The sequence below is a fragment of the Pholcus phalangioides genome, unplaced genomic scaffold, assembly GCF_987345545.1.
Source record: "Pholcus phalangioides strain wild (caught in Gottingen) unplaced genomic scaffold, Ppha-v1.0 ptg000003l_1, whole genome shotgun sequence".
Classification (NCBI taxonomy): Eukaryota; Metazoa; Arthropoda; class Arachnida; order Araneae; family Pholcidae; genus Pholcus; species Pholcus phalangioides.
In genome coordinates, this window is record NW_028301596.1 from 35,672,582 (window position 1) to 35,795,682 (window position 123,101).

Sequence of the window (123,101 nt, forward strand, 5' to 3'; positions counted from 1 at the left end):
TATATACCCTGTATAGAAACCATATATTTCTATCTCCAAAACATTTTTCTCCCTTACGCTATACTGTTTTTTATAGCGTGGAATCTCCCGGATGTTACTTTAAGCTTTTATTTATTTTTTTAAATAAAATATATACTTCTTCCCGTAATTTTTTTCTTTATCTAAAACCCATGTTATTGTTTCGAAAGAAGTTTTTTCTTCGCAAAAGCTTTATAGCTTATATACTCGTATGGAAGAAGTGGTTTCTGGCCGAAGATAAACTGCAAATGGCGACCAAAAATGACAAGGAAATTCTTACACAGTTATGTTTTCTTCCAGAGAAAAATTTTTCTAATTTGATAAGAAATGATCAGTTCTCTCTACGTATAAAGAAAATATGCAAATACGGTTGGGAAATTCGATTTTATGGAGAAGGTAAGAGCTCACAGTGTAAATACTCGACTCGATTTGATTATAAAATCTCATTAAAAACGGTGAAATGAATTTACGTGCCTCAGGTGGAATCAAAATCGAATGGATATTAATGAAGAATACACATGAATGAAAAATTTGACTGCGACATATGTATTTGGTTTTCAATTTCAAAAAGTTAATTTAATTTTTTAGATGATTTATTCGATTATTATTTTGTTATTTTTGGTAATTTAATAATATTATTGCTATGCGTTTCGAAATTATTTTCTGTATTTGTGAATAGATAAAATTTTTGGGAATAAATCGTATGCTTTGGCGAAATGAACTTCATCGGTCTATTGCAGGAATGCGCAATCTTTTGAGTTCGCGGGAGGGATATGCGGTGATTCTACCCCTCGCGGGCATGAAACTCTTTCATATAGAGTGACCATGTAACCGGTATTTTACGGCATGGTTCCGAAATTTTGTTCGTCCCTACTTTCTTATAAAATGTCCCGTTTTTTATATTATTTGCAATGAAGCTTACTTCAATTTTTAAAATTCAGGATTGTGATTATTTTTATGACATAAATTAATGACTTTGACAATTATTTTTTGGCTGTGATTAACAACTTTATACAAGCATAATACAAATACAAAGGCCACAACGGAAAAATTTCCCATTTTACTTGCCTTTGACAATTTTTCTTTGGGCTCTAATTTGCAACTCCACTTGCCTTAAACAATTTTTTGGGACAATTGGCAACTTTAGCTTTTTCGTGTTGTCAACTTTTGCCTTTTGCCAATGGTTTGTTACCAATGCATGTAAATAAAAAATTATTATGAACTTTACTTGCTTTCGGCAATTTGTTTTGGTAGTGGTTGGGAAATTTACTTGCACTTGACATTTTTTTTTTTTTGCGGCAATTGGCAACTTTACTTTGAGAATTTTACTTCCATTCGAGAATTGTTTCCGATAATTGACGATATCCAGTATGGATTCCCTATGTCAATTATGTATTCCCGATGTCCAGTATTTTTATGAAGTCACTACAGTGGTGGTCGGCTAAAGTTGGTTTCTTGTTTTTCCCAACTTCGAGGCGTAAATGCGAGCCGATCTCGCCATTAAAAAGTCCTGCCACAGAGAGCAACAGGCCTATAACGATAAATCATTACACTTCACTCATAGTTAGAAAAACTGATGGCAGATGGCAGCACTACACATAACAAGCATTACACAGAAACAAAACTTCACGCCAGGTTTCACTACACGTACCTATTCGTTAGAGGTTCTGCAGAGGAATATGGACGAGGTACATGTCTGGTTTAGTGGTAGTATTTTTATGAAGGAAATATATGGTTAGCCTACGCTTCTGTCGTGTTGTGTGTTTTTATAATTCTGTACCAGAACACTTTTCGCTGGCGAAAAGCCCATGAAAGAGGCAAGAACTGATCGTATAACTAGTTAGAATAGTAAACGGAAGTAAATCGCGAAACGATAGGCCTATGGTCTTTCAAACCAAGCATAACACCAGTCTATAACCATGGGCAATTTACTACTGAGTGAGTTGTGCCGGAAATGTGAGTGTACCTAACAGTCTGAGTGGGTATATAGTGTTGTGTATTGTTTTTCAGTGCTGCCATTTATATTTCAGAAGTGAAGAGTGAAGTTTAATGTAATTGTGAATAATTGTACCATTTATAGGCCTGCTGCTCACTTTAGCGAGACGTTTTAACGAGGAGATCGGCTCGAATTTCTCAAAGTTGGGAGCCACAGAAAACCAACTTCGGCCGACCACCACTGTGGTGACGGTGGGGTTCGAGCCCAGGTCTTTGCGATACGAATCCCTCACTATGACCACTCGATCACCACAGCAGCAATAGGCGCGTGTTGTCCGGATAGGCTTTTTTGGCCGGCCGCATTTGGCCCCTGACGGGAGTTTGTGCACCTCCGGCCAACCAAATATGGCGATTCACGGTCCAGATCCATCGTTAAAAAGCGTAGATTAACGAATTCTTTCGAATGCGTTTACGCTGATATGTCACCGACAACGGACTGGAAAACGCATATTCTTTCAATTATAAACAGTTTGCAATTACGGAAATAGTGTTTAGTACGCAACTGTCATTTACAGAATTGCAGAAATTGTCCATTGACGTTATAAAATGTGGCGAATTCAAGAACCAAAGAACAATTCGGAAAGTATTGAGTGGTTTCATCGAATTTATTGCTTGAACAAAAGTTCTCTTTGTTTTTCGGACTCGCAGTGGAAAGATACGTGTCTCGTGTCGTGTCTCGCTTTTAATGAGCGTTCGTTAGACAGTGCGGTATAATTTTAATGATTACTTTAATGGCGCAAGAAACGTCGTTCAAAACGAATTAATTATTTTTAATGAGTGGTTTTCGATAATTATCTTTTTAACGCTGTTTGTACTTCTCGTTAGATAAAGTGATATCGTCGGTTTTAATGTAGCGAATTGCTATTGTTCTGAAATTAATGATAATTCCGCGTCTCTTTCAGATTTTGTTTTTGTGATTTGGATTAGATAGGTTCTCCCTTCAGTATGTGATTCGAATAATTTTTGATTAATTTTAAAAGAATTCAGCACCCCCTTTGCTCCAGCACCCGGGGCACCAAATCTAATTGCACCCTTCTCTTGGCTTATGGGGAGAAGAGTTGTGTTAAAAACCCTAAGTCAGAGGGTTAAATGTCTGAGTTTTGGAAGTCTTGGACAGGATTTTAAGCTATTGCTTTGATAAAAAATTCAAAATCAAAATGTAATCAAATTATTTTTATCCCGTTTGGTGGCCCTATCAAAACCCCATTGTGACCGCACCCGTCCCACCTGCCTAAGGCTGGGATTACACTATAAAAGTTTTATGGAAGCGCTTTTATAAAACCAGAAAAATACAACCAATAAGCTGATCGGTTACATTCGAGCAAATTTGACCGATGAGCTTATTGGTTGTATTTTTCAAGTTTCATAAAAGCACTTATAGCACAAAAATTTTATAGTGTAATCTCGGCTTAAGGCTGGCCCTGCTGATGAGTATTTGAAGGACTATGAACTTTTTTTTTATACCTCGATTTTTTGTCAGCTCAAGCCCATAGGTGAGGATTTTTTACAAGTTGCAATCTCGTGAATTTATAGTATCTAAAAAATGTAAGATGCCATTGCTACAGTAGTTAGCATTTCCATCTTTACTTCAGAAAATGGAACACAGATAGCAGCATGAACACTGAACAAGCGCAATTCAACAGCATAAATACGTTAGGGCCATACATACACTCAGAACATACATTCCGGCACGGGCCGATTCGTTAGAAATTCCGCAGAGGAATATATAAGAGGTACATGTGTGGTTAAGTAGTAGTAGTAGTAGTTGGTTCAAATTACCGAGCATATTGAGCTCTCATCTTCTTTGTCATGGTTTGTGTAAATCAAGGGTATTCAACCTTGAACACGAGCCACTTCATGGGTTTTAAAACTTATCGTGGGCCACTTGAGTGATCTGGAACGCAGTCGCGGTAAACTTCAGTGATGTGAAACAGCATCATGGGCCGCCGTGGTGATCGTGAGGTCCCAGTTTCAACCCCACCGGCACCACAGTGATGGTCGACTGAAATTAGTTTTCCGCGGTTCTCTCAACTTCGAGGCGCGAATGTAAGCCGATCTCCCAGTTAAAAAGTTTCACCACAGAGAGAATAGGCCTACAAACGGTACAAATATTCAATCATTACACTTCACTTCACTTACTTCACTTCTGAAATGTAGATGGAAGGAATAAAAAATCAGACAAATTACTAGATACACAGTCACTTTGTTAGGTGCACACACACGTACACTTCCGGCACAAAACACTAGGTAGTAAGTTGCCCATGGAGATAGACCAGAGTTGTACTCGGTTTGAAACAAAGCATCATGGACCACTGAATGCTCTGGAAGTGTGCCACACGTCAGAGTAAATATGTCGCGGGTCACTTGAGTGATCTGTAACTTTGATCCACCCATATAATACAAATACAACGCCACAACAGGTTAATTGCTCAACGAGGTGGCTGACTTAAGAACATCATGGATCCCCGAGCCATTTTTTTTTGGAGGCCATACCTACTACTGCTACACCACACATGCACCCCGCCCACAAATGTAATCAAACTTATAATTAAAAGAAATTGAAATTAATTTTTCAATTAAAATCTTGAAACATTGAATGGTGAAACGAGGGCCTCTCGCTGAGTGTAGGCTCAGCGGATGGCCTGCTCATCTTATCTACGCTGATTCGAAAAGAGTAGTGAGCTAAGCAAATGACTTTAATAGGGTATAATAGAAATACTTTAAAATTTTTTGCCTTTTTTGGATTAGAAAACTACAACATATCAGTAAAATAAGTTAAACGGTAGGGGAGGACCATGCCTTTATACCAGGTATAATATTATCATATTTTATTTAAAGTAAAAATATTCAAGATGATATTATATGATGATGAATAATATGTGGATAATATTATGAAAATGAGATATGATTGATTAGAAATATATTCATATGTACCTCCGAATAAAAAATTATGATGATAAATTAAGTCTTAACACTAATATTATGCATACTGATATCTTGGAATTAAGAATAATAAAAAATGAATAGAGACGAGTTATTTACGCAATATTTCAATCGTTTTTATATCAGGTCTAATTACCGTAAGAAGGTTTTTAGGTCTAGCAAATCTGCCTTGTGTACCGAGATAAGGAACGATTTCCCTTTAACGTTGAAATTCCAATTTATTCAATGATTGCCTTGCATTAATAATCACATAAGATTGTAATTTTTCGATTACATATTTTGGCACCGAAAAATGTTATTAGAATTTCGTTTCATAAGCAGTGATTATTAATCCGATTTAGTTCTCTATAGTCTAGTTCTGGTACTAGATGGCAGCACAAGCTTATTTTGGTTGTTGGTAAGTTTCGTCTTTTAATACTCCCTAGCGGTGACGATAGATGGCGTGGTAACCTTAATATCATGCAGAAAACATCTGGTGTTTTTTAAACAAATCAGTGGTTTCTCAACCTTTATGATCCAGAAGTTCAGTTGATTTCTTTCTTGTGAGTAGTACCTGTGAGCATAGGAACCGGAACCTAGGGGCTGAGGCCATTTGAGCCCCTCCCCCCAATAAATTCTGAAAAAACAATGCAATGCACCTTCCTCTCCTGTGTGTACGTTCCCCCCCCCCCCCGAAATGCCTTCTTCATGTCAGCGTATGAAGTGAGCAATATTGGACATGCTAAGATTCAGTGGTTGCTTTTGAAGCCGGTTTATGAAATCCTAACGGGCAATGGATGGAAATTTCCTTTTTAATGTTTTTTTCAAAAGATTTTGAAGAAAAAGAATCTAAAAATCGAATGTGTCTTTTTTTGGGCGACATATTATCAAAGACTTTGCAAAGAAAAAGTAGAAGGGGGGCAAACTTTCAATGCCCATAATTATAAATATTCACGTCATAATTTTGCCTCAGATTAATCACCACTGGAATATAGAATTTCATTTTTTTAATTTACAGATTCAATGTCCATAGTAAAATATACTTGTAGGGACCGTGGGGGTGGGGGGGGGGGGTGCTCCAAAACCATTCAAGTGCTCAGGGCCTTCAATCGTCTTAATCCGGCCCTGGACGTCAGCCACGGTGGAAAAAAGGTGGAGTAGAAGGCCCGGTAATACGGCGACGACAAATGGGACGATAAATGAGGAAGAATGAAACAGCGAACCACTCGCGGCCCGGCCGTATCGAAGCACTATTTTAAATTATCATAATTAGAGCCCGGATTATACGCATGTTTTGGCCTTTTTCAGCATTAATGCATGAAATATGATGCATATAAATTTGATTTTATTCATATAAATGCATAAAAACAAAGAGTTTTCAGAATAAGTGCATATTTGCGAAGGTTTATTGAAGCCCGATCACTTTCAGATAGTTTTTTAAATGAATATTGCTCACAATATTTTCATAACATCTGGTTTTTGTTTTCCTCGCAAGTGTGATTGTTTTTTTCTCCACACATCTGCTTCATTGCAACGCTATTTCTAGAGATAGCATCAAAAATGTTCAATTCTTTTAGAAAATAGCCTCGAAATTCTTTTTCACTGGTATTTCGATACTAAATACAGCCACGACTAACTAGAAATTAGGAATGCTTAAATGGAAAATATTAGGAGTTATTTGCATATGCATATGTGGGGGATATTTTTTTGTAAATGAAACAACGTGCAACGTTACAAACAATGTGCACTAACAAATAAAAAAGATGAATTTTTTAAAAATATATATATATATATATATTTTGCATAGTGATTTGCTTAACGCATATTTCCTCATTTTTTGTTCATATTTTGGAATTTTTAATTTTTATCATTATTTTTTAAATACAAACACAAAGGCCACAACAGGCAAATTGACTAACGAGGTGGCTAAAAAAAGATACCCATAAAAAATATGGGGATGAGTGTAAAGATAGTATATATTTTGACATTTTTAAGTGCATATTTTGGCATTTTAAGTGCATATTTTGGCATTTTGAAGTGCATATTTTAGCATTTTGAAGTGCATATTTTAGCATTTTTAGTGCATATTTTAGCATTTTTAGTGCATATTTTAGCATTTTTAAGTGCATATTTTTAAAGCATATTTTGCCACTTTTTACGTGCATATATAATCTGGACTCTAATCATAATCATATATCGAGTTGATCAGAAACCACAGCTTAGGGGGTTGTTCGACGTCTGGTCGCACCGGGCTCCTCACCAACACCACCTATATAAAATAAGGTGTCTGAACTCCCTCTTAAACTAGAAAACATATAATTTATACTACGACAACATTCGTGCCGCGAAGGGGACCGATAAAGACCGGACACATTCCTCAGGAGAACAACGATATCGTAAGGATATCATATCGGTCCAACATCGAATGAATATCGAACGTCGGGCAGAGGTCGGAAATTTTTGCCTGTCCAATATCGAACTACATAGTAAAAATGTATTAACTCAATAAACGAAAAAATATATTTTTTCCTCCTCTAAAATAGTTTTACTCCCATTGTGGGACCGTTCAAGTATTACGTCATCATCGATGGGGGGGGGGGGGTTCCGATTTGCTGACTTTTGATGACAAGGGGGGAGGGGGGTTTGGATAATGCTTACGTCAGCAACCACCCTTTATGAGTTAGGATTCAGAGGGGTAGAACTGATGACAAAATTTTGCTGACAAGGGGGGGGGGGTGCTCAAAAATGGCTGTAAATTTGCTTACGTAATACTTGAACGGCCCCTTTTACAGCATTTCGTTTCGAAGGAGAATATCTTGTACGCGATAATTAGTCTCTTTTGATATAATCCAAATTTCTCAATGTCTAACTACGGCTACAAATGTATGCCATTTCTACATCGACGATATCGGTAACGACGTCGAATGGTATCGAAATCTCTCCGTCGTTCTATATCGGTGTGATACTGGGGTTATTACATGTGTTACAGATTTCAAGGCGTTCCCAAGGGATTGACGCATCTATCCAAGGCTGTAGTATGCGTTTTCGGGAGCCCCGGGGCAGACTTTTCCTTGGGGGACCCTTCTTGAAAAGGTTATTATGGCATATACAGGGTGCATAACAAACAAGGGATATGACAATTCACAGGTGAACCGTTGGTCCTAGAGGCATACTTCCCAATCAAAAAGTTGTTGCCCTATCTCTCTTGATGCCAACAAAAAATATTTGTCGTTTCTAAGTGAAATTTTCGCTAAGACAGGAAAAAATTACACAAAAACAGCCGACAGGCGGCGCTGACGTACACAAGTCAAAGAAAAGATACGCAGATAACGAACAGAATGCCTCAAAATCGTTTATTACAGCAGTATCTGTTCCACATGACCACCACCACAGGGGATAACACATTGCAGGCGAATCAAAAATCCAGCAACGGCAGAATGCAGTAGGTCCTCATACACGGTTTACAACGGTGAACTGATTGTGGATTAGGAGCGCAAGTTCTTATAAACGTCTCATTTGCATATTTCCACCGAAGTCACTCATACCAGTGCCACCTCTCGGCTGTTTTTTGAGTTAATATTTTTTCCTGTCAGAAAAATTCCCATGACCTAGCGATGCTAAATATGCAGACCGTTTTTTATTTCGGTTATTTTTCCGGTTTTTATTCATTTTTAAAGTTTCTACGGACTTTTTGCCCACCCTGTATATTCAGAAGACGGTCCACATCGTCAGCTGTCGGCGAAGTTTGCCACATACTAGGAAATTCAACTCTGTTCAAAATTTGCTGACTGCTTGTCATTGAATGGTGTGGTGAGTAGACACTTCAGATTGGACCTATTTCTACAATACAAAGTCTAAAATCGACTTGATCCGTCTCTTAATGGATCGTTCCAGAAAGTAACCCTTGTTCGGGACCGCGGACACGAAAAACCTCCTCCATCATTCTCAATCAAGTGTTCTACAGTCAAGGCGGTAATGGATCAGGATCGATAATGGATAACCACGAAAAGCTTTTTAATTAGCATCAAGTAGGTTTAGAAATTAATAATTGATGGCTGGGACATGAGAAGACTTGTTGCGCAATTGACTCTCTCGACAGAGCGTTGAAATACATACTCATATACCTGTAAATTCCATAACTTGGACCGTAAATAAATAAAAAAACTAAAATTTCAGTGAAAACTCCATTTTTTGAGCGATCAATCAATTCCCGATGAAATCTGTGCTTTTAAAAAACGTAAAAATAGATATATATTAAAACTACCTTAAAACACAGGGGGGCCTACTTTAATCGTTTTTGGGAATTTATTATTAGGAAAAACTCATACTATAGGCATAACAAACGCGTAAAATAATGTTGATATTTTCTTAGATAATGTAAAAACAGGACTGTTGCCATAAAAGACATCACAATTTCTTTTTTAATTTTTTATGAACTTTTTAAAATTGGTACATAGGAGATATATGATAGTATTTATATGTTATATTAACATTTTGGAGATATGATATATTGTGTTATTTTATCATAATTCCGCCTTTTAGAGGCTTAGTTCGTCCTGGGCCGAGTTCATCTCCCGCGTACGCCTCTGATGTAGATAATGTCGTAATCTTATCACTTCCGTGATTTCAGCATCGTGTCGGAATTTCGGCTGTGTGTATAATATACAATAATGTACAGAATCACGTCATACAGCTTTTATATTAAGAGATCAATTTTCAAACACTCGAGTGTGTAAGACATGGTGCTAATTTTGTTTCATACCTGATGGGTATTATCGATATTGGTCTTATCGTTACGGTGTTGACGCAGGACATGAAAAGAACCAGATTAAAAGGATCTGATGAAAGAGAAGTTCCTCATATTAGAAGATAAAACCCCGTTTTTTTTATCCTCTATATATATCTTCGGGATTCTTTGATAGGGCTTAGTGTCCATCGATTTATTGATCTTCCAACTTGGCTTATGTTTTCATAGGGGAAAAATATTGGTTCGCTTTTTCGTATAAAACTTATCCATCGAGGATGAACCATTATGTCATAGGAGGAAAAAATGCATACTGTTAAAAGGCGTAATAAATGTGTCCGTGTAATTGATAATTTCGATAAGTTCCTGATATTTAGAGATCATCTCAATTGTTATACAGTCGAATCCCATTTTAACGAATACCGTTATAGCGAAAATCTCGTTTTAACGATCTCTTTTTCTAATCCCCCAGATAAGTTTACATAGGAACAATGCAAAAACCTAGAATGCCTTTATAACGAAATTTCGTTATAACGAACCGGTTTCTCTGGTCTCTTGGAGTTAGTTATAACGAGATTCCACTGCATGTATTTCAGAGACTTCTTGCCATTACTGAAAATACACTCATGTCCATAAATTAAGGATAATTCAGAATCACTCAGAAATCGAAATCTAAAGTAAAAATTTCACCTGTAGAATTATCACACACATCTGCAAGAATGATATGCAAAGTTCAGGAAGCCACCAGATGATGCTGATAGTACGTCACAATGACGAGCGTGTAAGAGGGGGGTATATAAGGAATGGTGGCAAAGAAGTAAAATTGTTCACAAGAGTTCTGTAAGGCGCTCAGTGCCATAAGCGAATAGTTATGGCACAGAGGACGCATGTGGATGATTTTTTACGTGGTAGAATTATCGGTCGCCTGGAATGTGGGCGTACTCAGATGGAAGTATCCGAGGAACTTGGAATTGCCCAAAGTGTCATCTCTAGGCTTGGCAACGATTCCAAGATAACGGAAATGTCAGTAGACGTTACAGTACAGGTCGCCCCCGAGTTACAACGCCGAATGAAGACTGGTATTTGGCAGTAACTGCCAAAAGAAGCAGACGGAGCACAGCATCCGACCTGTCTCGTCAGCTATCTGCAGCCACGGGTACCACAGTTTCAAGGCAAACCGTGTACAGACGTTTGGGAGATATTGGTCTATATGCTCGCAGGCCTGTCAGATGTGTTCCGCTCACGGCAACTCACTGTCGGCAGCGATTAGCCTGGAGTAGAGAACATGCAATGTGGACATCGTCACATTGGGTTTGTGTGATGTTTTCCGACGAGTCCAGGTTTAGCTTGCAGTCTGATCACGTCATCATGTCAGACTTTCTTATGGAGAACGCCAGGTACCCGTTACCAACAAGACAACATCATTGAACGACACCGTTACAGTGGTGCAGCATTGCTCGTTTGGGGTGGAATTATACTGGGTTCCAGAACAGTTCAAACCGGAATCATGAAAGCCCAAATTTATCAGGACATCATTCTGGAACAACATGTACGTTTGTTCAGGGGTGCCATGGGCGCAGAATTTGTGTTTATGGATGACAACGCCCGTCCTCACTGAGCAAACATCGTAAACGAATGCTTTGAATCTGAGGATATAACCCGTATGGAATGGCCAGCATTCTCACCTGACTTGAATCCGATAGAGCATGTGTGGGACATGCTTGGCCGACGAGTTGCAGCCCGTCAACCACCCCCTACATGTGTACCGGAACTTCGGAGAGCATTGCTTGCCGAGTGGAGTGATCTTCCCCAAGATCAGATCGATAATTTGATACTCAGCATGCCTAGGCGTTGTACGGACTGTATTTCATCGCATGGGCGACATACAATGTATTAACCATCATTCCAACCATGTAATATTAAGTTTTTGTAAAGGAGTATTTTTTACAATTGCTCCAGGGAGCAAAAATCGTAGTTTTTATGAATGGTATCATACATACACCATCGTTTTTGTCTTTATCTTTTGTTTAATAAATGGGCTTTATGAATAAGTAACGTTTGTTTTATTTCTGAACCTTTATTTGCCGGAGCTGGCATTATCCTTAATTTATGGACATGAGTGTAGTCGAATCAAGTTTTAATACAAGTAAATATCGTTAAAGCGAAAAAATCTCGTTTTAATTCTTTTCTAATCCCCCAGATAAGTTTACATAGGAACAATGCAAAAACCTAGAATGCCTTTATAACGAAATTTCGTTATAACGAAGCGGTTTCTCTGGTCTCTTGGAGTTCGTTATAACGGGATTCGACTCTATGTTAAGGCTCATTTGCTCGCGACACATATCTGAACCCGATTCCAAACCGTGATATTCATATTCATAGGTACGTAAAATAGCAGATTCAATTCATCAGTATCAGTATATTTTTCGCTTAATTCAACTGTTACTTTCTAAAACAATTTTGAACTTTTTCAAATAATTTTATCATTTATTTTTATTTTGATTCTAATTATTTCCCTTTTTTTATTAACCTCTGTACTCTGAAATTAATTTATACCCCTTTTAAGAGGTAACTAGTAACTTAAGTAACTTACCTATAATCTTTTTATAGGTAACTAGTAGAGGTAGATTTTTTTAAGATCGTAGGTTTTCAACTGGTATTCCGCGAAAGTATTTTTGGGGGTCCTTCAGTTTCAAATGCTGCAAAAAAAAATTTTTTTTCATTGGTGGTGCATTAAAAATATCCATATTTCACAAATATTCAATTTCGTTTGAATTGCGTGTAATAGTCGCAACCGTCAAGGGATTGGCGTGAACTAAAACGTTGAAAATCTGTTCTAGATTTATTTTATAGTTCTAGATAAAATTTATTCAATTTTTCATATTTCTTAATCTTTTATTTTAAATCATACAGTATTTTCTGTCGTGACCTCTGTCTAATCCAGATCTCCGACACTGATCCACGAGCGAGACCCTTTCCACTTATTGAACTGAATTCGAAACTCTCTGAATTTATAATGAACAGAATTTTTATGAATTACCTCGATTCTGGGCTAGGTGAGGATTCAGAGAGGGAAGGGTGATGAAACCTCCCAAGAGCCAGAAAATATGAGAAAATAAGGATTCTATCCGTAAAATATGAGACACATCACAATAAACCACCCTTCCCGATGGACCACTCTGGATTCGCGCCTATCCTGGGCTAGAGCTTCCTTCTTGATGGGGGGCTCTATACATGACCATTTAAACATTCTTCAGGGCTGCTCATGAGCTCATTGCTCATTGAGCAGCCCTGCTAAATTCTGAAATTAGTCACATTTTTCCCACCATATTACACGTAAAAGCTTCATTTCTTCACAGCCGAATTTTTTTAAAACGCTCTATGTGGTCCTCTTTAACCATCTGCCATGGCTTTCCCTTTCACCAGTTTTAGAAATCTTCCAGGACTAGAAAAAAGCCATATATGTAGCTTCAGGTTTGAAACCTACTGTTCCAGAGTCCTTAGTGCAGGAGGATTCCTTTAATTCTCAAACCTTTGCCACCCTCGGTTTCCTTAATCAATTATAGTTTCATCTGCGGCTCCCAACAATAGTTTATTAGATATCGTCTCTCTCTAAAGATTTGTCAGAAACGCAAATGTGCATTCTCTATTGAAATAATGTTACAAAACATTTCAGGAGAATGTAACATTTCCCCAGAGTTATTTTCCCCCCAAGAATTTGCACATTCATGTTCGTGGCATGATTGGGCGATATCTTCTCTTATAAACGAAACACTTTAAAGCATAAATAGTCTCACAAATAAATATCTCCAGCTCACCGCGACGACCCCGACAAAGTTTGACGACGCCCCTGGGAGCCTCGACTCACATTCTGGAAAAACTACTGCCTCAGAATACGAATAGTGTTTCAATGGTTTAGTAAGTGTAGAAAATGTTGAAAAATTCTGCTATGCGTATTCGTTTTAAAATACTAGCCATACAGAGACATACAGTCTGCTCTGTTAGTCGGATATCAACAATTTCGGCACACAATATCCGATTCCGGGAAAAATTCAATAGCCATCTTACAACGCTAGTATAGTTTGTATATTGAAAACTGAGGAGAAGGATCGATATTAATAAATCTGCTCGAGTAAAGCAGACATTATAAAAAAATGGAATGAAAATTATATTTCATTACAATGATCACAAATACCTAAATTTTTACTTTTTATGAGGAAAGTTAGCGTCGTCCTCTATTGGCTCAACTGACAGCAAAAATAAAATAATTAAATGTACGTATTGAAGATAACTCGAATGCTTGGAGTGGCCAGTACCTACTCTTAATTTTTGTTTTTTAATCTTAACGTATGCCGGGATTACACTATGAAAGTTTTGGACAAGTTCTTTTATAAAACTTGAAAAATTTAACAAATAAGTTTACCGGTTTAGCGAATGTAACCAATAGGCTTGTCGTTAATTTTTTCAACTTTTGTAAAAGATATTTTATCAAACCTTTATGTGTAATACCGTCCTTAGTACCATGTTTTTTCATTAATTTCAAATGTTTCATTCAATAAAAACATTATTTGTGTAGTGGTTGATGCGTGTATTAACATTAACAGTTGACTTGTAAAGCGCAATATTCTATTAAGTGGCAAAAAGTTGAATTTTTTCATAATGAGCGGGCGGAACTTAGTATTGCATCTATGCAGGCGCAGATCATCTCCCCCAAGCAAAATATCAAATGCTGCCCCCAATACGATAATTCGTGAAATTTTCGTAGCTTCTATATGATAACACCGCATTCAATCAATCCGTTGAAAATTACCTGTATCAATGTTTTTGAGAGATAACAAATTCAAGAAAACTTAACTAACAACGGGAGAAATTGAAACGGAGAAAAAAAATAGAGACTGTCCCGGAAAATACGGGACAAACTGCGGAACGCATGGTCACCTTATTTACGATGTATAAAATCATCCCTCTCAACAGCGAGCTTTAGATTCGCCCCTGAATCTCTGGGAGAAATTTTGGCGCCTTAGGATTTTATCCGTTTAAGCGGAGTATCCGATTAAGCAGGGCCAACTGTGTATCATCTCATTTCTATTCAGTCACAGCATATAGATTGTGGGCACGAAGAAGCTACATAACAAAAAACAAGACGTAATATAAATTTTATAGAAGGAAATACGTATAAAAAATCTTTACATTTTTTCTCCAGAGGAATTTATTTAATGGAAAGATTATGGATAATATCATGTATATTTGTATTTCGAATGTAAAAAAGTAATTGTATCGCGAACAATTTCCTCATTTACGGCGAAATGAAATAGAGTAATATTTTTTTTAAAAACTAAGCTGAATCATTATCTGATTTGATCGATTGATATACAACGCTTAATGAAGCGTAGATATCTGGTGGTATTGATATTTACGCCACTGAATCACATCGAAGTTTTAATCTGATGAAGCTTTCATCGAATGGATCGATCATTGTGATCTCGTCTCGTTTGTAATTCCATCGAAGTAATGCTCCTATGCATTTTAGTATGGGTGAAAGAGAGAGAAGGGAAGCATATAATGTAATGTTTGTTTTTTTTGCTCTATGAGCATGTATGTATTTTATTTGATTCTTACACAAAACGAAAGCGAATGCGGATGTACGCCACTGTGAATTCATCCATCCATACCGAGATAATAATCTCTCTCTCTGCCAGGTTCAACTCTCTCTCAATCTCGTCAAGCGACGCAACTGACCGTCCGTCCTTTTGTTTGGGGATGGAACTAAGGGGAAAAAATGAGGTTTCGCCCTCATTTCCCCAATATTGTGAAAGCAATAGTTGACGCCACTGGATGAATGGGGCGTCGATGATATATATATATACACACACACACTACGTATAAAAACGAAAGTGAAAAATAGTCGTGTTTCATTATCTATAGCTATTTTATGCGACATTTAACGACATCAGCTTGACATTACCCAAGAGCTATATAAAAAAAAATAATAGTTTTGGCAATTTTTATTTTTGTTTTTGGATATGATTTATATCCATAAAAAAAATAATTCTCTTAGACACTGGAAAAGTACACAGCTGTGTGATGAATCAATACGAGAGAGAGAGCTCGATTACATAACTGAATGGGAATAAAGATCGTTCTCAATAAATTTCAAATGGCCGACATGCGGTCGCCAACATGAACATCATGATATCCCGAATTTATTCCGTACAATAATTGTTTTTTTATAGGACAGGAGTCTTCAAACTTAGTGACATTGCGGGACAAACTGGAACTTCCCATGAAGGAGGCGGGCCACTAAGTCATACTGCGGTATTTAGAATTGTAAGAGGAATCTGAATTCACACAAAAAATTGCTTAATAGCCCTTAATGTTCAGTGGCGCCTACATGGTCGACGCGGCCCCGAGTAAAAACATAGGACCCCAAAGTATTAAAGAATTTATTAATTTTGAAATAAATTCTTTCACTGGTTTTGAAATTCTTTTTTAATTAATTATTTCTGTATTAATTCTGAAATTATTTTCAATGATTCGGTTATTCCTTACTTACTGTTCTTAAAATTATTTCTGTCATAAATTCTGGAGTAATTTTCTTTAATTATTGGAATTATTTATTTTATGATTTTGGAAATAGTTTTATTTCATTAAGATTTTCTATCAATTGCACATTAATTTGACTATTTCTGAAGTTCCCGTATTTGTTACATTAATTCTGAAGTCATTTTCTTATATTCTTTTTATTTTTTCAATAAATTAGAAATTATTTTTTCAATAAATTAGAAATTATTTTTTCAATAAATTAGAAATTATTTTTTCAATAAATTAGAAATTATTTTTTCAATAAATTAAAAATTTTCATCAATTATGAAATTAATTATTTTACTAGTTCTAAAATTATTTCTTCCACTAATACTGGAACTGTTTTCTTTGAATTATTTTATATGTTTGTCTTGAAATTATTTTTCTCTGAAACTATTGAATTATTTTTGCCACGATCATGAATTTTATTTCAGTTATGAAATAATTTCTTCCTCTAATTCTGATAATATTTCTCTAATTGATTCTGATAATATTTCTCTAATTGATTCTGATAATATTTCCCTAATTGATTCTGATAATATTTCTCTAATTGATTCTGATAATATTTCTCTAATTGATTCTGATAATATATCTCTCATTAATTCTCATAAAATATTCCTCTCATTAATTCTAAAGTTATTTCTTTGTATAGTTCTTTGAATCATTCCACATTATGTTCGAAATTATTATTTTTATAATAATAACATGATTCTTAATTACGAAATAATTTCCTTCCACCAATTCTAAAATAGTAAATTCTGTAATTATTTTTTTTTCGTTAATTATGAAACAATGTTTTACACCAATTCTGAAATTATTGCTCTCATTTATTCTAAAATTTCTTTTTTATCTTCAATTCTTAAAATTATTAGCTTCAGTGTTTCTCGAATTATCTTCTTCAGTGTTTCTCGAATTATCTTCTTCAGTGTTTCTCGAATTATCTTCTTCAGTGTTTCTCGAATTATCTTCTTCAGTGTTTCTCGAATTATCTTCTTCAGTGTTTCTCGAATTATCTTCTTCAGTGTTTCTCGAATTATCTTCATCAGTGTTTTTCTCGAACTATCTTCCTCAGTGGTTCTAGAATTATTTTTTTAGTTGATCGAGAAATTTCATTAATTATGAAAAAATTTCTTTCATTGCTTAATATCTTAATAACGTTTGAAGACCTAGTTTAGGAGCACTGAAATCAGTTATAATATAATTTACATGATGTATCGACGCAAATGACCATGAATAAACTTCAAAATGTAACCGGTTGAAATGTAACGAGTCGCCTTAAAAAACTCGTTGAATATGGTGATGGGCTCTCTGCCCGAGAGTCACAATGAACTTGAATCTTTACACGTCCACGTTCGAATAACCGACCTTCTTTTTTTTTAATGACCCTTCCGGTTATGCACAGGACAGTTTTAAAAACTCGCTCAACCTTCCTACAAAGATATGACTCCTCGTAGACCGATCGTGATCTTGATGATATCACACATACCGGCCATAAAACCCGTTGACGATGACCTGATGTTGGAAGAAGGGACATTTTACTTACACATTACTTGCTGTTTTTTGTTACCTGTTATATTTTTATTTTTAGAAACGTTTAAACTTGAACGGCCAAACCTTGACTGAGGTGGAATCGCGATGTGATGATGAGAAAAAAGGTGAAATTCAAAGCATCGCACGTTTTGCTTCTTTAAGCTAAGAAACCCATGGCTTCCTATCATTATTTTATTTTAGTGTTTCTCTTTTACATAATAGTTTAAAAGAGGTAAAACACTTTCCTTTATGCTTGTAACTCGTCTGGAAAGAAAAAAAAAAAGCAAGAATGGAGTTGTTCTTTGCATCACAAACATCAAGTTCCTTGATGAGGTGATTGTATACCTCTCACTACATTCTTCAGAAGCATTATATCTGTACACACAGCTGACTACATCTTCCAGGATCTTCCAGACACCAGGTAAGAAACCGTCATTGTTTTTTCTCACTGAATTATAATTGCAAATGTTCGTATAGTTCTCATATTTCAGAGAACTGCAATTTCTCGTATGAAATTGAACTCATACAAATGCCACAAAAGACAAAATTCCTAATGAAGTGATTGAAGAAAGATGTTCATAAAAAATGTGGATGTCGAATATACAGAATATCTGAACTATATCAAAAACACAGCATCCCAATAAAAGCAATAAAATACTATTAATTATGATAAAATATAAAGATACTGTCAATGAACGATTATGGTTGTCTCGTGTATCGATAGCTTCTCGATTTATCCCAATATGTTTATTGTATTTCATTTAAATCTGGTCATAATACACTGCCTATGAAAAAAGATTATGGTCATCTTACGTAAGTATAGATAGCCTCTCGATTTATCACATTATGTCTATCATGCTTCATGTTAAACGTATCAGCTGTTAGAATTCACGACCCCTGGAGGTAAGCTATTCCATTTATTCACAACCCTATTAGCGATAAACTCCCTGCGAACACCACAACCTAGAATTGTCTCTCAGCAATCGATACTGGTGTCTGCTTGTCGAAGCGGTTGATTGACGGTGTATTAATAACTCGTGGCTAGGGATACGTAAATTTCGCAAAAAAAAGTGTAAAAATTAGAAATTTCGCATTTATTCGCAAAAAAATGAAATAAAATTTCGCATTTGTTCACTCACACACAAAAAACCAATTTTTAAATTTAAAAAATTGTTTTGGACAAGCTTATCAATAATAAATTTAGGTTTAGAGATGATGTAGGTGAGAATGCTTCGGATGAACAGAATCATAGGCGCACGCAGCATTTTCTCAAGGGGGGGGGGGTTTCAATTTTTTTTCTTCTCAAGGGGGGGGATTTACGTTTTTTTCCCGCAAAGTAACATTATAACCTCGGCTTAGGGACCCAAACCCCCCGCCCCCTGTGTACGCCAATGGACAAAATAGTCTACTTACAGGCTAGTAATTAGTGAGCAATGTAATACTCATTGATTCAGCGCCATCTTAATGAATTAGTAGGGGAACGAGACCGGAATATTTTTAATAAACCCACTTGAGTCCTTAACTTAAAAAACAACCATAATAAGGGAATGTACGAGTATATACAAGTGTTGAAACAAATAGAAATGCCTAAACAAGAGAAAACTGAATTAAAATTAATTATGATATCGAATCGGTGAAATAAATAATTTCACAATTAATATAAATTCAAAATTAACAATGGGAATAAGTGCTCTTAATTAATGAGAAGATAAATTTTATAATTCATGAAAATTCAGAATAAATTAAGAAAATAATTTCTCTTAATTATAGAGAGGAATGATTTCAGAGTTAATAAAAATTCAGAAGTATTTCAGAAAATAATTTCTCTCAATTACAAAGCGGAATAATTTAAGTAATATGAAAATTCAGAAATGATTAAAGGAACAATTTGAGAGCAGTGGGAATTCGGGAATGATAAAAGAAATAATTTCAGAATGAATGAAAACGCAGGAATAAAATAACAAATAATTTTCAAAATTATTGAAATCTATGATTTCTGAACTGATAAAGACTCAGAATTAATTTAAGAAAAATTCGAGAATTATGAAAGTAATATTTAACGTAAATAGTTAAGGAATTATTGGAATAAATAATTACCCAAAAATTTAAAATAATAATTTTCGAATAATTGAAAATAATAATTTTCGAATAATTGAAAATAATAATTTTTGAATAATTGAAAATAATAATTTTCGAATAATTGAAAATAATAATTTTCGAATAATTGAAAATAATAATTTTCGAATAATTGAAAATAATAATTTTCGAATAATTGAAAGCAAAATTATTGAATAAATAAAAGCAATAATTTAGGGAATAATTATAGCAATAATTTTAGAAAAATTAAGAGCAATTATTTCATAACTAACAAAGACCCAGAATTAAAGTGAAGGAAATTCCAAAATTATATATTGTTCGAAATAATTCAAAATCGAAAATAATGAAAATTCAGAGAAAATGTGTCTTCAATGTGGACTTATGTGGACAATGTGCACTTATTTTATTTGGGAGCAGTGCTCACCACATGGTCCGAATAAAATTAATCAGAACTTGCTCATCAGAATTTTGATGAGTAATTCACTCATCAAAAAAATTTCAAGTTTGTTCACCCAAATTTCATTGAGGAGGTACAATACTCTTTCAAATTTAGGTAATTTTTTCAATAGAGTTATATTTCTCCGTTTTTTATTTAAAAAAAATTATATCTCTTTGTTCATAAAAATATCCTTTAAAATTATGGAGGAGTGAAATTATTAATTTTCAAAATTATTTTCTCGGATAACGCTGCTCGGAACCAGTGTTGTTTGAAAACATAATGATAATTTTAAAGAGTAATTTCACTCTTATCCAAAATTTTAAGGGATAGTTCTATAAAAAGAGGAGCATTTTTTTTTTCAATGAAAAACAGGAAATCACTCTATTAAAAAAACCTAAAATTTGAAGGAGTATTTTCCCTCCTTCAGAAGTATTTCACACAAATTGAATTAAAAGTTTCAACGAAATTTGGAGGAGTAGAATTGAATTTTGATGCGTGAATCACGCAATCTAAATGCGTATGCGTATTCGCAAACACTGCTCGGGACAATGGGTCCGGGATCCTTTGGAACACCTGGCAGCACCCAATGATTATCTATTCATTCTTTTGTCAGATTCTATATAGTTCACATACATCGATCTATAGCCACTAGATATAACCCTATTCCAGTCACCTTACGTCAATCGATTTTCAGAGTTGCCATATGGTTCTCAAAGTATGCGTCGTAGATCCCAGTGGCATCGTAGCTAACTGGTGATAATGATGTGTGCTTGTTCAAAACTTTGACGGTTCTATCTTTTGTTTTAGAGTTAACACTTCTAGACTATTCTGGAGAATCACGGGTAAACGATTCGTTCAAGGGAATCAACCGTAGGTGGCAAAAGTTTGAGACCCGCTGCCATAAACGGTGCTCGTGACGTACTAGAGAGACCCCTCCCCATTGGTTCAAATACACATTTATTTACGTATTTCTCAAAATTTACCATTAATTTTATTGGTTTTTTTAATAGATTTTCTTGAATATTATGGAAGACATAATAATTTTATCGATTTGTTTTGTAATAGACATTTGATCGATTTCCGTACATTTTCAGTGTTTACATTGTATAACATATTTGTATCTTCAATAATTGATAGCCGAGCAAGTAATCCAGTGTATTGCATCGTGATATAATTAATAAACGGAAAATCATGGCTGGGATCGGACAGCGTAACATTAGCTGCCCATGAGTTTCTGGACGGCTATGTTACGTGCTGTACGTTCATTAAACAGCGTAACATGCATACATGTTACATCAACCGTTTATTAATGATCGGAGCATGAAATGGAAATGATCCTGGAGCGTGACCGTCATCGCTGATATTGGAAGTGCTATCAGTTACTTTACTGAACTCAACCGAATATACATAGCAACTCCATATATAACACACTCTAGTATTGCATAGGTTTATCTCATAATAACTATAAATATACTACTACTATTAAATATACTATAGTGTACTACTATATAAATAAGTATTATTTGGTTTATGATAGTAATTCTATACATATCAATGAATAATAGGAAACCTTTAATGAAAAGAAAATTTATTGAAAAACGAGCAATTAATAATCAAAAAATAAATCAGCCAAAAAATGAAATATGGAATTTATAAAATAAAATAAAAAATCTTTAAAAAATTTTAAATTTTCAATATACGTCAATGCATAAATTTTTTATTGTACCTATATAGTATTTATTAATTATTCCTTCCAAAAATAGTTGATTTCTTTCAAACAATTTTTGATGATTTAATTTTGGTTTAAGTTACTTTAATTTGTATAAAAAATTGATCATACCACATCTCAATTGAAATTTTTATAAGTTGGTTTTAATTCAAGTAAGGAATCAATATATTAATTTAATACTAACAATTTAAAGTTTCTACGAGATTCAAAAAAATGTGAGTGTTAAGGAAGAATCAAGAAATGAAATCTGATAAATCCACAAATATCTGAATTTTTTCTTTTTTTTTTGGAAAAAAGCATTAAAAAGTTTGATTAAAATTTTATAAAGATTTATTTATTAGTCATTTCAATGGTTCTGTTAGTTAATAATCTCAATATGGTGCCGAGATAAGTGGTTAATAATCTTAATGATCTAATGATTATTAACCAATTACTAAAATTTTATCCAATTTTTTTAATCCGATAATTCCATCTGAATTTTTAAAAATAATAATCTATAAACCATCTTATGTTCAATATAAATATCTATCGCAATATTTATGCCCACCGTTCATAACGTCAGTTTATAAACGGGTCCTTTTCAGCATAATAAGCAAATTAGACTTGCTCGTTATCAAGTCGTTTAACGTATGAAGTCATTTTGATTCGGTCTCGAGGGGTGACGTTATACCGTGATCTGAATTACATGTGTGTACATATATTGGATACTTTATAATAGAAAAAGCAATAGTTAACAAATCTTAAATATAAATATAAATTAAAAATGAAAAATATTTATTATTTTCAATTAGTTTTTATTATTTTTCTTCTCCTAAATTTTTTTGAATTCTACAAAAATATAAGTTCGAGATAGAATATTTTAAAATACAGCCCTAATTTACGCGATTTTCGCAAATTCGCTATACCCCGAATTTATGCGATCTGGCGATTTTCTGCGAGTGGTTCTTGAATTCGGAATATTCCGTAAGCGTCGTAGGATTATATCTGACAAGGAAAGGGTTCCATGATGTCATCCTCAAGAAATTTTGAAATATTTTTGTACATTCATCTCACCCAAAAGCACATAAAAATAAAACAATTAACGGCGAGTGCAATTTCTAAAGACAAGAAAAAAATGATTAAAAATGACAACAGTTGACTACTTATCACCTATCGCGACGTACATAAAAAAAACTTATTTTCACTCTCTCTTCCAGCTTCCTTTTTCCAGAAACTATAGTTATTTCTTTTCTTTCTTCTTTCTTCATCTGTGCTTTACCTTATCATTTGTAGTTTGAATGGCGTCACTTTAACACTCTAGGGTTGCGGGTTATTAAAATATATTCTGTCTCTATTGGGCGTTCAAAATATTGCATTTTGTTTTCAGGGACACAAAATAATTCCGTCGGATTTCTTTATACTTTTGTGTTTTGTGGACGTATAAATGAGTAGAATGAGTGGCAATTTCTTCAAAACTTTTCGAAGACGTCACCTTGAGATCCTTTCCTTGTGAGATGGAAACCTTTTTTCATTATGTTATAATCAATTAAAAATAAATTGCCTATTCAATCGGGAAAAGCACATGTAGTCAAGCTGTTTATTTTTAAGGTGCTAAAAATAGAAAGTCACTGAAGATGTAAACTTTTCCAGATTTTTTGAAATTTAGAGTTCAAAATTATGCTACTTAAAATTTATTAACAATGCACCCAGTCACTCAACTGCCACTTAAACTGATTTCGGCACTTACTTGGGATTATACAAAGAAACAAAAATTAGTGGCAAAATCACCCTGCTTTTAACTTTAGATGGACCAAAGTGTTACCAAATATTGCCCTACACTTCACTTTGTACGAGTTATGGAGCAATTTAAAAATATTAAGGAGAATTTTTTAACCGGCATGTTGATTGCAATTTTTTTTTCGAGAATACTGGTACATTTCAGGGATTTAAATTCAAATTTACCAATATTTAATTTATTTGCATGTAAAATAGCACCCTGACTTGTGTTCGATTTACGAATTCGATAATTGCACTTAGTGTCAGTTCCAATCGCGTAACTCCGGGGTATTACTGTACTGATGATGACTTATATTAATTAAAATTGAAAATAATGTCATCGTTATAATTATGAAATCTTCGTGGAAAGATAAGTTATCGAAATTATTTTAAAGTTCCTATAATTTAGCAGAGAGTTTAATATGCACCGTAATTTTAATCAATACGATAATTCTAATAATAAAACGTAGAAATAGTATTGAAAGCCTTGTCAAGATAAATTAGTGTTTAGAACAATGGGGAAAAGTTTAGAAAATTGACGTTAATTTAATCATATTCTAGAGATGATGGGAATTAGTTTCACCCGATGAGTCGGGAACAGACGCCTTTGATGACTCTTGAGATTCCGTGATATCGATAAAATGTCTGCTTTGTTGTCTCCATATCCTAAAGAATCGAATAGGATTAATACGAGGGACGCACATCAAAGCCATTTTTCCTCCGGATGCCTTTTATCCGGAAAAGGCATTCTTTCCCGACGTAAACATATGTCTTTGGCAGGTCTTTTCGGTGAATCTTTTCTCATGTTAGTGTGATTGTATTTGAAGTCATCCTTCCCCCCCCCCCCTTATGATGTCGTTAGTTCTGCACATTGAAACCACGAAAGCTTTCCTTTTTCGAAGGAAAAACGGGAGTTACAGAAAATGAATCAGTGACACAAAAAGGGCTACAAAAGATTTCGTTTTATGTTTTAGACGTCGATGCTATCGGACGATCGTGTATGTGTGGTGCTTCAGGAACCAATTGTGTAGTTGTGAAGTTTTCATCATGTCTGGGAATCGATTAAAATTTGTAACTGGTTAATAAAAAATTTTTAATCGATTAATTGAATCAGAATGACATATTTTCAAACATGTATGCTATTAATTTATAATAAACTAATTTAATAACTTATTCAAACTTAATTTAGTGCTACAAAAATATGTTTTACGCGCATTCATTTTCACTCATATATTCGCTAGATGTAAACAAATATTGGAATAGGTTGAGAAATTAAGGTTGAAGTAATGCTGAAGATCTCTGTCAGATCTAGGAATTTCCTCTTTAGGATGTCGTCGCCTTTTTAGAAAAATCAGTAATTTTAAGATGATCACTGATTTTAAAACTACTTACTTTCGATCTTCATATTTCATTCCTTATAAACAGTTCCTAAATGGTAACTAGATTAATCGATTAACCGAACCAGCCCTAGTTTTTACAGTGAAATTTTCAAATTATCTGCTTTATTTAGGTTCTAACCTCAGAACGTTTGAAAAATGCTTACTAACGTAACTTTTCTCTAAAACAGGCATCTTCAACCCGGTGCTCCCTGAAGTACCCAGTGGGCTTAATGTCCGCGTGTACGATTTCGTGTATGCGAACACTAGAGATCAACGTTGCAGTTAAACAACTTGGAGGAATTGCGTTCAAGGATTGAAATCATCGTCATTTCATGCATTCGTACGTCAAACTTGCCGTAAGGGTACTCTTCTTTTGATGATGGGTACAGGCAGTGCTCGCGACTGGAAAAGGTTTGAAGACTCTCTGCTCTAAAACAAGGGTTCTTAGATTTTTTTAGCCACGACCCATCTATTTAAAAAACTAAAAACATTTCAAAAATTCATGAACAATAAAAATGTTCGATTTTCGAATTTTCTGAAACCATTCAGAGTCGGTCACCTTAACAAGTCGTTCAACGGGGCCTGAACCAACTCTCGAATTATTAAAAAGCTTGCACTAATTCTGAAAATTATTTCTTTCAAACATGGGCAGAGATACGGGGGAATAACTTTGACGCTGGGGGATGCCCCCCCCCCAGCGTCAAAAGTGGAGCCGACTGATCTAATGTGTATATATGAATTGATATCATCATCATCATCGTGCCCCCTCCATACTTTCAAGTCTATCGCTACCTATGGTTTCAAAAATTCTAAATTTCTTTTAAATATGTAATTATTTCTCTCATAAATATTCCATTACTTTTTCTCGTTCATTTCCAACTATTTTTCCTCATCGAATTTCAATTATTTCTTTCCTAAATGCTGGTATTATTGTATGCTGGTAAGTATTGAAATGATTTTATTTACACTGAATTTTTCCGTTATTCCTGAAATTTTCAATTATGAAATTTTTCGTCATCGTTGCTGATCGGTAAATTCACGTTTTTTCCAACCTATCAGCAACGACGTTTCATCTTTAGCGGCATAAAAATCCGAGCCCTACTTAGAGATTTCCATTATGAAATAACGGTAGCAAAAAATGGAATATGCATTTCGTTTATATCTCTGCGTCCTCATAATCGCCCTCGCACGTGAATAGAATCGCAAATGAGCGATCGTGATTGGTAGGAGCAAGAAAGAAGCAATTTAACGAGCAGTTATTTATTCGGCGATACATCAACCTCGACGATATGCAGAAGGTACGACGTGTGTACATCCCAATCCATCTTACTTCCATATCGACGATCCATCAGGTGGCTTATTGAGTCCGGACAGCGGAATGATGGATCGTCGGTAGATGGGCCGGATATATCTTGGTCAGGAAAAGAAGTAACATATTTCTTTTTTATTTTTAATGAATACCTATGGATATAAATGTTCTTGTGCAACCTGCTAAAAGTTATTTAAATATTTTTGCACAGTATTTAAATATTAAGGATCACGCTATGCACTAGTACAGATTTTTGTAGGTGTTAATTATTGAATTCCTACCTAACGTAGTGAGAGAAGATTTGAACAGTTATCAAAGCTCATATTTACGACTGGGGCAATTACGCACAAAGCGTCGTGTGGACTGACTTCGTTGTTTAATCTGTACTTCTAAATCTATTCATTAATAGAATCCTAGGTCGTTACACAGTTATTTGAAGGATACGTGCATTACCCCACTTCAAAAGTCGCCAAAATATGGCAACCTTGCTCACATAACGTAGAGTGACAGGAAATTGTCTCCTTTTCAGTGACAGGCAATGGGGAAAAAACTGTCTTTCTTCCTACGACCAGAATTAGATTATAAAACTTTCATCAAAGTTCTTTTATAAAACTTTTCATTAACGTACTTGTGTAAAACTTGAAAAATGTATAACCATGGTTACATTCCAGCGAATGTAACCGATAAGCTTCTAGGTTGCATTTTTCAAGTTTTATTAAAGATCTTTTACAAAACTTTTATAGTGTAATGCCGGCCTTACGGTAATATAAGTGCAAGGGGGAGGGAACTATATTTTTCTCGGTCAACTCCCAGAATTACTTTAAAGCCGGGTATACATCGGCCACGCTACGGGATTTCGAGGCGCGTAAAACCGTTTTTTTTATTGGTGTGGCTACGCAAAATTGATCATTAAAACCACCTGCTCTGTGCCAGCGACCAAGGCTATATATGTTTCATCTCTTTGGCATTGAGCTTGCATATGATTGAAAAGAGATTTCTCGTTTATGATGTTGTTTTAGTGTCAGGTATGCAAGAGTAGTATTTTTATAATCCATGAGCTAAGAATTGAATTACATGCAGCAATAATCGGTGCGTTATAATGTCTTTTGATGTCAGCATTCGAAATAATACGTAGCTTCAAATGTTGTATATACGGAAATTTTTCATATTTGCTTCCCATAGGGTGTTGGAAGTGTTTGGAACCTTGTTGATGCTCGTCTTGGTCTTTATTTAAATAGGAAATTTAGATTTCTGAATCAATTCAGTGAATGCTCAGACCCCTACTATAAATTACCATGGTTGCTCGAGCATGCCCGGCTATAATGACATTGCCTCCCTATGTTTTTATGTTGCAGTTGTATTGGTAATAACGAAGTCACCACGTCTAAAAGCTACACCTACTTTAAATGAAACAAAAAGATAATTAAAATTCTAGAAAGTTCAAACGATAATTGAAATTGCTTGTTTCGTGCTCGTGGCTATCAATCAACCCGATGTAAAACATCATTCACGTGATTCAACTGAAATAGATCGGAGAAATAAAAATGTTCTTAATCTCGAAGTTACCTCATGAGCAAATGTAAAATTTCTTATTTTGAAATATTTAAATGGTTGTGAGCGAAGCAATCGAATAAATATACAAGCACTAATGACAATAATCGGAAATATAGTTTTGGAAATATTTTAGTGAAATGAGCGATGCACAGCGATTGTGCAAACTACCGTGATTAACAGGTAGCAAAGCGGGATTACTCGGTTCCTCATGGGAATGACGTCACGCGTTATGTCAGCTGGTACCGACTCCGGCATGTCACATGACAGCCCTTTTTATGTGGCCCTGGGCAACACCGTCTATAGCAGGAGGCCTCCGAGGGAAGCTCGTGGTATCACTGAAGGTGGTCATTTCACCTATAGCCATTGGATATACTACAAAAAAAGGTGAAAGGTGGCGCATGCGTCGGACTGATATTTCCAATGGCTATAGGTGAGATGACCTTCTGCAGTGACGTCACGAGATTCGCGTGAAACCTGCTGCTATAGAGGATGTTGCCCTGGCTAACCACGCCAAAAGCCGGTTTTGCGCAACTCGAAATCATGTAGCACCGCTGGTATGTGGACCCGGCATAATAACATTCTTTTCACCTTTCTCTGGTACCTCAATGGTTGATAGAACTTGGGATGTGCTCGGTATGAAATATTTAGTACCAGTGGCACAAATTCCATGTCAACATGCACTAAACGAAAAATTCACTTGCGATACTAAGGTACGAACGCTTACTTCTCAAGCATTTCTAATAGTATGCAAGATTCCTATATATATTTACAAGGGGTTCGTGAAGCATTAAGGGTCGGCAGTCACTGATCTAACGAAGTGGTTATCAACCATAAGGGGCCATGTGGATCCCTAATGGCGCTGGATTTTCTGGGCGGAGAGGGCACGGTTGAAAATCAAGTGAAAGGGCGAAAACTATGATTGGTCGTTGAAGGCAAGCCCCAAACCGCAGTTTTAGTGAAATATGGTGACGAAAAGGTTTGACTGCTTTTTTATAATGCAGCGTTACTATCGATAGGAAAGATAGATTCCCCTTTCAAGCAGAAGGGCTTACAGGGTCAATGCCACAATTTAGCAGAAGTGGGGGGAGGGTTCAAGATAGTCTTCATTTATCAGATTTTTGAAAATTTCAAATTAATTCAGAAATCAATTTAAATTTAACTCCTGGATATATGGTGGGAAGGATATATCCCGGTTAAGACAGAAAAGTATTAGAAAAAAATATATATTCTCAGGTCTAACGTTATTATCCCTGATCTATCCTAAGAGCAAGTTTTGACGACTTTTGTTTTATGATGCCAACAGTTGATGAACGTTTGTTTACGAGTTTCCCCGTAAGTGGATAACAAGTCGAGGGAACAAAAACAATGACAGGATTAAGCCGGTGAAATAGGTTCTTTTATGAGACACCATTTCCGAACAAGATACCATCGTTTGGCTTGACAGCGACAGGGTTAAATTAATCGGGAACTTCTCCGATCGACGACGAGATTAAAATATCTGCTGATATCTCGAAGACAATTTTTTTTAAACCCTGGAAATATGTTATTTATAGTGTTCCATAAACGTCACTTCTCTTCAGAAATAATATTATTTCTAGTATACTAAAAAACAAAAACGACAACACCTGACCCTTCAACAACGTGAAGTATAGAACTCCTTTATTTATCATCACTTATGTCGCATGACAAATATTATATTTTTCATTTTTCAACATTCAAAAAAAAAAAGTTAAATAAGCTTCACAAAAAATAGATCGTTTTATTTTCGTTTAGTTTTATCGCGTGCTCGAGATCATGATGAAAAGCTTTTAATTTCTTGTGAACAATAACGTGGACTCTTTTTATGTTTACTATCACCGACATGACAATGACGTTCATGTCAACGTCTCATGATGGTTTGTTGAAGGAACAAAATGAGGGGGAGAAAATTATCGTTTCAGAAAAGAGTTTTCATTTATTATTATTTTTGTTTTTACGTGGCGTGTATGTATGCTTTTTTCGTTTTTCTCTTCAAAAAAAAAGAATCTACTTTTTAAAAATTAAGTTGAGGTATTCGCAAGCGGTTTGCATCACTTCAAATGCAGCCGTAGGTAGAAAACCAGAAATTTCCTTGGCGCATTATTTTTCAGACTTTTTTTTTTCTCAGTCAATTTTTAGCGTAGGATTTCACTGTAATCATTTCCAGTATCTGTATGCTGCATGAAACATATAAATTTTAAACTCCCTTTCTTTCTGTAGTCATGAAATATAGATTTTTGAAAAAAACAAAAATGTCCCAAGGTACAACAAGGTACAAATCTTGTGAAGCATGCACTGTTGTACCTTAATATGGGATAAAATTAGAAAGACAAAAAATACAAATACTACTGGAAAAATAAAACAATGAGTATTTTTTAATATAAATCATATATCAGACACTGAAAATGACACTAATATGATTATTGATATATAATACACAAAAGTAACAACAATGGAAGTAGGAACGTATTTATACAGATGAAATGCTTAATTATTCTACATTATACTTGTAGAAAGAGGAATTAAATGTTTTTAAATATTTTCTCACCTTCTCCTCCGAAGGAAATTTACTTGGTGAAAGTTTTTGTTGAACGCATCCCACTAAATTTTGTGGGGGGTTTTTTCAACAGATTTTAGCAGGAAATAACCGAAGGTGAATTGGAAGAGAATCAATGGAGGTAGCTGAAGTTCATATGCGAAAAAAGTATATAACTGTAAAAGTTAAAGCACAAATTGTATTTAAAAGCAAAAGAAGAACAGTTAAAGATTAGTATAAGTTGAGTATTTCAAGGTAAACTATTAAAATTTCAAGTTTTATACTGTTCCGAGGTACTCGATCTCTCTTTTGTTTCAAGGTACACGATGCTCCACCATTCGTGAGAAATATCAATTACTTTTTTTCACAGTGCTTGGTATGATTGAGCATTTAGGATGGTTCCCCAGGTGATTACATAGATTATAATTACAAAATATTGTTTACTAAACTTCTCCAATGCTGAACAGAAACGCGACAAAAGCAAGCGTACAATTTTTTTTACAGAAATGTGTCAATTGAAAAATCTCTGTTGAGGTCACAGACTAATAGCTGAAAACACATTCAGTTGTGAGCTGATGTATTTCTAATCTCTTGCACTCCAAAAAACATCAGCTGAAATGCAATTTTTATTTTTTTCGAGGTTTACTATGGTCAAGGTACAACAGTTTCCCTATATTTTATTTTACTATACTTTTACTCAAGAACAGGAAGGGTTACGTTAGAGCAGGGGTCTTCAACCCTTTTCCAGTCACGAGCACTGCCTGTACCCATCATCAAAAGAAGAGCACCCTTACGGCAAGTTTGACGTACGAATGCGTGAAATGACGATGATTTCAATCCTTGAACGCAATTCTTCCAAGATGTTTAACTGCAACGTGTTTGCAAAATGTTTTAAAATTAATTCTTTTATAAAACTTAAAAAATGCAACGTATAAGCATTTCAGTTATATTTAAACGAAAGAAACCAATAGGATTTCTTTTTCAATTTTCGTAAACGATCTTTTATCAAATTTCAACAGTGTAATCCCAGCCTAAGAACTGCTATCTATGTATTCACCCTTTTACGTTCAGGGTTTTGGCAAGAAACTTCGACTTCGACGATAGATGTATAGTTGAAGTGCTAGCGTAGTATGGTGGTTGGAATCGTAACACGCCGTACTAATTTAGCAAACACCAACACTCCAGTCATATCGACATACAGCAATTTACTACCGATCCAGTTAGGTTGGAAATGAAGATGCCATCTGTCATTAATCTCCTCAGGCCCGGTATGGAAAATAACTTGTTATTTGTGTTCTTCCCGGGTTCGAACCTGACGCCAACCTTCAGGCTGGTGGACGAGCATCTTATCAGTGCATCACTCGAGTGCAACGACGGCTTTCTTTCTTTCTTTTAAACCGAGCACAGCTCTGGTCTATTGCCATGGGCAATTACTACTTGGTGAGTTATGCCGGAAGTATGGGTGTGTGTGCCTAATAGTCTGAGTGCTTATCTAGTGTTGTGTGTGGTTTTTTTTATCGCTGTCATCTATATTTGAAATTGTGAGTGAAGTGTAATGATTGATAATGCAATCAATGATAACTGCTTCAGGGGTTCTATAAATTTTATGGATCCGTAGTCTTTAATAGATGTCCGGGTGTCTTCATTAATGGTACTGAGCAGTTTGGTTGGTGAGTCTGTTAATAATGTGGTACCAGAGACGAACTCTTCTGATATTGCCTCACTATAAGTCGTAGAGGAGAAGTCATCATCGTTGGTTGTGTTGCCGTTTTCTTCTTCACTGAGTTCACTCAAAGTGATGTACCTTCGAGTGATATTTATACTAGTTAATCGTCCACTATCTTTAGCATTTTAAATGCATCTTGATTGGCATGTCAAATCGGTATTAACACCGATTCTGAGTAAATTCCTAGTAAATCGGAAGAAAAAAAAGAACTTGGCAACACGGCCTAAAAACCTGTACAATAAAAATCCATGTAAGCACTGATCTGTTCATCCAACATTCCAATCACTATAACAATAAAGATACGCTCTATAATGTGCGTGCCGTTTGCGTAATTACAATTCGCACGGCACTTGTGATGATAGAAGTGGATGGCGATATCGAACGTAAAGATAATTAAGATAATTGCTCTCCGATACTTCATATTAATTTTAACAGCAAAATCGGAGATGGAAATTATGATGAAGTAGCGCTCGTAAAATACACAGCGATGATTAATAATTATGAGCCTTAATCAAGGTCCAAACATGCTCTCTCTCAGAGAGAGAGAGAGAGAGAAAGAGAGAGTGCTCATGAGTTTTATCGGTCTTCTTCAGATTCCTTCTGGGTTCTTGGAAGCCAGAGATAGTCTTGCCGCTAGCTACTGCCCTCTTGCCCCCTTGAAATATTGCTGCGGCAAAATATCCAATCGATAAAACGTTTCCTTCTTCTCATCAATGATGACGATTCGCACAACCCGGAAACAACCTGGAAGATGATGTACGGCTCTCGGTAATCACGGACAGAAGCTCTGCTCCTGGTATATATATATATATGTATGTATGTGCGTATACACACATGGGTCCATCAGATATCATGCCATGGCAGAAACATCTACGTAATCACCAGCGTTGATTAATGCAATCCCATTAGCACAACATATACGTACGTTACTGCTGGTGGCGGCGGCTGCTGAAGACTACTTTCCTCAGTGATGTGTTCATAATGTCCTTCCAGATGAATATGCCGGGGGCAGAGAAAGGCGGAAATGAAAAGAGCCATACAATTAATTCTACGTCGTCGACCGTCGGAAAACAATAGACATTGATTACTTGGAATGTTCGACAAGGCTTGATTCCTGTCAGCGTTTGCCGAATATTGCGTGTGCGGTTGCGCATCAGACCTAATTGATGATGGAAGAGGTCTCGCATTCGTTAGACAATATTAGGTGAATTCATGCTTGAATTTTCTTTTTTGGTTATGAGTTCATAATCTCTTGTTCCGAGCTATCATCACTGATCTAAGATCTAAATCATAAAAATTATGAAGCTGCTGTACACACTGAGTGGACACTTTATTATGACCACCTCGTCAATACTTTGTTTTTCCACCTTTTGCCTTTACCCCCTTTACGTACAAGCTTTTGTTAACAAATTTGGACTACAAGCAGATAAACTAGCACGTCCAACTAGGTATCTAGAGGAAAATTTCCATGTGATTCACAACAAGAATAACCGATTCGCTAATCGCCACTTCAGCTCATACTCCCAGGGCCGCAACCGGGGGTAGGGGGAGCAGACGGGTCTCGTGCCCAGGGCGCTGGACCCAAGGAGGCGCAAATTTCAATTTCATTCTGAAACCTCTCCTTCAACATTACAAGGGGGAGTGAAAATGCGCGTTTGCCCCGGGTGACCGAGCATCTAGTTGTGGCCCTACATATGCCGGAGTGGTAATAAGTTCGTCTTCCCCCACGGAGGTTACTGTCAAGGTCCACGATTTCGAATCCTGGGGAAGAACATCGAGAACAAGTTCTTTACCTAACTAGCCTGGGATGACCACCGATAGATGGCGGCTTCATTTCTTACCCAACTCCACTGGTTGGAAATTGCCATTTGGCGATATGACCTGAGTTGGTAAGCAGTGAAGAAATCCATATGTAGACCCAGACTACCCGCCACCACGTACGCGATCCCGAGCATCTATGGCGCCATCGGAGATGATTAGTGCGTTCTCTCCCAGGACACGGTCAAGATCTAGAAATACTTCGATCATGAAGATCACTTCGATCACGATTTCAAACCCTGCCGCAACCATTTTCCCTGTGTCATCCTATTGGATAGACCTCTTCTTCATCTGCGTTTTTTCGTCTGGTTATTATTTTTTTTAAATCTTTTCTATCTCTCTCAGAGGGAGAAGAGGGGAAGGTGTTTGAGTTTTTGACTTTTCTTCGCTCAAGTTCCCACTCTGTCATCTATGAACTATAACTAGTTCTCAGCCACCTCGTTGGGCATTTTGCCTATTGTGGCGTTGCATTTGTATTTGTATTTGAATCGAAGTAGGTAAAGAAAAGCCTATGCAAAGAAATGTAGATTGTCTTGATAATCAATACTGGGATCGTAATGATTTCATATTAGATTAAAAATAAGCAAATCAGCATGACAGGACGCTCCGCTATCATGGACGTTCGGTACACTAATTAACGTGATTCTAATGAATCGTTAACCAAGTGTTAATGTTTTGTTCAATTCCTATCGTATATAATTTTGACGGTTTCCCTTCTTGCTTGCTCTCTCTCTGTCAGATGTCCTCTCCCTATATAGATGTTACACTATATTTTTTATAATCCTCAAACCGTAGCGAGGGAAAAAATATAATGCTAAGGTATATAAAGTAAAAAAAAAGACAATTTTTCTTTACGGGGTTATATCAATGCATTCTCGAAGGGAGTGAGGTAGAGCTTGAATGTATTCATTTACTGTACAGAAGAAGGACGAGGCAGTGCCGTCTTAACGCATGGGCCCACCCGGGCACGACCAGGGGGCCTCAAAAGAAAAGAGGGGCATCACAAAAATCAGAACCCGTTTAAATTTTCCAGAATTTGCCAGGTAGGGCCTCAGAAAAGTCACTTGGCCCGGGGGCCCATGATACAAATACAAATACAACACCATAACAGGCAAAATGCCCAACGAGGTGGCTGAGAAAAAGATGCCCATAAAAATAGGGATGTCATATATTTCAAAAATATAGCAACCCAATTAAAAATGCAATTAACAAAATTTGTAAACAATATATACACAATCTCATCCGTGATCGTTAAGGGGTTAATAAGGCGTCGATTCTTCTTGGCATGGACTCTACGAGATGTTGATAGGTCGTTTGTGAAATCTGAGACTATTCTTGATTAATAGCACTTTCCAATAGTGTGAGATTGTATTGTTGGTTATCCAAAATCCACAATGGGACCAGCAATGTCCTCCATGCCCCTCCCTCGTGTATACCTGCCCATGCTGGTTTGTATAAATTATTTCTCACATTAATGCGGGTCCACGAAATTGTTCATTTAATTACACCGGCCCACAGTTATTAAAATCTTGAACACTGGTCTAGCATACTCGCCTAGATTGTGAGGCGACGGTGGTTCGATTTCCTGCAGACGCATGTAGAATTTTCCCCTCCCGGAGATCCATCTCCACATTGTATCCAGTTGTCTATATTTTTTTATGGAGAGTGATATCATCACCCCTCAATATGTTTACATCACCATCAATATATTTACTCATGTCGAAGACAATGAGCAAAATTAAAAATATTCCTGATCTGCTTCTCTTACTGACTTTCCAAGAAGATTCTCTACATCCTGGTGCACTCATACGCTACGAATCCTGTCTAATTCCGTGCGTTGACCATAACCTTCTCCAAAACATATCTCATTTTCTATTTCAGACATCCAACAAGAGTCACGTGTCCAATGATTTACTGCTCGTCGTATTCCTATGTTAATCCATACGCGTCTCTCTATTTCCTTAAAAGACACGGAAATGCATTCTCATAGTCCATCGCATACATTTCTTTATTTGGAAATGAAAAGTTTACATACTTCACTTGAAAGATGAGACGGAACACTAGGGATTACATTTTCGGGTGGTTTGCATTCAGATGAGCCCGATACCTCTTAATCAGTCAACTCAAGCGCTAAGGCCATAATTTCATCTTAACTAGGATGCGTCTCAGATAAGACGTTATGCGTATTACTCTATGTGTAATCGACCTAGGAACTTATCGGATAAATTTCTTTTGACACATTTATCGCATTCCAGATCTGAAATGTAGAGGGATCTCATGCACCATCCCTTCCAACGCAGCACGTTCTTCTAAAGCAGGGGGGGGGGGGGTCTTCAACCTTTTTTCCAGTCGCGAGCACTGCCTGTACCCATCATCAAAATAAGAGCACCCTTACGGCAAGTTTGACGTACGAATGCATGAAATGACGATGATTTCAATCCTTGAATGCAATGCCTCCAAGATGTTTAACTGCAACGTTGATCTAGTATTCGTATGCACGAAATCCTACACGAGCATTGAGCACTGTTGGTACTTCACTGTTGGTGAAGTACCAACAGGGAGCACCATGGTGCTCGCGAGCAACGGGTTGAAGATGCCTGTTCTAAAGCTTTGATCGAGTTAGGGGTGTTTCAATACAGCGCTGTACACTATATTACCAAAATTCTTCTTTTTTTTTTTTTTTTGGAGTTTAGAGATTTTCTCGAATTTTTAGAAAATACTGGACAAATCGTTCCGAAGTTTCGGTCATATATACCCTATATTAGTACTTATCATTTCCAGTAAAATGTTAGTCACTAGTGCATTTTGGAGACCGACAAAAAATTGAATAAGAAAAAGTTTTTGATCAACCCTGTATCAGAAAAAACTGCAAATGACTTGTAACTTTAACAATGTATTTTACGAACTTTGCGCAATACTATTGTGCCCTTTTGGAAGAATAACATGTTTATTCGCAAAAATATAAATATTTTCTCTAAAAACTCTAATTTTCACCGCGTGATTTTTGCTTACAACATGCCGAGTTTTCATTCAATTTTCACGAAACTGGCAGAAACATGACGCTATATATGAGACATGCTATATAGCAATTTAAAATGTGAAAAAGTATCATTCGATGACATGAGTGAGTATTTGTAGAAAATTATTTTCAACTGTGCATGCGCGAGAAATAAAAATTTTATTTCTTATAACTTGATTGCCAGATATGGAGTGCAACTTATACAGAATTTCCAGCTAAATTTCATCAAAATTCAAAAAGAAATATGTGATATTGTGAGCTGTAATTTCGAAATTTGCCGGAAGTAACTGAATAATAAGGAATTTTCCACAAATCACTATACAATTATTTGCTGTTACTTGATTTTTGACTTCAGTTTTATTTTGACATCCTAAACGCGTGTGTTATGATAAAACACTTTTCTTACATAGCGTCAGACACGCGTCTTCGTTCATTCGCATAATGCTGTGCGCTCATTCTCAAAATAATCAAATAACAGAAAATAATCGTATACCAGTTTGTGGAAAATCCCTTATTATTCAGTTACTTTCAGCAAGTTTCGAAATTACAGCTCACAATATCACGTATAACATTGTGAATTTTCATTACATTTTAATAGAATTTTTCCATATATAAGTTGCACTATATATGTATCTGGCAAGCAAGCTATGAAAAATAATATTTATATTTCCTGCGCCCATGCGCAATTAATAATCATTTACTAAAAATGCTCATATCTCATTGAATAATAATTTACCACATTTTAAATTTCTATACAGTATGTCTCATGTATATCGTCATGGTTTCTTTAAATTTCGTAAAAATTAGTTGAAAACTCGGCATGTTATAAGCAAAAATCATGCGATGAAAATTAGAATTTTGATAGAAAACATTTATAGTTTCGTGAATACACGTGCATAAAAAATATCTAAACTCCAAAAAAGACAGACTTTTGGCAATATAGTGTACGTGTAAATATCAGTATTCTTCATTGCCTAAACCGAGGACACCAGGTCCGAAAATATCAGAGAATAAATCAATATGTTCGTTCGGATGTATGTGTCGTGTCTCAAGATAGAGAGTTATTGTATATAAATTAAGTAATTGTGAGAGAAATGGCATGTGGTGTAGCGATCTGATTCAGCACCTGGGTATTGTATAAGAAAAGATCTTACTGGACAGCATATGTTTCTTTATTGATGCCTTTTGCACTATGTTTCCCAGAAAATAATAGAGTAGTGAAAAACAAAAAAATCTGAAATATGATCAAAAGTCGTAAAAAATTGTATTAAATTTCTATAAACCGTTACACACGTAATATCCGAGGCGAAATAAAAAATGAGGAAATGCATGGAAAAATGAAAACACATACACTCAATTAGAGCGTACTTAAAATTATATTCGGTCACTTGGTTGTAGTGCATTTACTCATCATACAGAGATGGCAGCACGAACTTCACACACACACACACTAGATGCGTATGCAGATTTGGAAGTACGCACAACATGCACTTCCAGCATAACTCATTTGCCACTGAAAAACGAGCAAAACGGCCGTAAATTGCGGCGATGGATCATCATTGTGCTCATTTTAGCAGTTCGATGCCATCACTTGAACCCATAGATGCACGAAACATGCATAAATACACAATTGAGAGTCCCTGAATAATCAAAAATACCAACACAGGTACTTTTTTGTAGGCAAAATTAGACGAATGGAAATAGACCTGGTTAGCATAGGTTTGAAAAGAAAGAAAAAGAAGAGAGAGAGAGAGCATGAACCTATACGAGTTAATACCACATACGTGGTTTAGCAGGTGGTGCCGTCTATTATCGGAATCGGTAGTGTGAGTATCCATTCACTTTACATCTTTCTTTCGAACCGAACGCAACTCCGGTCTATCAACATGTGCAATTTACTACCGAATGAGTTGTGCTGGAAGTGTGTTGGTATACCTAACAGTCCAAATGGGTTGAACGGGCATGTATAGTAAGTACCCTGTGCGAATTTTTCAGTGCTGATTGCCGATTGAAAGCTGAATGCAATTTTGAAATGTTTCTGGTCTGAAGATCGTCTCGGCAATTCATTTTGTGAATGAGAGATAGATGGCTCATATTTGTGCTTTTTTTTTACCGTCAGGAAAGAGATGAATAATAATAATCGAATGAAGACAGCGATATATTTTACTCTTGGAATTATGTTTTTTTTTTTCGTAAGGTGACAGCAATTTTTCGAATGTACAGACGAAATTTATTACCGTCGTAGAAAGAAGAAGACAGCTCCGTTCATGGTCTACGGAATTTCACGTTTCGGTCACGTGCCGGTAATTTTTCTTTTACACTCTTTCGGTCATTTAACTTTCCACTTATAAGAGACATGAGATGGATTATATACCAGTCCAATCATTCATTCTTCAATAGCGTCCCTACCGACAAACCTACTACTAACGGATAATAAAATGGATTCACTTTTGATATTTTAAGATATTTGAAATGATATTTCAAAAGATGATTTTGATATTTGAAAGAATAGTAATAAATGTTAACTATAATCCCGGTAATGAAAGTTCATTTGAAATCATAATTTCATATATATATAAATAGTAATAAAATAATCAATTTTATTAAATGTGGAGAAAGAGCTTTAGAATGTTATTAAATATTATTAAAATTCGAGAGAAAAAAATAATCAACCACCAAAGCCCTAAATGCTCTTGTTAAATTATATAGAAATGTACATATAGAATTTGAGAAAAAAAACTGAATACCTAAGTGAAGAGAAAATATAGAAATGCTACTTTTTAAGGAAGGAGATATTTTCCCATAGGAAAGCGTGGAAAGCCAAAATCGCGCACTAACCTCCTTAAGGTTTAGGTCCGGACAGAGGCCCCCCCCCCCAATGCTTATAAAGGAAAATCCTGAAGAAACTAAGGCCCCTTTCACACGGAGCGGATGCGGATGCGGACGCGGATGCGGATGCGGAAGCGGGTCCGCATACCCTTTCACACGAGCACTGAAGATGCGGGTGTTTCGCCCGCATCTTTAGGTTGAAATTCGTGCATAAAAACTATTTTTTCGCAATTTTTGTAACTGTTTTTCTCCTTCACCCCTGATTCAGTGCCCATATGCAGCCTAGAGGTATTCTTTGGTGGTTTAGTCTAGAGCCACATAGAATATGGGAATAAAGATATCTTCATTCCGATCCTCACAAGTAGTCGATGGGAGAAAATGTCTTAAAATATTTTCAAAAGATTTTGAAAACAAATCTGTCTTTCCGGAAAAATATGAAAGAAAAATTCCAAAAACATCCAATGTTCGAAAAATCCAATCCAAAAACATCCGAAACTAATATGTTCCTAAAAAAAAAATTCAGGAGATATCAAAGAATTTGCAAGTAGAAAAAAAGGGGAGGGGTGGGGACGTTCAAAATGTCTGTGCTTAGAAATATTCACATCACAATTCTGTCTTAGGCCGGGATTACAGTATAAAAGTTTTATAAAAGTTAGTTTATAAAACTTGAAAAATGCAACCGATAGGCCGATCAGTTAAGTTCGCTCGAATGTAACAGATGTGTTTATTGATTACATTTTTCAAGTTTTATAGTGTAATACCAGCCTTAGGCCGGGATTACACTATAAAAGTTTTGTAAAAGCTCTTTGATAAAACGTGAAAAATTCAACCAATATTATCTTATTGGTTGAATTTTTTGAATGCAAAATGTGTGTGCGTGTGTGCACCGGTTGCATTTTCTGGAATGCAACCGATGCGCCTTTGGTTGAATTTTTCAACTTTCATAAAAGTTCTTTTATAAAACTTTATAGTATAATCCCGGCCGGATTACACTATAAAAATTTTATAACAATTATTTAAAAAAAAGCAACTAATAAATTTATCGGTTGCATTAGAGCAAATGCAACCAATAAATTTATTAGTTGCTTTTTTCAAGTTTTATAAAATAACTTTCATAAACCTTTTATAGTGAAATCCCATCCTTAGATTAGTCATTTCTGAAATATAAAATTTCATTTTTTAAGTTTATAGACTGAATATTGAGTAAAATATACTTGTAGGTATCGGGGGAACCACCAAAAATATTCAAGTGCTAGGGTCTTCAAACGACTTAATCTGGCCCTGAGTGAACGTCGTACGGGGATAACGTTGTTTAATAAAAGTATTTTTTTTAAAGTTTAAAAAAATTAACAGATTAAAAATTTAAAAAAATAACAAATATTTAAAATAATATTTCAGATATTCATATTTTTAAATAATTTTAAAAATTTAAAAAGAAAAAAATTAAAATTTTTAAATTAAATTTTAAAGTTATTAAAGTATGTAGTCAATTAAATATTCGTAATGAACTGAACGGCTTATAATTTTGGTCCCGTCAGTGGCCGTTGCTGGCAGGTTTTATTGTATAAAATTGTGAAATATGGACAAAAGGCAGTTAAAGTTGCTATATCTCAATCTCAGAAGGAAACGAAGGGATACACGTATGTAGGTACATTATATTAATGAGCAGGGACCATCATATGGTGTTTTTAAGGGTATTTATGGCAAATAATTAAAAAAATTCCGTGAAAAATCACCTTCAAAAAGTAGCCAAAGATGCGGACGAATTCGCTCCGCATCCGCATCGTCTGAATAGCCCCGAATAAACCTATTGTCAAAACTTCTATGTGCGGATGCGGAGCCCGCACTTAGGTTTTGACACATGCGGACGACGTCCGGACCCGCATGAACATTTCCTAGGTGCGGAGATTTTTCGGCTCGTCTGAAAGGCGCAGTATATTCCAATTGTTAAAACTTCTTCCGGACCCGCATCCGCATCCGCTCCGTGTGAAAGGGCCCTTACATCTAGCGCTCGCGATTACTGTAGGTGTCCATTCTGAGAGCGCGTGCACATTAGAGACAGAATTTATATACAGGATGATTATAAAAAAACTATCCCGACATATGGGCCCCTAACTATCATACCATTCACAGAAACTGAATGAAATTTTGACATAAGGTATTTTGAGGTATGCGCTCAAGAATGATATGGGAAACAACAGTGTCACTCTAACAGTTACGGTTACAGTGAGAAAATTTCGAAAATATCAAATGGCAACACCAAGTTTTTTGTATTGGAACGCGATCTCCAAACTGAAAAACACTAAATAGCGTTTGAACGGCAACTGTAGCATGAAAATCACCGGCGGTAGATAGGCTAAAAGTGAGGACAACCAATAAGGACAGAGAAGCAGCATAAAATAAAGCATTTTATTGTGTTTCACAAATTTTCCACATGACCTTGTGGAGGACTAATCAGGCTGGGATCTCAGCCGAAGAAACGCTCTGACGAATGAAACGAACATTAATGCTCTGGTGCACGGCAAAGTCCTTTTTACTTGCCTAGCTCCGGGGATTTTCGTGCTACAGGTGCCATTCCAACGCTATTTAGTGTTTTTCAGTATGGAGATCGCATTCCAGTACAAAAAACTTGTTGTTGTCATTTGATATTTTCGAAATTTTCTCACTGTAACCGTAACTGTTTGAGTGACACTGTTGTTTTCCATATCATTCTTGAGCGCATACCTCAAAATACTTTATGCCAAAATTTCATTCAGTTTCTGTGAATGGTATGATAGTTAGGGACCCATATGTCAGGATAGTTTTTTTATAATCACCCCGTATTTAATTAGGAGAGGGTCGCGGTGACTGTTTGAGCAGTTGGTACGATCAACACCTTCTAGAACAAGAGCTTCTGCTTTAGAAGGTATTGGTACGACGCCGAATCAACGGCAACCGAAGGGTTTGTGGTTCGAAGGTCCGGTCAAATACACGAATAATGGAAAATGAATGGGAGAAAATCAAACGGCAGATCAGTCATGGCCCGGTGTGAATGATATCACGGCCCAGTAGCGTGCCGCGGCCCGGCGGTTGAGAAACAGTGTTGGTTTTCCCCTCACCTATACAATTCTTGAACATCTATTTGTCTCTAATGCGCATGCGCTCTCAGAATGGACACGTGTTTCTCTCGAATTATTACAATTACCGCAGTCGATAACTACGTACACTGAGTGGCGAAAACAATTATCGTTATACAGTGGAACTTCGTTAATTTGAACATTTATGAACTTTCCTTGAGTTATTTATCTAATCTGATCTTAAAATTTCTTGATTAATTCGATAATTTTTTTTTTTGAATATTTTGGATAATTCGAAGTTGGAGGAAAAAAATATTATGATTTCAGAGTACGAGCAAAAATGCACACAGTGATCGGAAACCGGCAAAACCACATGATCTAAATTCGTAAAAATATTACCCATGCTGAATTGAGACTCCAAAACGTTATAGATGACTAGTGAGCAATTTCAGAAACGAATACGCTATATAGAAAGAATTTAGAATGCTATTTTCGAAATTTTCAGTGTTTTTTGTTACGATTTATTGCCTATATTTAAACATTTTTCTTCTGGAAACATTTTTCTTCAGAAGTTTCTTCCAACAAATTCTAATAAAAATAGATTTCTCTTATACAAATGATTAATAAATTTGGCAAACAGTTTCGTAAATGATGATATCAGTGTTCTTTCGCCAATACGCATCTAGATGTGTGATTCACGTATCAAAACTCAGTTTTACTCCTCCAAAATTCGTTGAAGAGTGAAAATACTCCTTCAAATATTTCAGGCAATTTCTTTTAGTGGAGTTATTTTTTACTGATAAAAAAAATGCCCCACTTTTTACAAAAATTACCCTTAAAATTTCAGACAGGAGTTAAATCGCCCTTCAATATTATATTTTTGGATAACACTGTATGGAATCAGTAACTGTTTTCGTAAATCAGGCTTTGAACATTGGTCAAGAAATTCTACAGCGATGCCGATTCCAGAACAGTGAAATAATGTGTGTGGCAGATAAGATCGATTATTAATCCTATGTGAATATCGATGTTTAAGTTGTAATTTATAGTCATTTTACGAAGCCAGTATAGATAAATTATAATTCGAATTTTTTGGGTGATTAGAGTTTTTCTTTTTGCTCGTTCCTTGAATTTCAAATAATACAAGTTCTACCGTATTTTTTACTGCAAGCATCAAAAGAACTTGTATGTGATCCAAGTTGTTTCTACTACACTGTACTAAGCTCAGCACAACTGTGGTCAACAGAACAAAGTTAACAGAGTCTCTCAGCATAGTTGTACGTCGTTCACCAACTTGATGACCATATTCATCCACCAATAGATATTCTATTCTATAAAGGCTGTGTCATGTTCCAGGATGGTAATGATACATCTAACTCAAACTGTGACAATCAGTTAGAAATACACGAGGAATCATTAAGACACTTGAATTAACTCTTAACACATTTCTTAACTCTTTTAGACCTAGTACTCTGAAAAACGTCGGTTTTTTTTCTCACTATAGATATACTTTTTTAACCCCGGGGTTTTCAGCCCTGAATAATCAACGACAGGATACCAATAATTCTTGAGGTCAGGGTTGAACTCCCTGTGGTTAAAAAATAATACCTACAGCGAGAAAAGCAACACCAACGTTTGCACGTACATGGTCTGAAAGGGTTAGAGAGGGATTTGAGAATTTTTTCATTGATCCTGGTGGAACAATAATGAAATATTAATTATGTCAGGAATAGGCGTAGAGACATTACATGACCTCATATATGTATCGTCACGACATATGTCAGCTGTTACCAGTGCTAAAAAGATACAACAAAGTATGCGACTTTTTTTATGGTTACAAATTGTGGACCCTTCGTGATTCCTCATTCAGCATATAATCATAATTTTCAATGTCTAATTCAAGCATGAACACTGAGACACAAAAAATTGCACGTTTTCTCAAACTAATTTCAGATTAGTTACGGCTATACATGACGTAATCATCCAAAGAAAAAAACCTAATTCGCATCCGGCATCCCTATTCAATCATTATTAATACGGTCAATATCACATGCGGAAAAAATTCCTCATATAACACGCGAGTGATCACTCCAAGCTTCGAGAAGATGATGATGACCCCTAAACTTCCGACCTCAACCTTCACAAACGCTCGATAGACAGACACAGAGAAGGTCAAGCGGCTGAACACAGTCGATCTCTGGTCAATCGTGACCGATCCATCTCATCTCCGTTCTAGTTGACCACTCTTCCGCCAAAAAAGAATAGCCGCAGAGATAGCAAGCGCGGGTGGTTGCACTGCCTCAGCTCAGACAAGTTCTATCTCTTTCCTCTACGCTTTACTGCCTACTTCTAGTCCTGCTGGTAATTCATTCACTGCAGTTTCTCTTTTTCTCCGAATAATATCGGATCGGATGCATCATCCAATGAACGACTATCATACAGGACTTTCAACCAGAAGCGACCCATTCATGCAAACTGCCTGCTGCTGCTGCAACAACAACAACATCAAGATGATTGAGCTGCTCCCACTTCCCCAGCGGCACCATGGCGTACAATCGTGAAAAAAAAAACGCAACAAAACCCAGTGAAGTAACTAAACGCAATTTATTTATTTTTTCCAGTGGAGCGCCGAGGTGTGGCAACTGCTGGTGCTGTTCATGTTGAAGTGAAAGGAGGGTGAAAGCAACACTAAAACCAGAAATATATATATATATTGAAAAACACAAAGAAAAAGGTGACGCTTCGATTTCTAGGAAAAAAAAGCACAATTCAAACAAAAAACGTGACGTGACTCTGTGCGGTATCCTCCAAGTTTGTCTCAATTGATCTAGCAATAAACTTAGCTTTATGGAGGAGGACTCTCGGCGTATTTACAATACGGGACTACTGGCTATATCTTAATAGAAGGAGGTATCTCCTGAAATATTTCTCAGGCAGTTGAACTTTTGCTGTTGCGAGAAAGAGAACTCGACTGTTTATGTGAGTGTGTGTTTATATAAGGTGATATATCAACACTGGTACCACAAAAAAACAACAATAGGTAGAAAAATTGGCTTTTTGTGTTGCTTGTCGTCGTGTCTCGGACGACCTTAGCCTTGACACGCCACGAAAAAAAAAAAAGCTAGTAACATTATTTTTTCAAGTTCAGATCATATATAATATATATTTAAAATTCCTCGCAGTTGATCGTCCTGTTGGTGAAGAGTGACCTCTTGTATATAAAGGGTTGTGTATGTGTGTTCGGAACGCCCTTGAGATCGAGTTTTTGAAAATTCAACTGATCACAGGACTTTGAAGTTCCTATTTGAGAAAGGTGAGTGTTATTTTGAGCTTGATTTACATTCGAATAGTTAAGTAGCGGTAATTATCAGAAGATTATCTTTATTACTATACTCTTATCATAGTCAATGATAACTATACTAAAGGAGGAATTTTTGACACGTTGAAAACAAAACAAAATTTTTTTACAAGTTTTATTTTCATGAAAATTTGCGCAAAAAATCGATTATTTTTGGAATTTAAAAGGTCTAATGAGTGTCATAGTTTGTTTTTTTTTAATTTCTTTGCAAAGAAGTTTAATGTTTCATGAATTTTTTTGAAAATTAAAATTTCAGAAATTTTATCCTTATTTAAAGTTTATTATTATGTTAATTACGAAGTTAATTCAATTGAAAAGTTAGATTAATGCAAAAAAAAAAACATCCGATAGTTGCATAATTTTTTCAAACTTCTTAAATATTATACAGCCGAATCCCGTTATAACGAACTCCAACAGACCGCAGAAATCACTTCGTTATAATGAAATTCCACGTGTTTGCATTTTTCCTATGTAAACTTAGTTGGAGGATTAGAAAAGTGTTCGTTAAAACGAGATTTTCGCTATAACGGTATTCGTTAAAACAGGATACGACTGTATTGACATGCAACCAGCATAAAAATATATGAAATTTTTATGCAGTTTGGGGTTAAGAATTGGAAGAGCGATCAAAAATGGGATTCACTCGGGGTGGGGGTCTGAAGTGCATTGGCGGCCCCAACAACAAATTAGATTTGATGCTAATTTTGAGTGTAAATTGGTAGGCAAGTATACTTCCAACTAGGTAGGGATCCGCAAAATGTCACTTTATCCAGGAGCCTATGGTGCTGTTGAGACAGCCCTGTGCCGTGATTTAGGGCAATATGAACCATGAGATTGTCATATCTATCTCTATAGGTACAATAAAAACTATTCATTCCGTTTTCATAGTAATCAAAATTTTTTTGAAATTACACACGGCCCTTCAATTTATTTTCATTACGATAGTTATATCATTAGATTTATTTAATTATTTGATCATTTTTGTTTATTTTCCACAAATCAAACACTAAATCAATTCATTTTAATATTAAATTACTTTTACTCTATCACATCCCATTTATTTCGTAAAAAGTATATTTTTCCGAATTTCGGCCTTGGTTTTCATTATTTTAAAACAAATAATAATGCCTATAAATTATTTCAATGATTTCAAAAATAGTCATAAAATTTTATATTAATATATAAATTTATATTTTTACATTTCCTTCTGATTTTTTTCAACAATATTTTGGTTTTTTTTTCTCGATATATTAATTTTGGTGCTTAGCACATACAGTAGAACCTCTCGATGACGGACACCCATGAATGACACCGAAACTTTTGTCCACTAACGGGGGTGTCCGCTATTAGGGTGGTACGATAACCAGTAGAACTTCGTTTATACGACTTTCCCAGCTATATGATGATTATTATTACTTCGGTCGCAATTGGTTCCTATATGTTACTGGGTGTAAAAGTGATACACCAATGGTTATGCATAACCACCAATAGTTTCAATAAAGGTTTCATTATACTGTATTTCACTACATTTATCACTTTTTACCTCCGATTATGCATAATTCCCAAATGAAGTTGGAAAGTGATAAAAATATGGAAAAATTTTATAACCTATCTACTCTTCATTAAGCCAATTAATTATTTTTGCCCGTACATGATGCGTACATTACACATTTCACAATAAAAATTGAAAAGCCCGTGAAGAAGAAATACATGTTCTTAATATCAGTTATGTTGGCTTTCTTCACACGTGTCAGCATGTGCAAACAAAACCAACATTACCATTTGAAATCAGTATCCTGGACCACAATTATGTTTAATTAATCAAGTAATTAATTGAAGGATTATTATATTTACCAATAAGAACTTGGGATTATACATAATCACCGTTGAATATGATAAATTCCCGATTTACGAGTAAAAATGCGCAAATTAGAGTTTGGGAAAAAATGTTTTGAGTTTGTTTGATTTTACTGTTCGCTATCGAGAGTGTCCACGTTAACCCTTTAAGACCGGAAATTTTTAAAAACATGGATGTGTGTTAAGTATTTCACCCATACGATCGATCGAGCTCGGTCTTATAGGGATATCAGGGAGTGAAATGCATTAAAGCCTTATTCCACGGGACCGGGGATCATAAAAGAGTCCGTTAACGGTCCGTTCCACCCTGCACTTTCAATGTATTTTAAGTTCGCATCATGAAAATGTTCCAATTTTTCTCTATAGTTCAATCCGAATTTGAGAGTAATCGTCCTTTTGATCGTTTTGTGTAAACATCGTTTGATTGATCGATCGATCAATTGATAGATAGAAGCTGTTTTCAGCTTTTGTGTCCTTAATTCGGTATGTAAATCATAAATGTAAGAGTGAATAAGGACGACTTCAATCTTTTAATGAGATTTGGTCTTAAGGTCGAGGTCCAGTTGAAAGTAATTTTCATAGTTCATTGATTACTATCAGTTCGATGTTTGCTTTTAAGATTTACGAAATGTTTGAATCACTTCTCTGCACATATAGTAATTGACCCGATTCGAAACTCGTTTTCTTCAGTATTTATAGTGATTAAAATGCAGCCGCTTCTCGACTTACCGACAATTTCGAGTAACGAACCAAAATATTTGAAGCTCTTTGCAAATCCCGAACCAACATTGACGACATTTGGCGGAATTATTTCAACCAAACATCCTCCTGCTATCTCCATCGTGGTTGTTTCATGCCGTTTTCCTCAAGAAATTCCTTCCCATAAAATGGAATGTCCAACTTGTGATACATTAACGATAAAAAAAAATTGTATTTCATGTTTGAAGCTTTGACATGCATTTCCGTACCCCCTTAAACGGGGCTTCCCCATTTTTCTCCCGTGCTTTTGGCGAATTTTAAAAAAAATCCTATTTTTCAACGAAGCTTTACTTTAATTTCCAATCTTTATACTAAAATCGGGGATAAAGGTAATTTGTATAATTTGATACGAGATTATTAGAAAAACATATTTCACATACATTTGATTTGTTCAATTTTTTTTTCGTTGAATACATTTTAATTCGTTACAGACTTTCTGTAGCATCGCATGTTTTTCACCAAGGGTGATATTTATAAGCAGTCGTAATTGGTAATTTCATGGACAACTGAAAACATTTTTGGCGAGAGAATTGGCAATGTCCTTTGTTCATGATCCAAATTTCCTGTATTTTTCTCGCTGAATAACCCTAATAATAACGTATGGTATTGTATACCTACGCTGAGTTGGTCTCTGGCTACATGAAACGTCACGATGGGCGATTCCATTCATCTTCTTTCGGCAAAAAAGTCTATTAAAATTGGTATTTTCCGTTGGCGTCTTTTGTGCTATTTTAGTTTTTCCCCTTTTCCCCTATATGGAAAATGAACCCTCCTTTCACGCGTCAAGGTCAGAGAACAACTCAGTATGGGCATATAATATTGGACTACCGCATCTAATTATATTTTTTATATTAAAAAGATCTACAGAAACTTGGTCACACCGACAAAATTTCGTTGAATCTTTGATGTCGGTAACCGAGTTGAGTGTACTGCACTAAAAAAAATATTCTTTTATCATGCATATCGAATGTTCTCAACCTAGAGCCGTAAGATATACTTGGGACCGTGGAATATTCAAAGAGGGAAAGGTATGGGACCAGGTGAAAGAAACATTGGCAAGAAATCGAGTTAATTAATTGAAAATTGATTGCTCTTGACTTCAGGGCCACGGAAACATGGTCAAAAAGGAATTAACCACCTAGTGGGAAAAGCTTTATATAAACTACTTCTAGGTTAACTGGTGATGAACTGCGTTTGAGTCTGTGCGAACCATTCGCAGCATAACATCTGAATCAAATCAGGGTCCTCAAACGGAAATAATTTGGTGGGTTCCTCTAAGCGGGAAAACTATTTATATTATGTTCCAATTTACAACGATCTCCCCTATATGAAATGCATTTTTTTTCCCCACCGATTTCAAAAGAATAACAAAGTCAAAACTTTTCTTTTACATCGGCTCTGAAGCGAAATAAATCTCAACTAATTTACGGTGATATTCACAAACTAATTTATTCATGTCAATTTCAACAGTTTTATCGGACATCCCGATAAGCAAATAATTTATCTTTTTCGCTCGTGTCTCGCTACAACGAAAGTGAAAGTATGACAACCATCGCATGAATGGGTTAAGCTAGCCACCATGCACGCATCGTTGGTGTCTCTTGTCTCCCAAGAAGTCTATTTCAAGATAAAGATCACCGAAAAGACATCCACTATCTCTCTACGTGTTATCAACTATATCTTGACTCTTACTTTCCACAGAAGATTGGCGAAGCGTTGAAAAGAAATCACGACACAAAAAAAAAAAAACCCCATCATCATGATCATCATAAAAATTGGTAAAGAATCTCTCCTCCTCCTCCCCCCCCCTCCAATGCCATCTTCAAGGCTTTTTTAATAGAAGAAAACTAGAAAAGACTTACTTTATGGCTTGTCTCTTCATGTATAAGAGGTTAAGAAACGAAATTAAGTGAGTTTACTGCCGTACGTTATCACGCTTATTCTAGGTATTTCGCGATATATAAGTATATATCGCTCTGAGATATGAAAGAGATAAACCGAGGACTTTTTTTTTTTTATGCACCAGCCTCCCTTATTTATGGGTCGAAGATTAATATATTCTATAATAAAATTTTTTATTTATTCGGTTGAGTTATGATGCCAACAGGCTTATCGGTGCGCTGACCTCGGCATTTGTGTAATTCATATATCTAGGGAAGGTCCATCTCCAATGAGTTGTATATCCTGGATCTAGAGTTCTCTCATCTAGTCATTTAAATGTTTTTAACGATGACTTGCGTATATGTAAACATTTCGAAAAAAGATTTGATAAGCCTCAATCAACTGTCACTTGACACCGGGAAGTCATATTTATTTCTTTTAAATTAAAAAAAAAAATTACCTTTCTCCAGAATAATTATTTTTAATGATCTCCGTTATAACTTGCTTATTACAAAGACCACAACAGACAAAATACCCATCGAGATGGCTGAAAAAACATGCCCATGAAATAATATGGATGTCGAATATACGTATATAAACTATATAAAAAAATACAGCAACCCAATAAGAGCAATAAAAAATCAATAATTATGATAAAATATAAATATACTGCCCATAAAAAAAATGATTGCCTTACTAAAGTATGGATAACTTCTCGATTCATCCCAATATGTTTATCGTATTTCTTTTTAAACGTGTCAATTGTGTTAAAACGCACGACCCCTGGAGGTAAGTTATTCCAGAGAAAAACTTCTTGCGACACCACAATTTCGAATTGTCCCGTACGTAACGATACTGGTGTCTCCTTGACTAAGCAGTTGATTGAAGATGTATTAATAACTCGTGGTCCATTTCATTCATTCCATTAAAAATTTTAAACTCTTCAATCATATCCCCACGACACCTGCATTCTTCCAATGTAAAAGTTTTAAAAAAAAATCAAGTGTCTCGTCTGCCTCTTTTCTGTACCATCCCACCCCCCCCCCCTCCGATCAAGTCAATATCCCTCTGTAAGTATGGTATAAGAAAAGTAGTGAATGGTTTCACTACTACAGCCGAATCCCGTTATAACGATCTCCGAGGATGTTTATATATTTTATTTTTATAGGTACAATATTATGGAAACCGAGGAAACAGCAAATTCCTCTGACGTATATGCGTGCTCAAACGCATGCAATGCTTGACAGATTTTGCATCTAAAGCACATGCAAGTTCCAAAGTCTTTTCTCATATGAGTGGGCTGGTAACTATCACATTTTCGGAATGAATGTCCTGAAACCATGTATGTTTTTGGAAAATGTCTTGAATCCATGTCCTGTGAAGACAGCTGCATCCACATCTTGAAAATTTGAAAGTCTAGTCTTTTTTTTTTCTATGGAAACTGCTGTTTTAATTTGAAATTCTAATTTGACCCGAGTTTCAAAAAATATAGAAAAAGTAGATGAAGATTTTTTTGATGCCACATTGTTTTTATTTACTCCAGCGTCAACTTCAGAAATTATCTTTCGTTTTCTTTTGATCGAAAACTTTCTTTTTGGAGGCCACTCATTTTGAAACACAAGAAATGTGAAACATCCCTCATTCGTTGCCACTGGCCTACCACGGATTTAATTTCTCTTCCATGCACCGTATTGGTTGGAATTTCCTCCGCACAAGCCAAAGAACACGCTTAAATCTTTTGGAATCCCGCGACCCGGTGGACTTTTTTTGTGATTGGAAGCTCCGATCATGCGCACGACTAATGAGTAACAAATATATATTATTTTTTTTAAAGAAACAGTGATCCACTCACGGCCCTATCTGACTAATGTTAGGGCCCGGCCCGGCAGTTCAGAAACACTGCCGTTGAAGAACACAACCCTTCTTCCCCCAATAGTTCAGTAAGTTAGTCATTTAAGTTCCCTGGAACGGATTTTGCGGGATCATTTTTGGAACGTTCTGTACTCCTTTGTTGATTTTCTGAAACTAGTTTCTGAATTCGTTATGACGGATTTTTCATTTCGCGATATCCGAATTCGCAATACATTGTTCCTATGCAAACTTATTCAAGGACTAGAAAGTTTTTCGTTACAACGGGGTTTTTTCGCTATAACGGAATTCGTCGGTACTTTTTTTTCACTAATATGGTCTCCAAAAAGTGATAGTAGAAATTACTAAACCCCTTATGAAGCGTCTTTTTTTCCCCCCATGAAGATGGCTTTTTCCAATTTCCTGCAGGTACAAAGGGGGGGGGGAGTGTGTACCATAATCAGTTTTATATTTGTGCTTGTAATTCCTCAAAATTAGGAGGCGAGATATCTCGCCAATGCAGCTGGGAGGGTTAACAGATGAGCATAGGCAAGGGTCTATAAAATTTTGAGGAGGCATTAATGAAATCTTTCATCACAATTGCATCAACTGTGTAAACCTGGTAAGTTTTCGGTTTCTTATCGAGACTGGAAAGGTGGCCGCGAAAGTAAAAAATTTGGTGAACCCTGCTCTCTCTATGGTGGGTAAAATTAAGTTACACAGGTTATCCCATTACAGTTGTAAATAGTTTGTTTAATATCACTGTTTCTTTGTCTCATATTGCTCTTATGACACTGGCGCAATTTTTTTCCGTGAATGATCGGTTATCCGAACACACACCAAGTCCTCAATTGTTTGAATAATCGATACTTTACTGTACTGAGGAGAAAAAAACTTAGTTCAAATTCTTTCCAATAGAGGGCGCTAGCAACCAGTCTGTCATGATTGCGTAGACCCGAAACTTTCTAAATCTATTCTGTGTCCGAAACGTTTGTAAAACTTGAGCCGGTGATTCACGATAGAGGTAAAACAATTTCACCAATATTACTTTGTCCAACGATGTGAAATCCCAATCAAAACCTCATGTAAGCAACAGCAACAGGGAAATTCAGAAATGATTTGTTAATCATACATTCATACAATTGTTAATCATTCAACAATCATGCATTTTACGATCATGTCTGTGTGTTAATCATACAACCTGCATTTTATAGAACTCTGATTTGCATATTTCCATGATTTTCTTCCATGCAACGCCCTCTGATGACAAAAATTGGAAATAGTTTTTTTTTTCTGTACCGAAAAAAGAAAAAAAATCCCTCTTCGTGAAATAACTTTTTCACAAACCGCATTCAGATACACCAATTCTTCGAATTTTCATGAACTTTTATACTATTTACGAAGTTGTGGGACACCGTGTATATCTGGGCTTGTCATTGCTAAAATACACAGGCAAGAAGTCTCGTCAATACCAGTGAGAAGGTTAACGCATGAGCATACGCGGGGGCTCCTTAAAATAAGATGCGGCATTGATAATATTGTATTGTGGATCAACTGTGGGAGGCTGGCAGCTCTACAGTGCATTTCTTACAGAGATTGGCCGGTGCAGCAAGATATTTACAATTTCCAAGACTTGATAAAGTGGAAAGTTTGAAAATACCTGCGCTAGAGAGATCGGAGGGTAAAATAACGGTCAGTTATTGCGTATTGTTACTCTCTGTAACAGTAACTTATATTACAGACTTATATTGTACCCTGAAGAATGGTGCAAAAGCACCGTCAGTAAAATAACACGTATTGTGTATCCACTAGGATCTTTTTCTTAACAAATCCAGATATCAGATCACTCCGCCACATATCATTTCTCTCCCAATTACTTAATTTATATACGATAACGCTCTGACTTGACACAACATATACATCCGAACGAACATATTGATTTACTCTGTGATATTTTCTCGGATGTGGTCTCATCGGTAAAGTCACGCACTATAATGGTCGTCTCCGCCTCTAACCGAAGAATGCCGATATTTCCATATTCAGCTGTATTGAAACAACAATCTTGAGAAAAAGTTTTGGAATAACGTGCTCTATCTCTGGAAGGATGGTGAAAGTGAGAATATTTATCTACAGAAAAATTGATTCTCTTATATATTGGGATTTCAGAACAGAAATCAATATGTGTTCCTGAGAAATGCATCCAAAACACTCCTCTCCTTGGTCGATTACGCATTGAAATACGCATAATATCTTATATAAGACGCATCCGAGTTAAGTTGAAACACCTATTTCACAAGAAAAAATTACATTTTGTAGAGCAGTGGTTCCCAAAGTGTGGGTCGTGACCACCTGGCCGGGTTGCGTCAATGTGCTAGGGATGTCGCGAGAAATTCAACAAAGTAAAAACGTAAAATTACGCATTTACGCAGCTGAGTACTTATTCAGGATGACTCAGAAAAAAACCTCCCGATTTCAAAATTATATATTTTTTCAAAATTAAAGAAACGAAATTGCAAGTAATGTTTGAATATAGGAGGGGGGGGGGAGGAGGAGGAGGAATGTGTTGTCTACGTTTTATGGACAATATTATTAATGATCGATTTCAAGTGAAGAATCATTTTGAAATCGGATGATTCTTTCAAAATCACTCCGTATACCAAAATATTAGAGCATACACTTCGTTACCATCTTGCATAAGGAACAATAAAAGTCAATGTGTCTGCATCGGAAGGAGGAATAGAAATCCGGGAACGAGCGGGGAAGGGGCTAGAAATTAAAAAAAAAAGGGCCAGAAATTACAGAAATTAAAATCGGGGGGGGGGGGCAGTAATTCAAGAAAGGAAGAGAAATTTAGAAACAAAAAAATAAGGAAAAGCTAAAAGAGAAAAAAAAATGAAAAAGGATAGAAATGCGGGAAAGGGAAAGAAAGGAGAGAAATTTTGAAGGGAAAAAACCGGGGGAGGGGCCATAAATTTTAAAAAGAAGAAAAAAATTAAATTTAAAAAAATGCAAAAAAATGGTCAGAAAACTCAAAAAAAGAGCAGGAAGAGTAGAAATTATTTTATATATAAATGACTCCAACGTTGGTTAATCTGCACCTCTAAAATTCTTGCTGGAGAACATGGGAAAACAGACTGATAAAGGGAGAGAGTTAACCACCATTACGAAACACACTAATCGTCAACCCTCTCACTGACATTGACGAGATATCTCGCTTTCTTGATTATTTATTTTATCAATTAAGAACACAGATATTATGTAAAGCTGATTTTTCTCAATGGAATACATTTTTCTATCCCCCCCCCCACTTTGCAGCTGCTGTAAATCGTATAAAAACCTACCTCATAAAAAATGTATGGCATTTTTTGCAGAGGTTTACTGATTTATTCATGCCAGTTAAAGTGTTAAAAAAGGTGACGGAAAGTGGGGAAATAATGTTAATAATTAATTCTAGAACAAATGAGAAGGCACAGGAATCCCAATAAGCTAAAGTCAGGAAATATTGGATATTTCAGAAAGTAGAGAAACACATGGAAGAGAATCTCTGAAAAGACATCTTGGAAGGCAAAATATATGAAATAAAACCGATTTCAAGGGAAATTACAATCGGGGATATTCTTCATAATTCTCCAGTGACCAAATATGAGTCGTCTTTTTCTCAAAAATCACCACCCAGACCTCAGTAACCGTATTCAGAGAAATGATTGATCACATCATACCACACTGGATACTTCCGGAAAAATGCACGTATAGTCTTCTATTCATAATAAAGAGCTCTTCTACGACGAGCTAGTAAATAGTACTACTTACGAGGTCACGAAACACGATTCATGAAAACATGGCTTCACTTGTGGGTGTTTCCTGTTCTTTTTTTATCGAGAAAATTAGAACAAACACATGCATAACGTCTTGCAAGTAAAGAAGACATTCTTTCTCCTTTTTCATTCATTTTCAATGCTCCCAAATCTTTCAAGGTTGAGGATGAGAAGATTCTCTCCTCCGTTCATTATTAATAACATTTCGTAAAAGGTTTATCTATTCTTTCTTGACCAGAGGGAAAAATCGGACATACATGGTTGGTGAGTTCCTTTTATCGATTTATTAATTAATAACCTTGACCTGTATTTTTCACTTGACTTCAAACCGAATAATAACATCAAATGTGCTGCTGATTGGCTTACAATGAGAGTCCTCTCTCTCTCTCTTCTTTAAATGCCCTCAATTTCGAAATGTTGTTGAGGTATCGCACATTTTACACAAACAAAAATTTCTGAAATTTTGCAAGTCCGCTGTGGAATCTTTGAAAAATCAACCGGATTCTATACAAGGTGTTTCAGGAAGAGTTCTCAATGGTAATAAAATTCCCCTGGTGACTAAATTAAAAAAAAAAAAATAACAATAATAAGAATTATCTGTAAAATGCCAGTTCAGCAATGATAGTTTTGTTAAATTTAAATTGAAGTGATTAGAAAGAATGCAAAATCAGTGAAATCTGTACTTCCCCGAGATATTTGGATTAAATTTCGCCGAGATATCGGTGTTTGAATTTTTTTAGGATTTTTTACGCACTAAAACGAATGAAATAACGGGCACTTTTGAAGTTTGTGAAACAGGGCCTCAATGTATATACAGAGGTTTTTTAACAGCTGGCTGATGCGAAGATATATTTTGGAAAGAGAGAAAATTCAAATGCCCCTGAAGGGAATCGAACCCACTTCTCTGTAGTCTAGTGGTCTAGGGAGTTTACCCGAAAAGTGAAAGGACGTGGGTTCGGTTCCCCGCAGGGGCACAGTTGAATTTTCTCTCTTTCCAAAATAAATCTTCGCATCAGCCAGCTGTTAAAAAACCTCTGTATGGATAGCGGAGAGTTCGCTATATATTAACGGACACTCCCCGTTAGCAAACAAAACTTTGGGTCCCATGTTGTTCTTTACCGAGAGTTTACACTGTGTAAATTCACTATACAGGGAAGAGTTTAAAAAGTCTAACCTGGAAGCACACGAAAGATCTTGGTGTAAGGACATTTATGTGCTCAACCTGTGGCCCTCGGTGTCATCTGATATGGCTCGCCACCTCTAACCCAATTGTGTAAAAAATTAACCGAGATCACTTAAGTGGCCTCCCGTGCAGTACCAGAGCACTTGAACGGGCCGTGGCATATTTATAGAGAATTTAAGTGGCCCTTTCAGTTACACATTACTCAAGTGAACCGCGACATATTTGCAGATCACTTGAGTGACTGGAGCATAGCGAGGATTTCCAGTTCCAGAGTACTTAAGCGGCCCGCGACAAATTCCCAGATCCTTTAAGTGATCCGCGCCTCGTTTACAGATGACTTAGTTGCCTGCGACATGTTTTCAAATTAGCAAAGTGGCCCGCAGTCTCCTAAAGGTTGAGCACCCTTAATCTAGGATGCGGTGGCAACGACAACTAGAGGAACAGCACTAGACCACACAACATTTCCTTCTAAACTGGCACAGTAAGAGCAATAAAGCATGTGTGTGTGTGTGACAACATTTTTTGACCAGGCGGTGTGTTATCATATCCATTATCAACCGGAGTTTTCACTGTCACCCATGGGTGTGGCGTGACATAACCAATTTCCAGTGACTCACTTGACTATCTATCTGATGTGTCATTCAAAAACCGAAGATTTCAGGGAAAAATCTGACCATAAATTAGAAATTTATTCACGCGATAGCCACAATTTTCCCGAAAAGATGTTTCTGTGGTACTTTTAGATGTATTCCCTACTAACCTGTTTATGTAAATCTTATCGGCATTCGTTAATGGGTTTCTTTTTTTCCCTGCTGTCGTAGTTACGAGTGAATGGAAATCAGTACTACGTAAGAGAAAATAATGAAATTATCTCTCTTAAGATAATGTAATGGGAGAGATCAATTAATGAATCAGAACGATGGCTTTTTTTCCCACCTCCGGAGTTCATTGCACGATCTTTTCCGGATTAATGACGGTTCGTTGGGCTTTTTTTTTTTCTTCCCCCCCCACCTCCTTAAATTTCCTTTCGAAGATATGTAATTCGCTTCCTTTTTGAAAACCCGAAAGGAAAAATGCGGGAAATGACACGTGATTCATCGACGTAATAATAACAAGATAAATCGGATGCCCGCGCGCGATAAGTAGAAATCCTAAAATCCGATATCATGCCCGCGTTCATACCTGCGGCTGAGTTTCCGATATTGATGTCTAGAAGAGATTTCTCTCCGGTCGATTTAAGTAGGTGAATTTTTGATCGATTTCTGTCTTATATATATGTATATCGGTTATTTTTTGAAAAACTATGCATATTAAATTCTTTTTATGATAAATATTTTACTGAATATAGTTACCGATTTTGAGAGATTTTTCGAATAATTTTAATGCTGGGAAATGATGGACATCATGTCGTGAGTTTTTAAGGGTTTTGTAATTGCTTCCGAATTTTATATATATATATAAAAGCCTTTAAATTTCATTAAAGATAATTTATCGTTGTGAATCCTAAGGATTCTATTCCAATAAGGTTTTTTTTAGTTTGTGTGACCTTGCAGTCATAAAATTATGGTTTCAAATTTCAAAAGTTAAAAATTTTGATGTAGTCACTACAAACGGTTAATGTACGTTATAATGATGTAAAATATGCGGTACGATAGAAAATTTTCCAAAAAACTATTATTCGAAAATTGACGTAAAATCTTATTAAAGTGGTTTTGAGGCTGGAACCACACATAAATCGTCAATGGGCACCTAATTTTTATCATACTAGTGTCTGTCTGTGGAACAGACAGTACAGATGCGCACCTAAAGTACCAAAGGATGTTTAGAGGTGTCGCGAGTTCGATACCCGGTTCATCCTTGTCAGAAAACTTTCCTGACACAAGGGTACAACAAAAAACGGCGACTTGACCGCAGCAAAAAATTGCTACAGCAGGGAGTCCCCCATCGAGGGGTTAGCGCACCAACCTCTCGATGAGTATAAAAAACCAGCCTGCCGTTCGGAATCGGCAATAAATTGTAGGTCCCGGTCTAATTAGCCTTCGTGTGCAGAAAATGACCGTGGTGCGACAAAAATAATCATGTCTGTGGGACAGAGGCGTACGGAATCCAGAAATTTCGCCTCCTACAATTCGCGTCCGGAAATTTAGCCCCTGACTGTTCACCCGGTACATTTCATTTGCCTGACCGTATGAGTGACCATATAAGTGGGTGAGTGACTGTATGAGTGACCGAGTGAAGGTGCAATTGACCGTATCAGTGACTGTTTGGGGGAGTGAATGATCATATGAAAAACCAAGTTAGTGACCGTATGAGTGACAACAGTTACTTGGCCTCTCATACGGTAACAACTTTTTATTGCCTCATAAGGTCACCAACTCACTTACTTATTCACTCATATGGTCGCCCACCCACTTACTTATTCACTCATGCTGTCACTCATTTGGTTCTTCATATAGTTACTTGGTCACTCACCCACTCACGTCGTCACTCATTATGGAGACGAAATTTCCGTAAACCGGACGTAATGAATCTCATCACTCAGAAATTTCGGGGTTACTAATCTTAAAAAACATTTCAAAAATTAACATAAATTGATTTAGATAGCATATATAAAGGTATTCAAGTCTGACATTATAATTTTTTTACAAAAATATTTGAAACTTACAAGTTTTGATCATGCGACGGAAGGGGGGGGGGGGGCTCCCTGCGTACTCCTCGGTTCAATTTCTGGTAGTTGTTGAAAAGCTTTTTGAAGACTAGTAAATCCCCGAAATTTCTGGGGGGGGGGGTGATATTCATTATGCCAACCCCCAAAACTTGTTGTTCCCCAATCTGAGGTCTGCGTAGGCCCTTGTTGCAAAAAGGGATTTTTCATCGCAAAAGAATCCCAGAAATCCAGTCATATTAATTTTTACCTACATATATATACACTGCTGGCCACCGTAAATGCAACACCCTGAAGGAAGCATGCAAATAATATGAAATTTACAACATGCATTAGGGGAGGTGAGATATGCAAATGATTAGAATTTCAGCGCAGACGCACATCACGCGCGCCTGTGGCGCCACTTCAAAGCGCTATTTAAGGCTTGGAGATTTGGACGATTTGAAGTACGGCAATTGTGTTTTTCTTGTGGTTTTTTCAAAAAAACGATCAATTATGCCTCGTAGAAAACAGCGATCATCTTTTGATCAAGTATCCGAGTTCGACAGAGGAAGGATAGTGGAATACCGAGATTGTGGATTATCTTTCAGGGAAATCGGTAGTCGTGTTGGACGAAACCAAACAATTGTAATGCGGATATGTGATCGTTGGATGCAGGAGGGTACGACGGACCGACGTGTTCGATCGCATCCACCTCAGTGCACCACTTCACGTGATGACAGGCGTATTGTGCGTATGGCAGTGACGGATCGCTCAGCCACATCACGAACCATAGCACAGCACATTCAGTCTGTACCGCATCATCCAGTGTCTGCGCGTACCATTCGACGCCGTTTACAGCAGAGTGGTCTGTCCGCAAGACGTCCATTGCTTCGTCTACCCTTGACGCAGAACCACAGACGTCTCCGCCGCCAATGGTGCGATGAAAGAAGGATGTGGACGGCACAATGGAATGAAATTGTCTTTACTGACAAGTCACGCTTCTGTCTGCAACACCACGATGGTCGGATTCGAGTCTGGAGACACCGTGGAGAGAGGATGCTGAACAGCTGCGTTATGCACCGCCACACTGGTCCTGCACCGGTTATTATGGTATGGGGCGGTATTGGATATCACTCTCGCACTCCTCTAGTACGCATTGCCGGTACTTTAAAAAGCCAGCGCTACATCTCCGAGGTGTTGGAGCCAGTTGTCCTTCCTTACCTTCAGGGCTTGCCCACAGCCATATTTCAACAGGATAATGCGCGACCACACGTGGCACGCATTGTCCAAAGGTTCTTCGTCAATCGCCAGATTGAATTGCTTCCCTGGCCAGCTCGCTCTCCGGATCTTTCGCCGATAGAAAACATGTGGTCCATGGTTGCTCAACGATTGACCCAGATTACATCCCCAGCTGCCACACCAGATCAACTTTGGCAACGCGTGGAAGCTGCTTGGTCTGCTGTACCCCAAGAACACATCCAAAGTCTCTTTGAATCAATGCCGAGGCGTGTGGCAGCGGTGATCTCCAACAATGGCGGCTACTCTGGCTACTGATTTTGGCAGGAACCACACTTCACAGAAGTCTATAAATTTAATCATTTGATGCTTGGTCAACATGTTATCTACAAAATAAATATTGTTGCGATATATCTTGTCTTTCTTGGTGTTGCAATTTGGGTGGCCAGCAGTGTATATGTGTGTGTGTACTTAAACCCTTAATTCATTCTCGAAGTGATAAAAAATTGTATTATTATCTTCATCCTACTTTGCCAGTATGTAAGTTCTGCCGCTGTGGTGGTCGAGTGGTCATAGTGACGGACTCGCATCGCGATGATCCGGGTTCAAACCCCACCGTCGCCTTAGTGGTGGTCAGCTGAAGTTGGTTTTCTGTGGTCTCCAACTTCGAGGAAAATGTGAACCGATCTCCCTATAAAAAGTATCGCTGCAGAGAGTAACAGGCCTAAAATGGTATAATTATTCATTACACTCCACTCACTAGTTGAGAAAAAACTCATAGCTTAAAAAAAATTATTGCCGATTGCAGCACTACACATAAAAAGCATTACACAGAAACAAACTTCACGGAAGGTTCACTATAAATACACACGCATTTCAACATGTACCAATTCATTACAAGTTCCGCAGAGGAATATGAACGAGGTGCATGTCTGGTTTAGTAGTATGTAAGTGCTGCGCGTGTGTACGCTATTTGTCTACATACTGCCATCTATATTTCGAATTTAAAGTCAAAAGCTCGCTATGAATGAATAATTTTATGTGAAAAGTATTTACATATATCTTATAAATGTGAAAATCTGTTGTTTATACAAATCTACAGTTTTAGACCGATCGTCACCACAGATTTTGCATATATACCAAACAGGAGCAGGATAGAACCGTAGGTTACTTTAAAAGTTCGTCAGAGCTGGGTAAATGCCCGAAATCGGTGAAAAACTCTCGGGAAACAATGGTTTTTGGGCCTCAACAATCACTTTCGAAACGTTACTTTTGTTACCGTGTTTCCCAACAATGCGTTTCAGACGTGTATATGCCTTTACAATGGTTTGTCACATCCTTAACGCTGCCATTGTAACAGTTTATTCCTTTATAATGGTTTGTCACTTTTCCAATCCTTCCAGTAATTGAAGAAAACCAGGGAAGTGCCAGGTATTTTTGCTAGTTTTTCAATAAATATGACCGCATCTCATTTGAGCCGTAATTCAAACTCATTCGCGTAATGTCACGATAGTTTTTTTCGGACAGAGATATTACATATTACGTGCGAAGTGACATAAAATAACACGATAATTTTTTTTTTACTTTTGATCAGGAAAACTCGCGAAAACTTATTAAATGATAGAATCTTCTTGTGAGACGGAAATTTCCGGTCACAACAAGAAATGTTTCAATTCTATATTATTGTTCTTATAGTTAGTTTTTTTATTGCAACGGAAGCCTGAATTCATCAAAGCGTAATATAAGAAGAGACTTTCGTGATTTTCTTGGGAGTAAAAAGATAAGATGAAAAAGAGCAAAAACTTCGTGACTTAATACCTTCGGACTTCCTGAAACTTCAAGAGTCCAGCGGACGGTAAAAAGAGAAGTAATAAAGAAAAAGTATAAGATCTCCTAAAAGTATAAATAACCCTACCCCATTTTTTATCACGAGAGAGGAGATGGAAGATCAAGCTTTTATTTTACTGGAATCTTTCTGCTCCTACGAGTCTTTCCTTAGGAGTTTCTTCGCCTTATATTCGCTCTCTTTTATTCCTCCGTTAACGATTTCTGACGGAGAATTCATCTAACCGTGGTCGGTCCACGGGTTGTCTTGTTCAAGGAGTGATATCTGCCACGGGATTTTAATCTCTCTTAGTTTTCCCGGAGATTCCGGACACGTTCCAGGGACATTGCGGTCATAAACGTCACGGTATATTCTTCTCCTTTCTTACACACACTTATATTAGGTACATATAAAGAGTTTCTGGAGGTCGTAAACGGGAGCAGTTTCAAAACTTGGTGTAGAAAGCCAGGTCGTTGCTGCCGGACAATAGAAAAGATGCGTGTGCCGTTAATTCTTTAAGACCGGCATGCGAATGGCACTATTTCACTCGATGTGATGCACGAGACGTCTTGGAGTAAAATGAGGCTGGCAATACTATTTTAAATTCACGATGTTTTTGGAAGCACTAGGGACGTTAGATATGACTATACCGTTTACGATATAGCCGCTGCCGGTGTTCATCCGATCCTAGTTAGATGAAAGTGTGTTCCCTTTCAATACCCTCAAGGAATGCAATATTATACCATGTGCAAATTTTGATGTGGATTCCAATGGAGAAAGCCTTAGGAAACCGAGATCCTTTTCAAAATTGTTAGTAAGGACAAGGATCAGTTATTATGATAATGGAGGCCATCTAAATTGAACGACTTTCATCTTATCTGATTGACGCAGCTATGTTTCATCTGGTGCTTCACTGAAACAATGAATGATCTTAATTATAAATTTTGTAAATTATTTTTGGGTAATTTACAGGTCACAAACGGCTAAATTTTGGCCCTGATGGCATATTATTCAGCATTTGTTCGTTTTTCCTGGAATCAAAAAGCCACGGTTCGAATCCATCAGTATTTAATGTATTGGAAAGAATGATTTTATACGACTACTACTTGACAGGGGACACACGCAGGATCAACGTTTGCAGGAAGCACAAAAGGCTTGAGGGGGGAACAAGAATTTTCTTCCCAAGAAATTTTGAGTTAACACCCTTTTAAAAAGCATGTAAATGAACAGAAATTAGTTAATATAGTAGTATTTTATTTCTGCTTTATGCCGAAGCCCGTGAGCAAACAAACACACAAATATATTTAACAAAAGAAAAAGAGGGAATGAGTGTTTTGGGATATATACACGTTGAAGACACTGGTGAGAAGAACATCTAACCATCAAATACAGTGGTACCTCGGCGAACCAAGATGATTCGTTCCGAAATTGCGTTCGTTAATAGAAACACGATTAATTCGTTCCAAGTTCGGTGCAAAATTTGAAGATAAATTTTATAAAACAAAGAAGCGCTATCAAAAAAAAAACCTAACTTACCAAAGGCTGAGCTGGGCAGCTTCACAACTGAATGAAGAAAGATTTAAAGAAGGATAAAGAAACTGAATTTCTTTTTTTTTACAAAACGTGACTTCTTCCAGAACTTCAAAGTCTATTCAAAGGCCAAGCTTGTCAAAAGCTGATTCTTCTTCAGAAAAACTGGCCTCTCTCTTTGCTGGAGCAGAAGTTAAAAATCAGTCCAAAGTCAATATATTGAACTCCTCTATTTTTTTTAAATGCTTTGGAAGGGAGTGATGCATGTCTCCAACCAAGACATACACAGTCTGTTTATTTCAGCTTTATCTGGATTCCACTTTTTGGCTGATTTTTTGCTGCTTTCTTCCTCTGAACACTCTTCATATCCAATGTTACTTTCTTTATCTAGTTGGTTTTTTTTAACTCCTCCAGATCATCTGTTGTTTTCTTTTGATTATTCTTTAAGTAATTCCCTTCTTCATCTTCTTCATTCACCTCCAAATGTAAAGCTTTGCCCAAGAAGTCTTATCTACAATGCCAACATATTTTCAGCAACAAGTTCCGTGAAAGATATTATAACCAGAGTGATATCATTGGTTTTGTCTTAATGAAATCTATCTGCAGGCATAAAAAATACGGATATATTCAGAATAGTTCTTGAAATACGAGTGTTTGAAGTATTTCGTTCAGCAACTTTTTCAGGATGCATCCAGAATTTCCAGATGATTTAAAAGACGTATTCACGTCTGCATATAGGTACTTTTTCAAAATGATTTTCAGTTAAACATAATGAGATTTCAGTGATGTTAATTTCAAAAAACTCGACCGAAAAATTCTGTTCGCGTTCCTCCACTGAAACTAATCTGAAAAATTTGTGGCAAAAATCTTCGTTAGCCGAAAAATTCGTAAGTCGAGCCGTTCGCAAGCCGAGGTATCACTATATGCAATTCTAAGAAAAAAAAAACATATATAACAAACATATTTTACATGCCCGTGATACTAAATGCATGTTTTTACAGAGTTGATAAAATCGCAAACTCGACCTGGCTGGGTATTCAAAAAACTGATTAAATCGGGAAGACGAGAAGATGAGAACTTTCGAGAAGGTGATCGGTAGAGAGATTATCATAGGACAGGTGCAAAAGAAATGTAATGGAACATCGCCCGTTACACAGAGGGCAGTAGAGGTTGGAACGGCTGCAACCCTGTAAAATTGGTTGATATAACATAGAATACGTATTTTCTTTCGATATTTCAATTTTTTTTTCCCCGAAATATTTTTTTCCAATTTTCGGTTGGCTTGGACAACTCTGCCCTACCTTCTCTGCGTGCGCCTTTCTGCTACTTAACTGCACATGCTCCTCGTGCAAATTTCTAATGAATTGTTACATGCGGGAACATTTTTGCGCGTGTTTGTTTATGTAGCCAAAGTTGTGCTTGGTTCGTGTACTCGCTGGTGCTGCCATCTGGCTTTCGTATTTTGAAGTGAAGATGGTAAATGCTTGAATTTTCATGTCATGTGTGTATCATGTTGAAGGTCTGCCTGCTCTAAGCGGAGAAATTTATTTTTTACACTTGCATATTATATATAGCTGGAACTAAATTATTTATAAAATAACAGGATTTTGATTTCATTTTTGGAAGGGTGGTGATACACGAACTTGGTACACTATGATTTTCTATAGGAAACTTTACCTGCATTTAAAGAGCATTCAAAAAAATTTTATTCACTTAAGACACATCTTGTTTTCATTGAATTTCGTGAATAATTTATACAATTTAATGTGAGCTTTTAGAACTTTATTCGTTGCGTGGTATTTGGTTTTTTTTTCTTTTAATATTAACTTCAACAATATACAACTTTTTCAAAAACCGCCAAAATTTATCCCTATTTGATATATAAAATTTCAATATTTTCAAATTGAAATAGTTTTAATGAGAAATTCTCTCACCGAAGCATGTAATATCACAGGCCAAGAATCATGCTAAGTTTTAAGATATTCCAACAAATATTAATTGGAAAAACATTCTTTTGACTGACAAAAAACTTGGCTTTTCCTTCAAAATGGTTTTTTCATTAAAACGTTGACATAAACAAAGCCATGCCAGTATCTTATATTAAAATACACTAAATATACTTTTTGAACAGGTAGAACAAAAATTCAGAAAATTTAAAAGTTCAAAAATTGTGAAAAATTCATGTATTTGATTGATTTTTGTTTAAATTTTGTGAAAGCATGGCACGAAACAGAGGTCATGATAACCACTTAAAAGTATAACGCGCCAATTTTTTTAAAATCTAATTGTAACTAATATTCCTTATTGTATAGGAAAATGAGCAATTGAATGAAACAAGATGAAAGATAAAACGAAACTAATCTTTTCTGGATTCCCCACAACAAGATATTATTGAACAATTATCAAGTATTAAATATTTGTAGTTTGAATTCTACATCGAAGACTAGTTATCGCTAGTTTTTGAATCAATAGATTAAAACCAAAATCTCCATTCTTCATAAGGAAGTAAACGCATTCTTCACACAAGGAAGACATAGAAATTGATGTGTCTGGAATTTTATCTGTATCAGGGAAAGTAAATATTTGTTGCATACAAATAATGTAATCTGTATCCGGGTTTTGGAACTAGAATAAAAGGATTCCCTCCTACAAAATACAAGGAGTGGTGGTGGTGCCTTGTATATAGCATCTTGATCTTCTTTAAGGAATTGCTTCCTTGAAGATTATCTTCTCTATTCTGATGTCACGGTTTGTTGAAATCATTGATTGATCTTGATCTGTTATATCGTATTCCTTACATGCATTATTCGACGGAATATGACGAACAGCTTTCACTCGAGATGTATTACGTTGGAATAATGATTAAGGGGTATGGCTTTTACTCGTGCTGTGTGTGTCATCTATCGATGGGCCTGGCTCTAGGCCCCGGAGGGTGGTTGTTTATCACTCATTCATCTGTATGATTCACTGAAAGTATTTTTTTAATGCCCGAAACGTGTTTGAATTGAAAATGACTGAAAGTCACCCTTGTTTAGAATTCAATTTACGTATTCAGTATTTTCATCCATTTTAATTGAAAATTTCAATATAACAGTTTAATGTAACACAAAAATGTTTTTTTTCTTTTGTCTTTGGGTAAAATTGTTATTTCTGTGTTTGCTTGACCCGAATAATCATGTAAATGATGATTATAACGCCTCAAACTTAGCTTTTGTGGTAAGGGGGGGGGGGGATCGATATTTGCCATTTACCATTGGCTGTTTGGGTGACTGAAACATTAAAAATAACAGGAAAAGAATCTTTTCATACTGATAGTAATTTTAAAAACTGTAAATGACTTCTAGAATATGTCACGTATCTGGACGTTTCATAGAAAGTAAAATTAGAGTTCAAATAAAATTTTTAATTTAAAAAATCATGACTTTTTACATCTTTATTCGCATATAAATACGCTTTAGCTCCCAAAGTAATCTCCATGATATTTTCGATGCGTTCTTCCTTATATAGATGCTACAAGTCGAAAATTCCATGGTGAAGGTGTTTCTTTTTTTCTTTTCTTTTTTTTTTGCTTAACCACACCCGTGTCTTCTTTAAATCTTTTGACTTATAATTGTTTGTTTGTAATATGTGTGCGTTCATTTTTTTTTTTATGTATTATATGTTTGTACTTGTATTTGTGTAACACATGTCTGGATTTGTGTATTACATGTTTGTATTTGTGAAATAAAAAAAAGATGAATGTGGAGAATACGATAGGCCTTTTGGAGAAACATTAGACATTCTATTAGTGTAGAAGGTTCTAAAACTTTTTCCACCCGCAGTATCCCCTTTCCCTAATCATCGCTAACCCGCGATCCCTCAAAACAGTTTGACAGAGTCTCTTCGGAACACCCTTTTCAGGGCTCCGCGGAGAACAGTTTGAGAACCCCTGCATTAGTATATAGGTTTATATTTTTATCTAGTAATATGCCTAATATATCAGCGATACCTAAGCATGAAAACAAAGATATTCTAAATTTTTTATCAGCCTTTGAAGTTTTTGGGAAATTTTTTTTCTATTGATTCGTCTCCAAATATCAAAAGCCTCCGAAAGAGGGAGAGGTTATTCCAGACATTTCAAAAACTATGCGATGGCATTCTAAGATGACGGGAGATAAGGGCGTCTGTATGATTGGATACTCGCATCGCATTCTCTTAAATGGTTTCCTCATGACGGGCTATTAATGGACTCTTCATAACAGATATCTTAATGAAGCTGTCATGCCAGTGGCAGTAATCATTGAAATCTACCGAACTTCAAGTATTTTGTCGTTCGTTCAACTATCGTAGAGAGGCATTTTAACGAAAGTTATACGAGGCCAATATCAGTAACCATACGCACTATCCTGTTCGAACGCAATAAATGTACGTTCAACATAAATTTCGTACATTACTACACATTCATAGCACCGAATATAAGGTCATTAGTTTTAAAGAAACAAACTCTCTTGATTGGTTGAATGTCTATGATCATTAAGGATGAACTAAGGAGTCTTGTACTCTTTTAGTATGGTCGAAAATCCTCAAAAACCATAGTATAAATATCATTAAAAGTATAATTTAACCACTGATTTATTTCAAATTTAGTTCCCATATTTTTTAGTTGTATACGCTATGTCAACACAATGTTTCACATTTATTTTTAAACATTAAGCAAAAATTAATTGTTCAATATCATACCAACACCTACAATCAAATAGATAACGATAAAATATCGTACTGAATCAATATAATTGAATAAAAATTTATTCAAAATAGATGAAGCAGTTCCGTTTATCAAATGAAACGGAAAGATAAAAATTTTATTGTTTCAATGCTATTTAAAATGAAATTTAAAAATCTAAATTTCGAAAAAAAAAATTTTTTATGAAGAGTTTATTTTTGTGGATTGAGGCATCAGACTGCGTTGAAAACGTCATTTTAGAATAAAATATATATATATTTTTTTTTATGGAAGACTTGCTCTTTTTAATTCCAAAACGGGCCTTGTTTTGTTCATATCACGCTTAAAATCGAAGTTACGTCCACTTAATTGTTGTATTTTTCATACAAGTTATTCTTGAATAAAAACTTCAAACGCGTCTAACGAAGAATGCTATTTTTGATATTTTACTTGAATTTGATTTCTAAAAAGCTATTCATTGTATCATTACAAAATTTTAATGATATTTTGCTATATATTGTTGTAGTTACGAACAAAATCTGATGTCTTGATAATTATGATTTTATCATAGCTATAGTCAAATAACTATATTGTATAACATATACCTCTTTTTGGTGAATTACATTTTAATCCATTACGACTTGTTGTTCTTTATTTCCCACCATTGGGGATTTTTTAGCGATAGTTGGAAACTACGAACTTTTTTGACCATTTCGTTGGCTATAATTAGCAACTTCACTTAACTTTGACAATTTTTTTTCATAAATGGCAACTTTACTAGTGACCTTTCACTGCTTTTGGCGATCATTTGTGAGACATCTCGTATGGATACCAATTTCCTGTATCATTATCAAGGAGATATGATCAGCGTACATGTAGATCATATTGCCGATTTGCTACCGGAACAACTTTCGCGAGCCTTATGAGCACCTTGTCGGTCCTCATTTGGCCCGCGGGCCGGAATTTGTGCGTCCCTGTACTAGAGCAAGTTTTAGCAAAAAGTTTTTGAAGCATTTTGTCCATGTTAATGCTTCCCCAAAATTTGTATAGAATTAATCCTTATTTTAGGAATTGATGCATTATTTGTTGTTGTGATTTTCACACATAACCTAATTAGTTATGCCCAGGAATTTTAATTTTGATGACTTCAAAAAACTTCGTGAAATGTCTCTAAAATCGAAAATAAATTTCCGAATTCAAATTAACAGAGAAAAGTTATCGCACCTTCTAACGAGAATTTTCTTAGAATTACGACTTTCCTGAATATCTTCTCTATTCAGAATATACCATGACGGAAATTGAATTCTCGCAAAATTGAGCATCCATTTCACCGTAAAGATTCTCGAATTTTCTCATGAATATTAGCAGTTTATCAACCATCCTTTTCATGGGAACTATCCTGTGTTTTTCCCTCCTCTTTTTAAACGAAAACGTCCAAAAAAAAGAGAGAAGTTCATTGAATTTCCGCATCTACGGGCAATAAATTTGCATTTCGGTAATGACCTCTCCTTCGGCCCAAAAGGTCAGTTAAGGTGAAGAGAAGCAATTGCCTTTCCGAGGTGGTTTTATGTGTGGCTCGCCACCATCTCCAAGGGAAGCTAACTAACTATTCGTGATCGCTCTTCCATCTTGACATTCTTACTAAGTAAATTATTTTTTTCTTCCTTTTTCGAGCCTCTTCCTTACATTATTAACCCTGCCGTCGTAATTCTAAGAGAGAGAGAAGTCTTCTTATATCCCATTACAGCCAAAGAAAAGATTTATCCATGAGTTACTGGAAGCCTAGAGAAAATGACCAAAACTTGCTCATCAATTTATAATCAGACCAGACTAGTTCTTTTGCGGATTTTCTTATTGGCTGCAAAAAAAAAAACCAATTAAATGAAGTAAATTGTCTAATCCAGTAGTTTTCAACCGGTGCTCCGTGATCTCAAAGGGGCTCCGCGGCCTCTTGAGGAAAATAAAAATGAACTAGTATAAATGTGAAAACAATAACTATAAATATTTTTGAATTGTAAAAATAAATCAGTAACTTCGATGAATAAATAAAAAAAAGGCGGGGTAGTCTACAGGGCTCTGCCATAGAAATTATAGATCCGATATGGCTCCGCGAGTCAAAAAGAAGGTTAGGAACAGCTGGTCTTGTCCGATGTTCTTCAATTACTGGTCCGCGAACCGGTGCCGGTCCATGGAAGGATTTATTTGTCGGTCTGTGAAAAAATTCTGCCCCATTCGTATCAGCAACTATATAATTTTAGATTTAATAAAAATAAAATATAATTTATATATTGGTTTCTGTTTCTGTCTTATCCGTCGTAAGGTCTGAATTATTTTTCTTATGTATGTAGTTTTCGACGATTTGCAAATAATAACTCTTTTCTATTTATTTATTTTATTTTTTGCTGTACCTAAAATTATTTCTCCTATTTATGTATTTTATTTTTTTGGCGTTCCCCTTAAAATTATTTCTTGTATTTATTCATTTTTGGCGATCACATTATTTTTACTACGCATTTATTTTGTGCTGGCACGCAAACTATTTCTCTTATTTATTTTTTGCCGTTTTCCTGACATTATTTCTCCTTTTTCTCTTTTTTTTGCCGGTTCCTTAAATTTATACAAGGATGACGTCACTCTCCGCTACCATACGAAGGTTTTAACAACTGGCTGTTGCGAAGATATATTTTGGAAAGAGAAAATTCAACTGCCCCTGCGGGGAATCGAACCCACGTCCTTTCACTTTCCGGGTGAACGCACTAGACTACAGAGGCACCGAATCTCTCAATCTTTCCTTGGAGCTCGTGTACACTGGAAGGGACCGTACATGGACGGCCGGACCAGACTCAGGCCAAGCTCACAACTGCTGACGCTGCCCAAGTCGCCATCTGGTGGCAGCGTCAGCAGTTGTGAGCTTGGCCTGAGTCTGGTCCGGCCGTCCATGTACGGTCCCTTTCAGTGTACACGAGCTCCAAGGAAAGATTGAGAGATTCGGTGCCTCTGTAGTCTAGTGGTCTAGGGCGTGGGTTCGATTTCCCGCAGGGGCAGTTGAATTTTCTCTTTTTCCAAAATATATCTTCGCAACAGAGAGTTGTTAAAACCTTCGTCCTTAAATTTATCCCATTTATGTATTTGTGCTGCTCTTCAATTTATTTCTCCTACTTGTGTATTTTTGAGATCTTGTACTTATTTTTTGCAGAATAATTAAATTAACTCTCATATTTATGCATCTTTTGCCGGTTCCCAAATTATTTTCGTGGATTTGTCCTACTCATTTTTTTTTTTTGCGGGCCGTAAATTTTTTCACCTATTTATGAATTTTTGCCGGGCTACAAATTATTTCTATTTTTTTTTTTTTTTTTTTTGGCGTTCCGCAAATTATTCCCCTCATTTCTGAGGAGAAATCCGTCCTCTTTCTCTTCACCATAAATATCTTCACTTTTATTTCTGTCGCACCTTATATACATGATAAGCATGAATATATTCGGTACGTTAAGCTGAAGATAATGGAAAAGCTGACCGTATCAGCGGTGTTCTCGTCACGTACAGATCCCGCTTCAAAAAATATATATCACACGAAAATAATTGTTATAATGTGCAGTGTATGTAAACAAAACTTCCACGTCACAGATTTAATGTGAGTTCAGCGGCACAACACGTTAGAAATTGAGACCATCACCATTTTTATATGGGTCAGCATCTCTCTTATGCTCCTGTTCATCATTTTTACTCCATTCAGTTCTTCTTTGGCAAAGCGCCCACGTTGCTGTAGCCTTGAACCTTGTTGCCGGAAGCTTGTCGTAAATCCTTTTAAGAAAAAGGTAAAAAAAAACCAACTTGCCGGGCTATCTTACCTTTGCCTTTCCTTCCTCCAATTCATCCATCCTTTTATGAAGTCGCTACACGCCTTAATTTAAAGGTCAATGCCACACAATTCAGCTGTCGCCGAGTGATTCTCTATAGGAAATGTTCCAGTTACCTTCATATTACCCTCTCGGACTATTATCATTATGATGTCAGCATGTGGATGGATCTCTGGTTTGTACTGCTATAAATGGTCTGCGTGAAATTGTATTAATGACTTCTTTTTTTTACGCTGATTAAAAATAGACCTGCATAGAGTTAGTATAGTTATTTTTTAGATAAATGAGGGGTTTTCTAACCTTTCACGAGTCGTGAACATGGTTATGTCCAGCATCCGTGGAAAGACATGGCCACCGTGACATGCGAGGATAAGTTCAATTTAAAAATCAACGTTTAAAGGGTGTTTAGTCAAGGAATTCATTATCTCGCGAGTACGAAATTGAGCATTAAATTTATCTTCTAAAGTTCGAGTTCTTTTTATTCTTCTCGTCCATTTCCAACTACTTTCAGTTGAGCTGCACGTGCACAGATCACGTGACAAAATGAATTAGCGTTGAAAGTTGTCGCTTGCTGCACTTATTTTTGATTTGACAGAAAGAAAAAAAACACCAGCAACAAAACAGGCTGATAAGAGAAAACAAAATTCATTAACACCCTCCCGCCCGGGTGAAGTCAAAGATTTGATGCAAAACACACTTTCAGAACACAACCACATTCAAGAAAACACATCAGACACACAAAACATAGCATTGTCGTTGTAAGGCTTGATCGGGTGACGGATAAAATCCTTGGAACCAAATTTGATGAATAATGAATTTCCTAAATAAAAAAAATAAAAATTTGCCCTTTTGAAGGGCAGTGAAAAATGACTGTGCATTATTTGTAGAGTGAAACTGTGTTCTTTCTTATCAGAAGAGTGTCAAATTGTTTTTCAGAAATTCCATGATTTGTAAAGGTAAGTTAGAAGAAATAAATAACATGAATGAATATTGTACAAATTGAATATTTATTGAATAATTCTAGATAATTTTCTGTATTTTCTATTTTATTTCGCACATTTTTTATGTTCAGTATTTATTGATACGAAATTGAACCAGAGCAAATACTAGAGGGTATTGTTATTATATTTTTTTTTAATAACTTTAAAAGTTCTCGAAAAAAAGTAAATTTTTTATTAATATTTACCAATTGAATGAATTGAATATTTATTGTTTGAGCCGTAGCTCATTACAATATTACAATGCATCAATCAGAAACGATAACATTAATTCGTATTAGTGACAAAACACAGCTATCCAATACAAAAACATTTTTGTAATGCGTGAAGAGGGAGATAACAAAATTGGGGAAAAATAAATAAATAATAAAAAATTCACAAACCCCGATCAAGGTATGTGAGGGGTTAACATGCACATATTTACATATATACGCACATATATTTTTCACATTTATATCGTTTTACAAGATGAACGATTTATTGATCAAAAGATTCCTTATTCATAGATGAAAGGATGAGATTAGATCGAATTTCCTCATGCAGCTCTTGAAAGACCGCAGCTCTTCAGATCGTGAAAAACTTAAAATTGGGAAGTTACAAAATAAATATATAAAGATAAAATAAGTAAATAAATAATAATAAAGAAACATATATAAGATCGCTGGTCTCCATAGAGGGAACGCAAACCATGAACAGCTCTTAAAAAATAAAAAATGTTTTATTTCAATATTATTCAGTGTCGTGATATCTTTTATGTTTAAGGTCACGTTGCTGAAGTATCGCCTTCTATAGGATGCGTAGGTTGGACACTCCAAAAGTAAATGTTTCCATGTTTCCAATTGATTAAGGTTGCAGAATGTACAATTTTTTAATGGGTCAATACAAATAGTTTGATTTGGATTCAGGCTGACTCTTAGGCTGCCAAAACGCAATTGAACCAAGACTCTTTTAAAACACATTTTGCAGTTATTTATTAAATAATCTTCCAAACCAAAAGAGTTTTTTATTGTTCTATAAAAAGATGACCCATAATATTTACCAATTAAATGAAAAATAATATCATTTTGATGCAAAGCCAACATCTTGAAAATTCACCATGTTACACAGGGGTTTTGGTCATCAACCAAATTTTAAACCATCACCCAGTTCCCTTCTCAGGGATGCAAAAAATAAAAAAAACATTTCACCATATTAAACACTCATAAGGCTTAGATGTTACATTTATAAAGTAATTATATGAAATATTGTAAAAAAAAAAAAAAAAAAAAGTGCCCCTCAAAGGGCAATCATTAAACACGCACTATTTTTATTGGATGAAACACTTGGAAATTATGGCAAACATTTTACTAGTTGAGAACTGTAGAAATCCTAGTTTGGGAGTTTTAAGTATCTAAGCCAGGGTTCTTAACCTATGGGTTCCGACCGAAATTTCACAGGGGCTTCCAAGACGGGTCGGTCAAATCCACTCACAGACAGGGGATTTAGCTACTACAGTAGACTCGGTAACTCGACACCCCAAAAGTATCGACAAACATGTCGACTTAAGCGGATGTCGAGTTAGCGGGATTTCACTCTAAATTCTTGTTCGATCGCTTTTGTGTACGTAATTATACATATTCGAACAATTCCATTAAATAAAATGCTAATTCTCATTAATTTGATTCGGGGTTGTTTCATAATAGAATCGAAACGTATAAAAAAAAAAATTTACCTCATGAAAAACAATCAAGTACGTACACACATGCATCTCGGCCACATTCGAAACTTCTAACGAATTGGTGCATGTTGGAATGTGTGTGTACGTATTGTAAACCTAATGTGAAGCTTGTTTCTGTGTAATATTTGTTATGTGTAGTGCCGCCCCATCTGGCATCAGTTTTATAACTAGGAATGAAGTGTAATGATTGAATAAGGGCATTTGTCTATATGGGTCTCGACCCAAACAAGGATTTTTACTATTGGAAGTTTTAAAAAATTTCTGTGCCCAGTGAAAGCTCAAACCGATACCCCTTAAAACCTACCACTCGGGTGCACCGTACTTTTACACCCTCGTTTAAGCCACCCCCTGCCCTATTAGCGCTGTGCGGTCGCTCAGAGCAACCCACCTCATTCAAACGTTATCCATATAAGAGGCCATTCCCTAGATAGCTAGGAAGTAAAAGCCATGATAATCGTGGAAAACCAGGATTAGGTCAACCACAAGTGGAGAGAATTTTAACGATCAATTCACCGACGTGGAAGTACAATTGAATGGAAATTATCACTACCAAGACACACAGTGGAAGAATGAACACTTATCATTGGGGTTTATCACAACTTCCATTTTTTTTTTCGGGACACTGGTCAGCGTCTTCGTCATCTTTCTCAGCAATAGATAATCCAATCCTGGTGGTATCCAGTGATAAGACCAGCGGAAAAGTTAATATGATGGCCTGTACGTGAGTTTGAGGAGGAGGCACAACTCGTTATTGAAGAAGACTCGCCACATCGGACGTTATCATTTTTTTTTATTCTGTGTTTTGTGGCACGTGGAGAGGATGTTTCATTGCTTTTCCTACGCGTTATGGACGTCAATAATCTCTTATTACCTTAAAAGCCTTCTCTTCCTTGTAGTATCCGTTAACTACTTTTCACGGGCGGATGTGATGAGGATGATGACGACGTGTTGGAAGAAGCACATCCCCAAACGAGGTTAGAGATTGGCTGCATCTCCCTTTTGTACACATTTTAGTTATTTATTTATTTTTATTTCCACCCGAGGAATTTCCCAAGTAAATAGCATAACAGCTTCCTTTCGCCAATTGCTCGTGGAACATGAAAGAATACCAGCAGCAGCAGCAACAACAAAAAAGTAAAAGTACACATAGTGCGCGTTCGGAGTATTTCTGGTCCAAGTACGTGACTCTATTACGAGAACACTCTTATTTTTTCTACGACAACGAAAGGTAAGAAAGTCATCTTTGCTTCTGGAATTGTTTTCTTATACTTTTTTTTTTTAAGAGATGGGATGGCAATGTTGCTTCTTCGAGTTTCGGGAACGTAACGAAAGTGAATCTGTAGATCGTGACCCATTCCTTTCTGAACTCACAATGTTCTAACTATTGCGTTTAAGTTCTTGTCCTCACTATTGTACATTATATGGCAGGGGTAGCCGGCTTCTCACTGTTCAGGGGCCAATATAATGATCAGCTACAGCATCGCAGCTCGCAAAAAAGGAACAATACTCTGCCGTATAAGCCGCACAAGTAAATAGCATAAGACCGGAAAACTCGCAGATTTGTGTCCACCGTAAGTAATATGGTGAAAAACTGACAATTTATTCATTAAAATTCTATCCTGAGCTTCATTAAACCAGCTTCTTCATAAATTGATACAAATCCATTACTTATCTGGTTCCCAGCTAGTAGATATAATGCATCAAAAATTACATCCATAGTTTAAATTTTACAGGCAAAACTTTTTTTTTCTACGCTTTTCTGCAATTATTTTTCTCTCTCGCTCCTGATTCAACAAGTGCGGCCGCACGATTCGAATAGACATTGAAGAAATTGATTCACGCACCGGTAGACTTCGAGAGGGGTTTCATTATTGGGATGTAAAGTCATTTCAATGAGGTGCTGTCAAAACAGCACCTCCTAGGGATAGAAGGCCACCGCACGCTGCTTGTGATGTCTGCAAGTAGTCCATTTTCCCTTGGAATATTCAGGGAAAGAAATTCCCTGCTCGGCTAGTATCATCGTTGTTCGGAAAAGAAATGATCGGGCTCAGAATTTGTAATTTATATGCCCCCACATCCAATAACAATGCGGTATTTGTGAGACAGTCGGGAAGATTCTACGCCAAAATAAAAAGAAACGAAATAGAAAGCTATGGTTCAAAATGCAGCAAACTTGCTAGGTAGTCTTAATGACTTTACTGATGAACTTGGCAACCCGCGTGGAGGCCTTTATATCTCTAGGAGGTGCTGGTCAAAAGCCAGTCTCGTGAACAGTACAAGCCATCCAGAATGGGTAAACCCGTGATGATACCAAGAAAAACTGGACTAGCTTCGCATGGACCAAGAAGACTACCTGCAGTAAATTGCCCATGGCGATATACCTGAGTTGTGCTCGGTTTGAAAGAAAGAAAAGACTGGCTGTATATGCAAAAAGATGCAAGACACTCACCATTTCCTGGTGTTCCTGTACGTGCATCAGATTTGCGATACATGTAATAAAGTAATAAGAATACCTTTTCTTGGAACAGAGTATCGGTATTTTGGTTTGAGAAACTTAGTCTGCTTCAACGTGGAATGTCACCAACCTGCTATGTCAAAATTTAGAGATGACTCCTTCTCTGTTATCAATAGCAGTTTGTCGGTTGTAATTTCGAGTTGGCATCTACTTCGAAAACGTTTCGTCACTGTGAGCAGAACACCAAATATGATGCATTCAGCTACAAATGCTGAGGCCACAAAAAGGCAACGAAGTGGCGGAAAGAAATGAGGTAAAAATGCCCATAAAAAATTTCAGATCAATGCGTGTGTACCAAAAGGCAGTGCGATGAGGAGCGTCGATAATTACCGTCGTCACTACGAATAATGAATGTAAATAGTATGTTAATTAGGGGCTGCTGTTGAAAATGATGCTTAAATAATGATAAGAAAATCAATTTCATACATAGTAATTCTACCTAGTCGTGAAATCACCTCAAGGGCCAGCTGTTGGGCTACCCCGGTTACATGGTATTTGAAAATATTTTGACACCAAATATATTACCTTATTATAGTTCAAAAGAAGTGTCAATCAACAGCATTGTAGTATTCCTGGACAATATCGGGTGCCTAAGGCACATGTTGTCGACAGGTCTGACTAGTTACCGAGGGTTTCGATTTAACGTCCGAGAAAGAGATTATAGCTGCATTAAAACTGATAATGGTCAAGACTGCCATTAAAACGCGATTATAATAAATAATGCCCAGAGAGATAATTCCCAGCCAGGGTCGTTGTACTTCTAGTATTTATGACCGCGAATAATCTCTGATGAATTTGCATAATTATCTCGGAAATACGAAGCAACGCATCTATTCAATTTTCAGTGCGTGGTGATGAGAAACTAATTTTTATAAAAATTTATATAAGATCTTTTATTTCATATTTCACACAGCCATTTGCCGCACGTTCAATTAACGGATTTTTAAAGTTATGAACGGAAAGGTTTGGTAATATTTGGCTTTTTTTAAGAATAAAAGACCCTTCTGTGTTTCTCGTCTCTTACCAGAAATTGGCTTGATTTCGACTAATAAGGCCGGTATTACAATATAAAAGTTTGATAAAATCCCTTTTACGAAACTAAAAAAATCCAACCAATAAAGCTCATAGGTTACATTCGAGCAAATGCAACCAATGAGCTTATTGGTTTAATTTTATAAAATATGACTTTTAGAAGACGGTGTAACACCGTCCTTACAGACGATAGTGTGACCATGTCACACTCTACGACTCTATTATAATAAGAAAGAGAAGGTTTACTTCAAACTAAGAACATAATTACAAAACGAACTTAATCCGCAGTTGTAAATGTAAAAACGTTGACTAGTTAACATGACGACTGCGTTAGTTCTAGATGCAAATCAAGTATTATAGTAACAAACAGCATTATATAGTCGTCTTAAATGCTTCCAACAACGCTCAAATTTGCATTTTAACAAATAACCGAGTTCATAAGAAAGTCAGCATCACTGACGTCACAATATATTTCTTTTCACGGAACAGTCTCGCGTCACAATCCATTCACGGGTTACTCAGAACGAATCCTGTCCGTAAGTCGGGGGGATTTGCTATATTTCCCTGTGATTTATATGTGTACCTTACCGTCGCCACAATGGTGGTGGGCTGAAGTTGGTTTCCTGCGGTTTCAAACTTTGAGGCGCAAATGTGAGCAGATCTCTCCGTTAAAAATGTCACGCCACAGAGAGCAATAGGCCTACAACAATACAACTTTCGGCATTTGGCCCAGGCCATCTTCGATCGCCCGCTTACATCTTCTCATTGAGACAGAGCGAAGGGCCATGGTTAGAAGAAGGGGTGGTGCATACTATGTTATGGTAAATGTGATGAATCCGGTTATTATGCATAATAACCGAGAATTAGGGGTGGGTTCGATAAATTTTCCTAGATGTATCATTCTTAAAAAATTTTTTTTTTTTTTTTTTAATAACTGTAGAAACCCTTGCTACATGAATGCCATATCTGAGTACTACATGTTATTTGGATACTTTCTCTAATTGGAAGTATGCTTCTAGGCCCAACGGACCATCAGTAAAATGTCATACACCCTGTTATCCATGCACCCTGGATATATTCCCGGCCTATGTAACTTGCTTCGTTCGTTTGGTAAACGGCGAGAGCAACTACGGCCTATATAACTTCCGAATTTGAACATCTGGAAATTTTTCCTAACACCCATAACCTAGGTCTATCACCATAATTCTTTTTAATTACACACCAACCTCTCGATGAGTATAAAATAGCCTGCCGTTAGGATTCGGCAATAAATTATAGGTCCTGGTTTAATCAGCCCTCGGGCGCAGAAAATGACCGTGGGGCGACAAATGATCAAAATGATTAATTATGCCATCAATGTCTTCGTTACCAGTTTTTTGCAATGGGAGACCTGAAGAAATGTCACTCTTCAAACCAGGAGTCCATGGACCCCGTTGGGAGTCTCTGGAGAGACTTCAGGGCGGGGGGTGTTGCATGACCTTAGATGAGAAAACGATTAACTCGTTGTCTTTACGCTATTATTTACTGAATATTTTACTCTTTAAAGGAGACCGTGGATTTAACAGAATTGCCAAAATGTGTCAAGGACATTAATTTTATTGCCGAAAAGGACCCTTAGGATACACTGGGTTAAGAAACCCGGCTTTAAACTCTTATGTCACAAGAAGTGTACTGCATATATCTAACATAACTCGGTGTTCATAGATATGTAAAGATTGGCGAATTCAAAGATACCCTACCAGGTCCATCTTAAAACCATCATGGTCCACGGGCGAAATGATTTTCTTAGGCCCCGTATTTTTCTGGAAATACCTGCATACCTATTTACACAATTACTTTCGAAAATTATAGTGCCAGATCTCCTTATCACGAGGCCCCTATGCATTTAATTCCCTAGGCTATTCCCGGTTGGGCCCATATATTAAAGGTGGCCCTGCACTTTATTCATTTGAATACATTTGTTTTGAGTACTGGACGTACTGCAATGTAAGTAGACGTTCCCATTGCCATGGCAGGAAAATAAGCCCGGTTGTAGCACAGCCGCTCTTAGGAGTATGCGACAGGTGTGGTCGCACCTGGCCCCGCACTCAATTATTGGAGGCTTTCACCAATTCTGTGGAATTATTTCTTCCGTTAATTCTGAATTTTCACACATTTTGGAATTTTCATTTGTACCAATTTTAAATTTCCATCAATTCTGAAATGCTTTCCACCGTTAATTCTGAGTTTTCATCAATGCTGAAATTATATTTTTCATTATCAGTTTTGAAATTATTTTCATCATCAATTCTGAAAAATTATTTCTTTCATCATCAGTTCTGAATTTCTGAAGTTTTAAATTTTTCATCAGTTTCGGGAATTGTTTCTCTAATCGGTTCAAAATTACCTTCAGTGATAACTTTCATCAATTTTTGTATTAATTTACATTCAATCGTGTGTTTAAAATGTTTTTGTATTGCCATTTCTTAGCATTCCTGTATATTTGAAAATAATGGATGCCGATTCTCCTCTCCTCCCCCCCCCCCCACAAAACATAAAATCGGGGCAAAGTGGGATACTAAACATTTTTGGTGCCCCGAGATTGTTGGGGCGCACTTGACCCCCGCTATTATTTTTTGCACCGGACCTCACGTGCGTTAAGAGAAGCTCTGGCTTGTAGTCGCTAAAGAGAGAGAGACAATGTAGCATATTTTCTTTCTCTTGAATAGATGATAATTATGCATCCCTATCTGGAATATGACGAGACCTTTCGCTTCCACAACTAGTTTATTACCTCGTTGTGACTCTTGCACGAGGAGCCATTACTGCCCCGACCACGAACAAGCTCGTTAAGTGTATGTTTTCCACCAAATTATAACGATTGTGTGAAGGGGGAACGAGAGTGACAAACAAGTCCCGCCGATAATTACCACAAACTCCTCGGAATCGGAATGATTCCAATGGATATAAATTTTCGACAGCTGACTATTCCGGAGAACGGAAGACAGGAACTAAAACCGGGAATCGGCAACCCCCACCCCAACCCTTCTCCCTGAAGCCATTTCTCTTCAACCAGCAATCTCTATCTGTATGTCCGAAATGACGTCACGTCGGGGGGATGGTAATGTGAGGAAGGTCTTGAAATGACCATCACGAGATGATGGTAGATTCAGGAAGAGGAAGTTTGTGTGGTGAGAGTGTGGAGACATTGCTGATTCTGTTGGTCTTTGATGGCTATTCCTCTCATCCCCCCCCCCCAACCCTAATTCCACTGCGAATGATTGGGAAAACAGATCACATGGGCTCCAGTATAGAATAGGAAGTTGTGTACATATACAATGTACGCGGTAGCTCCGGGATATACAATAAACGCGACCGGAATAATAATCGAATTTCCTGGAGGTTGTGTGAGAGAGATTGGCTATTCTAATCAGGGAACAACACCGAGAGGGGGGTGCGTTTCTCTGGATCGGTCAATCGATTATCGCGTGACGCTTGTGCGTGAAACTTGGGATCAAGTTCGAATATTGCGTTTCCAATTGATCTATGGGCGAGTTATTTGTGCCGGGTTCCGTCAGTTCGCGATTCAGTTTTAACCTCCAAGTCAAACATGTTATGATTGAAAGGCTTTCCCGTAGTATTAAATCGGTTATCTGCAGCCCATGGAAGATATCTTGTGAACGATTATGGTGAAAAAAGTGTACGGGGTGGCTCCATCTGTTGCTTGTCATGTTTAATGATGGTTCTGTGTAGTTTGTGTGTGTTACGTTTTGCTTGATATACTGTATATATATATTGGACAATTTTTTTTTTTTGTCTTATTCCCGATGGGATGCAAGTGTCATCTTTAGTCTTATAGTAACTTTCAAGGTCCCGCGGAACCAGATGGTGCCTTGGGGTGTGGAAATAGTGCATCCGTATTTACGATTCTGGAAACCCGCATCGTCTCCGATTGGTTAAAACTCCAAATTTCAAGCTAAAAAAAGTTGAAATTCGGGTTTTCAACCAATCGGAGACGACGTGGGTTCCTGGAATCGGAAATACGGATGCACTATGTTCACACCCCAAGATCAGCGGTCCTTAACCTGTGGTCCGTGTGCACTTCCTGGGACCTTCGTGCGGCCGCTCGAAGAAAATGAAATGGATCTGTAAATTTGATGAATAAATAAATCAAAAACGAGGTCCAGGGGCTCTGCCATGGAAATTTTTATCTAAAAGGGCTCCGTGAGCCAAAAACGTTGAAAATCGCTATCTTACATAATACTTTTCAGCTAACATATCTATTCTACGCACCATTGTCGTGTGGGTGCTGCCAAGAACCATAACTAGAAATTATATTCGAGAGTGGACTAGTATATCTACGAGAAACAAGGCGAATTGTGTGGTAAAATTAATCACGTGAATTCATACACAATTTCCGTACATTATTTCTATCTAAACCTCCAGATTTCCCGCCTCGTCACATCCATCATCACGTACCATCCACGAGATGATTTACTTTCTCTTCTACTGCCGCCACCTGGGGAAATTTTCTGAAGTGGGGGGGAGGACAGTATGCCTCTATTTCGGTGCCTGACGCCATAGTGCGTGAATGAGGAAGGATTGGTAGCGTCTCCAGTGGTGTAAATTGATAGCATGCCTGCCCGGTTTGCAAGAGGACTATTCGCGATTTTCGGTGGAGGCAAGTAGAATTTTCTTTCGGAGTTCACCTCGGTATACTATCCAGAAAAAAATGTTTTTCGTTCTTGTGGCTCATCAAGAAAAGAACCTTCAGAAAGGTTACCGTGGCCATCATCAACTCGAATAGTCTCTCGAGTCAAAGAGCTGACATAAACGAGACAGAGAATTGGATAAATGGGCGCCTGTTATGGCCAATCACGGCCTTCTAGATTCGCAGTTGACGCTGATAAAGGCTGCTACGCACGTAACTGCAAGCTTGACAAGCATGTTCAATCTTTTTGTACAAGCACCATGCTTGAGAGTGTGGGAGAATTTTCCTCAAGTATTTTGATAATGAAGATTGAATTAATTTTATAATGTGCTATATTTTATAATTATTTTTGCTTGTTCAAGCTGCGCTTGCGCAAGACAATGAAAATGTGTACCCTGCGCGCATAGGCAGGTACAGAGAGGGCGGAAGAAACGACCGCCCCCACTTCTCCCAAAAATTTGTATGATCTGGCGGAAGGTTGGGGGTGAAAAATCCGCTCACCACTTTTCTCCGTCCACTTATACAATCGCCAATCACATTGGGACAGTCTGTATCCGCTTAAGTCTGCAGGTAGCTTGTAAAAGCTCGTAAGCCAGTATTTCTTGACCACCGGGCCCCGCTATATGTCAAACGTGATGGTCAGAGTGACAGACACGCATTGCAAGGACCCGGGTTCGAACCCAACTGCCGCCACAATGGTAGCCGGCTGAAATTGGTTTTCTGTGATTGCCAACTTCGAGACACAAATGCTAGCCGATCTCCCCGTTAAAAAGTCTCGCCACAGAGAGCAACAGGCCTACAAGAATACATACATTCAAACATCATACTTCACTCAGAATTTGTAATATAGATGGCACCATTAAAAATTCACACACGCACTCAGACGGTTAGGTACTTTAGGTACACATACCTACACTTCCGGTACAACTCGATCGGTAGTAAAGTGCCCACGGCGATTGGCTGGAGTTTGAAAGAAAGTCAAACCGGACCGCGAGTGTTTTTTGTTTCATTTTTCTACATTTATTTTCCATTAGTCGTGTGTGTGACCGGGCTTTCCACTCACAAAGAAGAAATCAACCGGGCCGCGAGCTTCCAAACAACGAGAACCACTGTTGTAAGCTGCTAACCAATAACATTGAAGGAAATATATGGAAGAAATTACTCGTACCAACACCAAGGCCTTTATTTCAAGAGACTCTTACAATCCTCGGGAATCTTTTTCAGTAGTCCTCTTGCCAAGATTGTTATTCCCCCTACAGAGCCGATTTCAGCATCATGATTTTTTCGAATTGTGAACAACCCTGATCCTGTCACCCTCGTCCCTGAGAAGGGATGCTTAAGTATTATTGCCACGGCGTAGTAACGATCAAATGCATTTCTTCGAAAACATTGCTGCAAAGCAAGTTCACAGTTGCAGACTCTACTGTATGTCTGGCGAACCCAACCAACACATGACAATCCCAATGACCTTCATTAAGTGATCTAGTTACTGAGATCCGAAAAAAAAAATTGTTACGCCAGTGTCTAATTTACGGTGGGAAAAGGGCAACGAAATAGAACAGCGGCGGGCTCGACCCAGACCAAAAGAAAAAAAAAACACGTTGCAAATTAAAAACTTTCTCTGCGTTTCGTCATAAAACTCTCTATCTCTATAGGAGATGGTCCGGAAGTTCTTAACTAGATAGAGTGGAATGATCCTCTCGTGCATATTTAAAAAAATGGTTCATGATAAGGTCACATCCGCCACGTGACCCGTGAATACGGGTTTGCGATTGGTTGTTTGAAATACAATAAGAGAAATGGCAGGAAAAAAAAACATACGGTTTTTTTTTAAATCTCGTTCTCTGTCTGTGGCATCATGTTATGTCCTGGCATTTCCTATATGTTTTGCTGACCCCCCTTGCCACCCTATTTGCTTTTTCTACCTTGGGATAGCGATGGTGTCGGCCGGTTTTTATGATCCATTCAGGCTGTGAATCCAATGAAAGTATCTTCAGAGAGTGACCGATCGATCGATTTTTCTGATATGATACTATTTTGGCTGATATAATCGCTTTCGTGTGAAAGGTGAGAGACATTTTTGACTTTTACCTTCCGAATAATTTAGAATTTTACAAATTTATTTACTCTAATTTAAAATTATGTCATACATATATTTTAATTTAATTTCAATAATAATCAATGTTACTGAGATATCGCAGAAATTTTCATTTTGATGCCATGTTTGGAAATATGTTTGAAATTCCAAATATATCTCGCGACACCTTGCTTGATCGCTGTAGTACAGTGGTTTTCAAACTTTCGTCAACCGAGGCTCCCTTGCCTAATTTATGGTTCCCTACAATGACTTAAATTGGCATTTTCACTTATAGAAGAACACTTTCAAGCATAAATAGGCACACAAATCAATATTTCTACCTCGCGACGATGCCCTTTTCTTCCAAACCGAACACGGCCCAGGCTCTATAGGCTTTTTAGCCAATTTTAGTCATTGCTCCCTGTCAAGGGGCGGGAGCGTGTCGGTGGCCGTGACGCTTCTGACAAAGTTCGGCGATGATCCTAGCAGCATCGACGCGCACTTTGGGAAACACTGCTTTAGTGGCTCCCCTAAAGCTCCGCGTAAACCAGCTGGGAATCTGTCCAAATTTCTTGTTTTTAATAATGTTATCTCCAAAGTATCTCTTGGCACCTCTAAAATATCGTGACTCTCCGCTTCCGAATCACCAATATTAATCCTTTGTCTACTATATTATGGAAAAAAATGAAATAATCGTCACTAAATTTTTTCTGTGGTTCATTTTACAATTAAAGAACAAAAACACATTTTTTTGTTTCCAAAAAAAATTATTTAGTACGAAACGAATTAATGAAACCAATACTTGAAAGTTTCGGCCCAACACTAAACACTTAAAATAAAAATAAAAAATGCCAATTCAAATATGTTGAATATTTTCAGTTGAACGAGCATTTATTTATGTTTCCACCAAAGAAAATAATAATTTGTTCTATACATTTGTTAGTAAACGCTTTGTAAATGCGGTGTTTCACTGCATTATATTTTTGTGTAATGCAGTAAACACTCTTACAGGAGGTGAAACGTTCGACTGAATTTTATTAATTAGCATATTTAAAAAACTAGTCACCTCACACACTTGTGCTGTCATCTGGTTTATCGTAAAATAGTTATACAGTCTTCATACTTTAAAGTACCAACACTGACGTATACTTGAGAAACGTAACGGGGGTTAAAAAAAAAGAGGGTACTTCAATGTACCATTAGTAGTCAAAGGGTTGATAAAATATTACAGGGAGGCAATGATAGGCAATATTTGATATTTGTTATGATGGGAGGGGGGTGCTGTAACTACGGAGAAAATTCACATTTTAATTTTTCTCGGTAACTGGGAAACATTCCCACCTAATAAAACGCTCAGGCTACGCTCCAAACGTTTGTAAATAAAGTGATATTTTTTAAAAATCTAAAGTTTTCATCATTTGATTATTTTTGTCGCACCACGGTCATTTTCTGCACGCGAGAGCTAATTAGACCGGGACCTACAATTTATTGCCAATATAATATACTATTTTATACGCCCATGAACCGTTTTTCCACGCTTTCTTCCTCCATTCGTAATAAATCATAAAATGTGGTATAACGATGATAAAATTATTTTATTTAATCGGAGTCGTTTGAAGAACTAAGGAAAAGCTTTGTCCTATTCCTGTCTTTTGAGCGACTCCTTTTACCTATTTTATCCGAAAAAACTTGTTCAATATGGTTTGTTTTTCGGTGTCCGAATGTACATCACCTCAGAGTGTCCGAAGCTACAACGCTTCTCTTGATAATCAATAGAACCTTGATAATAAACGACTAAAAAAATTTGGTAAAATTAGAGGAAGAGAAAAAAAATAAAGGTGATATGCATTTTTCTTTGACCTTCAAAACAGAGTAAAAATACCATATTTACTTACCTTGAGTCTTCCACGAGCTAGTTTCCCGTGAGCAACTGCCTATCACTAGTTCACATCCGCTAAGAGCCACCACCCTACATTCCCACCTGTTTTTGAGTTTTAAATTGATATGTCCGTAAGTAAAACATAGGCAGAGATTGACTTGGAAGTCTGGGGGGGGGGCAAGGTCATTATTGCTGGGGGGGGGGGGGGCACGATGATGATGTCAATTCATCTATACATATATACATTAGATCAGTCGACTCCACGTTTGACTCGGGGGGGGGGGGGCAATGCCCCCCACGCCCCCCCCCCGTATCTCCACCCATGAAGTAAAACTGTCGTAAAAAAAGTACAGCGATCTCCCCTATAATATAAATATAATATAACCTCAAGGTGTTGTGTAATAGAGGGGTTGTCAAAGTGTATTATTATTATTAAGGCCTTAGAGAGAGGGGGGGGGGGGAAAGACTGAAACTTTGACTAAGAAGGCGCGAAAAATTCAAAACTTCTAAAACTACACAGTAACTACACAAGTTTTTTGTCAAGTGTTATTTGAATAAATATAAGGCTTAAAGGGCTATCTCTACAACATCATACATCCCTGGAACAAGTGATGTTACGAGGCCCTTACTTAGCTGGAACTAACGACATACCAATTTACATCCTTACTCTCGAAAATCACTGTACCAGATTTCATTTGTCATGGAGGCTTCTATGAACACGAGGACTCCGGGCTGCGCCCAAGTGAGGCCTATACGTTATGACTTGCCCTAAAAGGCATGGGGGGGGGGAGAAGGTTTGTGTATATCTTGGTAACTTAGGAAAGCCGATGTAGCAAAAAGTTTCGAAAAAACCCTGTAATGTATTTGAAAAAAATGAAAACAGTCGAGAACATATTTCAGCTCTTATAACTAAACTCTTTTGCGTTAATGAGCAATTATGATAGAATGAGATATGAGAAAAATATTATAAAATGCTTCAATGATGTCTATTTATTTGTATAGGACTTTATTGTATATTACTTTTATTGTCTCTTAGAGCTTACCGAAACCATCCAGTTGAATGATATGAAGTTCATTTATTTCAAATGTTTTAATTGTTTATGGAAGAACATCTATTAATGAGCTTCTCGTAAACATTCCTGATGGTTTTTTTTTAATTGATTTTGAAAAGTATTTAAGTTATTTTAACCGAATTTAATGAAGTATTTATCTTTATTTGAGCTGATTAGATTTTTTTGCATCTTTATTTATATAAAGTTTGAAAGAAAAAAACCAAGCTTTTTTTAGTTTTTCTTTAAAATGCACTGGTAATCAGTAATCATGTAATATCTCCTGATGATACCGACCGCTGGTTGTTGAAGAAACATCCAGTTGGTACTCAAATTCATGATGCCCCCACCCCTTAATCCGAGAAAATCGTATTGTTTGTTTGAATTGCTTTGTTTTCCAAGCCCGTCAACATAATGGCAATGAACTTCATAATATTGAACCATGATAAACAGCTCCAGTTCAACTCGTAAACAACAGGGAGAACAATTGAAAAACTAACAATACCACCCAATCTTCGTTTTATTCTCTTCCCCATCATTGTTGGAAGTCATTTATTTTCTCTTTTTTTTCGAGCTATGAAAAAAAACACGAGATATGTCAAGTTTCAAGATGTTTGTTCAAGAAGTTCAAAAAACACTAATTTCAAACAAAATTTTTTACAAAAAGATATATATTTATTTCTTCTCTTAAGCACGATTTTGTCAGTTTCTCATAAAATGAGGAAAAAATATTCATAAGACAGTTCATTAAACTCATGAAAACATTTAAAAAAAATTATCCTCTGGAAATGAATACCATAATTACGTAATTTTGTTTTTTATTTTATTCGTATTCCGGCAAAAAAAAAATTAAGGAATTATTTTTACGTTTTTCTCATTATTTGAATAATAATAATTAAAAGCGTAAAGAACCGGAATGCGTAGTTAAAAACGCGAGTTTCCTTCAACCAAAGCAGCTTAACAAAAGCTAAAAAAATTAATGTCAGGGATTTTAGTTATGCAAGTACTTGCTAGAACAATTAGTTCCAAAGAGGATAATGTAATGTCAAGAATTTTTTTGTAGTTCTAGGAAAAAATTTCAATGGGAATTGTGTGTGAGCTTTTTTTTTCCATCTACATTCCAGCTTTTGTTCTGAAATAATAAGATACAATATTGCATATTTTCTTCTAAATTTAAACGTATTCTTTTATTTATTGCATGAAATAAATTTTATTATTAAAAAAAAATACTTGCTTCAATCGGAGATTCTACACCAGTACAGGCCAAATAGTTTGCGGGGGAATGACGATAACCACACAATTTTAATGATATTATCATACATATTTTGGTAGTAGGTGCCATATGTAGTAGTGCCATATTTCTTTGCCTATTCACTGTATGGGCGTAAACCAGAGGGGGTTCTCAAGGGACCCATGCCCCCCCCCCCCCCAAGTCGACCAAAAATTAAAAAAAAAATTGTAACACAGCGTGTTTCAAAAAGAATCACCCCATATTACGAAAAATACTGAACACATAGACACTTAAGATAAATTTTATATGACATGGCTAATCAAAGTTTTTTTACAAACCAAATTCGAGGTGCTCAATATGTCCACCTTGGGATGCACGGCATATGTCTATACGGTAGTCAAATTCGCCCCAAACTGTTGCTAGCATGTTTGCATCCACTGCGAGTGGATTTCTATTAACTACGTTCGAAACTCTGTCGGATGCGCTTCGTCTGATATGCGGGGACAGCCAGGGGGATTTCCCTTTACACAGACAAACGTGTCTCAAAATTGTTAATAAATTTTATTATTAAAAAAAACTTGCTTCAATCGGAGCGGTAGGAAGTTAAACACTAAGGTATTATCGGCAACTGCGTGAAACTCGAGGTATCCCTCTTTCTACCTATACATTATTCGATCAAAACGGATTAAAAGCTGAATAGTTATGATTTTTTAAATCGAATGATTCTTTTTGAAACAACCCTGTATTTTTCAGGAAAAAAAAATTGAAATATCAAACACAAAATTATACCCTTTACATGCTATATTAACCACTTTCTGTTAATTTGAATTTTTTTAAGCGCGGTAACTCAATTTCTCGAAGAAAATTTTTTGTGCCCCCCCCCCCCTTGTAAGCTTTTTGTGTCCCCTGTCGATCCTGTTTGAGCCCCTGGCGTAAGCACCAAACACCGCAGTTAGAAAAAATATTAGCAATAAACTATTGTTTTATGAACCGCTTCTTTCCAGGAAAAATTCAAACTTCGCGTAAAGACAAATTTTTAATTGATATAATAATATAAAAATTATTGCTAAATGCTAAGAAAGGTTTTTGAATAATAGAACGGTACAGTAACGTTCATAATTAATTTCCTTGAAAGTTGCGCTTTGTTAAATAAAAATTGACGCATAACGTAAAGTTCCGCTGCAAATAATCTAAGAAATACAGTACTACTTATGTGTACAACGATAACTTGACTGATAGGTGAAAAATATGTTTGGGTTATATGTCAAAAACTTCTATATATATAATACAGTAAATTATATACATCAGGAATTTCTTTAAAAAACTGATGTTTTTTTTAACTATTTTGTTTTAAAAAAGTAAACATTTTTTCAAACTATAAAAATTAAAAAAATATACAGTATAAGAATTGTTTTTGAGGTGATAGAAGAAAACAAAAGTTTTTATCCCGAAACTGAACCTTTTGTTCAGTATTTTTTTTCTTTTTTCCGAGGCGTTGCTCGCTCGGAGTGAGGAGTCATCATTCTTGCATCATCATTCAGTCTGAATTTTCGGAGCAGAAGGAAATGGCAGGGCAAAACAACACAAAGAGATGATGGTTTCTGTGGGGGTCAGACCCCCTGCAGAGAGCAACAGCTGATGGAGATGAGCGCCCAACCAACACATCGACCATCATCTCAGGCTTTTTTCTTTTCTTTTTTGTAATTTTTTTCCACAATCGATTGGACAGGAGAAAAGAGGAAAACATGTCTTCAATCAGAGAGAGAGAGAGGAAAAAGACAAGAAACGACAAAAAAATGAGTTTTCGACGGACGGAGACACAATGTGATTGATCAGTGTTTGGAATATCACCGAAGAGACACCACAAAAAAAGGAATGAAATATCAAACTATCGGAATATTTTTACTCGGAACAAAAATAATAAATAATGTGGTGAATTCACAAATCATTTGAAGATTTTTTTTTTTCTGTTACATCGTTTTCTGTTACATCGTTTGTAATTTGTGTTAATTGCATTTTTAATTGGGTTGCTGTATTTTTGAAACATATGACAACCATATTTTTATGGGCATCTTTTTATCAGCCACCTCGTTGGGCATTTTGCCTGTTGTGGCGTTGTATTTGTATTTGTATTTGAGAGGAGAAATCTTAAAAAAAATCGATAAATCAATATTTTCCATGCGTATTGATTCGATAAAAGAAAAACGAATGTATATTGGTATAATTTTCATCCAATTGACACCAATAATGAAATGGTACATATCTCATCAGTGGTAATTTCAATTTTTCAGGATGTAATGATTTCTACTGCTTTAAAATTTTTACTATTGAATGTTTGGTGTATTTGCTCATTTGTTATTCATATACGTTTATTTAAAATCTAATTCAAGAATTAGATTAATTCACACACATTTATAGCATTTCATAATATATTCTAGTTTTTTTTTTCATATTGGTATGTATTATACAAGATTGATGTAAATCTATTGATATTTTCTAGTGATTGTATATTTATTGAATTTTTATTGGTTTTCACTCAGTTCATTAGAGACTTTTGCATAGTGCGATTTCATATAATGATAAAACAAATGCAGATACAGTCCCGCTTAATCGTATATCAACGATTCCAGCACACAATATCCGATTAAGCGGGGAACAAGTCCATTGCCATTTTACAACGTTAGTATAATTTGTATGTATATTGAAAACCGACGAAAAGGATCAATATTAATGAAGCTTCGCGAATAAATCGGACATCAAAAATGAAATAAAAATTACATTTCGTTATAATACCGAAGAATTTTACTTTTCATTAGGAAAGTTAGATCCCTCTATTGGCTCAACGGAGAACAAAAATAAAACATTTAAATGTATCTATTCAAGAAAACTGGAATACTCGGAGGTCTGTACCTACTCCTAAAATATATTTATCTTAACCTAGTGTAGCATATTTTTCTATTAAATCCAAATCTCTCATTCAATAAAAACATGTATATAGTAGTTGACGTGTATTAACAGTTCACGTGTGAAACACAGTATTCCATTAAGCGGGGAAAAGCTGAAATTATTATATTAAGTTAGAAACTTTAACATTGTCTCCTGATGAATAAATTTTGGTGAAGGAGAGGATTTTATCCGTTTAAGCGGAGAATCCGTTACCTGATTAAGCGGGGCCGCCTGTATTTATTCTCATACAAATATCTATACTTCCGTAATTTTCGTGTATTTGGGAACAGCATTCCGTATAATGACATGGGATCGTGTTGAATTCAAAGTTTCCTCTATCTAAAAATACATGAAATAGATATTACGCGTGGTCTGTAGAAAATTCGAACTTTTTACGAGTTCAATATTCAAATTTCACTTCCATAAAAACTATTTTTGTACTAGACTTTCCAGTACACAAAATACTCAGTGTACATGAAATGCAGAGTAGACGAAAAGTACAACATTTTAAAAATTAATAAAAAAATCAACCAATTGGCATGATTAAAAATGTGCGGTTTGCATAAAAGTACTGTGACGTAGTTTTTGTTTTTTTTTTCAAATAAATAAAAGTTCGAAATTTTATTTCACCAATATTTTTCACTTTCGTCCTTTGTGTGCGTGTGATTGTTCGTTCTCTATACCAATCTACAATTTTTGACCGATCGCCGCCAAATTTTGCAAATAAAGTCGAATCCCGTTTTAACGAATACCGTTATAGCGAAAATTTCGTTTTAACGAACGCTTTCAAATCCCTCAGATAATTTTACATAGAAACAATACAAAACCCTGCGATTCCTTTATAACGAAATTTCGTTATAAAGAAATGATTTTCTCCGGTCTCTTGGAGTTCGTTATAACGGGATTCGACCGTATAGGAAACAAGACCCGACTTGAACGATAGGCTACCATAAAAGTTCGTAAGAGCAGGTCAAATATGCCCGAAATGAGAGAAACCCCGTCGGGTAACAATGGTTCGTGGGCATGAACAATGAGTTTCGGAATTTTTACTTTTATTGCCGCGATTCCCTAAGGATGCGTCTCAGACATGTTTATTCCTTTACAATGGTTTGTCACTTTCATGCTGTCAGTATATGGAGGGAAAACCCTGGCAGCTACGGGTATTATAGCTAGTAACACATAAAATGCGGCACAAACAGTGCATAATTAATGTTTATAACTATATACAAGACAAATCAAATTTTTATAAGACAAGTTAAAACATGAGTATCCTTTCACTCGAAAGAGTAGATCAACTTTGCCCAAGAATAAAAGGAAGTCACCAACGAATAAGGCAAATATACGAAAAATACAAAAAAACCTCCTAATGCATTTCGACACACATCGGGTGTCGTCTTCAGAAGGGAAAAAAATTTCCGCTGTACAACCGAGAGATAAGATTTGGTATCCAACCCAAGTAGGATCTTCGATCAGCGTGTGATTAGGGGTTAAATATTTTTTCCTCTTAAGACGACACTGTGTGTCGAAATTCATTAGGAGTTTTTTGTGTTTTTCGCATATTTGTCTTATATTCGTTGAATACGAGTACTTAAGAAGTCACCAATACTCTTTCACTCGTTTAGATGTAGTCCGAGCCGGAAAAGGTACTCGCATCCAAACGTGACAATTTTACGTAACGCAAGTCATGACAATCTCAAAATGCGACTTGGACAGTGCATAATCAATGTGTTACGTCGAATTTCTTGTGCTACAGCACCATCTAAGAGTGGAAATTTGAACTTTTCCATTCATAAATAAAACTCTACGCCACGACAAATATTTCAGTGTAATCCGCATTTTTTGTTGTTTCTATTGATATTAATTTTTAAAATGCGTCATGGGCTTTTCATCTACCATGTGTATTAAACACATAGGAAAACATCAACGCCAAATGAAACAATGAATGGCAGTGCCCATCAACGTGTGGTCAAAAGCATTTTGACTCGGATGTATCCCGCTGATATGGACAAACACCATGTCAAATCTTGTATATTTTTAAATGCAAATATATTATCCCATTCGCTTCCTTATTCCCGGAAGCACGAAACCCATTTGACGCGAAGTTTATCATTATATAATGCATATACATAATAATAATGGTGCAAAAAGTGAAAAGAAGAAAATCCTAATAAAGAGAAGTCATCATCTTTTTATAAGAAGAAAAGTCACGAAACTGAGAAAGAAACGAGTTTCCTTGTTATAGTTTTCAATGGGGTATTCACACTTCTAGAGCTACTGTTATATACGATTCAGGAAAAAAAAAAATATGTAGACAATAAACTCGGCCTTGGCCTTCTAGCAAGCAGACAGGCCGTGAAAATAGAGAAACGTCTCTATAGTTTTCACTGGTAATTATAGATCAAGCTTTTTGTGAAGGCTCTGTTGAGGCCATTGACTTTTTCTAAAGGAAACGCAAATGGAAATAAAAAGTATAAATAAGAAAAGTGATTTGCATGTACAATTGTAATCGCAGCTTCCGCGTAAAACAGGTGCGTACGTCTCGGCTATAGAATCACTGATGAGATTCCAGACGTAACCTTACATGCACATGGAATATTATTGAACTTGTATATCTCAAGACAAGGTCATCAACATGTTTAAAAGAATCTCGTTTTCTATATCAGAAAACTTTTAGTCTCACCCCCCCCCCTTTTTTTTTTATTAAGGAAACGAAATTTTGTGATTTTTGCTCGTTTTTTACGGTTAAGCTGGCAGTTTTCTCACTATCAGAAAATTATAGCGTTCTCATCGGCGAATCATCCGGGGCCACCAATCATTGGCGTTATAGCCGTGGTGTCGTAACAACGGGGAATGACTACACTTCAAATAAAACACGAATTACATCATTATAACATGATCGTGTTTTGTTCGTGTTTCTTACGAAATGGTCTTTGAACGCTTGAAGTAAAATCAAAACATAGGAGCACATTGTGTAAAATCTAATTAACATTAATGAGTTGTGGGTAACGTTCTCTTTTCTGGAGATACGTGACGTCCCGTTGGGAACTATAGAAAGCTTATCTCAACATGGAAGCTGTTTGAAAAGATGAGTACACAGTTGTACGTCTGGACTGGATGCTAATTGCCTGTGACCACATGCTGACTCTGGAATAGTATAATGTGGAAATGGGCTTTTCGGTTGATAGTGTTTTTTGTAGTTTTACCTTCTATTCAATCCGTAGAAATAAAGGAAACAATGTGTTTTTTCTAATTATTCTATCATGTCATTACAACGCGTTTATTTGTGAGACATTGCAATTTTGTATAGGCCTACATACAATGCATACTATAATGAATATCTTGCTTAGTAACTTTTCTTGGAGTGCCTGGAATCCCTCCCCGCCATAAATTCGTCCATCCCACTCTAATTTTCATGTACAGAACTGCTATCTTGCGAAAAATGCCAGGAAACTCTTCAGAACCGTTTAGGGTCGTATTCACCGACACGGTTTAACACGGTGGTCACAATTTTTGGATAAGAGATCAACACAGATTGGCTAAACACCTGAATTTAACCAATCCGTGTCGATCTCTTATCAAAAAGTTGTGACTATAGTTTAAACCAGTTTCTCAACCTCTTTCGTCCCATCGCCTCCCAACGCAATCTAACCCATAGAATCCTATGTTATACCCGTAGCTTCTACCGCCCTCCCTGGAACATTCCATCGCCCCTAGGGGACGTTTACGCCCACGTTGGGAATCACTGGTTTAAACCATATCGGTGAATACCGCCCTAAATCGATTATATATCAAATTGTGTTCCTGTGCATAACATTTCAGACAAGTGGTCGTATTTAAAAATATTTGAATCAATATTTTGATCAAATTTTTTATCATGACGAAACAATTCGATTCAACGAAAACTAGTGATGATTTCTAAAATTACTGATTCAAAAAACAAAAACTATTCTAAAACGAAATTCCAGGATATGACAAGCATGTTCAGCATATCGCTCTTTCTATACCAGAGATATTAATGTGCACATTTTCACTTTTGGGTTCATCAGCTGGTTGGATTACTTATTTTGCTATCTACGTTTTTCCAGAAAGGCAAATAACATGGGTAGAGCAAACATTCAAAGTCATTTTCCAAGTTCTATAAAAATTTACACATTCATATTTCTGGCAAGAGGTGGGGGGAACGATATCAAATAGCTTCAGGCGGGCGCGGCGTTTATTTCTTGCTCTATTGTATATGTTCCATATCATTCTGATGTTTTGAAAAATTCTCCATTGTACCGATTTCTGAGATGCAGTAATACTAATGATGCATATTTTTAAACTTTGAATTTTGTATGTATACATATTTTTCTTGTATTCATATATGCAAACTGGGCTTTCGCCCGTAGTTTGTATTTAAATAAATAAATTGGTAATTTAATCATAAATCGGAATTTGGTCACTCATTGGAATTAAATCAAAAATTCGAATTTGATTCATTTCAAAACTCTTAATCACTTTAAAATTGGAGTTGTATTTATTTGCAAATCGAATATTTATCGATTGAAAAAAATGGAATTTTACCTATCGAAAAATTAGAATGAAATCTAAAACTTGGAATTTTTTTCGAATTTTTTGAATTCTATTCATTTTGAAATTTCGATTCTATCCATTTTAAAATTGAAGTTTTATTTATTGAAAAATTAAAATTTTTATTCTCATTTCAAAATTCCAATGTTATCAATTTGTTAATTTGTTATCAATTTAAATGTGGAAATTTGATACATTGAAAAACTGAAGTTTCTAATTTATTGAAAATTGGCATCAGATCAAATTTTAATTTTTAAATGGCTCAATTAAAACATAATTTGATCGTTTAAAAAAATTGGAATTTTATGTATCACAAAAAAAAAAAAAATAAATATATATATATATATATATATTATATATATATATATATATATATATATATATATATATATATATATATATATATATGTTACGGTAAAAGCCCGGAGAGTGGTAAAACCTAGGTTTTACCGGTAAATCCTAGGTTTTACCAAGTCGAGTTGGTAAAAGCCCGAAATACGCTTGAAAACGTATACATTTCGGGCTTTTACCAAGCACTACGGTAAAAGCTGACATTTCGTAACTTTCATGAAAATTAGTAAAAATGTGAATTTTCTAATTTTTATAAATTTGAAAGCTTGTCATTTATTAATCACAACGATCCCGATGCTAATTAAAATCTTAATTAATTAACTAATTAGTCGTTCAAATTCGTCAAAATTAGTAAAATTGCGAATTTTCTGATTTTTATAAATTTGAAAGCTTGTAATTTAGTAATCACAACGATCCAGATGCTAATTAAAATATTAATTAATTAACTAATTAGTGATTAAAATTCGTAAAAATGAGTAAAATTGTGAATTTTTTTTTTATAAATTTGAAAGCTTGTCATTTATTAATCACAACGATCCCGATGCTAATTAAAATCTTAATTAATTAACTAATTAGTCGTTCAAATTCGTCAAAATTAGTAAAATTGCGAATTTTCTGATTTTTATAAATTTGAAAGCTTGTAATTTAGTAATCACAACGATCCAGATGCTAATTAAAATATTAATTAATTAACTAATTAGTGATTAAAATTCGTAAAAATGAGTAAAATTGTGAATTTTTTTTTTATAAATTTGAAAGCTTGTCATTTATTAATCACAACGATCCCGATGCTAATTAAAATCTTAATTAATTAACTAATTAGTCGTTCAAATTCGTCAAAATTAGTAAAATTGCGAATTTTCTGATTTTTATAAATTTGAAAGCTTGTAATTTAGTAATCACAACGATCCAGATGCTAATTAAAATATTAATTAATTAACTAATTAGTGATTAAAATTCGTAAAAATGAGTAAAATTGTGAATTTTTTTTTTATAAATTTGAAAGCTTGTCATTTATTAATCACAACGATCCCGATGCTAATTAAAATCTTAATTAATTAACTAATTAGTCGTTCAAATTCGTCAAAATTAGTAAAATTGCGAATTTTCTGATTTTTATAAATTTGAAAGCTTGTAATTTAGTAATCACAACGATCCAGATGCTAATTAAAATATTAATTAATTAACTAATTAGTGATTAAAATCAGTAAAAATGAGTAAAATTGTGAATTTTTCTAATTTTTATAAATTTGAAAGCTTGTAATTTAGTAATCACAACGATCCAGATGCTAATTAAAATATTAATTAATTAACTAATCAGTGATTAAAATTCGTAAAAATGAGTAAAATTGTGAATTTTTCTAATTTTTATAAATTTGAAAGCTTGCCATTTATTAATCACAACGATACCGATTCTAATTAAAATCTTAATTAATTAACTAATTAGTCGTTCAAATTCGTCAAAATTAGTAAAATTGCGAATTTTCTGATTTTTATAAATTTGAAAGCTTGTAATTTAGTAATCACAACGATCCAGATGCTAATTAAAATATTAATTAATTAACTAATTAGTGATTAAAATTCGTAAAAATGAGTAAAATTGTGAATTTTTTTATTTTTATAAATTGGAAAGCTTGTCATTTATTAATCACAACGATCCCGATGCTAATTAAAATCTTAATTAATTTACTAATTAGTCGTTCAAATTAATCAAAATTAGTTAAATTGCGAATTTTTAATTTTCATAAATTTGAAAGCTTGTAACTTATCAATCGCAACGATCCTGGTGCTAATAAAGATCATAATTAATTAACTAATTAGTCATTCAAGTTCATGAAGTTTTCTAATTTTCTCAACGCCATCGAGTGCACACGTTCCGGATATTTTAATGATCATTGGCAGTAAACAGTAATTATACAGCTCATTTCGGGATTTTTTCATCTTGGGAACAACCAAAACCAATCGGCAAATTTTGGAAAAAGTATGTTATTATCTAGTGTTGTGATATATTCAATCGTAATAACTGTAATTTACACATTCTGAAAATGATTTATTACGATTGTCTTGGGAAATTTATTGAATTTAATTTATAGTAATTGTTCCAGCTAATGTGTTTTTCGAATAGCCAAAAATCTTATTCCTATTAATTATCTTTAAACGAATTTCCAATCAAAGTTGGTTCAAAGAAATGTTCTCTAAATCATTGTCATTGCTTGGGCAGCGTGGGTTCCAAGCGCAGTGAGTAGGAGTTGTTCCATTTTATTTTCTACAATTTTTGGAACTGCTAGAAATCTTGTGTGAAAAAAAAGCCAGCCATATTCAAAACCACTTGTCTGAACTATCCTGCATCAATAACTTTTTACTCTTTTTTTCACAAAAAAATTGCTAAATTTTGTCGGACAGTTATCTACTCTACGGGAAGTTTGAAGCACTTTTAAAGTGTGCTTTACTATAGATATTTTGAAAGGCCTCACGCGTGAGGTATTATTTTATTAGCACTGTCCTCCTCCCAGGGGTGGATCGAGCTTATCCGCCGCCTGGGACCGTCGTGAGACAGTTTAGTTTTTCCGAAGATGATGTGTCACTCTCCGCTATCCATACGAAGGTTTTTTTTAACAGCTGGCTGATGCTAAGATAAATCCAGAAAAGAAAATTCAACTGGCCTTGCGGGGAATTGAACCTACTTCCTCTCACTTGCCGGGTGAGCACACTGAACTACAAAGTACAAGTAAACGAATCCTCTTTCCTTGCAGCTCGTGTGCTCTGAACGGGACCGTACATAGACAGCCAGACTGCTGTCAAAACTTTCGCAGCAGAGAGTGACATCATTTTCGGATAAATTACCATCTCGTGGCAATGTCAGAAATTGTGAGCTTCGGCCTGAGTTAGATCTGGCTGTCTATGTACGGCTCCATTCAGCGCACACAAGCTCCAAGCAAAGAGGATTCGTTGGTTTTGTGGTCTAGTACGCTCACCCGGCAAGTGAGAGGACGTGGGTCCGCACAAGGGCGCTTAAATGTTCTTTCCTGGATTTATCTTCCAGCAGTCAAAACCTTCGTAGTAATAGCGGCGAGAGACATCATCATCGGATATTATCAAAGCCTTTGAAAGTAGGAAAAGAAAAGCGTTAGCTAAAAGGGGGAAACACCTTCAATGCCCGTGCTTAGAAATATTCACACTATAATTCTGCCTCAGATTAATTACTTCGGAAGTATAAAATTTCATTTATTTATTTATAGGTTCAATGTCGAGTAAAATATACTTGTAAGGACCGGGTGGTGGGGGACACCAAAATAATTCAAGTGCTCAGGGCCTCCAAACATCTTAATCCGGCCCTGTTAAAAGACAGCTAGATGCTGTCTTTTTAATCTCCCTTTTCCTCCTAGAATGTACCAATCTCAAATGGCTGGACTTGAATCACTATGGCCTTCTTTCGAAGGGCTCGAACACTTTTCAAACGAGCAATAATACAAACCAAATCCAGCTCCTGGAATAGGCTCTGCACGCAAGCTGCTACGGAATATGGTATGCCCTATAAGGCAGTATTTCGACCCAGGCGAACGCAGATGCAACTTCCAATGCAGTCCATCTCCACACCAAAAGCTATAACAGAGAAACATCTGGCAAGCCTTTTCCCAGAGTTGTGTGCATCAATACCGATCCAAAACAACCATCTGAACAGCCCTCTTGCATAGCCACCATTTGAAGGACATGAGGTCTTACGAATAATACAAGGTGATTCAGAAAAGATGGGAGAAACTTTAAGAAGTGATAGTTCACCCAATACAAACAATTGTCATCAACGAATGCATAATCTAACATCAAACGTAAACGCGCTAGTGCCTTTCGAAACGGCCGCTCCGCAAACGTTAAAACGGCATTCCCGTTGAAATTTATCGGAATAAAAATAACGCCATTCATGCATGCAAATGTAATCTGGGGAAGAAAAAGAAACCGTATGCAGATCTGCGTCACAGTGAATAAAAGGCGTGGACTCAGTATTACTAAAGTGTGTCATTATCCAGTACGTTACAACTGTTAGAACGGTTGCACGCTGGCATAAATTTACAAGGCTGAAGTCCGCGCCTTTTATTCACTGTGACGCAGATTTGAGTACTGTTTCTTCTTTTTTCCCAGGTTACATTTGCATGCACACACATCGTGTTCTTTATCTCCAGATAATTTTCAACAGGAATGCCGTTTTAATGTTTGCGGAGCAGCCGTTTCGAAACGCGCTCCCGCGTTTGCGTTTCATGTTAGACCATGCATTCTTTGATGACAATTGTTTGTGTTGGTGAGTACTATCGCCTCTTGAAGTTTTTCCATCATTTCTGAATCACCCTGAAGATGGACAGAAGAAAGGTGCTCGAAAAACTTTTTATACAACGATTCTCCTACTATGTTGACCAGGACGGCCTCCTTCATCTTTTCAATTTGGTTTTTGTTTGGCTCACTCAACACATGATGCCCTTCATTTAATGGAACAGATTGAGAATAGGAGGAAGGAACATCTACTCACATCGTTATCTCCCTCGACATTAAGAGAGCTTTTAATTGTGTGCTTCATGAGGTAATAACTAATAGCCTTCGAATTATGTCTACTCCTCTTCAGCTAAGAAATATTTTGGAGGACATTTTCTCGGGACGCTCTCTTAATATAAGTACAGCACCAGCATCCAAAAGGTTGGTTTGAGGTTGCCCCCAGGGCTTATGTGGCGGACCCGCTTTCTAGGAATACTACATTCGATTCATTACTTCTACTCCAGTGGGCCTCGAGGATCACAGCATAAGCCTTTGCCGATGACTTCCTTCTCTTGATGTCTGCTAAGGAACCCACTGAAATTACAGCCTCTGTCAACGCTGCGTTGACACAGATCTCCAAATGTTTACAACAAAATGATCTGCAAGTGGAACCATCCAAGTCCTCATTTCTCTGGCAAAACAAGAGGAAAAAGAGTCCCGCTATGAAAACTAACGGGGAACAAATTAAGTTTGCCGAAAAAGGTCTCAAAATTTTCGGAATATGGTTCGTCAACAAGCTAATATTTTTTACACACTCACATTACTTACTTAGAAAAGCTATCAATACGCTAGATCATTTCAGACGATTATTGGGTGCAGGGTGGGGATACCATCGTAATCTGGGGAACACCCTCTACAGAACTGTACTGCATCGACAGATTGCCCTTGGGGCTCCCATCTGGTTTTCTACCCCCTCTGCTCGGCGCCTGGCAAAAATGGACGTGATTCAAAGACAAGCTCTAATTTATACCACGCGAGCGTATCGAACCATGGCCACCATTTGTTTTACAGATTGCAACTGGTAACCCCCCCCCCCGGGACTAGCTATAAAATCTTTTGAGATTTATGAAAATTGGAAAATTCGCAATTATACCGATTTGCACGAATTTGAATGACTAATTAGTTAATAAATTATGATCTTAATTAGCATCAATATCATTGTCATTAATAAATTACAAGCTTTCAAATTTATAAAAATTCGAAATTTTACCAATTTTCACGAATTTTAATCACTAATTAAATAATTAATTAATATTTTAATTAGCATCAGGATCGTTGTGATTACTAAATTACAAGCTTTCAAATTTATAAAAATTAAAAAATTCACAATTTTACTAATTTTCAGAAATTTTAATCACTAATTAGTTTATTAATTAATATTTTAATTAGCATCTGGATCGTTGTGATTACTAAATTACAAGCTTTCAAATTTATAAAAATCAGAAAATTCGCAATTTCACTAATTTTTATGAATTTGAATGATTAGTTAGTTAATTAATTATGATCTTAATTAGCACCAGGATCATTGTGGTTGATAAATGACAAGCTTTCAAATTTATGAAAATTAAGAAATTTGCAATTTTACTAATTTTGACGAATGTGAACGACTAATTAGTTAATTAATTAAGATTTTAATTAGAATCGGTATCGTTGTGATTAATAAATGGCAAGCTTTCAAATTTATAAAAATTAGAAAAATTCACAATTTTACTCATTTTTACGAATTTTAATCACTGATTAGTTAATTAATTAATATTTTAATTAGCATCTGGATCGTTGTGATTACTAAATTACAAGCTTTCAAATTTATAAAAATCAGAAAATTCGCAATTTCACTAATTTTTATGAATTTGAATGATTAGTTAGTTAATTAATTATGATCTTAATTAGCACCAGGATCATTGTGGTTGATAAATGACAAGCTTTCAAATTTATGAAAATTAAGAAATTTGCAATTTTACTAATTTTGACGAATGTGAACGACTAATTAGTTAATTAATTAAGATTTTAATTAGAATCGGTATCGTTGTGATTAATAAATGGCAAGCTTTCAAATTTATAAAAATTAGAAAAATTCACAATTTTACTCATTTTTACGAATTTTAATCACTGATTAGTTAATTAATTAATATTTTAATTAGCATCTGGATCGTTGTGATTACTAAATTACAAGCTTTCAAATTTATAAAAATCAGAAAATTCGCAATTTTACTAATTTTGACGAATTTGAACGACTAATTAGTTAATTAATTAAAATTTTAATTAAAATCGGGATCGTTGTGATTACTAAATTACAAGCTTTCAAATTTATAAAAATCAGAAAATTCGCAATTTTACTAATTTTGACGAATTTGAACGACTAATTAGTTAATTAATTAAGATTTTAATTAGCATCGGGATCGTTGTGATTAATAAATGACAAGCTTTCAAATTTATAAAAAAAAAATTCACAATTTTACTCATTTTTACGAATTTTAATCACTAATTAGTTAATTAATTAATATTTTAATTAGCATCTGGATCGTTGTGATTACTAAATTACAAGCTTTCGAATTTATAAAAATCAGAAAATTCGCAATTTTACTAATTTTGACGAATTTGAACGACTAATTAGTTAATTAATTAAGATTTTAATTAGCATCGGGATCGTTGTGATTAATAAATGACAAGCTTTCAAATTTATAAAAAAAAAAATTCACAATTTTACTCATTTTTACGAATTTGAACGACTAATTAGTTAATTAATTAAAATTTTAATTAGAATCGGGATCGTTGTGATTACTAAAGTACAAGCTTTCAAATTTATAAAAATTAGAAAATTCACATTTTTACTAATTTTCATGAAAGTTACGAAATGTCAGCTTTTACCGTAGTGCTTGGTAAAAGCCCGAAATGTATACGTTTTCAAGCGTATTTCGGGCTTTTACCAACTCGACTTGGTAAAACCTAGGATTTACCGGTAAAACCTAGGTTTTACCACTCTTCGGGCTTTTACCGTAACATATATATATATATATATATATATATATATAAATTTTTTTTTTTTTTTTTTTAATTTTTATAATATTCTAGTGAGTGGTTTCATATTTTTAACTAAAATTTTGAAACATCATTTTATATATATATATATATATAAATGGTATTTCTTGAAGGAAAATATCAAATTTTAAATTTTTTTGATTTGCTGAAAAAAATTTATAGATTCAAATTTCACTGAAATTGAATAATTTTCAGATTAATGAAGAAATTGGAAAATTTATTTTTGTCAATTTAACAAAAATTACGTAATTTTTATGTGATATTTTATTTTTTTCTTCCGCAGTCCGAACATTCTGAAATGAGAGGAAACTTATTGTTCGTCCATTTTCTACTGTTGGTGGTACTATTGCTGAGATGTCCATCGGTTTCGGGCCACGGCCGCTTGGTGGAGCCACCGTCTCGGTCAAGTATGTGGCGTTTCGGTTTCAAGACCAACAGGAACTACAATGACAACGAGCTATTCTGCGGAGGTTATACGGTGAGTGTGGAGGTTATACACAAATTGTTAACAATTGTTTTTCCTTGCCATCTTTATTGTTCCAGTTATTAGAAACCAAACAGTTGTCTAAAGACCTGATAATAAATCAAATAAATTTACGATATCAAAACAGTTCATTTTTTTTAACCCTCTCGCTTTCATTGACGAGATATTTCGCCTTCTTATAGGGGGATTTTTATTTTGGCAATGATATTTTGTATAAAGCTGGTTTTCTGAATGGAAGACATTTTCATATCTCCCTTACTTTTGCACATACTGAGAATCGGCGAGAAAGCATACTTCAAAGAAGAAAAATTTGGTATTTTACATGTTCAGTAAATTCTGCTGTACTGGTTAAAGGCAAATTTTTTCAATTTTCTTTGTATAATACACGGATATATATAAAATGTATAAAAATAATTTAGTTTAAATTTCGAAATAAATGTATAACATAATTCAAATTTTAAAATGAATGAGTAATTACAGTAGTAATAATAAAGCATTACATTAGTAATTTTAGTTTTCAAATGAATGGGAGAAATTGCTTAGTTTAAATTTCTAAATAAATTTATAAAATAATTTAATTTCAGAAATTTCTAACATGAATTTAATTTCAGAAATTTCTATTTAATTTCAGAAATTTCTATTTAATTTTAGAAATTTCTATTTAATTTCAGAAATTTCTAACATGAATTTCATTTCGAAAAAAATTAAAACGAGTTTCATTTTAGTTATTTATGATTGGTGAATAAAAACTGGAAACTTTATATACTCGCACTTTATATTAAAAAATGAAATTTTTTTGGAATTTAAAATTTTTTTTAATCAGCTACCTCATTGAAATTCTAGATAAATTCTAAAGAAATACAAATTTCCGAAATTCTGAATATGAATTTAATTTCCGAAATTCTGAATATGAATTTAATTTCCGAAATTCTGAATATGAATTTAATTTCCGAAATTCTGAATATGAATTTAATTTCCGAAATTCTGAATATGAATTTAATTTCCGAAATTCTGAATATGAATTTAATTTCCGAAATTCTGAATATGAATTTAATTTCCGAAATTCTGAATATGAATTTAATTTCCGAAATTCTGAATATGAATTTAATTTCCGAAATTCTGAATATGAATTTAATTTCCGAAATTCTGAATATGAATTTAATTTCAGAATTTCCGTGTACGAATTTCAGAAATTTCGGATAAGAGTTTCATTTGTAATAAGTTATTATTGGTCAATAAAAACTGAACTTAAACTGATAAATATCAAAAAGTTTTAAAATCACGCTTCATATTTAAAAATGAAATTTTTCGGAACCTGAAAAAATTTTTTAATCAGCCACCTCATTGAAATTCTGGTGAATAACAATATCAGAAAATTTTTTTTTGCAATTTCAATACACACGTAAAGTGCATCCGCAAGACACCATAAACTCCCTCGGGGCGGTCGGTGTTGATGGCAAGGTATCAAAGTTTACTCCCTTGGGAAACGTTAAAATACCGGTGGGATAAGGCGAAAAAATATAAGGAAAGATACGGGGGATTCGCCAGGAGAAAAGTTTTCGTGCAGTCGTATCGTAAATCATCAGGAAAACGGGAGTCGTTCCACGTCTGGGATGGACACATTCAAAGATGCAGGGTAGACTTAAATCTAACTTAAGGATCTCTGGAGACCGGTCATTTCTCTTGATATAATGCTAGATGCATAGGAAGTACTCTACTCACTGTAGATGTGCGTTACAACTCCATTGACATATGCTGTATTGATCGTATTTATTCAGGAATGTGCATAAAAGTTTGTAGAACGCATGGAATTCATATAAATACATCGAAATTCCTGACTTTTATGCCAATTTTCTTTGTATAATACACGGGTATAAATTGAACTCGCGTTAATTTAAATTTTGAAGTAGATGTGTGAAATTGCTTGAATTTCGAAAGAAAATTTATAAATTAAATTTCGAAATAAATGTGTATATTTATAATTTATTTTGAATTTCGAAATAAATGTACAAAATAATTTAATTCGAATTTAGAAACAAAAGTATAAAATAATTTATCATCAAAAATTTGGGATAGAATATATGAATTAGTTTTCAAGAATAAATTAAATTTCAGAAATTCTGAGTATGAATTTATTTAAAAAGAAATTTTGAACAAGAATTTAACTCTAGAAATTCCGAATATGAGTTTCATTTAAAAAATTTTGAGTGTGAATTTATTTAAGAATAAATTTCGAAGATTAATTTAATTTCAGGAATTCCGAATATGAATTTTTTCTTAACGTCGTTGAAAGAATCCATAGATACACATTATGCATAATATAAACATTTATTATACATAATAAAGTAAAGCGGGATTATAACACTACACAAATACAAACGTGTAATCGGTCCGACAGCCAAATAGCGACAGACAAGTAGTCCGCATCACCGCATGAGGGCGCTGTGCTCAATATGGAAATTGCATATAATATTCCATGCATCATTTTTTTCAAAAATTCTACATATGAATTCAATTTCGAACATGAATTTAGTTTTAGAAATTCTAAATGATTTTTTTTCAAAACTTTTGAGTATTAATTTAATTTTAGAAATTTCGGATATGAATGTCATTTTTTATGAATAGAAATTTTATATATAAATTTAATTTAAAAAGAAATTTTTGGAACATTAATTTCATTTCAGAAATTTCGAATATGAATTTTCTTTCAAAATTTTTGAATATGAATTTAATTTCAGCAATTTTGAAAACGAATTTTTGAACACGAATTTGATTTTAAAAATTCCGAATATGAATTTCATTGGAAATGAGTTACGATTAGTCAATGAAACTGAAAACTTTTTCTGGCAAACAGCAAAAAATATTAAAATATCAGACCTCAAAAAATTTCAAAACATTCGGAATCGTTTTGAGCTTTTGATCAATTTATCATTTTCTAAATGTTTTTTTACTGGGTTATATATAATTATTTATAGTTTTCCCGTATATCCTTCTGTGGGCAGAAAAATTAAATAATTTAATATATTTTAAAAAAAATTATGCATTTTATTAAGTGTACAAATATTATTAAAATTTCCATAAAGATTACAATACTACTTTGAAAACAATTTTTATTTAGTTATTTTAGTTGCGGACTTCAATGATAGTAAGGAATTCGTGTAAGACGATACACGCAAATTTTAATAAATTTCCTGTAGCTGTCACGTGTTTCACCGAACAACCTGAATACCTAAAGGAACATTTTGAATAATGTACTCGTGCACACATAACTTGACTCATCGTCGTAATAATAACAATAATGTCGGGGCGTAACCTTTCTCTCACCCGAAGCTGCGTCCGGATTCTTCAGTCCATGAATCTTCCCAAATGATGAATAAGCAAAGAAATATTACCTGTGTCCCAAACGATTTAAAAAAGCCATTGGCAGTGTAGTGGATGAATCTCCTTAAAAAACATCGAGTTCAGAGGTGAACATTTTAAGATCCGTATATTACCTCATATCCCCCTTACTTTTAAATACTTATATAACCTGTTCTTATGCCATTCTTTTTTCTATACGACGTTTTTCAGGGTATCTTTCATGTTTTCTTTGCATTCCATCGGAAAATATGTTTGCATTGACAGGAGACAGTGTCATTATCAATAGGCAATAAGTGTCCTCGCCGCCTCAAGTTCAAGTTCTTGTGTGAATATCTACGTACAGGGTGTCCCGTTCTTGATTTATTTTAGGGGAAAATTTTTCCCCCAAACTTCATTTATAAATATACCAATCCTTCAGTTTTTTTATAAAATTTTGAACTATCCCCAGTGCACAATACGTTCGTTATTTTTCTGCAATCAATTATATTAATTATCTGTTAATTAATTTTTATAAACTATTTTACTCATTTCGTTTTTCGACTAGTGTTTTGGCTTCAAAAATAAATTCAAAAACTAGTCAGTTTTTTTTTAAACATTTTTTTTTAAATTTGATGTCTTGAGCTCTTCACTCATTAATTCCAGCTGTTACAACTATATACAGGGTATCCTGTAAATTTTAACTCGACCTTTATCAACATCAAGCGTTCGTCGTGGAGAAAAAAAAATTCCCAAAACGTGTGCAAAAATCATCCTGAGGCCTAAAAAGAAAAAAAAATCACAATGATATAAAGCAGTGGAACTTCGGATAAGGAGCGATTCGGCTATATATATACGAGCATATAACGAGTAATTCGCATAACGACTCAAAATCTTGAATGGATTTTAACTCTGTTAACGAGCGATGATTCGCATTACGAGCAAAAATTCCGCACTTTGTTCATTCAGTTTCACTTCTTCGCAACTGAACCGATGGCTTTTCTCTTTCTTCCGCACACGTACTCTGGAACTGTGTGTGTAATATACAGGCACACAAATACAAAGGCCACAACAATCGAATTGCCCAACGAGGTGGTTGAAATATTCTCTCCTTCAGTCTCGAATTTCCGATCGACAATCACGATTTCCAGCATCGAAAGGCTTAAAACCAAAGAACTATTTCAGCGATGTTCCGGTATGACTGAGAAAACAAAAACCTTACCTTCCGAGAGTTTTGAAAAAAAAATTTTAATACTTGCAAGAGCTTATGGACCGTGTATTGCATCAAGATCGTCAATATAGCCTGGGATGGAGTCACCAAGAGAATCCTTAATCCTGCTTGGAGAAAATTGTGGGCTGATTGCATTATTAAACGGGACTTTGAGGGGTTAGCTGATTAACATTAGAGTCAAAGAGGTGTTCCTGGGGCTAGAAAGTGAATGAGGACGACATTCAAAAACTAGTGGAGGAACATAGCCAAGCGTTGACCACAGACTAACTGATGGAGCTCCATGGCCTGCAAGAGCTTATGGACAGGTTCTCGTCTGAAGAAGAGAGAATTAATGGCCTAAATTGTCATGAATTGTCATAGGGGGGGGGGGAAATTGTGCGACTTCACAACATAATTTAATAGCCTTAATAATAGAACGCGTGATATTTGGAAAATATGAAAAAATCTATTAATTCACTAAATTCCACCTGCGGCAGAGAAACCGATGTTCTAAAAATACAGTGAACCCCCCTCTTAACGAACACCCTTCAGACCCGGCCACGTGTTATACATTTTTACAAACGAAAGTTAGAAAATAATTTTTTCAAAAATTCAAAATTCGAAAATTCAATTTTTATCATTTAAATTTTTCTGAATTATCAGTTAACGTGTATTTTTCCCCCATCTCGCATCCCCCTATAAAATGCTCTTCACGCACCCCTTGTAACGAACCACTGTTCTAAATAGAATTTATCAGCTGAGCCTATGCACTCAGAGAACCCTCGTTCCACCATTCAAGGTATCAAAATATTCTAAACAAACGACATTAAAAGAATACTTATTACTAATATACTTACGACGATATCCTTTGTCTTGAAATACCTAAAAATTTATTTCAAGTTCAATCCAGTTTTACAAGATATTCGGGAAAAGTAGATAGGTAGTAAAACCTACTAATTAAAATCAAAAGCAACCTTTTTTTCATGAGTGACTATAATCTTTGGAAATTCAGTTTATATTCGTAATTGAACAAAGTAATTTGTGCCCATGTTACAACGCCAAAAACATCAGATATTTCAACACATTTTTTGCTAGTTTGTGATTGTTCCAAAAATCATTAATTCCTAGCCGCCACGGAAAGTATTTTTAACCCTTACGGTAGGAGACGTGAGATGCTCAAGTATCTGGATGTCTTTGAATATTACATTGCAACCCGCTGAGAAACATCCTGGAACATGCTAGTGACTGTGGTTGCGTATAGATATGTGAATGTCTTAATTAGGCAGTGGTGAAATCCGGCTGAGGTTTTCACCTCAAAGATCAGCTCACCTACGCTACTCTTCAAACGAGCTACTAATTAGATTCACAGAGTGCATTTCCTCCCTTTCTTTTGTTCAGAATCAGCTACCATGATTTAGAACCAGAAATGTTAATCTTTGCCACCTTTAGACTTCTTATTCTATGACAAAAAATGTTTGCTCACACGCACGTGAGCCCTTAAGCTTGACCCAATATTTCTGAATCAACGTGTAATTTTGTTGTTTTTTTAACTACGCTTGAGCCATATGAACACACCTTGAATTAAGCGCTGTACCTTTCAGTGAAGCCTTACATGCTAATTGAAATCGACATTTGTCATAACAACCGCTTTAACAAGACTGTCCCATTAAAACGACCGGAGAGATAAATCCAAAATGTTTTCAAACCCATCCCATGTTATTTTTCATACACAAAGACTTCAATCCGATACAACGTCCGAATTCAGCTCTGTCCTCATAGGCATAAAATTGTATCAGGCTCTTGCCTGATACTGGGTTGTGGAGAGCCCTTTCCCCCCACTACTCTTAAGCTCTACCTGTATTATGTTCAACCTTCACTTTCGATATTGAAGACTTTGATTGCATACACGCAAACTTATGAACCAATTATAACAAAATTTTATTATTTTCTAACCTCATGAATTTTCATTGCAACTGCTAACACTATAACAAAATGAATAATACATCTTCAAACACTTGAGTGTGATATGAAAATATGCCATTGGTCACTTAGGCGATCTGTGAATGTGCTGCGGGCCACTCTGTGATTTGGAACTGTGCCGCACGTCACTCAAATAATCTGGAAATGTGCGGCATGTTCAAGAAATCCGTAAATATTTCGTGAGTCACTTGAGTAATCTGAAGCAGCACTGCAGGGTACTGAAGTGATTTGCTAGTATGCCACGGGTCACTCAAGTAATCTGGGAAATGTGCCGCAGATCACTTTTTGCGATTTAGAAATATGCCGCTGGCTGTTCAAGTGCTCTCGAACTGTGCTGCATGTTACTCAAGTGATGTTAAGGTATGCCCCGGGTCACTTAAGAGATCTGTTTGTATTTCACTTAGTTTTTTACAAAACTATGATTGTGAGGTCGCGGGCCACATCAGGTGACTCCGAAGACCACAGATTGCGTAGGTATGATCTAACGTGTGGATAGACCGTAACAGAAACAATTATTACTCCCATAATGATGATGATTGAAATTCAGAATGGTTTGTCTATCAAATAATGGCTTAAATGGCTGCATATGGTAATTTTAAGACTAAATTGAAAGTAATTTTTTCCAACAGCATTTCTTAATTCAATTTCCTGCTCTTTCGATTAATTGATTTTTGTCATGTGCTCAGAATTTCTTTAATTTTATTTTACTTCTCGAAAATTTCAGGTCCAGTGGCAACGGAACGGCGGCAAATGCGGCGTTTGCGGCGATGCATGGCATCTGCCGAGGCCTAGGCCTAATGAGGCGGGAGGTACTTACGGCAAAGGGATAATCGTCAAGAGATACGCTCGAGGGCAGGTGAGTAATCGGTGACTCCATCCTGCGGTCACTACAGCGATTCAATTACAGTAAATACGTTTTAAGAGGAAAATAATCGACAAAAGTATACCAATGATTCTTTTTTTATGACGAACCCATACATTGGACTTATTACTTAAAATATTATAATAAGCTTAATTGCTAGAGCCCGGATAGTAAGCAATTGCATATTTTAGCACTTTTCATAATTACTGCATGTATACGCATGAAATCACCAAAATTTCAGAATAGGTGCACATTTTTAGCATTTCTTTCTATTATTCTAATCACACTGTAATATAATAAACTATACACTGTAATTAAGTTTTAAAGACTTTTCTCTTTTATTCTTCAAATTTAATCATATTTCTTTAATTCCTTTCAAGGAAATATTTCACCATCAAGCAGCATTCATTTTAATGCATATTTTTAGCATTTTTAAATGCCCTCCTACAGATATGAATGCATGTTTTCTTCATTTTTTTCCGCCTACTTTTTTAATTCAACTGCATATTTTTCTTTTAGTCTATATATTTCAGTGTTTTTAATACGTTCATTTTTTTTTTTTTTTTTTTTTTTTTTTTTTTTTTTGCACTTTACTGCACATTTTTCCTTTTTTTCTGTATTTTCAAATGAACGGGTGTATTGAGTTTTTAAGGAATGTTTTTTATTTTGTGCAAATTTCGGTGATTTTAAATGCATGTTTCGGTGATATTTCGACACTTTTGAGTGCATATTTTCACAATTTTTAGGAATTTTTTTGACGTGAACGTCTTTTAAATCGGCTGATAATACTGTGAACATTTCCAAAAAGTTGCTTGACAAAATTCTTTAAACTATAGGCGGAGATAGGCTGAAGGGGCACGGTCATCATTGTTGGGGGGCACGATGATGATGATGATGTCAATTCATATATGCGTATATACATTAGATAAATCGACTCCACCTTTGACGCTGGGTGGGGGGATGGCCCCCCCCCCCATGGCCCCCGTATCTCCACCCATGCTTTAAACGCTCGTCACTCAAAAAAGCACGCAACGCTCGTCAAAGGCAAATGCACATGACAAAGTTGCATCCAATGATATCAGTCCGGTTTCAATATCACTTCTTGTCTGGGCACCAGGCCCGTGGCCCTGATTCGTAACAATTTTTTCCCCGCTGTATCCATGGGTGGAGATGCGCCCCCCCCCCCACCCCAGCGTCAAAGGTTGAGTCGACTGATCTAACGTATATATGTACTTATATATGAATTGACACATCATCTTGCCCCCCCCCCAGACTTCCAAGTCTATCTCCGCCTATGGCTGTATCTCAAAAGTATGCAACGAAAATAGACGGCATTTGTAACGTTTGTTAGCTATTATTACGTCATTACCTAACAAAAAACGCATTCACGTCAGAGTTTGCGGCCGCGTCTATGACACAGCCTATCCAATTTTTCCGCACTTCAAGTATTTTTTAAAATATACGCAAAAAAAAAATTCATATTTTGCGTACATTTTTCATTTTTATTGCCATACTTCGGCATTATCGGAGGTATTTGTTTTCATTTTTCGTACGTATTTTTGATTTTATGGTATACCTCGGCGTTTTTAAGTTTAGATTTATATTTCTAGTGCATATTTCAGTGTTTCTTGATTCATATTTTAGCGTGTTTTAGTGCATATTTTGCCACTTTTTTAGCGCATATAATCCCCGCGCTCTACTTATTACTATCATCAATAAGATAATTCAATTTCGGGACTAACAGCAACCTAACGCATTAATATTTGCTTTCAGATGATCACATCGACTGTTGAGATCACAGCGAACCATAGAGGTTTCTTCGAGTTCAAGATCTGTCCTCACAACGATCCAGCAACTGAAGTGACGCAAGACTGTCTTGATAGGTACCCGCTACAAGTGGCCGATGGCTCGGGGACACAGTATTACGTGACTCCTGGTACCGGACCATTCAACGTTAAACTGATACTTCCGAAAAAGATCACTTGTTCACAATGCGTGTTCCAATGGACCTATACAGCAGGTAGGTTTGATTTCATGCGAATTCATCTGCGTATAAAATAAAAATTTCTGATAAATATCAAAATGTACAGTCCACGCCGCTTAATGTAATCATGACGGGAGGCGGGGTTTCTGATAAGAATTACCGAATAATAATTACATCCAAAAAAAGTCCCATTCGCGAGTACTTTGACCACACATCCCGTTTGGTCGAACGGGAGGTTTTGTAAACGGCTGTTGGTAAAACGGGACAGCTGTTTTTCTTTACCACGTAATTGGTTGCGAAATGTTCAAGCGTTCCATTTTTTAAAATTCTATTTTAAAACGGGACCTTTTTTTCATTTAAGCTAAAATCCTTCATTTTTGTATTCATGCATTGTGAGGCGTTGAAATGCAACTGCCTAATGTATATCACGAATTAAGATATTTTTTCCAATGTACAATATTTCATAAATCCCATGAGAAAGTCTCTCGGAAAAAGAATTTTTAATCCCAGCACTGTCAACGGAGGCTGTTTGATTATTCCCGTCGCAGTGTAGGCTCTGTGTGTGTATATTGCATATACCGTAAACGGAAAGGGAAACAAAACTGCCCAGCACTGTGAACGGAGGATTTGTTTCTTCGTTTCCTGTCACAGTGCAGGCGCTGTTTATATATATATTGTATACATTGTATATTTAGACCATTCTCAAATCTCTCCCACTTCAACATACTCGAAGTCCCGAAAACAAAAAAAAACAAAACATTTTTTTCCCATGTTATGATATTGGTTCGTCTCGTTCTTTCCAGAACTGGTAACAATACAGGAATGATTACATTATCCGTGATTATAATAAGCGGTGTCGAGTATAATAGGTGTTACTGGAGAAGTAACTTTCTTTTTTTTTTGGTCATTTACAGGAAATAACTGGGGTCGATGTGAAAATGGAACCTCTAAAGTTGGTTGCGGACCACAAGAAACTTTCCGTGGTTGCGCTGACGTGGCCATTGACGACTCTGACGGAAACTCGATACCGATGTACAACAACAATGGGCCGTCGATCTCGGCCATTCCTACGCGAACACCAACGAAACCTAAACCCAAACCTCCGAGCAGGAAACGTCCACAAACAAGGCCCTGGAGACGACCTCACTCGGAGAGGCGACCGACGCAACCAACGACTAGGAAGCCACCATCAACAGCCAAGAAACCCACGCACAGGAGACAGCGGCCAACTTCTTGGGCAACGCAGATTAAACGTTACACGACGACAACCAAAGCGCCGAAAACCACGACTACGACCCGGGCACCGATAACCAGGTGGTACCAGCGTCCGGGATATCCCAGAGGAAGGTACCCGCAGACCAGACGCACGACATCGTGGATCACGTACACGGAAAAGCCGCCGTTCAGGAAACAGCAGAACGTCACGAAGAAACCGCGTCCGACCCAGAAGCCAAAGCCTAACGGCACCAGGAAGTCGTACGGCTCCACCCAGTCCGCCGGTACTGTCGAAGGGAACTGCAGGGCCGTCGGGGTCTGGAAGAACGTACCGGGTATCGCCAGCTGGTGTGACGTCAATTGTCCGAGAGGCTATTGTCCGGCCTCGCACTGTGATTGCAGTCGAAGGAAGTGATGCGATAATACCGTATCATCATCGCATTCTATTGCTTGTCAGGGAAAAATCGCCCAACTTTGGATAGCAACAGGTATCAGGGTACGGTCTACAAGTTCAAGAAGAGATGTATACTCTGGTGCTTGGTCTGGAAGTCTTCAAGGGGAAATTTCACACTTTTTTCTACCATTTTATACCTTTTCACTGACTCCATCAAGATGACAAATGTCCAAAGTTTTGGCGACATTCCTTATATTGCCACCCTATGAGCTTCTCGATCAAAGATTATCATGGATTTCGACGACATCTAGATCTAGACTAAAGGGTCGAACTACAAAACTTCGCCAATTTGCATTTTCATACCGTGTATCCCCAACAATGTTTTATTTTAAACAAAATAATGGACCATATCATTTGGCCGTATTTCAATCAATACACTGCCAATGATGGTGCAAGTTATAAGATACCCTAGGTATCTACACTGTAAAAAATTTCTATTTGGGCGGGACCTATTTTTGGTGCAGCGTGTGACAGCACATATCGCTCGGCCCAATAGCCACCACTTTTGTATCCATTCAATAATTTTGGTGCTTACGTATTTTTTTTAGCGACTTCGTTGGGCATTGTTGTGCCCTTTGTGCAGTAAAACCAGTACAAGTTAGACATTTATGGTCCCATTGAAATCTGTCCAAGATATAGCGGTACGGTATTATGGGCGTTCTATGCAAAGAGATTATGGTTGGTACCATTCAATGTAGAAAGGTATACAGGATACATATAATGTCCAAACTGACAGGTTTTACTGTGTTTGTATTACCCGTGTCAGGTTGCCAACATGAGGAAAAACTACGTAGTTATTGTTTATTCGCAGAAAAGGGGTTGCTATAATTCGCATTATCGGTGGTACCATTACTGGCAGTTTATGTCCCTGGCACAGATAATACGTAAGTTTACACCATAATTTTTTTTTAAACAAATTTTTCAGGCACGTCTCTGGAAGACAGTGCAATCAAGACAATTTTTACACCATTATTTATGCGATATTTTAGCTTTCATTTTTGTATTGAAAAATTTACACATTTTTTTATTATTATTTACTCTCTTAGGATAACAAATTTTTCTTTTACATCACGATGCCGCTTATAGTTATAATTCGTTTGTCATTTAACTTATTGAAAATGTGTCGTGTGGTGTACTTTATTTTGTGACGTCATCTTTATTGCGTACGTGTTATGATTGTCTGTATGTGTTTTGGAAGGTTTAATAAATTGTGATTTTCATTTTTCATATAAAACAATGTTGTTTATTTTTATTCAATTTTTTTTTTTTATCGAATTTGTTCATCAAAAACTCGTTAACGTAAATTGTGCTATTTACAAAAATCAAAAGTTTTTTTTCACTTCATTTAGTTTTCCATCAGTAAAAAAACAAATATTTTATTAGGCCGGGATCGCACTATAAAAGTTTGATAAAAGTCCTTTTTTCAAACTTGAAAAATGCTACCAATAAGATCATCTTTTGCATTTTCTAGAATATAACCAATAATTTTATTGGTGGCATTTTTCAAGTTTTATAAAAGTGCTTTTATCAAACTTTTATAGTGTAATCCCGACCTTATAAACGCTGTTTAATTTTTGGCCGGCCTTACACTATAAAATTTGGATAAAAGTTCATTCATAAAACTTGAAAAATGCAACCAATAGGCGGATCAGTAAAGTTCGCTCGAATGTAACAGATGTGCTTATTGGTTACATTTTTCAAGTTTTATAAAAGAATTTTTATCGAACTTTTATAGTGTAATACTGGCCTTTGAGATGTGCTGCCATCTTTCTTTCATATTAAAAGTTTTAAAGTTGCATGCTTGGATTTTGCATATTTTTATACTTGCATAAATACGAATGTCTTTTACAATACAAATGTCTGTTTTAGTTCTGTTTACTAAATTTAGTATACATTTTTACCGGTTGACTTATCTAAAAGGTGATATTTTATATTTTTATAAATTTATATAATTAATTATTAAAAATAAGATTATAAAAATCATGTATCGTTAATGCATCAATCCTGTAAACCGGTGGGTGCAAGAGAGTAGTTTTTTGGGAGTTGCGAGGTGAAAAAAAAAATTGACTGATTATTCAGGAAAATTAAAATGGTGGTACAAATTAAATTTCTTGATTTTTACAAAAATCAATAAATATGAATCGTACCTATATTTTGACGCCTCATCTTCTAACTCCTGCTCGCAGAACAAGTATTACGTCAGCATCGATGGGGGGAAGGTGGTTTAAAATTTGCGGACTTTTGATGACGGGGGGGGGGGGTGTTTGGATGATGCTTACATCATCAACCACCCTTTATAAAAATGAAATATTCTTAATGGCATCTTATTCGGTGCGCCAAAAACGTAAAAAAAACTTTTCCATGGTTATAGGGCACCTGAACTCATATTCTTCCTATTGATATGTCCAATACAGAGCCACTTTAGTGGTCTCTAAATGTTTGGGTTGGTTATTTTTTCTGGAACTGTGCCACATGTCACTCAAGGGATCTCTAAATGTGCCACGGATCGCTTGAGTGTTCTGTAACTGTGTCTTAAGTGATCTTTGAGGCCTACTTCAGTGATCTGAAAATGTGCCACTGGCCACCTAAATGCTCTGCCACGGGTCATTTAAGCGATTTGTAAAAATGTGCCGCTTAGTTCATTTTTACAAAATTAAGTTTTGGGGGGGGGGGGCAAACCACATCAGATAACCTTCAGGACCACATTTGGTCCGCGGGTCAAGGGTTTACCATATATGGCTTAATGGGCGAGTCGCAATGAATTTCTTGAAGAGAAATTTTGAGTTTTTACCCTTCAAATAGCATTGAAATTAACAGAGAAATCGATTACAACAACATAAATAAAAGTATTTTCTTTGGAAATTTCATTTTTCTTTTACAAATATTTTTTGCAATAATTTTATTTTTCGTCTCGGGTGGGGGGAGGCGCATGAATACCCTGCCGCGCACGGTTCTCATCCCACCAATATGCGTTAAGAGGTAGGGGGCATTGATGACGAAATTTTCTTGAAAAGGGGTAGAGGGGGGTCAAAATTGGCTAAAAATTTGCTTACGTAATACTTGAACGGCCCCCAAGTCGATAAATTCAGTGTCAAAGAAACATTAATTTATATAGTTGTTGCGGCTGTAATCTATTCAATGTGTGATTTTTTTTGTTCAAATCGCAATAATTCTTTAAAATAGTGGTTTTTTTTCAGTTTCGTTTTTGAATTTCCAAAAAAAAAAGATAAAGCCAAAATTAAATATTAGCCATATATAGCCGAAAAGGCATTAAACGGGATTCATAGAAGTAATAATAGTAAAAGAGAGGAGGATCTTCATAGAAATTAATTATTGGATAATCAATGTAATCAATTACAGAAAAAAAACCCAGAATTTTCTAACACATAAAAAACGTATTATCGAAGGGGATGCGGGAAGGTAAGCCGAATTTCTCTGGGGGTGCGCGAAGGAAAAAAGGTTGGGAGTCACACACACACTTCTGTGTGCAAAACTAAAATGGCAACTAATAGCTATACCATAAACAACTGGTACTTTCATTCTAGGTACCTTAGGACTCCGACAAGTTTCTGCGACACGTTCATCAAAGACACCGAGGAATACGACGGGGATGAGAAAAGAGGATACAACCGTCTTCATCGACTATTCGCCGAATATTCACTGAAATCGGGATGAGACAGGTGTGCGAGGATGCCCAGGAAATTCTGAACTTCACGTCCTCAGGCAAAGCCGACTCGAAATTCAGGAGGAAGTTCCAGATATCTCAAGAATGTTCGGGAGAGCCTATCAGCCCACTGGAAAACCCAAGAAGGAGAAATCTCCTGGAGATTGCGTTTACCATGACCGACTTCGACAGCAGCAGCTCCTGTGTTGCAACCAAGCGGAAAAAGCTGAAGAAGCACGTGGTCAACGAAACTGTTCTCACCGGTACCGTTTCCCATTCCAGAAGCGACGCACAAAATCCAGAAGAAGAGGCAACTCCTGAAATAATGTCTCCACCAAGCATTGAACCCGAAAGCGAAGGAGAGAAAATCGACCAATCGTAAGCCACGTTCCAGACCAAAGAGTAAATCGTGATTGTTCCCCCAAGCTGACGGCCAAGTAATGCCATAAACTTCAATCTGACGAGAAAAATCCCAGAAATTCTCCTATCCATGTCACAAGTAGAGGAAATTGGAGAGAAATCCCACAAAATATGCGAAAAGTCGCAAACTTCACCGCAAAAGTCACGAAGGACAAAATCACACGTTTCCCCCACGGGCCTCTGACGACTTCAGGAAAATTGCTAAACTCTGCAAGTCGGAAATAATCACTTTTCGTGCCTTGAATTTAGACTGAAAACTCAGGAAAACTTGTCATCAAAGGGCTTGGTCCTAAATCCTCGGATGATGACGTTAAGCTCCCTCTGGAACGACTAGACTTTCAAATCACAAGTGTTACCCAGCTGAAGACGGGATGGGACGGCAAAAAACTACCAATCGGGTGGGTGGATATGCCAAAATCATCGGAGGATCAGAGACTGTTAACCCTCACTGAGATAAACCATCTCAAAGTCAAAGTAGAAATATTCCGCGGCTATCCCAAGCAAAGAAACATCTCCTGCTTTTGATACATGGCCTGTGGGTACACCGCAGCTGTCTGCACGGCGTCTGAACGTTGTGTAAAGTGTATTGGAATGTATCCTATCCGGGAATGCTCGGAAATACCGGGACATTTTTGCCTAAAATTTGGGACAGCCAGAAAAAACCGGGACTGTCCCGGAAAATACGGGATGGTAGCAGGGCCAATCTCGACCAATGGGTGCTTCAGCTGTTAGATTTAGCTATTTTTTAGCGACTTTTCCCTCGAAAAGTCCAAAGACTTTTATTTCCCTTTTGCCTCCCAACTAACAAGACTAAAATTACTAACGGGCTCATCCAGGCATCGTTCACAGTTTCTCCCGAACGTTTCTCCAAATTCAATTTCGCCGAAAGGCTAACTCAAAATTACAAGATTTTTTTTTTCGTAAAAGCGTTACGAAGACTGCAGATTTGTTCCTTTTAGGACCTTTTATTAATTTTTCATATTTTTTCCAAATTCAAAATTTTCCTCTACGGAGATCCCAGCACGCGCGGTGCCGTACCATTGCAGAGAGAACGAGGGTGCTTGACGCCCGTTACCTTCACGATAAAGAAAAATTTTTAGCCAGTCAATATCAGGCGATAAAAATTGCTGCTCTTGCTTTCTCATATTAGGAAGGTCAATTTAGAGCTACATTGGCCTTTTACGTCCGGAAACTTTCGCGCAACTGCAATTTCGACACCCTGCGCATGTTGTAAATGCTTAAATGCAGCTAATAAATTTGTTCACAACGTATACAGTGACCACCGCATAATGTGATCGCATCTATAGGGGGGACTCCGGTTTCTGATAACAATAATCCGATTCATAACTATATCCAATAAAGCCCCCGGTATCAGTACGATGAACATATGTCCCGTTCGGTCGAACGAAATGGAAAAATATTGAAATTGGGAAAACTCCGGTTTTTTTCGCCACATAACCGGTTTCAAAATGTTAAATCGTGCATTTAATTTCTCAATTATTATTATTATTTTTAATTTAATTTAACAAAGAAATGTACAA

General features: G+C 35.9%; 1 protein-coding gene across 8 annotated transcripts; it reads left to right on the top strand.

Annotated features, from left to right (window-relative positions):
- The first annotated feature begins 17,742 nt into the window (after nucleotides 1-17,742).
- LOC149088468 (uncharacterized) lies at nucleotides 17,743-118,701 on the top strand. 8 transcript variants are annotated; one of them, XM_089247569.1, is made up of 6 exons: nucleotides 17,743-18,212; nucleotides 46,238-46,368; nucleotides 106,235-106,429; nucleotides 113,686-113,817; nucleotides 115,597-115,843; nucleotides 116,722-118,700. In XM_089247569.1, the coding sequence occupies exons 3-6, from the start codon at nucleotides 106,250-106,252 to the stop codon at nucleotides 117,435-117,437; spliced, it is 1,275 nt and encodes a 424-aa protein (XP_089103695.1). In that variant the 5' UTR covers nucleotides 17,743-18,212; nucleotides 46,238-46,368; nucleotides 106,235-106,249; the 3' UTR covers nucleotides 117,438-118,700. The 8 variants fall into 8 exon arrangements, with proteins under 8 accessions (XP_089103695.1, XP_089103696.1, XP_089103701.1 ...); XM_089247575.1 differs by lacking the exon at nucleotides 17,743-18,212 and adding an exon at nucleotides 45,366-46,034 and having other exon boundaries at nucleotides 116,722-118,701; XM_089247570.1 differs by lacking the exon at nucleotides 46,238-46,368.
- The last annotated feature ends 4,400 nt before the right edge of the window (nucleotides 118,702-123,101 follow it).

Coding starts and splice junctions, on each gene's coding strand:
- LOC149088468 (XM_089247569.1), top strand. CDS start 106,250: ATGAGAGGAAACTTATTGTTCGTCCATTTTCTACTGTTGGTGGTACTA. Junction 106,430..113,685: donor TATTCTGCGGAGGTTATACG/GTGAGTGTGGAG, acceptor CGAAAATTTCAG/GTCCAGTGGCAACGGAACGG. Junction 115,844..116,721: donor CCAATGGACCTATACAGCAG/GTAGGTTTGATT, acceptor GGTCATTTACAG/GAAATAACTGGGGTCGATGT.